The sequence below is a fragment of the Pristis pectinata genome, chromosome 4 (genome assembly GCF_009764475.1).
Source record: "Pristis pectinata isolate sPriPec2 chromosome 4, sPriPec2.1.pri, whole genome shotgun sequence".
Lineage (NCBI taxonomy): Eukaryota > Metazoa > Chordata > Chondrichthyes > Rhinopristiformes > Pristidae > Pristis > Pristis pectinata.
In genome coordinates this window covers 38,618,147-38,740,042 of record NC_067408.1, presented here as the reverse complement: position 1 = coordinate 38,740,042, position 121,896 = coordinate 38,618,147, and the positions used below count along the sequence as shown (strand labels likewise).

Sequence of the window (121,896 nt, the reverse complement as noted above, 5' to 3'; positions counted from 1 at the left end):
TGAACTTAGCCAGGTAAGTCACCATCCCTAAGAAGCGTCTCACCTCCTCTGTTTTGGGGCTTCTCCATGTTTTCAATGGCTGATGTCTTTCTTGGGTCAGGCTTCACTCCCTCTTCAGATACGACATCTCCTATGAGGGTCAGTGTCTTAACATCAAACTCACATTTCTCTTTATTTAATTTCAAATTGACATTCCTTGTCACATCAAGCACTTGTCTCAGTCGAGTATCGTGTTCCTCCTTGGTGGACCCCCAGACGATGATGTCATCCATCATGGTCTCTACACCAGGTATGCCCTCAAAAATGGTTTTATGGTAGACTTCTGGTGCGGACAGGATCCCATATGGCAGTTGAAGATAGCGATATCTTCCCTGTGGTGTGTTAAAAGTACACAGTCTCGAACTTGCCTCATCAAGCTTCATCTGCCAAAACCCAGACAATGCATCGAGCTTGCTAAACCATTTGGCACCTGAAAACCGGGACATGATCTCCTCCTGTGTTGGCAATTTAAAATGCTCTCTCTTGATGGCTTTATTGAGATCTCTTGGGTCTAGACATATCCGCAATGCTCCATTTTTCTTTTGCACAATGACCAGTGAACTCACCCAATCTGTTGGTTCTTCAATTTTCTGTACGACATTCATCCATTCCACGTGTGCTAGTTCTTGTTTAAGTTTAGCTCTAAGTTGAAATGGAACTTACCTGCATGCATGGACAACAGGAGCCACTGCCTCATCTATGTGAATTTTGTGTACACCAGGTAAGCATCCGAGCCCCTCAAAGACATCTGCATACTCTTCCATGAATATTGTGTGGACATCTTTGGTATGTGAAACTGCTCTGAAAACTCTTTTCACTAGGTTGAGCTTTTCACATGCACTCAGACCTAATATTGGCTGTACTCTCTCTTCTACAATCAGTAGCTGTGATTTTAAGTGCTGCCCCTTGTGCTTAAAGGTCACCATACAGCCCCCTTTTACTGGACCTTTCTCTCCAGTGTAGCCTGTCACTTTTAACTTCACAGGGTATATCTTACTCTACTGTGAGAGTCTTATAATCATCCATGGATAACAGATTCACCTGAGCTCTGGTGTCAAGCTTGAATGGAATTACTGTCTCATTCACAGTTACTGGAACAATCCATTCTGTTTTACCAGCAGCCACAGTCTGTACAGAATCCACAAAGAATTCCTCCATTTTCTCATCAACTGTGTGCACCTTTCTCTTGTTAGCCCCAGCTGTACAGCACCTTGCAAAGTGATTCTTCTTCCCACAGCTATTGCAGGACTTCCCATAAGCAGGACTCATCTTTGGAATGTGTCTACCTCCACATCTGCTGCATATGCTGTTTGAGCCTTCCTCTTTGCTTTGCTGTTGTTTTTGGAAATGCCTTGGGAGCTGCTTCTCTGTTTTCACAGCATGTACTGTTGTGTCTGCTCTGTACAGCTCCCTAGCTTGTGCTCGTGTGGTTTCTGCTGACCTACACATATTCACCGCCTTTTCCAGGGTCAAATCTTTTTCATGCAACAGTCTTTCTCTGAGTCCCTTATCTGGAATTCCACAAACAATTCTGTCTTTAACTAGTGAGTTTCTCAAATCTCCAAATTCACAAGACTTACTCAGTGGGTGAAGCTCAGCTAAGTATTGGTCGAAGCTAATTTTCCTATTGGTCACAGGAAAAAAATTTATATCTCTCAAATGTGATGTTTTTACTTGGGATAAAATACTCCTCAAATTTTTCCAACAAAGTGCCCAACTCAAAAGCTGTCTCATCAATTTGAAAGCTGTTATAGATGTCCAAAGCATCTTCGCCAATCACGTGCAGAAAAATAGACACTTTCAATTTTTCATTGTTCCTTCCCGCTCCACTAGCATCTAAATATATGTTGAATCGCTGTTTGAAGTGTTTCCAATTATCAGTTAGATTGCCAGTAAACTGCATAGGCTTGGGAGGACTTAGCTTATCCATAACAGGAACTCTCGGCCTCTCATCTGAATCTCTCTTGGCAAATCCAGTGACTGCTGAACTTCAGGAACAATGTGCTCCCTCCCACACTGGCCAGCTTTTTCTCCGTCTTTTTACAGCTTTTCTTTCATACCCACTGAGTCTATTTCTCAAATGCACACAGTATTCATCTACTCTCTTGTTCATACCCCACACCAACTTCTGACACCATGTTATGTTTGTTCTTCATCAAGAGACAAACCTGGCGTGGGTTTTACATCTGAACATTTATTAAAACAACAACAGACTGGCTGCAACAGACAGGCTGGCTTGCTTTCCTGCTCTTCTACAGCCACTTCCTGTTCCCCCATGTGACCCCTTGCATAGTTCTTTATTATAACTACATCATAACACATAATAACACAGAGCTGGGGTCCAGTGTGCTTGTAAACTTCCTGCTCCCTTTAAACTCAGTGGGATCATTGAAAGTGTATTATGCTACTGAGTAACATGTTAAAAAAAAGTGAAATACGATTGTGTTTGGGTATTAATTTCAATAGTCCAGGAAATTTGCAAGTTTGGCACCATCAAAGTATCAAGGGTGCTGGATTATTGACGTTTTATTGTAAGCCGCATACTCTTTGGACACTTCATTTGAGATAAATTGGCATGCACAGTGAATATGATCTAGTGACAAATTTTGCCATCAGCAATCGTTAATATTTTAAAGAGTGATTAATAAAGGGTGGGGACTGGATGGGAAAACACTTTTCACATGCAGATAACATTCAATGAGGAGACATTATTTTATGCACATGATAACAGAGGAGACAAATTGAGTGAAAAGTGAACTTATACGGAAAGCAATATTTCATGTCCAACAACCACAATTTGTATTTGCTAATTTGAGGGTTAGTCCTTGCCTGAGGGACTGTGAAACCTAGAGAATCTAGAGTAGGTGAAAGAGCAATAATTTGTTATGAGTTGGTTAAGATATAACAAACAAACTAAATGCCACAGAATAGGTCTCAAAAAGACTTTATATGCCTGATCATGTGAGCAACATGGGAAGCATTTGGTCACAGAACAAAGGAATGTCACAATTATGCAACTGTTTACAACAGCAACAAAACTGCATTATTTTTCTGAAAAAAACCAGTATACATAGTGAAGCAGTCTACTGTGAAACTGTACAATATGTATTTATTAAGAACCAGAATCAACAAAGTGATTTGCTTTACAAAAAGTATCAGGAACATAATTTCTGATTTTTTAAAAATTAACTCACAACAAAAAGGGATGAGAGAAAGAACTCTTATCTGATACTCCCTTTGAGACATTGCCATTTCATTTTCATTTACTTGTTTTCATATTTAAAGCCCAGATAGGAATCAATTTTTAATCTATCAAAATATTTTGAGCGATTTTCATCCTGACATTAGTTTGGTTAATTTTAATCACTGCTCTGTATAAAAATAACACAACTCATGTATTGTCAGGTTTAGCTCGGCAATAAATATCTGAAATATTGGTATATTATGCTCTTAGTAAAGGGAATATCCATATAATTTGCTCTTTCCTAATTAACAAATACAAAAACACAAGTTAATTGAAACAAAGCATCTTTCCCAGCTCCTACAAAAAAAGCAATATGCTCAGATAATGGGCAGCATTTTAACCTTGATTTGTGGCAATGACAGGCAAAGTTGTGGGTATGTGTTGGTCAACTGAGATATTAAGGTTCTAAAAAGCTGCATGTAAATTATTGCTCTACATAATCAAATCAAGGGATGGTAAATAACTATGACCATACAAACTTGCATCAAAGTTTTTTTTCAAACAGCCACATAATTTTTTTTGCAGAATTTTCTCTGTAAATACAAAAAAAATTATGAAGTCTGATCAGTAATGCTAATACACTTCAGGAATAAAATCAAACTTTTCCACAGATAACAATGTCATATGTTGACATCCAATCATTACACCATCAGGAGGTTAAAATTGGGACCATTATCTTTCGAGCCTAAGTAAGATAGATGCCAAAACTGCTTACAAATCAACTAATGCTGGTGCCTCAATTTTTCTTTACTAAGTTACAATGTTTCTGAAACAAGACAGAAACCAAGAAAGCGATGCAGATACTGTAGTGGAAATCCAGATAGATAACAATTTGAAACCTTGAGGACTGAGAACAGAAACGTAGTTTAAAAAACTCTAAGAATTGTTCAATCAACCCGACACCCAATTCCTTTAGACCTTATCGAAGCTTACAACGTTACACACACTGTGAAGCGCATCTTGAAAAAAGATGACAGCAGTATTACAAAGTTAAAAACTGTCATCTTTATTACATGGAACACTGGCCCTATTCATGTGGTAACACATTAAACAGAGAAAAAATGAACAAGTATGAAGTGTGCAGTTGTGTTAAAGCAAAACTAATCATGTAAATCAGTGGTGCACAGCCTTTTATTTAGGAGGGAGCCAGATTTACAATCTAAGCCACTTCCAAGGACCCTCACAAAAAACCTGTTTTATTTTACCATACATAACCAGATTCTGATAACTTTAGTCATGTTTAAAGACACAAATGCCACAGTTCTCACTGTTCCTCTTACCAACCCCTTGCTGTTCTACTTGTCACATTCCAGAGTTCCTTTCCACCTTACCAGTGACATCAACATTACTGAAGTTCACTTTAAAAGTACTTGAGTCTTCCTCTGATTTGTGAGGAATAAAGATTACTTAAATTGTCCAATCAAAAATCAGACTCCAGGGAGACCCTGAGGCAGGTATTATGTTGTGTATTGTAGTTTCACAGTAACGTAACCTACTTCTTATTAAGCCTCATATAAAACCCATTTTTCAATCAGTTGTGATTAGAAAGTTAACACCATGAGCATTAGGACCTACTGGACAGCAGCAAATCTCACAGGGCAGAAGAAAATCTTATGGCTCAGGTCTCATAATGTGGCTGGGGCAGCTGGCATATTGGGCATATGAGTTGCCTAATGAGACTAAAGCTGACCTCATGGGATTGTGAGGCAGCTAGTGTGCAGAAAGGCCAGATGGATGTGTCCTGTAAGCTGGATATGACCCATAGGCCACATGTGGTACACTGCGGATGCAAGTCTTGACATAAAACAATCAGTAATTTGTAAAATGTTACCATTGTGCTGCAATGTTAATAGGTTCTGAAATGATCATTCCTCAAAAGGCTTGCATTGTATTGACATAACACTGACAGCAGAAGTGGGGACTAATGGTGGGTGTTAGAATTAATCCATATGTGCTAAATGGGGAGCTGAAAACTAGACGAGGTACCCACTCATAAAACAAAATCAGTGCAGATTTGGGGAGGAGGCAGAATAATGAAGCAGAAAATGCTGGAAATAGAAACCTGTTTCTATTTCTAAACATCAACCTGTTGCATCAACTGCTTCTCTGTTCACAGAGGCTGTCTGAATATTTCCAGCATTTTCTGCTCCATTTCAGATTTTCAATCGGCAGAATTTTGCTCTTTGCTCAACTCTAATGCTTTTATTACCATATAATCTGGCACTTACTCTCTTTTAGCTCTTGCATGTGAAAGATGATCACAGATAGCATCTGTAATAGAACTAAACCAGCTTGAGCCAATGTTTTCAGGAGAAGTGAGAGGAAGGAAGAAAAGAAAAAGTTAGATCCAGGCAAAATCTGCTGGAAAACTGATGATCAACATGGGAGATTTGAAGACGTAATCTAGAACAACACTTTGATGCAGAAAGCTTTTGAGGTGTTAAACCAAGGCCCAATCTTCCCCCTCAGACATAAAATATCCCATGGCATTATATGAAGAAGAGTAGGAGATTTCTTTTATGTTACGGCCGATATTTATACTTCAACAAACAGCAACAAAAACAGAATATCTAGTTACAGTATTTATCTCAAAGAAATTTGTTGAAGCTTGCTCTGTTTAATTTAACAGGTTTCTCCACATTATTAAAAAGTCTTTATTTCAAACTATTGCACATAGTGAAACACTTCGGTATAACCTGAGGTCATGAAAGATTTTTAAAATTCATATTCTACCTTTATTTCTTTAAATCAAGCAAATAAAAATAATACCTGCATGCTCTTTCTGGTGCTGGCAGCACTGCCACCCTCTTCATTTCTCGGCTTTCTGACAATGTTCATTATTTACACTAAACCTACATTTCTAGGGCAGAATATTAGTGCATTTCCCAAAGCTTTCTAACCCTTCATTGAGAAATGTCTCTTAATCCAATTCTCTGATGCATACTTTCAGGCAGATGCAAAGAACACAAATGGCTCACGACTCCTTTGTTTATTGATAATAGTGACACATTAAAATCATGAATAGTGGGAATCATAGCTTTACAACTGAATAGCACTTGCAAAGAAACAAACAAGCTCTATAGTGAAAGTAAATATTGAACTGAATTGACCAGTCATGTCAGGTAGTTGTGCCATAAGAGTTAGAAGTAACAATGTGCATGTAAATGATGCCGGGATAGAATTGAGGAATATAAAGTGAGAAGAAAGCAAAACCACATACCCTTATTTACAGATATAAATCCTAATTTTAATTTGAAAAATTATTCAAAGATTTATTGTTTACCTGTTCATATTTTCCTAAAAGAATGTGTTACCATATGTTGTAACCACTATTCAGTTCTCAATGGCAATCTGGTCAGGCCTAGGTAAATGAGATACTCACATTTTTCATTCTGTCCTTTATAACTGATCTATTAATCTTACCATTCACAGTGCTAGCACACACAAACACACAAGTAATCTATGTTTCTTCACTTTCTATCAGTGTCACACACAGAAACACAACCTTGGACAACAAAACCATTTAAATTAAGTGCAAAAAAACCCCAAATTAAAATGCTTTATGCTATATATTGCAGGCAAAATTTTTACAAAGTTTTTGTTGAAGTTTAGGATATATGCCATCATCTTCAATACTGAAACAATAAGCTAATGAAACTAGATACTTTTTTTTGTACAAAGTCAGTAAATTAGGCAAGATATTAAATATATTTGTGTTACATACCATTTTCATTCCATTATCAAAAGGAAAATATTTTTGTGGTTGTCACGTGAGTTCTATAAAACTACTTTGCCTTTAATCAGTGAGTCTATAATAGTGGCAGTCAGAGTTCATGGGGAAATTGGAAAAAAAGTGCATCACCTTCCTATGTAAGGCACCTGTAGCTTTGAATCATCACAGAAAAAAATCCAGCATAAAACTTCATACCTGTTAAAGTCATGCTAAAGTTGCAATATCCCTTCACTGGCCTGTTAGCCTGAACTCTGCAATATACAAATCAATTTAAACTTCACATAATTGAACCAAGCTCCTCTAGAATGGCTTCCCATTTTAATTTTCTTCCATTTTCATGGAATTAATTCTTCCTTGCACCGACCCATGGATCGTGGGGAGACAGATCTCCATAAGGTAAAAGAAGCTGCAAGTCTCAACTCCTTCTGACAGGGACGCACAACTTTCGGACCAGCTGACGTAGAACCAAAACACATGAACTGTCTCTATCAGCAGTTCCAATAAAAAGGCCAATTTCTAAAAAAAATATTAAAATGATACTTATTATAAAATCAAGGGGCAAGTTATGGTAATTGTCATTAGTTTTGACAGTATTATTGAATTTGCATTTATGCCAAAAAGAGGTATTGCAGTTTTAGTCATTATACTGAACGAATCAAACACCTCAATCCTTGATTAGTCACTGCCTGTTGTTTAGAACACTTAAACAAAATAAATTTGAGCCCCATCACCACTGGCGAGCTTTAAATTTTGGCATGCATGTAACATAAACAACAGAATTGCAATTTTATTTGAATTAATCTGTTAGAGCGTGTCTCTTCTTCAGATTAATTTCAAAATGTACACTGAAGACACAGTTGAGTGTGACAATTGAGCTTTCTTTAAAAACAAATTGCAGGCTGTTGTCTATGAATCAAACATGACAAATATTAGTCTTTGCAAGGAAAGACCCATCTCTAACCTCTGCAAACCAACAGGTAACTGCTTGTGGAAAATATCCTGCTTATGATTAGTCGTTTGGGGATATTGTGTTTGGTGTGATCAAAACACAGGGTGATAAATATGGCAAAATACATTTCTTTCTCAAATTTATTGGTCTATGTCGATGATTGATATTTTTCTTGTTGTAATCATAGACAAGAAAGCAAATTAAAAGGAAGTTGCTCTTCATCTGATTTGCTGCATTTTAGTTAAGTCAGTTTAAGCTGTGCTCAGTTGAAGTGCTATATAATGTCCAAATTTCTCCATTTAAATTGCAGAACATGTTGGTTAAACATAGAGTGGTGTCGCTGCCACTGCTGGAGATGTGTGGAGCCAGCTTGGTTTTCTATATGCAGGTGACTGGCAACAGGAATAGACAGAGTATAGAGGAAGAAGAGTAAGAGAGAGAGAGTGTGAGAAAATTAGTCAAATAAACTTACAGCCAGACTTTGTGAATGCATATAGATGAAATAAGAGTGAGCAATAGAAGCTTTCCTTATCTATAAAAACTCTATGTTTAAAAAAAATTATAGTGTGGACTATGAAACAGTCCTTGTAGGAGCCAGGTTTCTCATGGACGGTATATCTTAATGACATCCTTTATAACTCTCCTGCAGATGGGGCAGCAGGCATTGATCTGCTTCTTCAGCTTAAGACCACAGTCATAGCAGAGACACATATGTCCACAGGTGTAAATAACCGTATCAACCTCACTGTCGAAGCAAACGGCACACTCGCCATTTTTGCTATCAGGTGGATCAGGCGGGGAGAAAGATGGTGACAACTGAGGGCTCAGTGGAGAGCTGGGTGCAGTCACTGTGGAAAACAGAAAAAAACATCATCAATCCATACCCCAAGCTACGATACAGCAAAAGAGCAGAAATATTCAAACTGAATAAAAAATGTATGAAGCAAAACAAAAAGAGCATTCACAAAGTAATAAAATTCTCATGTGCTTTTTGGTGTTATAAATAGGTGACAAGATTAAAGTGGAAAGTCTTAAGCCAAAGTAACACACAGCCCTACATTTCTAAAACTGTCAAGGAACTACCCTTTCAAAAATGCAAAACGTTACTATGTTTTTACATCTATGTTATTTCAATATTTTATAATCTGTTAACATAAACATTCCTTTACATAGGACCATTAGTAAAGCAGCCTTCCTCTGCCTAGTAAATATTTTAAATGTCTGGAATGTGCAGTTGGCTTAAGATACCTGGTTACTCTCACCATGCCCACTGAATAAAGTAACTTTCTCAACTACCTATAACTCTTATACCTGAGAGTGCTGAATCTCTGACTATTTTACTTTTATTTATAATCCATCAGTGGCTTAATGAACCAGGCCGGCCAGACAAGATTAAATGTCATGAAATATTTTTTAAGTAATTTACTTTTCTATTACCCAAAAATAACTTTAAAAAGTTGAAGGAATTGGGAGGAAAACCCCATCAGTTCTTCCACTTTATTGAATAACAGACAAGTTTTGAAAGACAACAATTATATTGTCCACTGTGGTGCTTCAGTAGAGATAGAAAGAACCAATTGTATTTGATTATACATTGGGATAGCATTTTATCCTTGGCTGAGTGCATCGTATCTGCCTACAGTATGGTAGTAAATTTTGGTCGCTGAATGTAACATGCATACACAATTATATTGTGCACTTAATGGATGAAAGAGTGGATGAATTTCTACCCTACTCTCCTATCACATAAACAGAGTACTTCTGCATAATGCAAAACAGGGAAGAGATGGAGGCAGCAAAGGCAGTGTAAGTGGTTAGGGGCTGTAGATAGTGGGAATGGACAGGAGATTGTAGTCAAGGGCAGAGGTGGTGGATGGGGGAAAGGGGGCAGAGTCAGTGGCCGTGGATGAGGCAGGGGACAGGGGGCAGGAGGATAGAGAAAGTGGACAGGGAAAATGGAGAGGGCAGTTTACACCGGGAATGGACAGGATGGGCAGAGGGTGCATTGGAGCAGGAAAGGGGCAGTAGGCAGAAGCAATGGGTAGTGAACAGGGTAGTGAACAATGAACAGTGTGAATGGCTATGGGGCAGTGAGAGTGAACAGGGTCAGAGAGTGTGTGTGGGGTGAGGAGAATTGGGGTAGGGACAATGGGCAGTAGGAATTTGTAAGGGGCAGTGATATGTAGGGCCTTCATCTGGAAATCATAGGGAAATAATTTCTATGGGGAAGGAAAACTGGCCTATCAAGCCCATGCTGGCTCTTTGTGGAGTGATCTAGTTAATCCAATCCCACATTCTCTCCCATAGAAATTATTTCCCTATGGGTTATTTGGTAACCCAAGTAAACTGCCTTGGGATGCATTATTATTTAAAAGGTACCAAATAAATGCAAATTATGGTCACTCAGCAGACTAATCTGGGTCCTGAATTTAAATATATTTAGTAAAAAATGAGCTACATGTATTTTCCAGGCACTGCAGGGAACTCTGCTATGCAGGCAATTGTGCTGTTCCATTTGTTCATGAATTGACACATTACATTTCTGCTTTTGATAGTATTTTGTTTCTTTAGATAATGTCATGCAGAAAGTGGAATACGATGAAAAATGGACAGGTCATTCAGGTCAGAAAAATCGCTTCTGTATCTTATATTAAAAATTATATGGATGTATAAATTTTAAATCAATAAAACTGAGTATTCCAAAAATCATCATGTGTTACGGATGACAGGACAACACAGAATCAGTACGATGTAACCACTTTGCAGGCAGTCCTTTAGATGGCAGTCATGGTTTTCCTATCCATTCAGTGAACTCCTCTTAACCTGATCTCATCCAGGAAATTCACTCTGGCATTATCATAATCTGTTGTAAAATTCCCATGACATTGAATAAGTCCTTTGGCCCCTGTGTCTATTTCTGTTTAAATGAAGAATAATCTATGAACTTTATTCCTGACACAGTAACATATAGCAGGACACTCCAGTTGTACAAATATATGCTTTCTTTCTTTGTTGAATGGTCTACAGAAGAACTAAACGTGCACGCAATGTGAAATTTTTGCTAATGATGTCAGTTGCCAGTGATAAAATTTGTGAAACTGAACAGTTGTTTCTTAAGTGCTTTTCATTTACAAATGTCAGATTCTCCACCCAACTCCGATTTTCACCTAACAGTCTGTGGCTCCTTGATTATTCAAATGATGCTCAATGTAAGCAGGAGGAACAGCACCTCATCTTCCATTGTGGCACCTTATAGATTCCGAAATTTCAACAATTTCAGGTAACCACTTTCTCTGTATCAGAATTGCAGTAGGTTATCCATCTATAACTTGCGTAGTTTCTATTTCATAGTTTTTACATGTTCCTTTGTTTTTTTTTCTCTCTGTAACTGCCTTCATTAATCTATCAACCAGGTGGCTTCATCCGCAGCTTATCACAATAGTAACCCTGGCCTCACCCTATCAGAGGTCCCTCCCTCCCTTCCTCCCTCACCCTTGCTGCAACTTAAAACTAACTTGTTTTCTCTCTTTCCTGCTCTCTCCTTGGCAGCTGGTGAGGTTCTGCGACCAGCATGCCTTTGGGATGTGGTTGACACAGAGGTGTTGCAAGTAGAGCCACTGCCTCACAGCTCCAGCTGCCTGGGTTCAATCCTGATACCAGGTGCTGGTTGTCTGGAGTTTGCACTTTGTCCCTGTGATTGTGTGGGTTTCCTCTGGGTGCTGGGGCTTTCTCCCATATCCCAAGGATAAGATATTTATTTATTAGTCACATGTACATTGAAACACACAGTGAAATGCATCTTTTTGCGTTATTGAGAATGTGCTGCTGTCGCCACTCTTCCAGCGCCAGCATAACATGCCCACAACTTCCTAACCTGTACATCTTTGGAATATGAGAGGAAACTGGAGCATCCGGAGGAAACCCATGCAGACACAAGAAGAACGCACAAACTCTTTACAGACAGCGGTGGAATTGAACCCAGGTTGCTGGCGCTGTAATAGCGTTACACTAACTGCTAAACTAGGTGTGGGTTGGTAAGTTAATTGGCCATAGTAAATTGGCCCTGGGATATAGGTGAGTGGTAGAATTCAGGAGTAGTTGATGAGAATGTGGGGAGAAGGAAATTGACTAATGTAGGATTATCATTAAAGGGTGGTTGATGATCAGCATGGGCTCAGTGGGCTGAAGGGCCTGTTTCTGTGCTGTATCTCTCTATGACTCTATGGCCCCATGATTGTGTCGATAAACTACCACTGTCGTTTTGAGATAGATAGTATGCTCCCAGTTGCTCTTAGTCACTCCCAGTGCAAACAGCCTAAGGCCAATTGACTTAGTTGACAGAGGAAGTCACTCGGCAGTAGCTGAAATACATTGGTTAAAATTGGAGATTTGCTTGAAATTGTGGGAAAACAGTTGCCCACCCCTCTATGACATTGTGGCTCACAACGTAGCCAAACCACAAATTAACTTTTAAAATAATTTTGGCAGGTCCTTTAAACTGACTGAGTTCAGTGATGGGCCATGGAGAATGTATTCACTCTGACATCCTCAGTCCAATTCTTTCAACGACTCAGTTCCACCATTTACCATAAAAGAGCTTTTTTTAATTAATCCGTCTTATCATTCCTTACACCAGTCAATGTTGTGGCAAAGCAATGCAAGAAAACATACAGTGTTGTGGAACTATGTTCACAGAAAACTGAGTTGAGAGCATACAAAAGAATTCTGTGCAGGACCCCTATAAGTTGAGTAAGGGAGTTTTATCTGTTGAGATTAAAGTTGAATTCAGTCCAAGTGTTAAATAACACACATGCTCTCTCAGTTACAAATATTACATAATTAATTCAGACACTACATTGGAAGCACAAGTTTTCAATCACACAGAAAATATAGTCTATTTTTTATTATCCAAACAAGTAGAGATATTTTCTTACCCAGAGATGATTCAGATGCAGATGAAGATCGATTAACGCTAAATGCCATGTCAGAATCACTGTCATAGTGGGAACCTCCTGGAGAACCTGAAGGAGATACATCTGCAGGGGTTGATTGGGATGTACCTGTAGAGGGACATTAAAGTACATTAGTTTTAGTGAGTATAGTTCCATTTCATACACATTTTTGTTACTATGCTCAACATGAGCCAGGACATTTTCATGATAAAAATTTTGTTGCAAGTGCACATTATGCATTTCTGTTTTTATACTGTGATGTATTTTTGGGTTAAAAAAGGAGAAATCTATGTTGAACCTCGACCAATTCAAACTGTATTTAGTGCTCATTACTGACACTGGGCTGGGGCTGCACCAAAAAGAAAGATATATTGTTTGCATCTTACTTAAGTGGTCTATATTGGCAATAAGTATAATGCCTGATAGTGTCACTAAAACCCATTTTTGTTTTGTGAGTATATCAAGATAATAGTGCTCATTTCTGGGAATACATTTTAGTTGGACAATCAAGGGCCATTTTGGCACCAATCCACAGCCAAATGCAGAATGTCCAGATGGAAAGTAAAACCCTTTCTACTCTGCTCTAACAATATGCCTTTGCATTAGCCTCATGGGAGTACCCCCAATGCATCAGTTAACATCATTCTGTATCAGTTCAGTATGTATTTTACATTTGTTGTTAAATGGAATTGAAGTTCGTGGCAGCACCAAAGAATAAAATGTATGTTATTGTATTCATCATGTTTGCACCAAATGTATTGGCACCAAGCCTTTATCAACAATTCTGGGCACTTCAGTTATACAAACCACTTTACACTTCTTTTTCCATCTGAACAATTTTTCAGTCACTGCAGCAGAGTACACCCGACCAGAGGACCCTGCTGTAGAAGCAGGTCAGGCATTTACTTCTGGTCAGGCCATACCATGCTGGTCCAGGTCAGCATTTTACCAGGTTTGCCTGATTTGCTAAGTATTAGCCTATGTGTCCTGTTCTTGATCAGTACTTCGTGTCTCTTCATAAAAGGGATCAACAGCACGTTTGAGATTGTTATACAGTCTCAACGTTCACAAGGGATAGGGAAACAGAATTCCCATGGATAACAAAAAATGCAGATATCCCTTAAGCCCCTGGTAATGAATCTTCATAGATATAACAACTTGTATGTAAGCACGTTTCAGCTTGTATGTTTCAGATTTTCAAATACTCCGGACCCTGCCTCTGGCCACACATCTGGTCACACTCTGGACCAACCTCATGAGTACAGAAACACATTCCTACCCTTTGCACTTCTGGAGCAAATTTGAAGTGGAACCTTAAGTGGACTTCAGGAGTATGCAGATCTACAGATAGTAAGTCAGCAGATAATGAGGACATTGTGCATTTACATTGATGACTGGGTCAGTTGGATTCAGGTCATGTATGTGAAACACTAAAAATGCTCAGGCCTAGACTGGGTTTGGATTGGCTTGGGCCAGGTTTTAATTTTATACATAGGCATACTTTTACTACAATGCCCAGCGATATTTGACAAACCACCATCAAATTTAGATTGCATTGGAGATACTGTTTCTGTGTTTGCCCAAGTGAGGATATAGAGCATGGTTATAAAGATAATTTACATCAAACTCCTATGCCCTGGCAAAAATGAAATGTGGAATCTTATCAGCCTACCATTAATGTCAGTCATGCTTAGTGGGTCAGTAGGCTATCAGTTTAACTGACTTGAGTCCAAAAGGTTGTCACTCAAGTACAGTATAGCATTGGAAAGAGATCTACTGAATGAGACTGTCTTCCCAGTCAGATGGGTGCAAAAGGTTTGGTAGTTCTATTTTCAAGAAAGTACATGCCCAGTACACAAATACTTGTCCAGTACTCAGGCAAGTATTCATCCCTCAGCTAACAGCTAATGATATGTATAGAAAAGCACAATGTCGATCTTGAACTGAGTTTGAATTAAAATAGTTAAGTGCTCAGTAAAGTGCATTTCAAGGCCAAGATTTAAATTCCAGACACTAATCTTTTATGTCATGTGGAAATGAGACTCATATTTTAAATGCTACTAAATATTATTAAAGTGGCATGCATGGTCATGTAACAGATTGGGCATTCAGTACCAAAGTGTCTTGAGTGATTTGCAATGGCAAATGATTTGCAATGGCAAATGAAAAAATCAACTTTGTTCAGAATCAACCTAATGATAACGAACTCAAACAGGTTGCATTGGTTTTCTCTAATGGATATAATTTACAGTTCTGGTTGCGTTATTTCAGACGACCTGTTTCAAGCTATTTAATGTCTAAAAAAATATATATGTAGAAGTTAACTTTTTTTCATGGAATTGTTTAAAATCCTAACTATCTTTTGTCTCAAAACCACACTTATTATTTGGAAAGGCAGGTAAATAGAACTGTCGATGAAAAACCCATTGAGGGCTAGAAAAGAGAAGGCTTCAAGGTAAACTAACTAGTGCTTTCAAGAGTATGAAGGGTACTCTTAAAGTTCATATAGTTCAACTGTTCACCATGGCCAATGTTACATCAAAAATATACAACCAAAATAAGGAACTTCTATATAAAACATTCTTGTTAAGTAAGTTATTAAGGATGGCCACTGAAGAAAAAATGCTTAAATGACTTCAAGAGGCAACTGAGTACTTTTCAGTTAGATAGAAAACAAAACTGGGGAATTCAATGGTTTTGAGACTACCTGTGATCTTTTTGGATTTAATGGCTTTTTCTTGTTCTTAGATTTTTTGGGGTGAAATTGAAAAGTTAAATAGGAAAGTGAAAGAATGAATGTAAAGCAAACACAGCAATGATCATAAAGTATAATAAAATATGAATATTAGCACTGAGGGAATGATCAAGGTAAGAGTATACTCTTATGGAGCAGCACACTGGCCAGCTAGTACAGCTGCTGCCTCTCAGCTCCAGTGCCTGGGTTCAATCCTGACCTCCAGTACCATCTCTGTGGAGTTTGTTCTCACTATGACTGTATGAGTTTCCTTTGGGTGCTGTGGTTTGGGTGCTCCCACATGGCAAATACATGCAAGCTGATAGGTTAATTGGCCAGCCCCCACAGCTCAAACATGGTAGAAACTAAAAAGTGCTTAGAGGAGCCATGCAACTTTTCTGTGGATCCACGAGGGTCAGAGGTGGTCCTGAAGACCTACTGGCCAGCTTAGACTACAGATGACCTTCCCCTTGCAGCATCAGTATAATCCAGCAACCTCCTCCCTAGCACTAACTGCATTCTATGGCTCATTCCCTAGACTCAAGTTTCTTTGGGCTGCTAATACAATTGCTGGTCATGTCCACTGGACCTGACATCTCTTCCCAAGCTTTGGGTGCAAAAGGCTTTTGCCTCATTCAGCTGAAGCCCAGGTGTTACAATGGGCTGGTCCTGTGCTGAGGTCTCCACAGAGATTTCTTTTCTTCCTGGCATCCTAGTCTACCTTGAGCAGCTATCTCTAAAATCAATCCCACAGAGTTGAGAAGATAATGGTGTGACAATTAATTTTTAATTATGAGAGTTTATTAGGAGAAATAGCAATAGGTGGCTTCCACTGATTAGCAACATTGGACACAAATCTAAAATAATTACAAAAGGAACCAAATGGAAAGTTTGTCCAAAAAAACTTGGTACAAAGCACCATTAAAATACTTATCATAACCTGTGTTGAAGCCAAGTCCTTCCATACTTTTAAAACAGAATCAAGTCATTGCCTTAAAAGCAAGCCTACTAAAGATGATTGGAAATGGGATCAATCTTGGTGACGCATGGCAGAAACGAACTAGTACTTGCTTAATCCAATGAATAGCCTGTCATAATAGTCAATGATTAAACCTTCATGATTCAGAGATCATAGCATTTCAATAGTATGTTGAGTCCATGGCCTCAGGGCTAGTGAATTCGGCTGTTGAATTTCCCCAAAGATACGATGGTGAAAGTCACAGCCAATACAACAAAAGCACAAATTTAAATATGCAAATAATATACAAAAATATTTAAATATCTTTGATGTACAGTTTATATGTTCCCAGATAAAAATGCTTTGTCTGTACAAAAGAACAAGGTGTCAGGCCCCAATGGTGTACCTGGCAGGGTACTGAAAATCTGTGCCAACCAACTGGCTGGAGCGTTCAAAGACATCTTCAACCTCTCACTGCTAAAGTTGGAGGTTCCCACCTGCTTCAAATGGGCATCAATCATACCGGTGCCCAAGAAGAGCAGGGTGAGCTGCCTCAAAGACAGTAGCTCTCACATCTACTGCGATGAAGTGTTTTGAGATATTGGTCATAGCTGGAATTAACTCCTGCCTGAGCAAGGACCTAGACCCACTGCAATTTGCCTATCGCCACAACAGATCTACAGTGGACACAATCTCACCGGCTCTCTACTCAACTTTGGAGCACCTAGCCAATAGCAAAACATACGTCAGGCTGCTGTTTATCGATTACAGCTCAGCTTTCAACACCACCATTCCCTCAGTACTAATCAACAAGCTTCAAAGCTTGGGCCTCTGTCCCTTTCTCTGCAACTCGATCCTTGACTTCCTTATCGGGAGACCACAGTCAGTGCGGATCAGTAGTAACATCTCCTCCTTGCTGACAATCAACACAGGCACACCTCAAGGATGCGTGCTTACCCCACTGGTCTACTCTCTCTACACTCAAGACTGTGTGACTAGGCACAGCTCAAACGCCATCTATAAATTCACCGATGACACCACTGTTGTTGGCAGAATCTCAGATGGCGACGAGGAGGTGTATAAGAGTGAGATAGATCAGCCGGTTGAGTGGTGTTGCAACAACAACCTTGCACTCAGCATCAGCAAGACCAAGGAATTGACTGTGGACTTCAGGAAGGGTAAGTTGGGAGAACACACACCAGTTTTCATTGAGAGGTCAGTGGTGGAAAGGGTGAGCAGCTTCAAGTTCCTGGGTGTCAACATCTCTGAGGATCTATCTTGGGCCCAACACATTGATACAATCACAAAGAAGGCACGCCAGCAGCTCTACTTCATTAGGAGTTTGAGGAGATTTGGTATGTCACAAAAACTCTTGCAAATTTCTACAGATGTACGGTGGAGAGCATTCTGACTGGTTGCATCACTGCCTGGTATAGAGGCTCCAATGTGCAGGATCGCAAAAGACTGCAGAGGGTTGTAGACTCAGTCAGCTCCATCATGGGCACGACCCTCCCCGCTATTGAGGACATCTTCAAGAGATCGTGCCTTAAGGAGGCGGCATCCATCATTAAGCACCCTCACCACGTGGGACATACCGTCTTCACGTTACTACCATCGGGGAAGAGGTACAGGAGCCTGAAGACCCACACTCAATGTTTCAAGAACAGCCTCTTCACTTCCACCATCAGATCTCTGAGCAGTCCATGAACCCATGAACAGTACCTCATTATTCCTCTTTTGCACTATTTAATTATTTTTGTAACTTATCATGATTTTTATGTCTTATGCCTGGCACTATACTGCTTCTGTAAGACAACAAACTTCACAGCATATGTCAGTGATAACAAACCTGATTCTGATTCTGAAATGCCTGTACTGAATCTAATAAGAAATCATGAAAATCATTTAATGATTTTAGTTCTTGATGTGGATTAACATTTTACACTATTTGCTCTAATACCTCTTGGAGAGAAAATTTCCAATACACTGTACACGTTTTCTTGGTCAGGAGCCACAGAAGTGAACTACCATAATGGATAATTTAACAGCTATCAGCGAACAGCAGGAATCCTGGCCAGGTTTCCTCTAGTATCCCTGATGTTCTTCTAGTCTACATAGTTCAGAATAACATGCAGCAAATTTTACCGATGAGCCATACACAAAGGAACCGATTTTTAAAAAAACATTTTAATAAAGAAAATACTTAAATATATTTTTTGCTATCTTCTAACCATATTAGCATAAATCAGCAAGTATGTGTGCACTTACCCAATATCCTCAGCTGGTTGACGACTCCATGTAAGCTGAAGAACACCCACAGTGACTGTGTGGTGTCGACATAGACCAGCATCCCTATGTTTATTCCATTAACACGATGATGCAGCTCTCCATTTGGCAGAATGGTGAAACTGAAAACATCGCCACTGTTGGGCACTGAGAAACCTCTGCACACGACCCAGTATTCCTTACGATCAAGCAGGAAGTCTGGATCCGCTGGGAGCTCATTTGTTCGCAGGGTGCTGGGGTCACACGATGTCACGCCAAAGAGAAGAGCGCCATAATATGGTAACCCTAACTGCCCCACCTCCACATACAGGGTTTCCCCAGTATGCAAAGGGCGATCAGAGAACACCAGGGTCCTAGTGCTCTCCTTCCAGTTTGTGCACACTCCCATCCTATCCTGAGAAAGGGTGACATCAGGCCCTCGTATGTAGTGAAAGTGAAGGTCGGTGTCGAGTAAAGATGGCAGGCCTCGTGAACGAAGCCGTCTGTTGGTACAACATGGTAAATTGTGATTGTCTGGCGCAAGGCTGGGAACTTCACTTAGATTTAGGTTTGTTATTTTTGCCACCACAACACTGTTCTCTAGTTCATTATTATTGAAGTTAGCGTTGTCATGACTAGACTGAGGAAGGCAACTGTTTAGCCGTGCTGTGTTGAGTCGTGCTGAAGTGATGGTTTCTGCAAACATACTCTCTGCAACAGAAACAAAGAAATCATTACTGGTATTACATCTTTAAGCAGAAAAGCAGTATATCATGACTCCATGGACAAGTGAACTACTCAGCAATATTCACAAGGTGAATTTGCCCAAACTCCATTTGCTGTAATCAAAACATCTATACGTCTTAACTCTGACAATCTGTTCTAATATATTTTGTCCTGATTAGTTTCTGTCTGATTAGTTTCTTACTTCCCTTTTCCTCAGAACTAATTGTTTATCAATAATTAATACAATAGTATTTTCAGCTCAGACTCACAACATGTATTAGGCTGTAAATGGTATTACTTTCCTGTTTCGATCATTCATTCCCAAATTAAGACTTGCGTTTGATTTTAAACCAGTGAATTCGACAAGAAACATATGGGGTTTCAACAAATCAGCAGAACTATTGAGCACTAATAATTGCACCTGATGGCACCTGGGTAGCTTATATTGTTGAAAAAAGAGTGTTGGAAAAACAAGCACATTATTCTATGCAAACAGAAAAATTATCTAGTGCTCTCTTGTTCAGGAAGCCAAATATTATATCGAACATCCTTAAGCCACTTTGACAACATATCAAGTTCTCAAAATTGAAAAACACGTTCCTGCCCTGCACCAAATGCCATTTCCATATCCCCCATATTACTGCAGGATGGCCACTGATATTAATGGTTAGTGTAGAAGTTGCAGTTATATATTGTGCATATTTGCCTTGACCCTTGAGATTTGGATTCTCAACAGAGAAGACCATTCATTACAAGATCCTTAATGACTTAGACGGGAGGGTCAAATCAGCTGAGCAGGTAGCGGAGAACTAAAGGATAAAAATGGGTGTTCCATGCACTAAGCCAGAATTGGACTTTCGAAACTGAAAAGAGAAGGACACAACAGCTGGCTGAATACAGATTGGGCTGCAATGAGTCATAATGCTTAGATGATCTTTTGTCTTGTGTGGATTGGGGAAGGATGAGGGAAATTGCTTGATTTCTGCCTCATGGGTCTTTTTAGAGTGTGCATAAGTCCTTGGATAAATCACTGAAAATCAGCCAGCAAAATAGATCTGCAAGTTAGTGAAAATCCAAAAAACTTCAGATGTTGGAAATGTAAAATAAAAACAGAAAAAGCTGGAATGCTCAGCAGGTCAGGCAAATCCATGGGAAAACAAACAGAGCTAACATGTTTGAAGCAGCCTGCTGAGCAATTCCAGCATTTTCTGTTTTTATTTTAAAATAGATCTGCAGCTTTTACATGGGGTGGTTTACCAAGAAGTGACACTTAAACAGTTGACATTAACAGAGATTCCATTTGAAAATTATCCAGCAGTCTATATACACCCATAAACTAAACTTTACTGCTACAATATCAATTATTAATACATTTTTGTTTTGATTGGTGCGACACCCTTTATTAATGAGTTACTTTGAAAGGCCATCACTAATAGTCAGTTATCAAAAAGACAGTAAGAACAAATAATGAATCACAAGCACTCCTGAGGAAATAGTTATTAGCTTAATTTGAATGCTTGTGTGCCATAAAATCATGATTTTTTTAGGGCTCCTTTCACAGTTGTATATGGTATAAACAGCAAGCTTAGTAACAGCAAACATACAGAATATATTATGTCTTGCTCATGGATGAAATTGAAATTTGTGGTGTCATTTGACCTCCTTTCATTAACTCAAAGCATCTGCCAAATTAAGCTGAACAGATGAAGCTGTCTAAGGAGTACATCAACAACTTATGCCATAGGCAAGCTCATAATCATTTAGAATACAAGGCCCTCACTTGTTCATCCACTGAATAACTTGGAATGAAACATTATATATGATTAACCCTCTTTTTGCAGGGACTAAATCCATGGGCATCAAACACAATCCCTCATCTATTGTTAACAAGAAATATCACACTTTATGGTTTCTGGATGTTACCACTGGTCTTCTGGAATTGATTTGTTTTCACTGTTAAATATAACACCTGGTTAGCTTTCAATTGCTGTTGGTTGTTGTTTTTCAGAAACGAAGGATAGTCATCCAACATGTATCCAGTTACTGATGTAAAGTCCCTTCCTTTAAAACAACAGTCACAAAAGATACAGCTAATTATCATTTTAATTTGTCCCCAAGGAGACTTCATGCTGATGTCCGGGCATGGTAATGTATTGGGAATGATGTGCTGTTTTGGTTCCAGATGTTTCCTCTGCATCATGATGTTGGAAAAGGGAGGATTTTTCCTGCAACTGCAAATCAGTTCTTTCCCTTGTTTTCAACAGTCCAAGATATTCACCAGCCATCTGGATTTGAAAAGGTTTTTTGCATTAAATAAACAATCCATTCTCACCTCCATCATGGCTGGTGACATTTAAGGATCAAAGAACAGTAAGTTAAAGGCACAAATCTGTTGCCCATGTATCGCCATGATGACCTTAATTACCGGCCAGAGTACTTAAAACAAACACTACCAAACTGCAATCGACCTGCTCTTTTACTTTTGGAATGATCTGGAAAGATTAATTAGGTCTTTCAAACCATACATCTCCTGTGTCGGTACTTGCTTATTTCATCTTAAGGTCTGCTTTCTCACATGACAATGGATAGGGAATGGAATGTAATACAAAATGCACCAAGTGGTTCTAGTGGAATACAAGATCCAGACTGGAGCTTCTGAATCTTACACATCGAATCCAAGGCTGGGGCCATTTCTCACGTTAAGAATACTATGACTAAAGCAAAAAGATTACAGAATACAGAAGTCAATTGCTTATATATTTATCCTCGTGTTTTTCACTATTTCTTCTCCATTTAGTTTTCTAAAAATAACCACCTACTCAGTTACATCCTCCAATCAAGTGAGGAACCCCATACATAAAATATGAATCTACATATATTTTAATTGATTTGTTCATGCACAGATGCATTATCTGCACTTATTATGTTGGAACATGGTGAGCTCAGATGCACTTTGAACTGCCACCTAATTTATGTAGCAGGATTTAACAGCCATGCTTAGTATCCCTGTGGCAAATAATGTTGATTAACACTTGAATTTTAATTCTGTGGATACTGTACCTAATTGGCACTTTCAAAAATAGTAAGTTTTTTAAAGGAATATTCTTCATGAAATATTAGGACCCCAGCTTTTTTTAGATTTGGAGGATTTTCGAAGATAACCTCTAGTTTCTTGTCACATTTCTCAATTAGTTGCCAAACCAATAAACTGATTAAACACCAAAATCATATCATACATAGCATGCAACATGTACAAAAGTCAAAGAGGCATAATGCACTGAGCCAGGAAGCTCAGGGAAGAAGGTGCAATGTACACTTATAGGCATATGCCCCTTCAATATCTAACTAAAAATGGGAAGGCAAAATTAAGGAGGGTTTCTGGATGAAGTTCCCCCAGCCACAGCGATCAAACTGCTCTGGTGCATTATCTTTTATGTCTTTCATAAATGTTACAAAATAATTATTTAATTTGAAGTAATGGTTTGCAAGCTAATGAAGAATATTCTCTGACAATTATAAAACTGTTTTCATTTGTTATGATCAATTGACTTAAATTTGATTTATTAAAAATCTTCATACTCTACGACTAAATGTGAAATAAATGATTTGTGAAATACTTGGATCATTTGGAAGTATCCTTTCAATATAAATTGATTTCAAATGCTACATTGTACTAAGAGTGGCTTTATTGATGAGTCAGCTGCTGCTTTCTGCTTTACTATTTTGAAGTGTCCACCTCTTCCACACTGTACATTACACACTATCCATTTTGTTTCTAGGCAATTATAAATGGATGTTGATGATAAGAAGGAGCAAGGTTTCTGGAAAAAAAATGCAGATTGAGAAAAAGGCATTGTGCCATAGTAGAACATAGTTACATTTGAATGTTCTAGTGTGATAACAGAATTCTTGGAATGACAACTTTTCCCATATTGCCGAGTAACATTCATGTACATTTTTTGCTGCCAAATGGCTTTCAATCATCAACCAAAACTTGGTCATTTATTTATAAAGGACAGGGTGATTTGGTAGCAATATTGGTCGGCAGTCTTCCCTTTAGCATCCAGTCCATCTCAACTGCATAAGTTAATGTGTGAAATATATGGAGTAGCTGGAAGAAAAATCACGAACCATGAAGCTTCTAGCATATCCCCATGTATTATACACTTAAATGGTCTCCATGTATACAATCCAGGCCAGATGAAGGGTTTTGACCTGAAATGTTGTCTGTCCAGTTCCCTCAGCAGATGCTGCTTGACCCACTGGGTTCCTCCAACAGTTTGTTTTTTGCTCCATGTTCAAGCATCTGCAGTCTCTTGTGTCTCCATGTATACGATTCCTAGTCCACGTTTTTATTCAAACTTTCACATTAATCTAATAAGAAATTACCCACAGGGTGGAGGACGATAAGCTGCTCACACAGCCACAAGGAAAATGCTGAAGGTGGTAGTCTGAAACCTTTATGTTTAATTGGTGGAGTGCTAATAGCAAAGTTAGAAATTTGCAAATCTAATGTATGAAGGCTAAAGTAAAATGGTTCAGGAGTCAAATTCTGCAAGAGGCCCTCAACTGCTTTTAACTGAATGATTAAGTCCCAAATTGTTTAGATGTTATATAGCCTAATCAAAATTTACACAGGACCTCTTGAGAGAAGCTCAATTAAAAATTGTGAATTTTGTGCAGTTGATGACAACATTCCTTCCCTGAAATATTTTTAATGGCAGGGTCACTTAACATTGCACCATCACTAACACATGATTCTTTGACACTGTAACCTTTTAACTGTTTTCTTCATGAAAGTACATTTTCACAGGGTGGTGATGGAGATTGTAGGCTATTTGTTAATTCTACTCCGGGATGCTGGTGATACATTCACTACCAAATTGCATCACGATTTGTTTCTCCACTTTCCAGATCATGGGTCCTACTCAATAAATCACAAACTTCACTCAGTAGTTACAGTGCAGAAGGGCTTAAGTAATCGGCATCTCTCAGTGGTTACAGTGCCAAAGGACTTAAATAATCTAAACTTGTTAGAGAACAGGTACTTTACAATTTTGTGTTCTACCAGGTATCTGCTCCTGACTCTTTATTGGTGTTATTTTTACTGTTGGAATACTCACCAAGCATTTGAACTTCTTGTGTAATTCCATAAATGTCAATCAGCGCCCAGAGCGGTCCTGAAACATTAATGCCACACTGGAAAAGAACAGGGTCTTCATCATTCACAGTATAAAATACTCGTCCATGTCTGTCCACCCAGAAGGCAAGGACGTTGTCTTTCAGAGCAAATCTTTCGGGTAATGCTTTGGCCCAATAACCAGGTCTGGTTACCAAGTCAGGACATGCATACTTTGGGATGTCTGCAGAGCTCATCAGAGAGGGATCATGACTTGTAAAACCAAACCGTAAAGCACCACTCCATCCATGAAGGACCACTGATAATCGTAATCTCACTTTCTCGTAAAGGTGAACTGGACGGTGGCTGAAGGTTACACCATTGCAGAAGCTGTTCTTACGGGATGCTTTTTTGAAGTGTGAGTCCAGACGAACATTTTTGCCTTTGGCCTGCGAGTGAAACCTTGGAGGCTCAGTAATGTTTGGATGTGCTCTCCGTTCATGGCTGCTAGGTGGAAGTGTGTAATACTGCCGAGCAGATCCAGAGCGGGCATGGTGTGTTGCATCTATGAGACAAAAAAAAAGGCATTATAAAAAACAGCAGCCCTTACATCAATATAATTAAATACATTACTTCAAGCAGCACTACTCATATTCAATAATAATTTCTACTGAACATTATAACTGGTTTAACCTGAGCAAAGATATTTGATACTAGTGTTTGGTTATTGCCAAAGGAAATAGGGTTGGTTTGTAGAGTTGTTTCCTTATTCTTAGTTGGGTGCATCTTGTTCCCTTTTCCTGTGCAAGTTCAGCCTTGTAACATTTGCACAGATTTTCCTCTAGCAATGGTGTAGAATGATCCATTTCACTGTGCTCTCAACACTGTGTCATGCTGTGCAAGAAATATGATCAAGCTTGAAGAACATGGACTCTTTGCTGATAACACTGCTTGATCTGGTGGTAAGGCTGCAACAGATGAATTTGGCCAATAGAGACAGTGAGCTCCCAGGAAAGCTGCTAACTTTGGCACTCACACTCACCAGCTTTTATGTAACAATCAAAGTCAATGGATGGCACTGCTCAGGAAGAACTATTTCTTCAACCAAATGACTTATAAAGATTGCATTTGGTTCAGCTGGAACAGACTTCTCTGCTGTGGACAGGTTAACAAGATAAACAAGTCAAGCTTGCACTTGGAATTACCAAAGCATGTCAGCTGCTTGAACAATAAACTGAACAGTCATTGGATGTGCCTGAGCTTGACCTGGCCCATACCACACATTCACTCCCTGCATGAACTTCACAGCAGCAGCAACCTTTTGTGACCCCATGGGATCTGTTGTGCTGGAGGCCTCCATCCCATGGCCTCCCATGAGGCAGAACAGGCCGTGTGTGTGACCGAGCCTCAGGCAATAGAAGCTGAGGCCCATGATAGCTTGTTGCTGTGAAAAGCAATTTCACTGCTTTTAAAACTGGCTTTGATACTCAGAGACCTTTAAAATCAGCTGAAATGGATTTAAGTAATACAAAAACTAAAAAAACTAAAAATAAAAAATACATTTTGTTATGATTTATTAAAACTGCTGTAGATTAATTAAAAACATAAAGTGTAGTTATGAAAAATAAATAAAAAATAAGCTGAACTTTTTTAAATGGGGCGATCATTTTCATGGAAAGCTGAGGGTTTCTAATGGGATCATCAGCTTAGTGCAATTGATGGCAAACCCAGGCCCACCAAGGAGAGGGCAGATGCACCAGTATCTAACCCCCAATTGTGTTGCACATTTCTATGTTCCAGTACATGGACTCAGAAGACAAAAACATGCTGCACGCTGAAGGGCAGACCAACTGTAGTTCCAAACGCAGTCACATGAGCCGCTGCTGCCCACCTCGTAGCTCAACTGTCTCATCACAAAAATTCAGGTACCACATCTCTTTATATATTATAGTTAGTGACATATTTAATATTCAGTTAAGCGTTGTAATTACCATCAAAACTATTGTTTAATATTTATGCAATTTTATTCCTATACATCATGCCTGCTTTTGAAAACTGTATAGCAGATAGATTTGAAAGCATTAGATATTTAAGAGTTCGATGATGAGATTGGGAATGCTCCTGAGGCACATTGCTCAATCCTGGTGCAATCTATAAAACCAGACTGAAAAACAAACACCATTTTGTTAATATATTCACATAGTTTTCTGACTTGTTATGCACTTAGCAAGGCTGTATGCTGGTTTTCTGGAGTAGTTCCTTAGTGGTTAAAACACAGGATATAAGAATCTTTCCAAAATAGGTACTATCAGTGCTCTCTCATTGCTGACTAGCCATTATGCTTTGGTATCCTTATATTTAGCCCTTTTATTAGCTATTATTGACAACAGGAGCAACATACAAAGTGCTGGAAGGATTCAGGCAGCAACTATGGAGGGAAATGAACAGTCGTCGTTTTGAGCCAAAACCCTTCATCAAGACTGGAAAGAAAGAGGGAAGAAACCAAAGTTGAAGGGAGAGGGGAACGAGAGGAGCACAAGCTGGCAAGTGATAGGTGTCCAGGCGAGAGGAAGAAGATAGGTAGGTGGGGAAGGGGGGTAGATGGGAATGATGTGAGAAGCTGGGAGGTGACAGGTGGTAGAGGCAAAGGGCTGAGGAAGATGGAATTTGATAGGACAAGACAGTGGACCATGGAATAAAGGGAAGGAGGTGGGGAAGCAAAGGGAGTGCAGGTCGTGAGGGTGGGGGTGTGGAAAGAGAAAGGGTAATGGGGCCAGAGGGATAAGGGAAATCAAAGTGGGGGTGGGGGAAAACAGAGGGGAGTGATTAAGGAAGTTAGAGAAACAGAGGCCATGCAATACAATTTCTGAGCAATAATCTTCATTTACTTTTCAAGTTATAATGTTGACAAAAGTCAAAATACTAGGGGTGTGGTAGGTAAAATAGTAACAAGAAACACAAGAAATATTCAACAAGCCGGTAGCTGAATGGGGAAAAAGAAGTCACTCACTTGATATTTCAGGTCTAAGTTGCTAAATCAAAATTAGTCAGAAACATAGAACACAGAACAATACAGCACAGGAATAGGCCCTTCGGCCCATGATGTTGTGCCAAACTAATTACACTAGTAACTAAACTAGTCCCTTCTACCAACACAATGTTCATATCCCTCCATTCTCTACACATTCATGTGCCCGTTTAAGAGCCTTTTAAACACCTCTATCTTATTTGTCTCCACCACCACCCCTGGCAGCGCATTCCAGGCACCCACCACTCTCTGTGTAAAAAACTTGCCCCCCACATCTCCTTTGAACTTTCCCCATCTCACCTTAAATGCATGCCGTCTAGCCTTAGTCATTTTGGCCTGGGAAAAAGATATCGGTTGTCTATCTATGCCTCTCATAATCTTATAAACTTCTATCAGGTCTCCCCTTACCCTCCACCGCTTCAGAGAAAACAACCCAGGTCTGTCCAACCTCTCCTTATAGTACATGCCCTCTAATCCAAGCAGCATCCTGGTTAACTTCTTCTGCATCCTTTCCAAAGCCTTCATATCCTTCCTATAATGGGGTGACCAGAATTGAATGCACTAGTCCAGATGCAGCCTAACCAGAATTTTATAAAGCTGCAACAAAACTTCCCAACTCTTGAACTCAATGCCTCAACTAATAAAGGCAAGCATGCCATATGCCTTCTTTACCTCCCTATCAACCTGTGCAGCCACTTTCAGGGAACTATGGACTTGGACCCCAAGATACATCTGTACATCAACACAGTTAAGGATCTTGCCATTAACAGTGTACTGTCCCTTTACATTTAATCTCCCAAAGTGCAACACCTCATTTTTGGCCTGATTAAACTCCATCTGCCATTTCTCTGTCCATATCTGCAACTGATCTAAATTCCACTGTATCCTTTGGCAATCTTCTACACTATCCACAACAGCACCAATCGTTGTACTGTCTGCAAATTTACTAATCCACCCACTTACGTTTTCATCCAGATCATTAATATACGTATATCACAAACATCAGAGGTCCTAGTACAGATCCCTGTACAACACCACTAGTTATGGACCTCTAGCCAGAATAAGCCCCATCGACCACTACCCTCTGTCTTCTATGGGCAAGCCAATTCTGAATCCAAACAGCCGAGTCACCATGGATCCCATGCAAACTTTGCCAAGTTGCCAATCTGGTTAAAGGCTTTAAGGTCTTGACTTCAGGTACTGACAAATACAAGAGTTGCAACTGTTCAGACCAGAGGAATGTCTACTTGACATGAGTTTGCACATGGAAAGTAGATCAGCAAAAAGGAAGTCCTCAGCGTAATTATGCATTAACATACTGGCAATGTTGAGGACATTCATTCAATATGATCATGGCTGATCTATGCTGGCCTCCACTCCACTATAAATTGACAAGCACCAACTATGCATTAATATACTGCAAACAGTAGTGATGTTCATCTTTTCTATATTCATTTCTACATGATGTTATTTTACAACTAAACTTCAGGTGGCATTGTAATACTAATTATGTAAAGAAAAAATACTTATTTTATAGAATTGGCTGCAGTACATTACTGAAGAAGCTTTGTGTTCTCAAGAAGTTAGCATTTTACACTTTTACCACAGGAAACAACTTCATAAAAGCCACTGAGTTAAGTTTATAGATCATTGAATTGCTATTAATGTATATAGAGGAAAATAGCAATAATACTGAACAAGAAACAGCAACATTGGCAGTACAGAACTTACCTGAAGAGGAATTTAAAATAATACCAGGAGCTCCCACCCGTATAATGTACTTAAACCTGTGATAGTAAGAACAAGTATTCTATCACTTATACCAGAAGACACAATAACTTACTTCCACCTGCAACATTTATAGAGAATGCATCTGTTACTTTGCCGACAAAAGTAATTAATCGTAAACCCTTGAAAGAGTCTTGAGACTCAATTGCTTGTTTATTATATGCAGGACACTAGTTTTTTGTAGCTGACCGCTGGAAAATCTCATCTGTTTGGAATGGGCAGATGCCTGTAACAGTGCTCCTTTGACAATTAGTGAAGACCATGACTTGACTTTTTTCTGAAACTCTACATCAAAGAAGCTTAAGCCAGAACATAATCTTTTTCATAAATCTGCTTTCTGAAAATCATGAACTTGTTTGCCATTATCTCTTTTGCTAGTTACAACTTCAAGAAACTCTTAATACATTTGACAAAGTAATTTACTTTTCATAAATTCATGTTAACTCTGCCCCATCCCATTACTTTTGAACTGTCCTGCCACCACTTCCATAATATAAATTCTCTCAGTTTTCCCATTGCTGATGTCAGGCTAACTGGTGCGTTGTTCCCCCTTCTCTGTCTCCTTACTTTCTTAAATAGTGAGATTACATTTGCTGCCTCCTAACCTGTGGGGACTATTCAAGAATCTATAATTTTGGAAGATGACAATCAGTGCATTGAATATTATCATAGCCACCTCTTTCAAAACTTTGTGATGCAGGTCATCAGGTCCTGGAGAATTATTGATTTTCAATCCCATTAGTTTTTCCAATTCTGTTTTTGCAGTGATATTAATTTCTTTCAGGTCCTCGTTAACTCTAGACTAGTTGTTTTCTACTCTTTCTGGGAGATTTTCTATGTATTTGTCTGCAACAACATCTTGGCACGTTTCAGCAGAATAATAAAGCAGTTACTTTCATGACATGTTGAAAGAAAATCTCTCTAAACTAATTCAGTTTTAAGCATTCATAATAAGAAAGTAACCTGCACTTTTCAGGCATGTTAATGGTAGCCATGACCACAAGAACCTGTTTTTAGCCAATGCAATATTAAAAGTTATTGAAAAAGATAGACAGACTGAACTGATTCCTAAATTTTTATTAGAACCTGACCTGCAGTAAACCAGTTGATCTCTCTGAGTTTGGAATAAGAATGCTTAATATTAATATCTGGATTATTAATGGCTGTGATGTTTTTGATCTAGATATATGCAGGAAATGGAAATCAAAACAGAACTAAACCTGTCACATGTATGTCTATCAAGTATGTTACATGAGAATTTATACATCTATTCATACATAATTAGTCCTTGATGAAAATGAACACTTGAGTATTATTTGCTACTAACTGCACAATTACTTTAATTTACTAGTCTTTCAATGGGAATAATGAGATTTAAAAAAAACACAGGAAAGCTAAATAGTAATTAAATGGCATCTACTGAGCTTGCGCAATTACTGCAAGTGCCATTGATAACTTATTTAGTATTAAAGATGCTGGTGGTCTGTTACTGTGTATGTGTTAACATCTGTTGGTAACCTCTCTAAATATGCATCCTGCCACACGAGTGGGTTTTCTTTCCCCAAAATAGTTCAACATGCACTTTCTTTCATTTGCAAATTACAAATATGATGTCCATCCACTTCAATGCAAACAAACCATCCAGTTTAGTTTTCTATTTCCTGCACGTTCAGAGGTCTCTTTGGATTGGATGCTTCTGAGAATCAGTACATCAGCAAGACTGTAGTGGCCCAAACAATAAAACATATTGTTGTCAACAGAGCTACCAGAATGCACACAAACAATGCTTTGCCCTCACAAGGGTCCAGCTGAGAATGGACAACATTTGAGCAGTATTATCTCAGACTGATTGAAAGAACTGACCCCCATACAAGTGGCAAGTCAGGATACAGAATATATGCTTTGTAATTGAGTTGGGAAGTTAACAGTATCATTGTCTGACAGCATTTTTATAATTGCTTTGACTCTATTGAAAATTCCACCCAGGGAAAATAGATGGTGACCTATGTGCATTTCATAAGAAGGTTCTATGTAAGGAATGTTCTATATAACCTTATTGTTAGTTTTCACCCTTCCACGTTTCACTGTACACTTAAAACAAACTATTGTTATAGGATGGATTGGGTGGGGAGATAATTGCTATTTACAATCATGTATTCACAATGCAAGGAGATTACAGGAGCTCTCAAGAGTTTGTAGATCCTAACGATAATATTTAGCCATGAATTTTATGAAGCAGAAGCTACTTTGTAAAACAAATTTTAAATAGTTGGCAGTTTTTGTCTAATTACAAAAATGATTCAGGCCTACAGGAAAAGTTTTCCAAAAATGAATGCTTTTGCTCATGCATCCATCTGTGGATCATTTATTACGTTGAAGGAAAAACATACTTATTTTCATAAATTGTTCTGTAAAATTGCTTTAAAAGTAGGCAACTTTTCACTAATGATAAAGAAAGCTCAACCACAACAATAAAAGGGAAAATTTCTTCTACAGCACTGCTCTGGTCAGATTTTATTTGTGTCCGACTAATTTTTAATGATAAATTATAAAACAACAATAAAGTTTGCCTGGAAAAATACAATGCAATACTGCAAAGTAATGTTTCAGTTCTGAGGCCAAGCTCAGCTATGAAGAATATCACAGCTGTACCTTCCCATTAACAGGTTCACTCAGTCTTCTTACTAACACATGGTACAATGACAAAAGTGCTAAATTACAGCTGTTATTACATCAGATGAAGAGCATTCTCTTCATTAAACTGATCTAAGTTTAAAAATAGTGGTAAAAGAACTATTGGGTTCCAAACGATAAAGACATTTAACTAATTAATAGAAAGAACTTATGCACAAAGCTCCTAGCATATTCTGGCAGAATAATGGAAAATTCTACATCCCTGGCTCATGGTTTATTCAATGTTAAACAGCTGATTAAATAGCATGAGTTGTGTCTGCACATTTACTGATATGTGGCGTCTCAGGTAGGAATGCGGAGGCAGAAAATCCAAGTCACCAATATCTAATGTGGGAGCACTGCTACACAAGAATAAACAAGAACATCACTGATCCTGCCTTGGGCCTACCATCCGAGTACTGTTTCGGAACTAATTTGCAGATCATATAAAATGCCAATGACTTTGGCTTGATCTTAAGAAAAATTGATGTTAATTCATATTGTTTTGTTGGAAATCTGACAGAACCAGAGAATGCTCTTTTGTTTACCACAGAAGCATGCAAAAGGAAACATCTGGGTTCTAAACAGTGCACATATTGTACAAAACATTTTTGGAGCAAAGTTCTTTTGCATCTCAAATGTTGTAATAAATTAGTAAAATGCAAAATGGCAAAAATGAACACTATCAACTAAACCGTGACCCATGTACAAACTACATGGATGAAAATCTATTAATATCTGCAGGAGATTACGCTGTGATATCTCACATGTCTTTTATTTAATGAAGGCTTCCCTATTCTTACTAAGTTTCAAAATGAGAGTCAGGAGACAGCTGGTCTGCTCATAATAAGGATGTTTCTAGAATTCATTTAAACAATTACTTTGACAGTTGGAATAGCTTGATAAAAATATTAATACATGTTGCTTAACATCCAGGGTTGTAAAGCTTAGCTTACTAAAAATAAATATAGCATTACTGCTTTGTCTCATAACATTATAAATAATGTTTATTAAATTCTAAAATACAGGAAGTCCCCGGATTACAAACGAGTTCTGTTTTTGAGTCTGTTTGTAAGTTGAATTTGTATGTAAATTGGAACAGTTACGTACAGTTCACATCTAGCATCAATTAGTCCTAAATCACTACAAGCTTCAGTTATTTATTGCTATATATTAAGATTCAAATGGAATTTTGATTCCAGTTTCATTATAATTCCACACATAATGTGAAGCAATCTAAAATACAGCATAACTTGTCATTGCCGGGACATGTGAAGACTGTCATCAGTCTTATGTGCGTTTGGTGTCATTCATTACAGTACAGTACTGTGGAGGTACAGTTACCATATCGAGTGAATTTTGTGTATTTTCCGACTGACGGATAAAATCAACTTAAGGATGTTTGTAGAAACGGACCTCGGTCATTACCCGGGGACGACCTGTCGGGGGAGAGCGAGTGCTGGATAGATAGATAGATAGAGAGGGAGATAGAGACAGAGATAGACAGAGAGAGAGATATAGATAGAGAGATAGATATGGTGGGTGGGGGCAGCGGGAGAGGGGGCTGGTGACCATTCATGGCGTCCCTCATCATTCAGAACTCCTCGAACATCCCTGCCCCAAAATAGCGGTATAGACTGTAACACATGAAATCCACGATCCAGCCGTTCGCCACCTCCATCACCTGGAAAAAGTCAACACTGACAGGCAAACCGTTCTGTGCCCAATTCTGCGCCTTCTTCCCGCCATTCATAAGTACGGGTGTTCGTAAGTCGGGCGTTCGTAACCCAGGGACTTCCTGTACTGGATATACAGCAGATCTGATAGCATTTATAGGAACCAAGACACTTCTGATCAATGGCTTTTCATTAGATGAACATAATAATATTTTTCTGGAAGTGGACATCACTGCCATGGCCAGTATTTTTTATCCATCCTAACTGGCCCTAAACAGAGGCCATTTTAGAGGACACAAGAGTCAACCACATTGCTGTGGGTTTGAGTCTATAGAGACCAAAAAGGGTAGGAATGGTAGATATCCTCTCCTGAAGTACTGTCGTGAACCAGATGAGTTTTTCTGACAATCCGTTAGCTTTGTGGTCAACATTACCATGACCAGTTGTTTCTTTTAAAATTCCAGATTAGTAACTGAATTAAATCCCTTGCTGTATGTGGACTTGGGTCTCAGGATTGGTAGGTTAGGACCTCTGGACTACATGTCCAGTAATTTAACCACAGCACCACCATTGTACCCAACCGAACTAACTTCATAGATGACAAGGGGGATGTAAAGTCATTGATGTGTACTTTCAATTGTTTTTCTCTCCACAGATAGTACTAGATCTGCTAAGTGTTTCTGGCCTTTTCTGTTTTCATTTCGGATTCCCAGACTCCTCAGTGGTTTATTGTTTGTCTACTTCATATAATAATGTCATGAAACCATCCATAAAAGTGTAATTCTATCTGCTTTTGCCTTGACTGAGTAAAATGCATTAATCAGAGCAAATAGGCAACATCTTACCATAAAAGATCATAAGAAAGAAATGCCTTTATTTATTCAAAAACATTAGTGTTTTCACTGTTCCACCCTCAAAACTGTAAGAAATATATATACTGAAAAAGGGTTTGTTAATCTCTTGTAAATTTGATTAATTCTGTTCAAGTATTGTCATAAATGTTATCTTGTGGATTTTTTTATATTAAGCTAAGGTGAAGATATCTTTGTTAGTCACTTGTACATCGAAACACAAAGTGAAATACATCTTTGCACAGAGTGTTCTGGGGGCAGCCCGCAAGTATCATCATGCTTCCGGTGCCAACATAGCATGCCCACAACTTCCTAACCCGTACGTCTTTGGAATGTGGGAGGAAACCGGAGCACCCGGAGGAAATCCATGCAGACATGGGGAGAACATACAAACTCCTTACAGACAGCGGCCGGAATTGAACCCAGGTCACTGGCGCTATAAAGCATTACGCTAACTGCTACTCTACCATGCCTATCATGATCATTATCTAATCTGTAAATTAATCTGAAAATCCTACAGTGAAACAAGATATTGGTTAGAGATCAGACTAGTCTCTTCTTACTACTACTTAAGACACAAGTTAGCTTTTGTGTCATATTAAAACCCCAAGCTCTTTACATGCTTAATCTGTTTTTAAGTTTCCCTTTAGAAGATGAAGACAATGGCAAATTATCATTTCCAAGATGTAGGCAAACATTCATTGTTTTCTTATTTTTAGAAAGTTCATGTGACTGGTTCAGGTTAGCTTTCCTCTCCTTGGTTAAGCATCTCAATCTCCATTAACTAACCAACTTTAGTCACACCATTGAAATGAAAAAAACTAACCTATAAATCCCCTATTCTACTTCACAATATGGTTTACTAAACGGACATCCTCTGCCTTTATCATAAACTTTTGAATTGCCGTAAAGCTTACCTAAAAGTTCAGCATGTCAAGCTTAGCAAGACTATCCAACAATCCCCCACTTGCACCACCAGTGCTCCCCAAGCTTCAGCCCTTAGTCCAGCAAGCAGAGTATTAGTGGAGTTTAAATTGGTGTTATGGTGACAAGCACACAATACTACTTGCCACATTACCATTCAGCTTCAGCAATTCTCCTGAGAGTTAAAAAGAATTCTGAACAGTTTGCATGGCAGCAAAAATAAAAACAAGGAGGGAAAGAAAAAACTGGGAGGAATAGGAGTAGATCAAACAGAACAAAACAAAAGCCCTCCAGGGCAGAAAGTAGTTACATTGGAAGTTTAGCTCTGAAGGGCTCAGCACATGTTCACAAATAGATGTTTCTATAGTCAAGGATATCAAATGTCACAGGAATTTTAATTCTCACATGAAGTTTCAGGAACTATAGACTCTTCCCACTAATTTTTTATAGGCATTAGAAATACACATGTTTCTTTGGATTTTGTATTTGGGGCACTCAAAAGGTCACTATTACTGAACTTTATCTAACAACATCCTATTTTTGTTCCCCTTTTGTTTTAATTAGTTGGTCCCATTTCTTTCCCAACCAATTACCTAATTATCAATTCTCTAAAGCAAACAAACAAGTTTTCTTAAAATAAAACCAAAAATGGAAATATGCCAGGAAGATATTTAAGCTCTGCAACATTTTAAAAGTCTTAACCATCATGGGGAGAAGTTAAACTTACACGAAAGTTGAAAAATAAACAGCTTGTTCGATACCATTTATTTATGTTAACAATTTTACTTAATTGTTGTGAAAAGTAACTGTAATGTATACTTACAACAGTTTGACTATACTGGATCTTGCTTATTGGTTGGAATTACTCTCTGTGGACATTTAAATACTCAGCATTTTTATTTGAAGAAAATCACAGAGCACACAAATTAAGCAAGTCTTTCAGGAAACTGTCAGCTCTAACAGTGGGGACTTTCAGCTAAAAGCATGCCAAGGAGAGATTTCATATTCCAAGGAAAACAAAACTTCCTTAAACCTATGATCCACAATGATAAAAAACAGATTTCTATTTAAAAACACCATTGTTTTCTTTTGAGTAGGGTCCCAATGATAAAGCATATTATCATTGGATTACCGATCTGTTAAAAATGGCAATGTAATAAATCTTGATACACCTCAATGTTTGTTAACAATAGAACAATTTTTCCAAATTGTTCCAACTGTTTACTCCAAATTATTATATAATTACTAATAAGTTGTGAAATTCATCCTACTGTGGTTTTATTGGTACTACCTGATCAACCCACAGTGGCTCCTCACATGTTTTGATGGGATAAATCTTCAGGGAGAAAAAGCAAACAATTTCTGAAAACAGCTATCTTTGTATTGTCCAGTATTTTACACATCAAACAAAGGTGTTATGACAAACAGAAAACATTAAGATTCACCACTGCGTTAGGTTGTGAAATTCTGTCACTGAATACAATTGGTAAAAGCAGCTTCACATGCAGAAATTCTAACCTAGAAATTTGTTTAAATCAATTTTCAAGTTCTAATTTATCACAAACATCACAAACCATCTATTAGTTTCTACAACAAAAGCTAAATGCTGGAAATATGTTTACAGTATGGGTTATTGCTGCTTTCACTTTAAGAATAAAGTTAACTTGCAGATTAAGCATAAGCCTACAAAAAATCTGCAAAATTTGCAGGTTTTTCTTCCGCATTCTGAATTAAACAGGTTTAATTAGTGATACAAGAATATAACAATGTTTAAAAAGGCCATTTAAAAAAAAATCAATTGATTGATTGAATTGCAAGTTGCTAACATTTTCAAAGCAAAGAAAGAATATGTGCAACTGTGAACTTAAAAGATCCATAACATCATAGAATCTTGAATTCACTAGTATGGCTTAAGTAAAAATCAGTGTTGTATCAATTATTCTGGCCTTTCTTCACAATCTCATGAAGGATTACTTTGACGAATTTATGCTGACTATGAACAACCAAAGTATTGTCAATATAGGTAATTGCATCACGTTGAGTCTACCACTGGAAAAAGATACTGCCTTAATTACACACTAAATTTCACCTCTACTGCCCAATATCTATACAGCATGTGAAAAAAGTTCTACCTGTTATCTGAACTGACACTATGTCACCACCAACATATGGATTTCTCCAATCTCAATGCAAGGGAATAAAGTACAGAATTTGAAAAAAAAATGCTGTAACTTTACAAGATTATGTTGAGCTCACACCTGGTGCACTGGGTACAGTTTTGGTCTCAGGCAGTGCTGAGAAAGGTTACTGGATTGATTTTTGGTATGAAGCATTTATCTTCCATGAAAAGATAAAATAGATTGGGCCTACACTTCCTGTAGGTCAAAAAAAAAGAAGGTGGTCTTGGCAGAATAGATACTGAGAGAATGCTTCCTCTTGTGGGGCAATCAGAAATGAGGGTGCTGAATAAGGAGTTATCCTTTTAAGACAGAAGTGAGGAAGAATTTCTTCTCCCTTTGGTATTTTCTGCCCCAGAAAACTATTGTGGTTGCCTTATTGAATGTGTTCAAGGCTGTGTCAGGTGGGTACTCAGACTTTAGAGAAATATAGGAATATACAGGAAGACGGAAAATGAGATGCTGTTCCTCCAGTTTGAGCTTGGAATTCTCCTGGAGGAGGCCGAGGACTGACATATCAGTGATAGTGTTGGATTTTCTGTCTTGGAAACTTGCAGCCTACTGGCATGAACATTGAATTCTCCCACTTTAAGTAATCCCCACCCCACTTCCCCACAATGCCCCCCCCCAACCATGCTTCTTCTCTTCTTCCTTCTCCTAGCCTATCTCTTTTTTTCCTACTTTGTTTTCCTTTCTCTCCTTACCTTTGAGCCATCCCCCAGTGGATCTGCTCTCCCCTCCTCTCCTACACCTGCCTATCACCATCTCTTACTTGCATCTACCTATCACCACCTTGTGCCCACCCCGCCTCCCCTCTTTTGTCCACCTATCACTGCTTTGCTTTTCCCTCCTTTATATTGGGCTTCCCTTTTCCTAACTTCAGTCCTGAAGAAGAGTCCTGACCCAAAATGTTGACCGCCTACTGTTTTCCACAGATGCTGCCTGGCCTGCTGAGTTCCTCCAGTATCATTGTGTTTTTCATCTATATTCCAGCATCTACAGTCCTTTGTTTCTCTAATACTGGATAGTATTTGTTCTTTTATTCCTTGTGTTTATAGGAATTTGGTGTAGTGCACCCAATTAAGTGTTGGGGATGGGGCTGGTGCTGGGCTGTGAGGAAAACAGTGGTGTCCAGTGACAGCAGGTGGAGCACCCAAAATTGACTGGTAGAGTGCCAACTTAACTAGCCACAAGCTTCCCAAAAAGCAAATTCTTACCAGTTCTATGTTATGAGCACAAGAATAGAACCATATCCCCCAGTGAATGGTCAATGGAAAGACTGAAGCAAGATAAGAAATTTCACATTGTCCCAGATTGTTATGGATATTACTTTCAATGGCTATCCCATTAACATTCCAATCTTTCCTTGTCTCAGCAGCTCCAGCATTGCTCTTGTTAAAACAACAAAGAGGCGGCTGTATTCTAAACTCCAGAGCATGATTTCATTTCATAAACATTTTATAGCTTTGTAAAATAAAATCCCCTCTAAATGAAATAGTTTATGATGTCTAATTCAGATAGGCTATTTAGAACATTGCACTTCTTTAATTTAACAAATATGAAGCTAAAACCGCATGGTAAGTTTCAAATGCTCTGCTGAAACCCAATCAAAGCTCTATATTTTGAACTTCATATTGTTCAACATATTCAAATTCTGCTGCCAAGTCATATTGTGTCTTTAAAGTAATTTTCACTTTGATGCATGTAAAGGCATGACCATAACGTTCAGATTATGAACACAAGGCATTGTTGGACTGTCCGCACAGTAACAATAAGTGAAGGGTCTCAGCAAGGAGTTACTAAGTGACTTGTGGTCAAGAGATTTAATGTTAGGGCAGCAGGTCAAATGTAAAAGGTACACTGCATGTCACTAGCATCAAGTTATACATTTCAATTTTAATTCGCCATGAAAAAAGTGTCAATAAATCAAAGGTTACTGATATAGTCATCCATCAGAATATGCAGTAGATGCTTCAACTACACACCTCTGTGTTATAATTCCTTAATTTAGATCAAATATTTGACAACAGCAGCTGTTGTTTTACATTTTGCCATTTTCCTATATAATATCTGTAAACACTCCAGCTTTATTCTCACACAGAGTATTGGAAGAAACTATTTGGAGACTCTTACGATCTAAAACGTCTTTTACATTTAACTTCAAATAGCCATAGTGATCTGGAAACAAAGCTGTCAATGTTTATGCTGTTATTGCATTATTAACTCTTACGTTTTCAGATAATAGTTATCTGTTCTCAACAGACTACATTTTTATTATGCACGTTTGAGGCTTTTTAAAATTTCAACAGACTGCATAGCAACATTTTGACCATTTATTATGCTAAAAATGCATAAATACGTTTCTTCATTCCAGTCTTAAAGCTTGGATAAATAATATTGTTCCTTTCATTTATTGTTGCTTTCATCGGTTCAGTTTATTTGCAAATCTATAAAAAAAAATGTCTGCCTATTCAGTTAGGAGTTGAAGCATTATGATGCCTGTGTTTCCTCTGTTCAGTAGCCTTTGTTGAACTAGCTGAACTTTTTTGGAGTGCCTACAAGAGAGCTTCAGATTGTCTCATTACCTTGTTGTCACTTTGATCAAGGGATGAGCTGTCAACTATGCATTCATATGCCTATTTTAAATCTCTGCTGTCAGCCAGATGGTAGACTTCTGACCTCTTCAGTCAGAAGGTTGTGATATAGTCCCACTCCAGAGTCCTGAGCACAAAAACCTAAATTGATGTTCCAGTGCAGTACTGAGGGAGACCAATGAAGTTATTTGTGTCATTGTTTGAACAAGACATTAAAACTGAGACCCTATTTGTCCTCCCAGATGACATAAAAGATGGCTATTTTGAAGGTGACCTGAGGAATTAGCCCTGGTGTCGATCCAATATATATCTTTCAATCATCATTACAAAAACAAATTATCCGGCCATTATTATATTTCTGTGAGCTTGCTATCTGGCATTGTGTGCTACATTTCGTACAGCACAAAATGATGAAATTTCAAAAGGTAGTTCATTGGCTCTGAAGCACTTTGGAATGACCTGAGGCCATGAAAAGTGCTACATAGATCTCACACCAGTTTTTATAACATCATAATGTCCAACACCATATGCCTTAGTTCACTTGCTGCCTAAACCAACACCCATGCCATTGTAGAGACACAAGAGATTCTGCAGTTGCCCATTCCAACAAAAACTTAATTCTATCCAAAACACCTGGTACACACTGACTATTGGTGCTTGCTTGAATGATACCTTGATAGACAAGTGTCCTCTTCCAGGCTAATGTCCCCAGGATTGAGGCCGCAGTTACAGTCAGGCCAGGTCATTCTCAACCCCTACAAAACGGTCCATTCCGAGCTCTGTCATACAAGGAGATTACCAAGTGGGCAGATGAAAAGATTCAAGCTTAGATCAAAGAACTAATTAAACTAGAAATTAAACACCTAACTAAACTAATATCTTCTGCCTACACAATGTCCATAATCCCTCCATTTTCTGCACATTCATGTGTCCATCCAAGAGCCTTTTAAATGCCTCTATCATATTTGCCTCCACCACCACCCCTGGCAATGCATTCCAGGCACCCACCACTCTGTGTAAAAAACTTGCCCCTTACATCTCCTTTGAACTTACCCCCTCTCACCTTAAATGCATGCCCTCTAGTATTAGACATTTCCACCCTGGGAGAAAGATACTGGCTGTCTACTCTATCTGTGCCTCTCATAATCTTATGAGCTTCTATCAGGTCTTCCCTCAGCTTCTGCCACTCCAGAGAAAACCACCCTAGTTTGTCCAACCTCTCCTTATAGCACATGGCCTCTAATCCAGGCAGAATCCTGGTAAACCTCTTCTGCACCCTGTCCATAGCCTCCACATCCTTCCTATAATGGGGTGACCAGAACTGAATGCAATAGTCCAGATGCCGCCAAACCAGAGTTTTCTAAAGCTGCCACATAACTTCCTGACTCTTGAACTCAGTCCCTTGACTGATAGAGGCAACCATGCTATACGCCACAAATCCCTTTCTCCGCCTTACTCCTGTAACCTTGCCTTACCTCTCTCTGATTTATCTCATCTTCCTCCAATTCTGGCATCATGCACATTCCAGATTTTGACATCCCAACAACTGGCAGTCATATTTTCTGGTGGCAAGGGCCCAATTTCTGGAATTCTCTCAGAAATCCTCTTGCCTTCATTACCTCTTTTGATCAAAGAAGTTATCTGTCCCAATATTTTCTTCGGTGGCTCCATGTCATTCTATGCTATATTAAACAACCCATTTTGTAGTCATTGGTTAAGGAGGTTGTGTAAGGATTACAGTGGGAGCAAGCTCAACTGGAAAGTTGTACGGAGGGGTGGAGATGGGAATTTAATCCAGACAAATTTCAGGTAATGCACTTTAGGAAGTCAAATTTTGGTAGGACATGTAGAGTAAATGGCAGAGACCTTAAGAGCTTTGATATACAGAGAAATCTTGGGATACAAGTCCATAGCTCCCTGAAAGTGGCGATGTAGGTGGATAAGGTAGTGAAAAGGTATTTGGTATGCTTGCCTTCACAGGCTGAGGCATTCAGAATAAGAGTTGGAACATCATGATGCAAATGTATAAAACATTAGTTAGACTGCATTTAGAGTATTGCGTACAGTTCTGGTCATCACACTGTAGAGACGAAATGGTAGCAATAGAAAGAGTGCAGCAAAGATTCACCAGGATGTTGCTGGAATGGAAGAATGTAATTAATAGGACAGATTGGATAGGTTGGGTTTATTCTCAATGGAAACATAGGAGGCAGAGGGATGACCTTATGAAGGTTTATAAAATTATGAGGGGCATAATCTTTTTCCCAGGGCAAGGGAGTTTCAACTAGAAGGCACAGTTTTTAAGGTATGAGGAGAGAAATTTGAAGGGGATCTGAGGGGTAGGTTTTTCAGATAGATGGTAGTGAATTACAGGTCCTCCTCATTTTATGAACGGCCGACTATGTGCAGCCCATACATACTGTAAGAATGAGTGTTTAGGAGAACCAGTGGAATGGAATTTGCTGGCTGCTGTAGGCATCTTCTGTTATGTGGAACTTGGTTTGCGGCCACATTTCTGACTTGCAAGCTGTTCGGGTTATGAGCAGTTCGCAGGAACGGAAACCCTGCTGTAACTTGGGGAGGACCTACATTTGGAACAAGCTGCCAGAGAAGAGTGTGGAGGCAGATACAATTACAGCACTTAAATGGCATTTGGATTGCTACTTGGAGAGGAAAGGTGCAGAGGGATACTGGCCTAATGCAGGCAAATGAGATTACCATAGATAAGCATTATGGTCAGCATTGAGAAGGTGGTCTGAAAGGGCTAATTTCTGTTCTGTATGTCTCTATGATTCTATGAAATGAACCTAGGTTTCTGGTGGAAATGCACACTGCTGCATGATAACAGGATTGTGATGACTCCTGCGCTCAAGCAGGTATAGATAGTTGTCATCAATGCTCATCCATGAACTTCAGTGACTTTGTTGGTATGCTACAGGAAGGCTGTGGATTCTAAGAGGATTCAACACCTACAGAAGAGAGAGGGTCCGGGCCAGAGCAAAGTAAGATCAAAAAACTGAAAGAAAACAATTGTCCCACAAGCAGCACTAGTAACAATAACTAGCTTTAGAGGATTTTTATCTCCTAAATTATTCTCTTGTTGCTACCATTCTATTTCACTTCAAAACAGGGATTGTGTTCATTCAAAGCAAATACTGAAAGATTTCTGGACCTTAATGACATCAATGGATATGGGGATAGTGTGGGAAAATAACACAGAGGTGGAAGATTAGCTATGATCTTGATGAATGGCAGAGAATACTCAAAGGGCTGTTAGGCCTACTCTTGCTCCTAGTTCTTAAGTCCTTATATTTGTTACTTGTTAGTCCTCCGATGACATTGAATTTATAGCACAGTGACAAGTCATTCACCCCAACTGGTCTAAGCCAGTAAACATGTGGCTTTTGAGCTACCTCACATCCAACTTTATATAACCAAAACAACATATCCACTTTTTCCTTTCTCCCTTATAAACTCATCTTGACTAATCTTGATTTTCTCTTAATCCATCTATAGGCACCAATCTTTCTAGGGCACATCAACGGAGTGATGTTATTGATACACCAGCAGCAGACTTCTGCTGACTTCTTTCACTGAGCTGCATTGTGACTATCTTAGAATTATAACCCTTAGCTTGAGACTTCCTCACAAGTGGAAACTTCAGGAGGAAATTTGTCTTCTTTACCCAGCACTAAACAATTCATGGAAGCCTATATCAGAGATGGGTGGGGTGATGATGAAGGTTACAAGGGGTTAGCATTAGTAGCCAAAGGAAAATTTCTATGCCATCTTCTTATTATCCCTACTTATTAAAGGGCTTCATAATTTTACAGACACTATTACGCAACCCCTATGATAAATGTAAGTGTTATATCATTTGGACAGTTAATTTTTTTGTGGGCGTTCTGGTATTAGTGCTATTCCTAAAGATTTAGGCTTGTTTTTCTGTTGAGTTTTCAGTGCTGCAACTAAATTTTTGAACAAATTTTTTAAGGCAGCGTATTTACTTTTATTCTCTTGAAATTAAATGTATCCAAGGATTTAATCCAATGAAGGGTGGCTGAGAATCTGTTGCCAGACATTATAAAACCTGAACAAAAGATGAGGAAAAATATAAAAATTCTTCAAAAATATATTTTTAATAATAAACATTAATTTTTATTTTATATATTATGCACATTTTATAAACTTCATGGCTATTTTCACCATTTAGAAAGGGTGTCGAAGCTATGGAAAGTATGCAGATGAGATTTACTAATATGAGCTAAGAGGTTCTTGGTATAAGTGACCAGAAAAACTGTGGCACTTTCCATTAGAACAAAGAAGTTGCCAAGGTTCTTCTAGAAATGTTCAAAACAATAAAAGGTTCAGTTAAGGCAAACCGCATCAGAATTTCCACAGGTCATTGGGTAGATAAGTAACAGGAGGGTAGTAACCAACTATTGAAGGTAAGATGTGGGTGCTTTTGGTTTCTCCACCAGCCATCTTTAGATAGGGAATAAGGCAGCACCACTAAAATCGTAACAAAATACTGTCTTTTTGTTGCAGGAGTTACTTCCATTGTTATTTTCTTATTGAAATAGGCAGCTGGCATTCTAAATAAATAAAACCAGAGGCCTCATGAGAAGCCCTACAAGATAGATTGGGCACAAATGTTATTTCAACACTGTAGCCCAGAGTTTTAAAGTCTTCTTACTGCCCTGCTGCTGATTGGAAAGCAGCCATATAAATGTCCTCTTAATTGATCAGCTGGGGCCACAGTGAAATCTTTAAAGTAATGGTTTGGAGAGGATCTTTTCTTGGCAACATGATTTCTCTGACTAGCCTGGCAATCTACTTTTGTCATTCAGTTCCACTCTGCAAATGGACCACTGCATTGTTCATTACTCTCATCATTTCCATCCTATTGAGGCCAACCATGAAACAGGTTCCAATTGTACTGAGCTCTGCTCACAACCTGTCAAATGTAGTGCAGGTTAATAGTGCATGTCCATTGTGTCTACCGTCCCCAATTACCAGCTCCATGGAAGAGCTATTTAAATTACTCAATAATGGACTGTTGATTATTAGTATCTGAAATAGTGTAGGAAGTGTTGGAAAATGTAAATGAGTAGTGGGTATGTGGGGGATCGACCTTTCTAAGAGCTGGTGTAACCATGTCAAAATAATCTGTATCTCTGTGTCAAAATATTCCATGAAATGTTTGGACTATATGGATTTCCACTTTTTAAATGAAAAATTAAAATATAACCAACATGTGGAAGACTAGAAAATAAAGGTGATCACTTCCTAAAAAGAGTTAAATTCAAAATTTAAGCCGCCCTCACACGCATTGTGGTACATTCAGTTAAACCATTTGCTTTATGATTCAAAACATATTTAGAGGTACACAAAAAAAAACTGGGTCAATGCAACAGGAAGACAACCGTCCTGAACCCCCTGCTGCTCCTCCAAGTGTACCAGAAGCTCCTATCGAGCACATGTCGACTGTATCATCCCCTTAAATAGAAACAACATTAGACATCCTCCAGGGCTCGCCCTCCCTCGCCATACCACTGTTTGTTTAACTCCAAGGAACAGCCTTAATGACAGAATATACAGTTTGACCATAAGACATAGGAGCAGAATTAGGCCATTTGGCCCATCGAGTCTGCCCTGCCATTCGATCATGGCTGATTTATTTTTTCCTCTCGACCCCATTCTCCTGCTTTCCTTTGACGCCCTTACTAATCAAGAACCTATCAACCGCTGCTTTAAATATACCCAATGACTTGGCCTCCACAGCCAGTTGTGGCAATGAATTCCACAGATTCACCACCCTCTGGCTAAAGAAATTTCTCCTCATCTCTGTTCTAAAGGGACGTCCTTCTATTCCGAGGCTGTGCCCTCTGGTCCCAGACTCTCCCCCTACTGGAAACATCCTGATGCTTTGTTTGATGCCCTAAGAAACTGTAATTCTTAAATTAAAAGGCATGCCATGCTAATTTTTCCAAACACTGGGAACAAAAACTCTTATGGAATGGTTGACATACCACGGCTCACACAATACTGGATGCAATATGAACGTGATAGTTTCTAATAACACTGTTTCCTACAAATGAGCGGCAGTGGTTTTCTCCATTGATATTCTGCCAAACACGTTTAGGTTGCGAAAAGAAACCTCATGCCATTCTTGCGCGGGGAACATTGCTAATGGAAGTGTTGGTCGTCAGGAGCAACTGTCATATTGTCCCTTCACCTGTTGGGAACGTTAACGCTCAAGGCAATGAAACGCCCTCTAACTGAAATCCACACTCCCCTTCGACAGCTGAAGAGCGGAAACCCCCATGCAGCAGTTGGTTGTAACTAAAGATAGTAGACCTTTAACGGTCACACGGAGCTTAGTCCACAGGCAACGCTAGATCTATTTTTTCTTGAAGGCATTTGACAGCTCTGGGAACTGGTTTCTCGCATCCTATTTCTTCCTCCGGTCACCGCTTTTTATATAAAAACCGCCCTAGTAAACCCACATACCTTTATATTTATAACTGGTTCAGTCAGGAAAAGTCTTCTGGATCTATTTATAATTGCTTGCAGTGACATAAGATCAGAGGTGACTGTCCGAAAAAGATGTGAGTATCTAGTCTGCACTCAGTTGATGTATTAAGTTCACTGTTTATAAATGTATGCATTACCACATTCAGGACTTAAATTGTGGACTTAAAACTACAAAGGCACATTTGACAGCCCCGGGTTATTATACCCATTAATCGCCATTCTTTTTGTTATAATCGACCATTCGACCGAACGCAATTGAATTTCGCACCCAGCACCCAAAAGAGAGCAACTGGTTCGCAGATCGGAGCTGAACTGCCCCGTGGAGACTGCAGTAAGAACCCGTGTAAACCGGTTCAGGACCCCAAGGGGTTGGGTGGTGGGGGGGGGGGGGGGCGGGAGGAGGGTTGGGGTTTGGAGTAAGACCCCAGGCAGCGGAGTTTCAACCAACACTGGGAGCTAACGCAGCCCAGAGAGCGCATCGAAATCAGGACTCGCTTTTGAAAATCATCTCCCCTACCCATCCGCTCCAAGCCTCGTCAGTGAAAAACCCTGTCCGCCAGCCTCGGCTCTGTAAACTGTGACCCACTCACAGTTAGGCGAAACCTGCACAACCCGCTGAAATAACAAGGCTGAATCCGGGGCAAAACAAAAATCCAAATGCACTTTATTGACTAGGGAGACCTAATTTAGATCGGAAGCCATGTAGCCGTTCGCAGTTTGCTTTCGGGAGACTGTTAAAAATCCGTAGTGCATAGGAGAGAGCGGAGAAGAAGGCGGAAGAGAGAGGCGGAGAGGGAGAGAGAGAGAGAGAGAGAGAGAGAAGGAGCTTCCTACCTGCATGTGTTTTCTGAGCACTGTTTCCCATCACTTCCTTTCATTTAAAGCAAAGCAGAGCGGAGGGCTTTCTGTCTGAATGTGACCGGGCTTGTGATCTCTGCTCTTGCTTCAGAAGGTCCATCCACTCGTGAAAGCGAGTTGGTTTTGGTTTTAGAGGAACAAGACGAGCGGGGAGGTTTGAGACCCAGATGGGAACCTCCAAAGCACCGCCTGCCGTGCACACAAAGGAAATCTGGGCAACTGGAGGCTGGTCGTGTGCGCTGCTCCCCATCTGGGAGCTCCAACCCCGGCTGATCGCTGGAAGCGCGCACAGTGGAAATGGCCACGCTATGAGACACACACAGGCGACGCCTCGCCAACCCACTGCTCCCCGACTTATCAAAAGTCAACTACTTCCGACTGCAATCTATAATGTTCCTGGCAACGGCGCTGCCCATCTCCCGTCACCGGTTCCCACCGCACTGAAACGATCAAACCCGTGCGGTCAATTCCGCAATAACTCCCAATCCTACAAGCGCATCGCTTCGAGAGTACAACCACCGTGCAAACCCGCTGATCATCTCCAGCCGCAGAACCAACATCGTGATTGTTTTCTACCAAAGGGACTCCCTGCCCTACAAACACACACATGCAATCGCTCGGTAATCAGAGAGCTGATTCTTAATTTGTGGCCGGTTTAGTGTAAAGACCACATTATTCCTTAGGAATGATTCATACAACCTATTCTACCGAGTAAGCCTCTGGGATACATTCAGCAAGGGTTAGAGAACCTGTAATGAAAACAAAAGACGCTGGAAAAGCTTAGCAGGTCAAGCAGCATCTGTGGAAAGAGATCAATGTCAACCTTTCAGGTCAGAGACCCTTCATCGGAACGGGGAGAGTGAGAAAACAAGTTAGTTTTAAGTTGCGTGTGTTGGGGGTGGGAGTGGTGAGGTGGGCGGTGGAGATGGATAGGACAAGGGAATATCTCTGGTAGAGCGAGGCCATGGTTTCCCCTGGTCAGCAATTTGTGGGAGACATGATGGGAAACAGAAACCACTCAGTGTGAACATGGCAAAAGATACAGATGGAAATCCTGACCTAGCAAGGAGCAGAGTTTTTTTTTAAATTTGGCATTTCTGTGGCAGTGAGCCCAGCAATATGTTTCTATACATACATCTGGCCACAGCACCGATGCTGTGGAACAGAATTGCAAATTAAACCTACTTGAAATATATTAATAAAGTGAACTGAATTCCTACAGTTTTAATGAAATCTTAACACCATTTCTCCACAGATGCTGCCTGACTTGATGCATATTTCCAGCACTTTGTGTTTTTAAAAGATTTATGTGCAGCAAAATGGCCTAGGCTACTTCACAAGACCATGAATAAAGGAATTTGACATTCAGCCACATAAGAATATAAAGCAGTTGACCAAAAGCTTGGTAAAAATGGTAGATTTTGGAGAAGGAAAGATGGAGAAGTTGTTGGGAGTGGGAGAAATTCTAGAATTTAGGATTTTGGCAGCTAAAGGCCCTGTTACAAAAGGTAATTCAAATCAGAAACAAGCTAATGCCCAGAATTAGAGAAGGATGGATCTTGACTGAAAGTCAATAAAATTAAGGTTGACAATTTAAAATTCTAGTTTTGCATAAAACACATCATACTAGATATAAAGGGAATAAATTCTATCATATTGGAATAAAGTCATCCTTAAGCACAGCAACTTAGTCAAGCAGTTTACAAATATTAGAACTTCAAGAAGTCACCATAGCCTCAATGAGAGTAATTCATTAAATGTTTTCTGTTAAGTGGTTTATTCACATCTTGTAATTGTGTAGCTGACCCTGAGCACAGTATACAAATATTTTCATCAAGTAAAACTGACTTGATTAATATATTGTGTGGAAACAGATTCTTTGAATATTTTTAAGGCAGAGTCAAACAGATTCTTGATAAGCAAGTGGTGAAAGGTTACCACTTTATTGTAGAGTTGGGGTAACAATCAAAGTAGTCATGCTATTAATGGCAGGGCGGGCTTCAGGAGCCAAGTGGCTTATTCCTGCTTTAATTCATTTGTAGAAAATGAACCTGTGTGTTGTGTAAAACCTACCACGTTCCACTTAGTGAACAAATTAAACCATGTTATCAATTAAATATCCCCACTGAATAGCAGTGACATTCCAGTTCTCCACACAATATCAAAATTGGTGAAGGGAAAAGGAATAAGGTAACTGTTGACCTAGCAAAATGTACTACGAGTATAAACTTTATCAGGATTATTTGTCACCATGAATTGATATTGGCTAAGAACAAAAATACAAATAAGTTACAATTTCTTAATTAGACAGAAAGAATATTTAAAACAATTTAATTAGCACAGCTATCTCATTTTTTCTTTGGGCTCTTTGTGATACCATGATTACTCTAAAGCTGGAAAGTAAGATTTCATAAGCTTCATTTCAGGGAACTGCTCTTGATTTTGAGTAATGGGCAGTAGTGAGGATTTACTGAGTTGGCAACCTGAGTAATAATGGAATTAAAAACTTGGGGAAATATAAAATGGACAGCTAATGCACTCTTTCCACTTTGACAGTGTAGCAAAATCAAAATATTCCCCCAGCACTTTAAAATTTAATCAAAACCAACATCTTAGCCAGTACTGAAGGATCTTTAACTTTTCGGAGATTGTTCCCTTTGGATGAAGTGTTAAACCCATATCTCCCTTTCTGTATTTCAATGGATGATACTATTTGAATAACAGGGCAGTGTCTGATGAATATGGTTTCTTGAATCAATGTCATGGGAAGCCAATTTCATTGGTTATCACACCATGGCTCTTAATGTGATTGTGCTGTCTACAAAATGACTGCCATAAAATCACAGAGTTGTATAGCATATAAATAGGCCCTTCAGCCCATTGCATCTATGCCAAACATCATGCCTATCTATATTAATCCCAATTGCCTGCATTAATTCAATTTCTGCTCATTTAACTACATGTCCAGATAACTCCTAAATGTTGTTATTGTTCCTGCCTCCACCACCTCCTTTGGCAACTCATTCCAGATACCAACTACTCTTTGTGTGAAAAAAATATCCCTCAGATCCCCTTTAAACCTCCTCCCTCTTACCTTAAACCTTCGCCCTGTAGTTTTAGACGCCCCTATCATGGGAAACAGACACTGGCTCTCTACCCTATCTATGTCTCTCATAATTTTATATACCTCTATCGTGTCACCCCTCAGCTTCCATGTCTGGTTGCACTTGGTGTCATGACAACAACCTTACCCTCAATTTCAGAAAAACAAAAGACCTAGTCAATGACTTCAGGAAGGGGGGGCAGTGCACAAGCTCCTGTTTACATCAATGGTGCTGAGGTCGAGAGGGTTGAGAGCCTCAATTTCCTAGAAGTGAATATCACCAATAGCCTGTCCTGATCCAACCACGTAGACACCACAGCCAAGAAAGCTCACCAGTGCCTCTACTTCCTCAGGAGGCTAAAGAAATTTGGTATGTCCCCTTTGACCCTCACCAATTTTTATCGATGCACCACAGAAAGCATCCAATGCAGATGCCTCATGACTTGTATGGCAACTGTTCTGCCCGTGACCGCAAGAAACTGCAGAGTTGTGGACACAGCACAGCACATCACGGAAACCAGCCTCCCCTCCATGGACTTTGTCTACACATCTCACTGCCTCGGTAAAGCGGCCAACATAATCAAACACCCTCTGACCTTGGATATTGTCTCTTCTCCCCCCCTTCCCATCAGGCAGAAGATACAAAAGCCTGAAAGCATGTTCCACCAGGGTCAAGGACAGCTTCTATCCCGCTTATATAAGACGGTGCCCTAGTACGATAAAATGGACTCTTGACCTCACAATCTACCTTGTTATGACCTTGCACCTTATTGTCTACCTGCACTGCACTTTCTCTGTAACAGTAACACTTTATTCTGAATTCTGTTATTGTTTTCCCTTGTACAACCTCAATGCACTGTTGTAATGAAATGATCTGTATGGACATGATGCAGGACAAGTTTTTCACTGTACCTTGGTACATGTGGCAATAATAAACTAATTTACCAATTTGCCAAATTTACTGTAGTTCATTGTATATGAAGCACTCTGATATATACAAAGAACTATTTGTTTGATGTTCTTTCCAACTGAGTAATTATAAAAAAAAACCTCTATATTTATTGAATTAAATTTTCTGATATAACTAGGTCAACCTACTTTATGCGTTCAGCTTCTGGAACAAACCGTAACAGTACAGTAAGGGAGTTACTTTCATGTAAGAAATCACTTGATCATTATTATATTAATCTAAGATGACTTATGTAATGTCTGAAAATGAATGGCATTTATAAAGATCAAATCCACATTCTTTACTCTTTCTATTCTAGCACCCTCTCCTTTTCCTTTCTCAAGAAATTTACTCCATTTTCCTTACTATTTTTTTCTTTCTAGCCTTTCTATCTTTTCTTTTTCATCTAGTTGGCATATTTGCCATCTTTTAAAATTCCCTCAAAAAACATATTTTGGAAGCAATCTTCAAGAAAGTCCTTGGTATTCATAATCTGAAAGCCAGTTTCAGTGATCAATCTCCTAGCAAATCAAAAAATTAAAATAATCACAAGAGAGGTAGCAGTAGGTCATTGTACCATGGAACTTTAATGGCAGAGAAATATGTGGAGTCTGTCATTCATGTGAAAATGCAGTCATGATAGGGAATTATCTTTCACGTCATTCCTTAATGACAGGGCAGGCATAACCCGGGTTCAAATCCGGCTGCTGTCTGTAAGGAGTTTGTACATTCTCCCTGTGTTTGCGTGGGTTTCCTCCGGGTGCTCCGGTTTCCTCCCACATTCCAAAGATGTACAGGTTAGGAAGTTGTGGGCAATGCTATGTTGGCGCTGGAAGCATGGTGACACTTGCGGGCTACCCCCAGAACACTCTACGCAAAAAGATGTATTTCACTGTGTATTTCGATGTATATGTGACTAATAAAGATATTTTAAATCTAAATCTTAAATCTTAATGGCTGTCCCTATATTCCTCAGGTTCCAGAGCTGAGTGACTTCTGCCTGAGTGAGGTGGTTCAAATGAAGGGGAGCCCAGCAGCTCAAGTTTTAATTTATTATGTGGACCCAGGAGGAGCAGGGGTTTTCCTCCCATCACCACACACAAATACTCGTGTGGTAGCTCCCCCTGACAAGCTGTCAATAACAAATTTCTTCCCTGGATTTTCTCAAGTATTTTGTTTACCCTGAAACATCTGAATTTCACAATCATTCTGAATGAAGTGGAATTTTTTGCTCTGGAGGATTATAAGGAAAATTATTGTTATGGATTCATCAAATGTCATCACTAGGTTGAAAAACATTCCAAGTTGGATTTCCCTCGTATCTCCAGGAGCAGGTTAGGATGGAACATCTATTTGCCCTTCCCACTCCGAATTACCCTGACCAAGTTTCTGTGAATAGGCCTCTTTATTTGGGCATGGCACTCCTCCTTGTGAGATTCTGTATTGAAAGCAAACTGACAGTGCCAAACATGAAAATGAAGATGGGCTGCTAGAGGACATTTACTGGAACAGCAGAGTGGTGAAGGCCCTGAAGATCAGCACATTGTTGAGCCAATGGCTAAAAATCAGTGGAGCTGGAGGGACATCAGTGAACTTCTGTCTGCTACCTCACAGATACATCCTGGCATCACTAAGACCTCCTCTCCACTGTCACTTATGTGGAACAGAGCAATGAATGACTGGCAAGAAAGTCTAGATTGGAGCAAAGGTTCAACAACAGTTCAGCCTGGCTATTTTTTTTCTCTTTTACTGTCTTGTGCCATTTATATGAAAAAGTTTTCAAAATGAGAACTTAGCGGTATGACTAAAAGTAGTCCTGTGAGCTGTAATATCATTCACTCACTCCACCATTGACGCACAGGGGCAGCAGTTTGCAGCAACTCACCAAAACTCCTTACACAGCACCTTCCAAATTCACATCCTCTGTGAGCTAGAAGGACAAGGCCAGCAAAAGCACAGGAACACCACCACCAGGAAGTTGCCCTCCAAGCCACACATCATCCTGACTTGGAAATATATCACCGTTCCTTGACTGTCGCTGGTTCAAGATCCTGGAACTCTCTCCCTAACAACATTTTGGGTAAACCTACACTTCAAGGACTGCAGCAGTTCAAGAAGGTAGCTCACCACCACCTTCTCAAGGACAACCAGCGATGGGCAATTAAATGCTGGCTCAGCCTTTGAAGCCCTCATCCCTTGAATAAATGTAAAACAAATTCTCACTTCCTTGTTTGAAGTTTCATTCTCAAAAGATTTCTGAGGTTGTTGCTAATTTTATAATAATCTTGTGATCTCCTCAGTTCCGCACCATCACAATCCCCCAAATATTGTAAGATTGCCCAGGTTTGAATCATTGCAGGGTTTATGAAAGTTATGAGACAAAGTTTGTGCAAATTTGAAATCCTCTATATTGCTATTCTGAATAAAGGCATTTCTGCTATTGAATAAATAATCAAGTTACAAACTGGTTTGATTTCCTGTTTTTGTACTGAAAAGCTAAAGGTCACAAATAGTTAACATTTGGACTTGCACCAGCAGAATAAAGATGAGTTTCATATATAAAAACAAATTACATAAAATCTTTCTTAGTATTTATTATGGAATCAACAGAACAAACGATCCTGTTAAAAAAACCTGTGATAATATATAACCTGAAGCTTTCATCAGCACATTCAGTCTGTTAATTAAAAACATTTTTGTGTGTGCTTTAATGAAAACTTTTGCAGGAAATCAAGTTGATGTTTTTACAATGGAAAAATTGATGAAACACTTGATTCAAGAGGCTGAATACTACACAATATTTTACATTCAATTATCACAAGAAATGAATTATTCTTGTTGGCAGGAGGAGATGTGCAATTAACCATCTGTTGTACAATACTTTAGTCAGAGGCAGGTGTGGCCTATAATAGTATATGATAAAATATAATAAAAACATTGAGGGAGTCACACTACATGTAACTTTAAATACTAGTTTTTCAAATTACTGTGAATTCTGCAGTGTGGAATTAGGATAGTGCTGTTCAGATATTTTAAACCTTTCGTTTGCTAAAGGATTCATTAGAATTAGTATATTACTGGAAAACATAAAATTTACTTCTTTCAATTTATGCATTAAGTATCTGAGTTTCACATTTTGCAAAATGATATATTTGCTGTTGACCACTGCAATAACCATAGTTCAAAATCTTCACAAGAAGGAAAATCCAGAGGCACAATTGCATTTAAAAAGCAAAAATTATGTTGATGTCATTATCAATGATGAAAATTGGACCCATAATCTATTAAGTAAGGCTCAGGTTGTATGACTGTGGTTGTTTATGCCATTCTATATTAATCATGGGAGCTGACCTACATCTTCTTTACTGGGCTGTATCTGATCTCAGTGTACAGGACAGTGACAGCTAATCTATCATCCAGCTTTGCCACCTCCTCCAATGCATATCAACATATTTTTATCTGTGTTGCTTCATTGTACATGTACCATTCTAAGTTGCTTATTCTTGCAATGGTGTATTCAACATAAAATCCTAACAGTTTTAAAGCAGTGTTAAAAGTAAACTGTTAGTATTGTCAAAACTAATTTAAAAATAAAACTCTAAAGGAAAAGACAAGAGCATTTTTAACTCAGTTAGTGAATATAAATGAAATATAAATGAAATAAACTGCAGATGCTAGAAATCTGAAACAAAAACAGAAAGTGCTAGAAACACTGAGCAGGTCAGGCAGCATCTGTGGAAAGAGTTAATACTTCAGATTGAAGATCCCTTAGCAGAAATGGGAAAGTCTGGAAGGGCCTTTGACCTTAAATGTTAACTTTGTTCTTACTTCCCCCCACAGATGTTGCCTGACAAGCTGCGTGTTTCCAGCATTTTCTGTTGTTGTTATCTATAAATATTAGGATAGTGCTGTTCAGATATTTTAAACCTTTCGTTTGCTAAAGGATTCATTAGAATTAGTATGTTACTGGAAAACATAAAATTTACTGAGCTGAGGGATTGGTGAATTTAATATCAGAAATTGTGGAGTTAAGTTTTTAAAAATGGGCAAGTATATCAACATAGTTACAATTCAAATTGAATGATGGGGAGGAAGGTACAATGAGAGTGTCAGTCCTATGTAGTATATTTGAACGTCTTCAATAGCATGGTAGTTGCAACACATTATCAGGCATGTTCAGTTGGAATGAAGTCGCCACAATATCAAATAAAGAAAGGTGCAGCTTTAAATATTGCAATGTTATGAGAAAGTTATCAGAAATGACAGAGGTTAATGGCAAATACATTTATTAATACTGCTATATCTAGAACTACCATTGATGTAATGAGGATATTAGTATCAGTGAGTAATAAATTTAAGCTAAATTACCTTGTTACTTTTTTATCTATTTTCCAAAAGATGTTAATTATTCATGAATTAGACATTAATTATTAAAAATTATTAATGAAAAGTGCCATCGCAATCAGTCATAAAGGGCAGGCAGTAATTAAAAGACTTATGCTCTGCAAAGACAAAGAAATGTCCACAATTTAGTCAAAAATTCTGAATAAATGCTGATTAGCCATGTTTAAAATGAGTCTAGTAGAGGTCTAAATTATTTTAATACTCATTTATTAACCCAAATTATAGAAAAAACAAAATCTTAAAAGATTTTTCAATCCCATAGATAACACTGGATCAAGTGAAAGGGAGCAATTGCACATAAGAAAAAACTGACACAATGAACTGATTCTGCAACAGAAGCATGCCTTGTCCATTGAGTATTGGGTGTGCTATGCTAATGATAAAGTCATTCAGAAGATGAGACTTTTGGCTTCTTGTTCTGAATTTTCACATGGAGGCTTCAAGTTTACCTGCCAGCTTCAACTGATATTCAGAATTTCCCTCATGTGCCAGTTTTAACAGTTCTTAAGTCAGCCACAAGATGGAGTGCTTAGCAGAGCAGCTGACATCATTGGATCCACTGTGGAATCACACCCTTGGTCAGCAATTCCTAAGCCACTTAAGATACCAAGACATTAGAAAGAAAGCAAAATCTATCACTGCACAAAGAAGACATTTATAATCTATTCTTAGTTTATTTACTCACATTATTTATTATAAGCAAATTACACTTCCTCTTGACCCACTTCCAAAAAATATAACGAATCATAATAAGCAACTATCAAAGAAGAAAAAATGAAGAATATGAAAGGAAAATTTGGAAACCATGTCCAAGACAGTGATAGAATGGCAGGGGACTCATGATTGGTTCCTTTTCCTCCTTGAGCCTTCTTTTCTTCCTCAACCATATCCAGGAATTTCTTTCATTCACCTTCAGGTTTCAGCCAGCAAATCAGTGAGGTTCATAATTCAACTACATATAGCAGCATTTCTTCACATCTACCTTGGTGTTCTTCATGATAAGTTAGGTAAAGCTCAAGTGTAACCCTTACTGTTGGCTGAACTCTGCCACTAGTTGAAGAGAGCAAGTGCTGCACCAATTAGGGGCAAGATTTTACACTTGCTAATAAATAGGATTGGTGTCACTGATAGTAAACAATTTGTTTTTCATATGGTTGAAGAATATGTTTTCATGGTTTTATGATTTTGCATCTCTTACTAAACAGCAGTGCTTCGAGCCTATTACTAGTCCTCAGGAAGCATGTCTGGTTGGTTGGTATTTAGACTGCAGAGTTCTCCCCTCTTTATATCAATTCTATTGTCAACAGGTTAAGGCTACTTATAATTTCTTCCTCCCTGAGGTTTACTCCCATCAGAATATGCCATGCTTTTTTAGAGATAGTTTTCCTTAGTTTATAATTTACTGGTGATAGTAATGGGATTTACAGCAATACAGGAAAATATTTAATAAATTATTAAGCATAAGGTAACTATTATTCACAAGAACTAAACATTAAATATTATGTTTCATCATTATCTAAACCTCCTTTCTTGTCTCTTTTTCAATAACATCCTGACTGATCTGCCAATCAAATACTAAGACTGGTGATATCACAACGAATTTCACTTAATTCACTAACAATGGATAAGAATAATTGAAAAGACTTTGTCCTTAATTGCAATTAACTGCAATTCCTTAGCCCAGGAATTGGAAAAGGGGTAATTGGTAATTGGTTTATTATTGTCACATGTACCGAGATACAGTGAAAAACCTTGTTTTGCATGCCATCCATACAGATCATTTCAAAACATCATCAAAGTTACTGCAAAGGGAAGAGCAATAACAAATGCAGAATATAGTGTTACAGTTAAAGATACAGAGAAAGTGCAGTGCGGATAGAAAATAATGTGCAAGGGCCATGATGAGGTAGATTGTGAGGTCAAGGGTTCACCTTTATCACACAAGAGGTCCATTTAAGAGTCTTATAACATCGGGATAGAAACAGTCCTTGAGACTGGTGGTTTGTGTTTTCAAGCTTTTGCCCAATGGAAGGGGGGGGGGGGGGGGGAAGAGAGAATGACGGGGTGGAGGGGTCTTTGATTATGCTGGCTGCTTTCCCAAGTCAGCGAGAAGTGTAGACAGAGTCCATGGAGAGGAGGCTAGTTTTCATGATGGACTGAGCTATGTCCACAACTCTCTGTAATTTCTTGCGGTCTTTTGCAGAGCAGTTGCCATACCAAGCTGTACCAAGGGTAGTGGCAGGAGATGGGAATAATAGTTTGGTGATTAAATCACTGCACTGGAAGCCTGGATTGTTGATATAGAGACAATAGTTCAAATCCTACCATGAGAGATGGGTGATTTAAAAGCAGTTAATTAAATAGTTCATGGGAATGTCTGATCTGCCATCTGCCAACGTTTTAACTTCCTTTTATCTTGGTAGTGATTGGATTATGAAAGTGAGACTGGCAGAGTCACTAATCCAGTTGCCCTTCAGTTCCGTGGCAGGAATGAAATGTCCCCTGATTACGTCTTAGCAGCCGACCTCTGCTATCTGTGTTCTAGCCATCGCCAAGACCTTACGGTTCACCTGGATTACAGAGCGACAGGAGGAATCTCTGAGTGAGACCCTCAGGAAAGAATAAGATCTTTGGCTCAGTAAGGGATGGGAGAATGACACCACAAGGCTTGGTATATTATATCATATGACTGAAGACCTAACAATCAATACCTTGAAAAATATAGGTTAAAAAGGAAATGAAACTGCTGCTTTTCTGACATTCAAAACTAATCATTTTCCAAGGCAAAGAGAGGATTACTTTCATGCTAGCTCTGAAATGGAGATTAAATTTCCCTTAATAAAAGCTATCAGTCTCCAAAGGACCTCAATATATATCCAAATATAGCTCTCCTCCATAGGGAGAAGGTGGGCAGGCAGAAATCAGATTTCAGCTCTGGTCCACTTAAAGCAGCTTCACAAACAGAGGAAAATCAAAGAGGGAATTTCCTGTATTATTTAGATAGTTTCCATAAATTTCTGTCTGTTTCAATGGAGATACAATTGGATGAGATGATTAAATACGTGTACTCAAGAGATCTAATATTACAATTTCAGGAATAATGAAATGCAGTGTAGGGGCTCCACATAACATGAACATTATCATTGAGCTGCATACTTTATGAGGGGAGATATGGAGCATAGAAAACTGTGGAACTGTGGAGAGGATTGTCAGGGTGGGAGACCATAGAGGATTGTAGAGGGGCAGGGTTTTAGAGACAGCATCAGGAGAGTTGGCTGGGCAGAGAAGGGTATGAGGCAGCTGGATCATTAGGCAGATGATAGGAATAAGGTTCAACAGGAAGAGGCTAATAAAAAAATATTATCGATATGAATACGATCGGACATATAAAGTTGACAAGCCAATGACACTGAGTGAAATAATAATAGGGTGGGTGTCAGGCCTCCTCATCCTCAATTGCAACACACGCTTTAGCAACACCCAAGCAGAGACATAGTGCCACAAAGTCTGCCTCACTGAGTTGTTCTTTTTTGTTTGTAGGATTAATAGTGCAGTAATACCCTCAGAGAATCCTTGGGTTATAGACTTGTACAGCACAGAAACGGGCCCTTTGGTCCACCATGTCCATGCCAATATTTTTACCCATCTACACTAACCCTATTTGCTCACATTGTGTCTGTATCCTTCGTTGCATTTCCCCTATTTATGTGCCTGTCTAAATATCTTTTCAACATAGTGATTGTACCTGACTCCACCACCTCCCCTTGTAACACGTTCTGGATATCAACCAATCTCTGTACAAAATAAACCTTTCTTCTCAATTCCCCTTTAAAACACTTTCCTCTCACCTAAGCCTATATCTTCTTATTTTTGATACCCCTACCACGGGAAAAAAGAGTCTGAGTATCTACCCTACCTATGCCTCTTATAATTTTATACATCTCTATCAGATCATCCCTCAGCCTCCTTCACTCCAGGGAACACAAACGCAGCCTATCCAATCTTTCCCCATAATTAAAGTCCTCCAATCCTGGTGAATCCCCTCTGCACTCTCCAGTGCAAACACATCCTTCCAATAGCGTGGCGACCATAACTACATATAATACTACAAGTGCGGTCCAACAAGTGTTTTGTAAAGATGCAATATAACATCCCAACTTTTATATTCTATGAAGGCAAGAATGCTATTTGCCTTCTTCGCCACCCTAGCTACCTGTGTTGGCATGCTCAGGGAACTATGCACTTGAACCCAATGTCCCTCTGTTCATCAACTTTCCTGGCATCCTGCCATTTACTGTATATGTCCTACCCCTTTTTGACTTCCCAAAATCCATCAACTTTCATTTGTTGGGATTAAATTCCATCTGCCAATGCTCTGCCAACTTTCCACCTCAGCTATATCCTTCGGCAGTCTTAGAAAATCCTCCTTGCTATCCACAATGCCAACAACTTTGTGCCATCCACAAATTCACTTATTATTCTGCCTACATACCCTCTGTTGGGATATTAATTTGCATTTCCAAAGAGTTACAGCACATGGGAATATATATTTGACACATTCTATAATTTGAGTGAGGCAATGGGATGGAACACTTCAGTTAGGAGGGGAGACTGGAGAGGCCAGGTCTGTTTTTCCTGGAGCAGAGGAGGTTAAGAGGGGACATGATTGAGATGTATACAATTATGACAGGTATAGATACAGTAGCCTGCAGGGAAACTTTACTCTTTGTCAGAGATGAATAAAACCAGAGGATATAGATTTAGAGTAAGGAGTAAGAGATTTAGAAGGGATTTGTGCAGGAGCTTTGTCACCCACAGAGTGGTGAGTATCTGGAATGCACTGCCAGAGAGAGTGGTGGAAACAGAGTCGTTGACAGTGTTTAAGAAATGTCTAGACAAGCACTCAAATCGCATAGGCATAGAAGGCTATGGGCCAAGTGCTGAAAGATGGGATTGATACAGATGGGTGCCCACTGGTGGGCCGAATGGCCTGTTTCCATGCTGTATGACTCAGTGACTCTATGTGTTACTAGCTTTCAATGACAGGGCTATTGCTTAATTCCTGAATATATTTTGCATGTGAAACTCCAGGAATTAAAAGAAACCCTTGTCCTCCTTACTCTCATATATTTTTATTCCACATTTATTAATAATAAGGGAATTCAGGTGTAAGGCTTTGCCTGTCAAGTTTTTGGGAGGTGTGGTGTCATCGCTGCATGTGAGCTCTGGTCATACAATCTCCTGTGTGCACAACGAGGCCAGTGCAGTGCAAGGGTCACCGGAAGGAGAGACTGCCACACTCTGTCAGGAGTTTGGCAGGGATGCCAAACAGCAGGCCAGATGTTCTGGCCAAATGTGTAATTCACAAAAAGCTAGTCACTGTAATAGTGACGATGAAAATACCAGAATGTCACAAAAGAGCATCTAGTTCTCTGTTACCTTTCAGGATCCCTATCCAGTCTGGGATACATATTACTCCAAATTTATAGCATTGTGGTTGATTTTTAATTGCTGCCCTAATGACCAAGCAGGCCTATCAGCTGTTTCAAAATTGCTATGTCCAAGTACGATAAGAAGAAAGATGCTTGGACTACCAGCATTGACCAAAGTATCAAGTTCAGACACAGCAAAGTCACTCCCAGCCCTGCAGACCTTGCAATTTCTCTTGATAAACATCTGCTGACAGCTGTTCCACACAGTAATCAAGCAAAAGGCTGATGTAGCCAAATTATAACTTTTCAGCAAGATTCCAGGCTGTGATCATTATCCCAACTGAGGGTAGTGAAGTGATATACAATTAGAAAAGTGTAATCCTAGGAGTCTGCAACATTGACTGCAGACCCCATGGGTCAGACACAAGTAATGAAACCTCCTGCTGATTATCAACTCCTGCTCTCCTCCCTCTGAATGAATCAGTACTTCTCCACGTTGAACAACACTTGGAAGAAGTACAAAATGTGCACAGAATACAGCCTGGGTAAAGAACTTCAAAATACATTACCTTGAGCAGCTGGTTGACAATATTAATGTCCAAGTAATAAATGATTTAGCTGGCAGATTGAGTCTGCAATAGGTGGTGAATGAATGTATATATAGGGATAGATCTACTTAATGTCATCCTCATAGTTTTCTTATCTTAGTTTTACTTGTCTATAATGGTATTGGTAAGAGTGACCTCCACATAGTCCTGATAGAGAAAATGTCAATCTTCATTCTACGCACTACACTTGACAGAGGACATTGGATGCAATGAAGTCTGTGGGATCAGATAACCTCCCAACTGTAGTAATGAAGACATACATTATAGAACTGGCCATGCCTCTAGTCAAGTGTTCCAGTGGATTTACAATCATTGGTATGACCTGTCCATTAATGACGGACAAATCTAGACTAGTTAACCACAGTGTTCTCAGTCCTTCCTCCGAATTTCACACCATCCTGATTAGGAAATGTATTGATGCTCTTTCATCATCACTGGATTGAAATTCTGTAACACCCAATCCAAAATGACTTAGGAAAACCTACACAAGAAGGAAAACTGTAGATCAAGAAGGTGGTTTACCACTACCTTCTCAAGGGTAAGAATGGATGTGCCATAACTGCTGGCCTTGCCAATGCTGCCCACATCTTGCACACAAAAATAAAGTATTGAGGGCTGTTAAATCACTCTTCATCACCACAGGTAAACTCAGCTAACTTGATTTTTTAAAAATTATGATATTAACCAAAGAAAAAATAGTCTTAGAAAGATTAAAGATGACTTTAAAAACAAAATAGTTACTTGCATAAGCCATAATTTCTACTAACTATTGATTAGGATTATTGAAATCAGCTTTAAAAGGATGCAAGATAATGAATGAACCAACTCTAGCTGTAACCAGTTGTATAGCTTGTTTCGTCATCACTGCTGAAGACTGTAATGTACAATGTTCAGCTGGGGAATTCATTTTCAAATATAGACATCCTCTAGCTGCACTTGATAAACGACATAGTGCTTAGAACAAGGGGTCTCTTTAAAAATATATCATGTATATAAATCAGTGTGCCTAATTATGAATAAAAAATCACCTTTGATTTTGATGCAAAAATATGAATGTAATGAGCAGATATTAAGTGATATCTAGAACTGAAAGTTATAAATTGCATTTTGGAAACCAGTTCATTAGCAAAGCTACTGTTATCAAACACTATAGTATAATCTGTCATTATCTCCAGTGGAACCAGATCATTAGTGTTGACTTGCACTCTGAATGATGCGGGTGGTTGTGATATATTGCTATCAATATACAAACAATTGCTTGGAAAGCTGAAGTAGGAAATGCCCTTTGGCTGAATCTTGTTCAATTGCTCCTACTCTTGAATTATTCCAGTTCTCCAAGACAATTGCATTTGAAGTAAAGCTAATGTCTATTCAGGAAATTCACACTAACTGTAGTTTGAGAGTACTTTTAAATACAATTATTATCAGATTAAGTATATTGTTTTATTTTCCACAGAAACTATTGGGTAATCATAATCAGAAGGCTGAATAAAATAACTGGGGTGGCAAAGTGGAGCAGGGGCAGCTTAACAGAGCTGCTGCCTCACAGCTTCAGTGACTTGAGTTTGATCCTGACTTGAATGCTGTCGGTGTGGAGTTTGCACGTTCTCTCTGTAAATGCAGGAGTGTCCTCTGGGTGCTCCTGTTTCCTCCAACACCCCTATACTGTGCAGGTTGATAGGTTAACTAGCTACTGTAGATTGCCAAAATGTGTAAATGAGTGGTATAGAAGAAGGGATGGGTGAGGGAAATTGATGGGAATGTGGGGAGAATAAAATGAGATTAATGTAAGATTAGTGTATGTAAGTGCTTGATGGTTGGCTGAAGGCCCTATTTCCATCCTCTATGACTCTACGTCTCTAACCCAAAACAGCCTTGGGAGATATTTCATAATAGCAAGATGACTAGCTTATGTTTAGAGCAAGAAACCATTTGTCATTAGCCAACCAAATGTTTCAATGAATAAAGCCTTTCACAAAACATGATTTGAAAGGGGTAACTTTGCCCCCAAATTATGATTTTAAACAGGTTGCTTTTTTCAAAAACCACGAACATCACATTATGGGTACTTTGTGCAGTTATACAGAAGATAGTCACTGGAAACAGAAAACTGAAATAAAAACTGTACATTCTGGTAATACTCACAAGGTCTGGGAGCAACCACATCAAAGAAATAGAGTTAACTTTTAGTTCAAAGAACTTCCACTTTGATGAAAGATCATTGGTCTGAAACCTTAACTCTCTCTATCTCTCTGCCTCTCTGTGAAGCTGGTGCCTACCCCATAATTTCAGATTATTAGCATCTACAGTTTTACTGTTGCAGAAAGAACAAGCAACTGACAGCGCAAAACAAGAACATTTGAAATAGTCCACCGAAGTTTAGAATTGTATTCCTCACACAGTGTGGCAGACCACAAGAATTGAGAGGGCATGTAGCACGGTGAACAGTTCCCTTATACAGTATGATGAGATGGACTCTTGACCTCACAGTCTACCTTGTTTGACCGTGCACCTTATTGTCAACCTGCACCGCACTTCCCTGTAGCTGTGACACTTTACTCTGTATTCTGTTATTGTTTTTACTCTGTACTACCTCAATGCATTGTGTAATGAATTGATCTGTACGAATGGCATACAAGACAAGTTTTCCACTGTACCCCGGTACAAGTGACAATAATAAACCAATACCAATACCAATACCAATGATTGACTCTGGTGCCATTTTTGTCTGTGGGAGGTAATATTCCTCCTCACTGCAATCATTGAGGGTTAATTACAGAAACTTAAATGAAATTAAAGTTGAATTCCGTTCTGACACAATGTTAAGGAAACCACTGAACCAATTTGTATGATGTCTAAAGAAGTCCTGAATATGTCATATTAGAAGTAGAGGAGACAGTATGGGTTTGGAGCGGGTGCGGGGGAGGGGGTTAACCCAAGATTAACCTCTAGAAGCAATTTTTCAGTGAGCTCATGCTAACCTTGGAGATGGAGGAGTGGAAGCTGTTAGTTAATTAAAGTATAACATGATTTGTCAACAATTTGGGATACATTAGTAACCTGAGATATGACATGTGGTGTGGATCATGTGCTTAAAAGGGAAAGGGTAGCTTTGGATGTATGGTTCCCCTGGCTCTCTATGATTCCACTACCTGGAGTTTTCTCAGCATATTATGGTAGACTGAAAGCTGATCGTTAGAGACTGCTAAAATTAGTGGACAACTCTATTAAACACTGAAGCATTGAATCATCAGAATAGTGAAAGATGAATTAAATAGAAATTGGCTCCTTCTTTTATTCAGGAACTCCCGCATTTAATCTCTGAATACAAGTAAAACATTATTAAGAAAACAAAACAAAGATTTACAACTCTTTCTGAAATGTGGCTAATTCAGAAGAATATAGTGCTATTCTTTTATTCCAAATGGAACTCTTCTGCTGACATGAATATCAAAAATAAATTGTAATTTCAATAATTCTAATTGCATTTAAAATGATCTAATAAAATCATTTCCATATTTCACAGATATTGACAGAAAACTGAAATGTTTTAAAATAAATAAAGAATTAGAAATCTATTAAAAATAAACAGACAGATTTGACTGCCCACTTACAATGCAAATGATTTGGAGTAAATAAACAACAATCCTTCGATTTTTAAACATTCCAGTTTAATTTGTAATTATTCCTGTCAACACCATAGAAACTTCCTCTTTGTTGCACTCAATTAGAATCTGAACAGGTTGCAATACTTTCCAGTAACAGATATGTTTAATGATAATGCATTCGAAGAACAGTTCAATGCAAATTAATTGATTTCACAGTCAAACCTAAATGAATGGAGGAGCTATGAAAAGTAAGAAAGGAGCTAGAAAATAGTGGAACAGCGACCAATGAACTTGGACCAATATAAATTATTGCATGTTGTAAAAAAGTTGGTGCAAAATGTATTTAAAACACTGCATTGTGTATTGAAAGGCAAGAATATAAGAGTGAATACAAATTCCCTTTCCTCCTCCCATCTACACCAGAATATATTGAATTGAGTGTTGAAAGAGATCTGTTGATAAACCAAGTGGAGATCAAATCCAATTCCTTGATGAACAGTCTACAAAGCAATTACAATGCCAGTCCATGCTTGCGAAGGACAAGTTGGAGGATGTCATGCTAAACTTGTAATTTGAATACTATTTCCAGTTTCGGTCACTGCTGCACATGGTCAATTTATAAATTAATATAAATGTTGAAAAGAGGCGTGAATTAACACCACTGAGGTAGATTTGCTCAGGGCTCTAATATTTTTCTGCTATAATGTGAATGTAAGTTGTACAGAATTCTTGGAAAAATCATGTAAAATTGCTTATGCTGTTTTTGTAGGGACCTTGTTGGATAAATGGGAGAACTGTGCGGAAACTAACAATCCAACTCCTTCCAGTGCCGGAGGATTGGACCAGAAGAAAGAACAGAGAAACATTGGCTCTTCAATCTTACTGCAAATCATTTAGCGATATATCAGATAATAATCTAAAACAGTCTTTCAATTCAACTTGTGACAGGAGAACATAAAATCATTTCAGCAGTGGTGGTGGGGAATGTATTGATTTTTCTACATGGATAGGCTGGCTGTTATTCTTAAAAACTTAGCTTTTGAATTAGCAAATTAACATTCACTAAAACCATATATTTTTTACGTAACCAAGATATATGAAAGTCCAGTACGGGCCATCATAAGTGTAATTTGTTCAGTCAGCAATTACTCAATGGAATAATTGAATTGCTTTTCATCTCATGAGTTGCAGCAGGGTGTTACTCAATATGGCCCTCATTGAGAATGGTGATTAGCTTTATTATGCACTCCATACTGGGCCCCAAATAACTAAAAACTAAGTCAAAACAAGGTATAAATCAAAGTCAGTGCGCACACCCACACACACACCCACACACACACACCCACACACACACACCCACACACACACCCACCACACACACACACACACACACACACACACACACACACACACACACACACACACGCATATTCAAAAAAGTTACAAACAGCCAGACACTGCACCATGTACATTAACTTTTATACATTGCAAGGATACTTCACTCCTATTTCAACTTAGTATTATCTCACCATTTACTTTACGACAACGTCCAGCATGTCAGTTGATCCAAGCAGAGTAATAATTCTAAATGTCACAGTAGTTTGCTGCCACTTTAACTACATCCTCTTGGTTGACTTGGTTTCAATATAAGTTACTGACAATCTATATTTGGACACAGAAGTCACTGAAGACTGCACTAATGAGTTTGAGATTATTATTGATACATGAATAACCAGCAAGCCCACCTGAAGTAGCTTCCACAGGAGCTCTCTCTTGCTATACCTGAGTTATGTGTACCAGCAGGTTATAACAAAACCAAAAAAGGCTTCTGCTTTGTTATCCTTTTAGGACACACTGCTCTGCTTTCTTGTTGCTTATCAGAATGTATTGTCAGACATACTTCAACTACTTCAGGACAGTATTATAATGTGCTACCCTATCCTCTATCCTTGCAGAATGGAAATACACCATGTTAAATTGCAAATAAGTCTCTTTGTTCATTTTGTTTAGGGCACAAGGGTGTTTCTTACTTCACACTCCACTTTGCATTTCCTTTGTATGTATCCCAACCGTGGCCTCCTGTGATATTTTAAGAAATGCCAATTGAACATTCCGAAGTCAGGAATTGAGATACAAGAATGTGGTGGAGTGAGCTAGTCAGGCCCAGAATACATCACGCCTATGGCCATGTTTTACACCGCTCCTTACTTAGCAAGCAGTGAATTACATTTTATAGCTTTGTCCAAGATCTTCAGTTTGGTAATGTAGCTAAGATCAGGAACTCAGCTGGGAAGGGTGAGGTGAAGTGGACACTGGAGGGGATGGATATGGGGATGGGTAAAATGAAAATGAATATTCAGTTATTCATTTAGTAGTGTCTCCATATGCCACAGCACAGTAAATTCCTCAAACTATATTCTATGCTTGGCGTAGCTTTAGAAATAATGACTAAGTTCCAGAAATATTAACTCATTTATTTATGATAAAGAGACCGTGCTAAGTTACAACTGGATAAACAAAATAATGACTTTGTTTTGAAAGCATTGTGCTATAAATGGAAATTTCTATTAGAAGGTCATGAAGAATTCTGGTGAACTTTAGAGCAGTGGATGAGGAGAGAAACTAAACACAAGTTTGCCATAAACCATATTTTCTTATTCTTTGCCTACTGAAGTTGTTTTTACTCTCTTACTGGAAGACTATTAATCATTAATTTCATTTGAAAAGACAGAGCTTAACTGAGCTTAACAGTTCCCTTCAGTTATGTAAAAAATCATTGGCAGTAATGCAGAAATGAAAACATGTGCTAAATTGTTGCCTAAATTAGAGGAGAATTAAATGGTCAGACATTTAATAATTATAGAGATTGAGGATTGCAAAAGGAGGTTTTTTTAAAGAACTCAAAAGGCTGTAATTTTTTTTCACTCTCTTAAATCATTCAAATGTTTCTGTGTAATCACAGTAGCGTAGCAGTTAGCGCAATGCTATAACAGTGCCAGCGATCGGGTTCAATTCCCGTCGCTGTCTGTAAGGAGTTTGTGTGTTCTCCCGTGTCTGCGTGGGTTTCCTCCAGGTGCTCCGGTTTCCTCCCACATTCTAAAGACGTAGCGGGTAGGTTAATTTGGGTTTAAAATTGACGGCGCGGACTCATTGGGCCAGAAGGGCCTGTTACCACGCTGTAAATAAAATTTTAATTTTTTAAAAACATAGCATAAGTAGATCTTAATGGTGACATAAAGAAATACTATGTCAGATCTTTGAACAGCAAATTCAATAGAAAATAGCATGTCAGCAACCAATCCAATAATGTCAGGCCCATATTTGTTATCATTGAAAGTATCAGAATGAAATTCATCAAACAAATAAACAACTGTTACTTTAATGTAGCAATATGAAAAACAAACGAGGCATTTTCTTTTGCCAGGGAATCAACGGAAAGGAAAATCCAGCAGAACGTAAAACTTGCAATTCACTGTCTGCTGTTATCACCCAAAATTATTTTACTTTGGTACTACAGTGCTTTTTAAATATTGTAATATCAATATCAGAGAGTACTAAAATAGTTAAGGAGATTTATTGGGTCTCTAGGATAAAAGCACACAATTAAACAGATGCATTGTAGGAAGATATATAATTACTATTTGTGCAGATTTGTCAAAACCAATGAAAATGTCAAATGCAACTGTTTTTTTAAATACATTACTTTGATAATCTTTAATTTAACTGTTATCAAAGTGAGAGAAAGGCAGCAACTCCTGGTGGTTTTCCACAACTTAATTTAGTTCAATTTGAAAGATGCATATTTGACCATAGGCAATTTACTAAAATACTTAAGACCTATTGTATTTATATAAACTACTTCCTCACAGGGAACAAATAAGCAGTAGAGGGAGATGCAAGGGCTAAATACAATCCCACTTTAGCAATTAAGCAAAATCCTGCTTCAAATCTGAGACTGTGAATGAGGAATGGAACAGAAATTAAGATAAGATCTTAAAACATGCTAACCTCTAGGGAACATTGAGATTCTCTCACTATACATATTTCTATCATTAATAACAGAATAAGAATGTTGAGTTTAGGTTTTTAAAAATATTTATATGTTGATTTTTTTGTGGTTTCAGGTAAGTTCTGAGGTTTCACCAATGAACTACACTCAAGGGTAATTATCCCTTTTAGATATTAAAAAATTACAGCCTTTCAAGTGGGCATTCCAGGTATGAAGATATTGCTTAGTCTATATGTCTGACATAACTGGCACTCTTTAACTACCTGGAATAATTCCATGTGACCATGAAATTTGAAATATATTCCAAAAAGAGGCAATTGGTTAAAGGATGTTGCCTGGTAAAAGGTCAAGTTTGGCTATGTTATGTTGTCAGTTGATATAATCGTGATGTCCAGAAATTCCTATTCATGCAGTAATATTTTTCTATGGCTTGCCTGTTGCTGTGAAACCCAGGCCCATTTGTTGCATCGGTTAATGGATGACAAATGTTTCAGTAAATCAGAAAATGAATACCAACATCTCACATCCTCATAAAGAAAAATTACAAAGTGAAAGCCTTCACTAACAACCTTTTGATTTATTTCTGTCATTCTGTTGAGTTTATTTATCTAGCAATTGCTGGGGGGGATATCATTTTCAGGTACATTACAGTGTAATCCATAGTTGAGTTGCTAAACTGCCATGGCAGTACATAGAACGATATGGATCAAATTCCTACTCCAAAGGAGAAAACATCTAGGCTGAAGGTTCCCCTTAAATTCCCCTTCCCCTTCCCACATCGACATGTCTGTCCTCAGCCTCCTCCACTGCCAGGGTGAGGACAAATGCAAAGTAGAAGAACAGCACCCTATATTCTGCCTTGATAGTCTACAGCCTGGTGGCATGAGCATTGAATTCTCCAATTTCAGGTAACCTTCTCCCACTCTGCATCCCTTTCTCTCTCCTTCTGATCTACTATCACGCAGTTTCTTTTGCCTCCCCCACCTACTCCATCTGCCCGTCACCCACACATTCCTCCCAAGGGTGCTCTCTCCCCTCCCCTCATTTGATTACACTCTTCACCTTCCTTTTTATCAGATTCCATAATATGTAGCCCTTTGTTGTCTCCACTTATCACCACTCTGTCACTATCCTCATCTGAATCCATCTGCCAATCAACTCCTCCTCACCCAGAACTGCCTAACGTTTACCAGCTCCGGCCCCACCCCTCCCTCTCCCCCTCCCCTCTTTATACTGGCAATTTCCCCTCTATACTTTCAGTCCAGATAAAGGGTCTCAGCCCAAAACCTCGACTCTCCATTTCCCTCCAGCAGCCCATTTTCAGCCTGAAAGTTCAGTGCAGTATTGAGAGGATGCTGCATGTTTGGAGATGAAGCCTTTAAATGAGATGTTAAATCAGTGAGATGTCTGTTTTCAGAGGTGGACATGAAAAACTTCAATGATACTATGTCAAAGAAGAGCAGGATCTGAACAATATTATCCTCCAATCCATATCTCAAAAAAAAGAATGATCATTATCACATTGCTGTTTGTGGGAACTTGCTGTGCACAAATTGACTGCCATCTTTTCTACTCCACTACATCTATTTCATCAGCTGTAACATAAAGTTCTTTGGACATTCTGAAAGTTGCTGTATAGTGGAAGTCTGTCTTTATTTCATTATGGAGCTTATAGTTGGAGAGCCAGCTGGCACAACTTTAGGGCTGCTTGTTGGATAGAAGCAATATGAGCACTTTATTTTTGGTTAGTGACCTTACTATTGATTAATAACTTGAGTGGAGAAGATATCATGGCTTCCTCTCTGGTGAAGATAGTGGAAAGTAGAGCTAGGGTCACAAAGAGCTCAAAAATCCTCAACTTTTTTTTGATAAGACTTTCTCTGTGGGGCCAGGAGATGAGGGTGTGTTCATGCAGCTCAAACATGGAAAGTTAAGGCCTCCAACTTCAGAATCAGAATCAGGATCAGGCTTATTATCACTGCCTTACTTGTCGTGAAGTTTGTTGTTTTGCAGCAGCAGTACAGTGCAAAGACATGAAATTACTATAAATTACAAAATAAATAAACAGTGGAAAAAGATTTCTTCAAATCCTCTCCTTTGACATATATACTTGTCCTTTATTCTTTGTGAATCCTTCATTTCTGATGCTATCATTCATTCTTGACAAACAAGGCAACAAGGCACAAATTATGCTTGTACATTTTCTGAATGCAGCTCCTATTTATGCTTATTGAAATTTATACCAATATTTGGAGAATTATAGACAGCTTCTTGTGATATTAATTCGAAATGCACATTTAAATTAAAAGCAGCTTTCAACATAGATGTCTTTAAACTCTGCTATAATCATTCATGCAGTACAACTCTGTTTGCCTTTAATGTTATAATGGATTTAACTTGGGAATCTGGAGTTTCCATTCATGGTAGATTTCATTTCATGCTAGGCTTGTGCATCAACTCAACCCAATACCATTCTCATTGTCATTTCTAAATTCCATGCATGAAATGAGTAAGATTTTAATGTATTTATAGCTGGTTGGAAATATCAAGTTACATTGCAAAGGATTACTGTACATTTGGTGATGGTTAAATTTAATCCAAGTATGGTTGTACTATAGATTTATCATTTTACCATTATTGTATTCATGTTTTCATGAAAATATATCCAGGAATATGATACCCATTTAATTTCACTAGGCAAGTTCACTCAACAATGAGACCAATAAGAAAACCTGGAGCTTAGTCAAGATCTAATGTTATTTCAATGCACCTGTTGATAAACTGCTTTTATGTATTTAGCACTTAATATGTAATGCCATACACACCTCAAGGAAAGCTGAAAATCACAGTTTCTAGCAAATTTATATCTAAACCTAATCAGATCAAAGGAATAAGTGAAAGGTGTAGCAGAAGGCTTAATTTTAGATTTCAATGGCACTCAGTTAATACAGAAACAGGAATAATCTTTCTATTGCAGGTGGAGAATACTCACTGAATAATCAATGCCATTCAGCATGCTGTTTCAGAACTCCTACCTACTGTGTTGTCATGCCAACACACATTGCAGCTCCCAAAACTCCACTTCCCATTCATTTCAAAGATAATCAACGTGCAATTTTTATGAAATGCTATGATTAATGCTGCTCATCTTCTTTGCTCTGAAAATTGTAAACAAGCATTGGTTCTCCTTTTAATCCACTTCTTGCTGAAATAAAAGTCAAGTGATTCCTTCTTAAGCCCAAATTGAATTTGAGGCCATAATAACCACGTACAGTTTGGGTCAGCATGACCTAAATTGAACGCCATCCATATTGAATGGTTGTCTTCAGTCAGTTATAGAGTCATTGTGTCATACAGCACAGGAAAATGCTCTATGACCCACGTACATGCCAAACATCAAGTACCTATCTATGCTAATCCCATTTATCAGCTCTTGGGCCATAGCCCACAATGCCTTGGCAATTCAAGAGCTTGTCCAGAATACTTAATGCACTGCTCCTTGAAGCTATCTCAAAGCTTTGATTATTAATGATAATTTACAGGTTATTTACATCTGCGCTCTGCACAGACTAATATATGCCTGCATTACTTTCCAACAACTGTTTCTTCACCAAGCTTTTCTCCAAATCTCCTGAAGGAAATGATTCACCCTGGGGTATGCCTATTATCCTGCACATTGTCTAATTGTCCTTTCAGAATATACGAGTTTACATTTTCCATTACAATAATGGGAGTCAGATTAAGGCAGGTAAAGCCACTACATGCTAATATGGGGACTAAGTACTTGGATTACACCACTCCTAACTAAAAGCACAAAAAATAGAAAACATTAAAATGCAGGGATGACGAGGGTGATTTGCTCAATCAATTCATAAATTGCAGACAATCAAAATCTTGCTTCTACAAGTGTGAGATGTTTCTGGATAGACAGAGTTCTCAATGGAAGCCTGCGGTGGATTACGCACCAGGTTTCTGCTGAGTGGACATATCCTTTAAGCCCCAGCTGCAGCACATGATCACAGAGATCTTCAGCAATGGCAGAATCAGAATCAGGTTTATTATCACTGACATTATGTTGCGAAATTTGTTGTTTTGTGGCAGCAGTACAGTGCAAGACATAAAGACATAAAAATTACTAATAAGTTACAAAAATAAATAAATAGTGCAAAAGAGGTAGTGTTCATGGGTTCATGGACCGTTCAGAAATCTGATGGTGGAGGGTAAGAAGCTGTTCCTGAAATGTTGAGTGTGGGTCTTCAGGCTTCTATACCTCCTCTTCGATGGTAGTAATGAGAAGAGGGTATGTCCCGGGTGGTGAGAGTCCTTACTGAGTAGATCACGATACCACACAATATGACAGCAATGTGGCACAGTAGTTGGTGCTGCTACCTAACAGCTCCAAGGTCAATCCTGACCTTGGATGCTATCTATTTGGAGTTTGCACATTTTCCCTGTGAGTGTGTGGGTTTCATCCGGGTGCTCTGTTTTCCTCCCACTGAATCCGAGATGTCCTGGTGGGTTAATTAGTTGCTGTAAATTTCCACTTAGTGTAAATAAATGGCAAAAAGTAGGTTCATGGTGGGCTACAGAGGAATAAGACAAGGGAGAACTGAATTGATAGAAATGCCCTAAGGAGAAGGACACTGTAGTTGGAAAATTTGGGGAGGAGGGTGGTGAAATTCTATAATTCATCACAAAAATAGAGATTTCTTAGCAGGTTTACAGGTGGATAAATTCCAGGCTGCTAATGGAGGCAAGGGAGGAAATTGCTGGGGCCTCGACAGAGATTTTTAAATCTTTGCTGGCAATAGGTGAGATGCCAAATGATTGGAGGACAGCAAATGTGGCACATTTTTCAAGAAGTGCAAAAGTGATAAGCCAGGTAATTACAGGCCTGTGAGTCTAACACTAGTGGTAGGGAAGTCATTGGGAAGCAAAAATCTGAGGGGCAGGATTAACCTACACCTGGAAAGGCAGGGATTAATCAAAGATAGTCGGCATGTCTTTGTTGAAGGAATCCTGTTTAACTAATCTGATTAAATTTTTTGGCAAGGTAATAAAATGCACTGACAAGGGGACACAAGAGCAGAGAAGAACACGAGCAGGAGTAGGCCACTGATTCGTCAAGCCTGCTCCACCATTTAATAATTTGATGGCTGATCAACACTGGCCTCAACTTCTCTTCAATGACAGTTCCTCATAATCCTCAATTTCTCAATCTGTCAAATACTTATCTGCATCCACTTTAAATGTATCTAATTATCTGGACTCCACCATCCTTGGGGGAAGAGAATTCCAGAGATTCACTACCCTCCGACAGAAGAAACTTAAGTGTAGTTGATGTAATCTACAAGGACTTCAGTAAGGCCAATAGAAAGATCCCCATGGGAAACTGGTCTGAAAGGTTAGAACCCATGAGATCTAAGGCAAGTTGGCAAACTGGATCCTAAATTAGAGGCAGAGATTGATAGTGGAGGATTATTTTTGTAAGTGGAAGCCTGTGACAAGTGCTGTACCACAGTGTTTGTAGCTGGGACCCTTGCTGATTGTTATACACGTTAATGATCTGGATATGAATGTAGAGGTATGATTAGTAAGTTTGCAGATGGCTCAAAAATTGATGGTGTTTTTGACAGTGAGGAGGATTGTCGTGGGCTACAGAATGATATTGACCAGTTGGTGAAGTGGTACAGCGATGTCAGAATATCCTGATAAGTGTGAGGTGATACACTCTGGGAGGACTAATGAGAGTAGGAAATATACAATGAATGGTAGGGCCACAGGGAATATTGGGGAACAGATGGACCTTGAAGTACAAGTCCAAAGAACCCTGAAGGTAGTAGGACAGATAGATAAGAGAGTAAAGGCAGCATATGGGATACCTGCCTTCATTAACCATAGCACAGAATATAAAAGTAGAGATGTTTTGGTACAACTTTATAAAATATTGGTTAGGCCACAGCTGGAGTGCTGTGTGCAGTTCTAGTTACCACACTATGGGAAGAACTTGATTGCACTGGAGTGGGTGTAGAGGAGGTTGAGCAGGACGTTGCCTGGGATGGAGTGTTTCAGTTATAAGAAGAGATTGGATAGACTGGGTTTGTTTCCCTTGAAGTGGAGAAGGCTGAGTGGGAAATGTAGGGAGAAAGTCAATGGGCAAGGAAATGGCAGATGAGATTCAATGTTGAGAAATGTGCAGTTGTACACTTTGGAAGTAGAAATAAGCAGATAGATTATTATCTAGAAGGAGAGAAGATTGATAGTGCGGTAGTACAAAGGGACTTGGGGGTACTCATACAAGATACCTTAAAAGTTAACCACCAGGTTGGATCGGTGGTTAAGAAAGCGAATGCTATGTTGGCATTCATCTCGAGAGGTATAGTGTATAAAAGTAAGGAAGTGTTGATGAGGCTCTACGGGGCGCTAGTGAGGCCTCATTTGGAATACTGTGCGCAGTTTTGGGCCCCACATCTTAGGAAGGATGTGCTGACGTTGGAGAGGGTTCAGAGGAGATTTACGAGAATGATTCCAGGAATGAAAGGGCTTAAGTATGATGAGCGTTTGTCGGCTCTTGGACTGTACTCGCTGGAGTACAGAAGGATGAGAGGGGACCTCGTAGCGACATTTAAAATGTTGACAGGTAAGGATAGAGTAGATGTGGCTAGGCTGTTTCCCTTGGTGGGCGTGTCCAGGACCAGAGGGCACAATCTTAGAATTAGAGGGTACAGTTTCAAGACAGAGATGAGGAGAAGTTTCTTTTCCCAGAGGGTGGTGAAATTGTGGAACTCTTTGCCACGCACAGCAGTGGAGGCCAGATCAGTGGGGGTATTCAAGGAGGAGATAGACAGATATCTAAATAGTCAGGGTATCAAGGGATATGGGGATAAGGCTGGCAAATGGGATTAGAATAGTTTTTTTTCCCACCCCATTTCTTTTTCCCTTTTCCTTGGAGCAGACTCGATGGGCCGAATGGCCTGCTTCTGCTCCCTTATCTTGTGATCTTGTGATCTTGTGACATCTGTCTAAATAGCCCATAATGGGAAATCAAGTTAAGGGTTTAATCTTTTACTTCTCCCAATCTATTTAAGTGATTAAAGACAACTGCAGCTCTTCAGTTGAGTGTGCAGATTTTTACCAGTGAATTTGAGATTGTGGTCTCTAAATCTCCATTCAGCAATTTCTATTTGCTACCAGTAATACAGTCAACAATCCAGTTCATATGCAAAGTCACAAAACCTTCAAAGAAATGATCAAAAGTGGGAGCAAACTTGTTTTTCTCTCTTTGGTTTTCCTGGACATGTATGTTAATCAGTAACCAAGATTATGGATTCAGTTAGTTGACAAGCCAAGTGTTCTCAGCAGATAAAAACACTTCTTACAGGCCTCTAGTCTGCAAAGGGTGGGCTTGCTTTCCTAAACAAAAGCATTCCCTGAGAATGGTTGACCTTTTAGGTACAAGATCATTAGTTTAGTTAATTTTAGAAGCTGTCAAGATGAAAAACATTATTTCTATCACCATCACTTCAGAAATACCACACAGCCAAGTATTAAAACAATGCATTCTCAAAATGGCATGAAAACAAGACTGTTCTTTAGTCACCACAAGTCACACAAGCCTATTCTTAGTATGGGCGTGTTTCAGACTGTGTGATTTGGTAAACGAGCTGCTAACATTACCAATCCATTTCTGGTCACCAGCTATGACAATTTCTTTGACAAAAGAACAGATTCCTGAAAAATACAAAATTATTCAACTCATATTGGTGAAATTAAAATCTACTTACATCATTTATTTTTTAAACTGGTCTCATTTTATAATCTAACCAAGAGGATCATTTTACACAACATTTAACAACGTAGGTTGTTAACTAAAAGCATCATTGAAAATGGAAAATACCGTACCCATGTTACCACCGACGTTGGTGTTAGGTGATTTCATAAATTAGAGCATTGTCTGATTTGTTTAAATAGAGTAATGGTCATGGGGCAACCCCTGAATCTGTGCTGGAAAACATTTCCAATAGTAAGCAAGAATGGAATTAGATAAGGCACTAAACAGCTTTACTGTTCTAATAATTCTGGAAAGAAACTGACTATTCATTATTTGATTATGTTTCCAAATATACCACATGGCGTTGGCAAAAGATAAGACAGAGGGAGAGACTCTGTGAGGGTTCTCTACTAAAACCTTATCAGAAGAGTAGCACAAATATGGAAAATCATCAGTTTTCCTGAGGTTGCAGCAGAGAAACAGGAGAACACCCATGGGGAGATAATGGATTTGGCTCTTTCCATAGTTTGGGACAGGAAGTTATGAAGAGGACTGGAGGAGCACAAACACCAACACAGGCCTGCTGGGCCAAACGGGCTATTTCTGTGCTGTGCATTTTATGTGGTGGGGAAGATAAGTCAGTGCCAGCATCAAGCAGTGACAAAAAGCAAGGATCAGATGCGGCAGAAGCTGAAAATCTGAAATGAAATGCAAATGATGAAAACAAGATTAGGCGACAAAGCATCTGTGGAGAGGAAAGCAGTGTGAATTACCATTAAGTTTACTTGGGATCTTGAAGAATGCCAGTTGGGTATCGGAAGGGGAGGATGGGCAGATAATTCCCAGGCAGGAAACCCTGAGGTTCGCAGTCTGATAACCCTGAGGTTCCCAGTCCTCCTGCAGAATTTAACTCAGAATTATTACAAATGTCTTCAGCAGGTTTCTCATCCGACAGCCAGATTGATGGGCTGTCTGTCAGTCAGATAAGGAGGTATTTCCAGAGCAGATGCTATGTAAGAAGGAGACTGTGGTAGAAGTGTGGGGAATTGTAGATTATGAGAATGAGTTGAAGAGTGGTGTAGTATTTGGAAATGGCATTGGGAGAATGGGGTTCATAAGCCCAGGGATTGCCAAAAATAATGTGAGGCATCTGGATTCAGTGATCAGGCAGATGTGGAAGTCAGAGATCCCTAGGTATGGGAGAACCTGGAGATCCTGGGAAACATGGGATATTGGAGATGGCAAACATGATTTTGGGTTGGAAACTGTGGAGAATGGGGGCTTTGAAGATTAATGTGATCATACTGAAATTACAGGTCATGTGAACAGAGATAATGGCAGATTGAAGAGTCAGGGATATTGAGATGGATTGAGTTGGAGATTGGGGAAAATTATGGTTGCATTGAAGGAAAACCTCCTGTTTCTTGTGGCCCACAAACAACAATATAAACACACTTTCCTCATATTCCCTGACCTTTTGCCTCCTTTTACCTGTTGGGATTCCTGACCCTTGGGAAAGCATGGGTTAAACATAAATATCTGTTAATATGGATGACGTCAACCTCCTTAAAAGATTTTACTAATCGACTCACATCCTAAGGGCAGGTTGCTTGGCAACCATCATTCCCATCTCCAATAAGCGGAAATGGAAATTTGGAGGTCTGTTGGGTTTGGAACTGGGATTGAAATTCATTACTTTTTTGGCTTACACCTGCCTGCATAGCTTTCCTGTTCCTTGGGGATAAAATTTCCCCAACATTTAAGGTTGGGGAGATTTTATTAGAAGCAGAATATGTTCAAGAAGAACATCTTTTAAGCAAATGTTAAGCCAGATGGGAAAGAACAGAAGGGAGAAGTATGTGACAGGATGATTGTGGAGTGTGGCACAATGAAATGACGATAAGGCAAAGACAAAAACAAGGGATAAGTCCAGAGGATATGAAAATTGTTGCAATAGTTCAGTGCAGAAAGGAACAACAGGGAAAAGTCATGGAAAAACTTAATTTATCTCTCCATACCAGGTGTCCATTCATACAAAGAATTCTCCATATTAGTAGATTCACAGGATTCCAGATTGAACAACACAGTTTGTATCCCATGGACAAACCCAGCTCACTTCAGCTGTTGTTCATAGCACAAATGTTCAGGTCAGGAGAACTCCCAAATATCGAGTTTCCTACAGAAAGCTGGGTGGATTACAATCACCACTGATGTGTGATATTTTTCTTTTTCACATTCATTCTTCTTCTCCTCATTTACAATGATCCAGATAGTGGAAAACAAGCTTTTCTATGGAAAGCAACCTTTTATGTTTGGATCTCAAACCTCCAAATGCTTTAAATTAGTCATGGGATTTGATTTTTTTTCAGAATCCTGTTTTCCTCAAATTTACATATGCTGGTGCACGCATACCAAAAGAAGACAAGTGTGTTAAGATTGCCAGTTGCATATGTGTAGATATAGAAACTGCCACCGTGCATGGCAAATAGTCATGCCATTATGAATTAATGAATATTTTCATTCTGCTCAAGCTAAACAAGAAAATAACAGGATATGGCCATTAAATCCATTGCTCATATTCTGTTCCAAAGCCTGACCATTTGTTGATTTTTTAGTTAAAGAATATAATGCATCACATTTTGTGCTAATAGGCTGGGGTTGTGGAAGCATTATGTATCATTTAAAGCATTTCCTCATGTTACAGACAAGTGAATGCATGTTAATTTATTGTGAAATCTACCTGTCACATGCTGCAAAATAGCCATGGAAACCAAAGAAAAATGTAATTTTTTTCAGGTTTTGTGCAGCTGTAAATTATCAGATGAGCAGGAGACTTCATACAAACATTTTCTTCACTTGCTTCAAGGACTCCCATCCAAATGTTTTCTGGGTAGTGTGGGCAAAAACAAGTTCTCTCATTTTTTTTAATGTCTTGTACAGAACCAATCAGGAAAAACATTTAATGGTAAACAGAGTGTGACACTCCAGGTTGGTGTTGCACATGTAAAAGAAGGGTTACACTTGGGCAGATCTCAAACCATGAACAACTCTGGTGATTAGAGTGCAACAGAGAATCACCAGAGTCAACAATTATTTTTACTTATGACTGAATTGAATACCAGTACCTCTCATGTGGCTGTGTTATTGAGGTCATCACTGCAGATTCTACTCATGTTGGCTCATGTTAACAGAAAGACTGCACATTGTTGATCATCTATCTCATAAACCTTTAGGTCAGTTCTTGGGTTGGTTGTTTGATCAGACTGAAAAGCTCAAATTTCTCCAGACTTACCACATAATTTGTGCTCTGAGATGAGGGTTGAGTCTTGTGACTTTGTTCTGCATTGAATTCAATGCTTAACTGTGTACCTAAACTGGTAGCATTTCTGTGTATCAGAAGTGGACATGGTGCTCAAAGTTTGGTCTGACCCTGTGTACTATTCAGATTAATCACGAGTTCCTTTGACTTTATTCCATAGTGTTAGTAATATATTATAACATTCAAATGACTATTGTTTGCTGTGTTTCAAATGTACTTTAATCTTGATTAGATATCACCTCTGCTCTGTCAGCATTTTGCATCTGCAACTGTATTTTTCTTGGCTTCCCTGTGTGAATTTTTCACCCTTGCAACATGTTTATGAACATTCTAACATTCATTACAGCATTACAACCAGTTCTTTTCCTGCAAAATTCGTCAATTTTCACTTTTATTTCCAGTTTGATTTGATTTTTAAAAATTCTATTTGTGGTAAGTCTTAGTTGGATCATATGTTGACTAAAGCCACAATATTAAGGCATCATGTCCAAAATTTGAAGCAAGGTTATAAGTTTAGGAGTTGACCGTTGAATGTTTAGAAACCTGCCAGCAATGGTTACAATGTAGTCCATTGTCTGGCTTTTATGTCTGTAATTGCAGGTGGATTTGATTTTCCAGTGATTGCGGAGGTGGCTGGAACTCCCATGGGAAGTCTGGCAGCAGAAGATCATGGAGTCATATAGCATGGAAACAGGTCTTTAGCCCACAGAGTCATCACGGACCACCAAACATGAATTTACACTTTTCCTACACTAATCCCATTTTGATCTCTCCACATTCCTCTTAAACTCCTCCTAGATCCTGTCACTCACCGACAAACTATGGGCAATTTACAGCAGCCAATTAACTTACTGACCCCCACATCTTTGGGATATGGGAAGAAATCAGAGCACTTGGAGGAAATCATGTGGTCACAAGGAGAATGTGCAAACTCCAGCACTTGTGATTAATCTGAATAGAACACAGGGTCAGACCAAACTTTGAGAACCATGTCCATTTCTGGTTCTGTAGCCCTAGGTTATTGAATTCAATGCAGAACAAAGTCACAAGACTGATCCTTCATCTCAGAGAATGAATTATGAGGGAAATCTGGAGAAATTTGAGCTTTTCAGTCTTTTGAGTTCTACCAGTTGCATCAATGTGCCACGCAGTAGAGGGTTGCCCATGATCTCTGTGGAATGGAGACACAAGAGACTGCAGATGCTGGAATATGGAGCAAATAACAAACTGCTGGAAGAACTCAGTGGGTCGAGCAACAACCGTGGAGGCAAAGGGATGGTTGATGTAATCCTGAGACATGGTCACAACCCGAAATGTCAATCAGCCCTTTGCCTCCAAGGATGCTGCTCGACATGCCGAGTTCCCCCAGCAGTTTGGTTTTGATCTCTGTGGAATGTTTGAGTATGGTTTAGATTTTATGGATCAGCGATGAGCTTTTTTATTAGGGATGCTGTTCCTGTCCCAGTACCTCTTCTATCTGGCTTTACTGTCAAATGTGGGTGAGTCCAGGGAGCTGTAGTGGAATTACTAGGGTTCCCTGGACTTATGTCAAAGTCCTTGTTGTTTGTTGAGGGTTGGTTCATGCAAATGGCTTCCATTATTTGAACTGTTTTCAGGTCCTACAGACATGAATAGACCAAATGTTACAGAGATTGGTGGCCACTCATTAGGGTTTATTTAAGTGTCAGCGGTCCAATTTGCATGTTAAGCTGGAGGTCAACCATCTCCACATGGGCTCTTCCTAATCATACCAGGGAACACTGGGAATCTGACACCAACTTGCTCACAGTGCTCCTGTTAAGTTACTTCTCCCTTGTCACAAAATAGAGAGCTCACAACCAGCACTGTCAACTGGCCATGAGGGTTCATGGTGATGGTGCCCAGATCCACAATAGGCATTTAATCTCACCTTTCAGAACAAAATCACTTCATTCAAACATCTTCATGATCATTGCCACCAGCATGGACATATCTCAGCACCCACTGAAGGTCTCAGAAATTGCAGCATTAATGACAGTAGGAAGACTGTGGGGTGCACAGGGAATGTCACTGGCAGGCCTTCCCTCAATAGGTGCAGACCTGCTTGGGAGGCTTTTCTATTGCTTTGAGGACAGCGTTAAGTTGACTAGGTCAGATCTTGTTTGATGCGACCCACTGCTTGCACTCAGCCCCTTTGAGCAGCACATACTTGCTGTGGTGGTTGCAGTGGGGGCTGTTTTGAAGGCCTCCACTCCAGGGCCCTTCTGTGAGGCAGAGCAGGCTGTGTGTGGCATATAAACTATTGAAAAAGGTATATAAACTATTGAAAAAAAATCTATAAATTATTTAATAAATGAAAAATAAGTGAAAGAAAACATAAAAAAGTCAGTTAAAGATGGAGACACAAGAGACTGCAGTTGCTGTAATCTGGAGCAACATACAAAATTACCTAGTTAAAGACACCATTTTAATGTTAGTTATCCCATTTGTTTGTAAAACTCTGGAACTGCCACAGGACCATACTGTTGTGCCTCTGTACGAAGATGCAGAAGTTTGCAACACAGTGAACAGTGGATGGCAGATGACAGTGATTCCCTATGGAGTTGCTCGCCACAACAAGGTATGAGCACCCATTCAGAAGAGATTACCAGCTGGACAGAGGAAAAGAGTCAAGGATGTGGTGCAAAACCTCTTTGAAGAAATGCGATAATCCCACTGACTCCTGGGAATCTCTGGACCATGAACTGCTCAAAGTGGAGAAGGAGAAATCAGGATGGTATTGAGAACCTTGAGCCCATGTCTTGGGAGGCCCTGTGTAGAGGGCAGAGGAGCAGACCACTTCCCAAACCACCCATTCATGCCACCATCTGCCCCATCTGTAGAAGAATCTGCAGATTCCACAAAGGTCTCAATAGCTGCCACAAACCAGAGTGGAAGTAAGTCCTCTTCAATCTCACAGGACTGCCTGAGAAAGGATGGTCTGGCCCAGAGGCATCAGGAACTTTAGCCTGGATTTCAGAAGGGAAAGGGGCAAAGCCAAGTGAGTTTGTAAGGTAGACCAGCAAGAGGTACAACTAGCAGAGCGCTGTCTCACAGCTCCAGGGACCTGGGTTCAATCCTGACCTCTGGTGCTATCTGTTTGGAGTTTTCATGTCCTCCCTTTGACCACACGGGCTTCTTCTGGTCCTCTGGTTTCTTCCCACATCCCAAAGATGTGCAGGTTGCTGGGATAGAGATTTTAGGTGGAGAAATATTGAATGGGAAAAAGATAGTGAGAGAGGAAATATTAGGGAACTCAGTAGATAGCAGTTTGAATGAAATACTTCCCTGGGAAGGAAATTCCAGTATCATCACATTCCATTGCTTTTTGGCTATAGGTACAGCTCTGAAGGATTGCTGGCATTAGACCTTGTTTTACAAATTGGAAAGGCAATGGATCAAATTATTGCAGGCTGGGACATTCTGGGCCATTAACTGTCATTAAGGAAGACACAACTTAATCTAAGACTGTTAGCATGGATTGGATAAGGGAAGATCATCCCTGCCCAACATGAGTGCTTTTTTTCTGTGGCAGCTATAAGGAGGGTTGATGAGGGTGGCACATTTAATTTGGCCTACAAGGATTTTAACAAGGCTTTTGACAAGATCTCATTAGATGACGTAGTTAGTAATGGAAAAGCCAAATGGTATCTAAGAGAAAGTGTGTCCATAAGTCTTTCAGCAATAAGCAAAGAAAGGTAAACAAGACTTGGGAATTCACAATGTTATTATATTGAAAAGTTAATATCGAGGATCTTGCAGTGTATGCTCACAGATCTCTGAGGCAGCAGGAGAGGTGGGTTAGGTATTTAAGGAGGCATGGATGATGCTTTCTTTATTAGCTGAAGGGAATAAAGCTGATTTATTGAATATATAAAAGTAAATATATTAATTTGTGTGAAACATTACCCCAGACACAATTACACAATAATGTGATTCTACTGGTAAGGGTACAGAGGAGATTCATGAGAATGATGGGAGACTGGATAATTTAGCTAGGAGGATAGGAAAGATAGGTTGTGGCTGTTTCCTTTGGAACAGAGGAGGCTGAGGATAGATTTAATTGTATAATATTGTGAAGGGTCTGGATAAAGTGTACAGAAAGGCTCTATTTCTCTTTGTTAAGGGGTCAACTTCCACAGTGCAAATGATATCTGGGCAGATTAAGAAGAAGATTAAGGGATGGGAATATTTGCAAATATGTGGCAATTGCAATGGTTGAAAACTTTCCTATGACTTCTTCTCCCAGAGGGTTGTGAATTTGTGGAATGCACTGCCTCAGAGGGCAGCGGAGGCCAATTCTCTGGGCACTTTCAAGAAGGAGCTAGATAGGTTTCTTATAGATAGGGGAATCAAGGGATATGGGGACAAGGCAGGAACAGGATATTGATTGTTGAGGATCAGCCATGATCTCAAAATGGCGGTACAGACTCGAAGGGCCGAATGGTCTACTTCTGCTCCTATTGTCTATTGTCTATTGACTTCCTCTTGTAGCTTGCTTTGGTTTCTTTGTGTTTCCAGATCCTGCTCAATTTTCCCTTTCTTTTGCTGAAATCTAACGAAAGTTGGGTGGGTTCAACAAAATGTGGGTAATCCATTCTGTCAGGCAGTGACATCGAAAATAATCTTCCATGTATTGATTGCTACCAAAGGAGACAGTTCATCACCAAGAAATAAGGGAGGCATTTGTGAATTATCATCTTGAATTGTGATGTTCTGACTGTGGTTTTAATTGCCAAAATTACTATATATAAACATAGTAATTCAGTTTGGAGCCTGCAATTAACTCAGTTGTGCAACATTCATATTTTCCTCTTCTAGAACAGCTGAGTGAGAGGCAAGAGAGCCAGTTACACTGTCAAAGTGGCCTATGAGAGCCCTTAAGGTGTTCTTTTCTCTATAGAGGTAGAGTGTCAAGACACTGATGTTTCAAGATCATAGGGGAAGTGCTCACAGAATGTGCAGAAAAATGGCAGAAATTAACTCAAAGGTACTGTAAGTACTGTATTACTGCTTGAAAAGTGTTAAGAGTCACATTTGTTTTATATGTTGTTCATCAAAACTTATGAAACCATTTTAGCTGATATACCAACAAACAGTACACATATTCATGATTTTATTTCAAAGTTACAAAAATTTCCAATAGAAAGGAGGTCTGTAGCACTTGTTTCCAAAAAAATAATGTATACTTACAACTATTCTTCATAAGAAAGTAGGCTTTGAAAACTCACAAAATGCAGTGTTTAAATTTTAGTTAAGGAGGAGAAGTATGAGGTATTGAATGGGATAAACATAGTGAAAAAGGAAATCTCTATCGTGGAATCTGTGAATGGTAGAAAATATCCCACCCAATGTATTATTTGAGATTTCCATGGTTATTGGTGACAACAGTGAAGTTAACACATAAACATAACAGAAGATAATTATTTTTAACAACCCTCACCCAGTGTCATCCCATGTATATCTACTTATATAACAAATTCATTACTTCTCCTACTCATGCAAACAAAATCTTACATCTTGAACATTCAGTTTATTACTTCTTCTATACCTGATGAGAGTGAATTGCCTAAGTGTTTAATTGCAACTGGACCAGTACAGAGTTAAAATGCAAAGTTGGATTCTGCACCCTGAAACCTGAACCATTTACCATAACTGTACTTATTATGAGTACAGACCTGAAAACCTCATGGGAGGTTTACATTCCAATGAACACTGTGATTTTAGTTTAATTTATGACCCACAGTTAACAGGAGCTTTAACCAAGAAAAGCTTTTGTTTAAACAACAATTTACACATCAGTCTCTAAGAGGAATGATTAAATACAAAGCAATATAAGGCCTGATGATTTCTTCAAGGAATGTTTTGAGAAACCCTGTAAATAAAATACAAGAGCCATCTTTTCTAGTAGCTAATTCAGACATTTTGAAAGACATAAGGGAGCCTCTCGTTCTAAGAGAATGTTTATATTCTTTGGCATGTAATCAGTAGAAACTTAACTCCCTTCCTTCTCTTTACATACAAACTAGTAGTATTACTAAAGTTAGGATTACTATTTACATATAAACACCAGGCAGTTGGTAGAAGATTTGTGTGTCACAAACAACAGAAATAAAGGATGACATTGCAACAGATTTATGAGTATATTGGTCAATTATCCTTTTATTTTTGAAAATTGTCAAAAAGTTTTGCGCTCCAAGTTCTTTTTAAATATAGTTCATATTACTGATGATGTTGGGTGACCCTTGGGGACTACTGGGAGGGTGTGGCTGCATATAATCAGTTTTGATAGTTACCCAAGTCTATCAGAGTGCAGCAGCAGAAAAAGAGTCATGCTGGGAAGCTGCATGCCATTAGGCATGCAAGAAAATAGAAGCTGTCTGCCAGGCTTTGGCCATAGGAGAAGCTGTTGCTGTAGGCCAGCTGGCTGTGCAAGGAATTGGACAATAGAGGAAATAAACCATAGAAAGAGCTGGAAAAATTTCTAGGGAGTTTTTATGGAGAATCAATTCTTTCTGTATGCGTTGTTTGAAATGGCAATAACATGTCAATCAGTAACGGAAACCCTTAGATTTGCCTCATTTTAAAGACTGTCAGGGGTGTTTTCGGAGCAGGGACTGAGTCAGGTCGTTGTTTAGACCTTGTGGCCCAACTCCATGGTGAGAAGGACTAGCGTGATTTTTGTTCCTCATCTGGCCCAGATAACTGAGAATGTGCCGGCACTGTAGAAGTGATCCTGTTCCAGAAAGATCAGGCCCTGTATATTTCACATTATTATATCCAATAAAATGGATACAAAATAGTTGTTAAAAGAAGAGGGTCCTTGGAGAATTGTACTGCACATCAAAACATGTGTTTTAGGTGGTGAGGGGCTAAATTAAATGCACATTCTGTTACTTTCCAATCCAGATGTTTGAACAGAGTTTTAAATTTGGAAACATTTAAGGAACCTCCAAGTAATCAGAGGAATTTTTTGCCTTGCATGCAGGAGAGATAGCAATCAGATTCCACATAGTTAAGACTCATTGCCTGCCCTGTTCAGGTTCCAACAAGAATCAATAGCCTGCAAGAAGCATTGGTAACATAGCAACTGAACACACTAACAAAAGCAAACCAAAATATAATCAAAATGCTAATAAATTAAATTCACATATTGAGTGCAAAATATTTAAGATATCTTTATTAGTCACATGTACATCGAAACACAGTGAAATGCATCTTTTGCGTTGAGTGTTCTGGGGGCAGCCAGCAAGTGTTGCCACACTTCCGGCGCCAACATAGCATGCCCACAACTTCCTAACTCATACGTCTTTGGAATGTAGAAGGGACCTAGAACACCTGGAGGAAACCCACGCAGACATGGGGAGAACGTACAAACTCCTTGCAGACAGCATCTGGAATTGAACCTGGGTCTCTGGCACTGTAGTGGCATTACGCTAACCGCTACACTACCGTGCCTGACCCACTACCATGATAAGCAAAAATACACTCATATGAAGCAGAGATACAAAATGCGTGTAAATGATGGATCCTACACATCTAAGGTGTAATTTTGAAGCTTTCTAGCCAGGAAGAGTGTATAATAAAATAGATGGTTAAAAGCAAAGGATGTGCTCTCTTTTATCATATTAAATAGGACCTTATTCCTTAGAGCAGAGGAGACTGAAGTGATCTTATAGAGGTGTATAAAATCATGACAGGCATAGATAGAGTGCCAGGACTGGGGAATCAAGAACTAGAGGCCATAGGTTTAAGGTGAGAGCGGAAAGATTTAATAGGAACTTGAGGGGCAACTTTTTTATACAAAGGGTGGTATCTATATGGAATGAGCTGCCAGAGGAAGTGGTTGAGGCAGGTACAATAACAACTTTTAAAAGACAGTTGGACAGGTACATGGATTGGAAAGGTTTAGAAGGTTAAGGGCCAAATGCTGGCAAGTGGGACTAGTTAGGATGGGACATCTTGGACGGCACAGATTAGTAGGGCCGAAGGGCCTGTTTCCGTGCTGTATAACTCTATGACTCAATGAATGCTACAGGTATTAGCTTATCACTGCTCATAAATCCAACAATTGCCTCTCACTCCAATCTGCATTACACTGGTCGATACCATCAACAACTTTAAATACAAGGAAGTGTTAGGATAGATGAGAGGTAGGTTTTGAGCACATTGAGAAGAAGAGGAAAGAGAGAAATAAAAGTTTAGGAAGAAAATTCCACAATCTTGAGTTTAAATCAATGGTGAAATGATGTAAACGTGGCATTGTGTGGAGCTCAGAAATTTTGGATCATTGTAGAGACAAAGGAGATTACAGAAACACAGAGGTAATGCACCTCAGAGAGAATGGTAGAGCTCATGGATAGGGGCTTTAAAGGAGCCACTTGTCTATGACATCTATTTTTCTGCAGAATAGATTATGTGATTTGTTGCAGCCCTTTCTCCAAGAGTGGCAGTGGCACTATTTAAGCAACATTATTATGTTGCTTTCTCTCAACATAAAAGCTACACTCTCTCTACACTCATGACTGTGTGGCTAAGCACAACTCAAACACCATCTATAAATTTGCAGATGACACCACTGTTGTTGGTAAAATCTCAGATGGCGACAAGGAGGCGTACAGGAGTGAGATAGGTCAGCTGGTTGACCAGTGTCGCAAGAACAATCTCAACATCAGCAAGACTAAGGAATTGACTGTGGACTTCAGGAAGGGGAAGTCGGGAGAACACACACTAGTCCTCATTGAGGGATTAGTGATGGAAAGGGTGAGCAGTCTTAAGTTCACAGGCATCAACATCTCGGGAGATCTATCCTAGGCCCAACACATTGATGCAATCATAAAGAAGGCACGCCAGCAGTTCAATTTTATTAGGAGTTTGAGGAGATTTGGTATGTCACCAAAGATTCTTGCAAATTTCTATAGATGTATGGTGGAGAGCATTCTGACTGGTTATCATCGCTTGGTATGGAGGCTCCAATGCACAGGATTGCAAGAGGCTGCAGAAAGTTGTAGACTCAGCCCGCTCCATCACGGGCACAACTCACCACACCACTGAGAACATCTTCAAGAGGCGGTGCCTCAAGAAGGAGGCATCCATCACTAAGGACCCTCACCATTCGGGACATGCCCAGGTACGGGAGCCTGAAGACCCACACTCAACGATTTAGGAATAGCTTCTTCCCCTCCGCCATCAGATTTATGAATGGTCCATGAACCCATGAACAATACCTCGTTATTCATATTTTATGCACTATTCATTTGTTTAGTAATTTATGGTAATTTTATGTCTTGCACTGTACTGCTGCCACAAAACAACAAATTTCGTGTCATATAAGACAGTGATAATAAACCTGATTCTAATTCTGATTCTTATTCTCCTTCACTATCTGTTCAATTGTATTGCCTGGATATTGGCTGGTCCGGATTTATCTAGATTGGGCATGCATTTAAGGTGAGAGGGGGTAGGTTCAGAACAGACATGAGGGGTAAGTTTTTTACTGAGAGAGTGGTGGATGCCTGGAATGCATTGCCTGACAGGGTGGTGGAGGCAAATTCATTGGGAGCTTTTAAGAGGGGCTTGGATGGGCACATGAATGAGAGGAAAATAGAGGGATATGGGCATTCTGTAGGTAAGAGGGAATACTGTAGCTATGTCAGCACAACATTGTGGTCTGAAGGGCCTGTTCTGCGCTGTACTGTTCTATGTTCTATGACTCACCAGAAACCGAGGTGCAGCAACATGCAGCCAGGCTCTTGCCCCTTTGAGCACCTAAGACTGTTGGCTACAAGATTTTCATGGGTCTGCTTTGAAGAAAATGCTCATGAAATATGAGTGAAAACTGAACCTAAGGCAATTTATTGGATTCAGCATTAGTCACTTATCTGTGATTGTGGTCTGCAGTGTTGTATTATACCAGCTCCTAGTTTACAGGTTTACTGTGGGTGGTTGACACAGTACATTAGCTGGATTGATGTGGCCCATTTTGGCAGGGCAGTAATGAAATCAGCACTACATGAGGAATCCATCATCTTTGAATCTGGTCAACTACTTTGCATGCTTACTGTCCACATACAAGATACCTGCTATTGTACTTTTCCATCTGCTAGTAAGCACAAATCATACTAAAATGTGTACCAGCAAAGTAATTCTAACAAAAAATTAGCAGCCATTGTGCAAAAATAAATGAAGCTATACACACAAATTTCGTGGCCAATGGTTATTGTTCTAATTTCTTTCCTGTCCTAAAGTGTTGACTTGTGCCTGAGCACAGTTCAACTGGAGTTAACCTGCCATCTGGCATCTCTTACAAAAAGCTCATTGTGAATCTTGGCATTCCCTTTCAGCAATTTATGGAACAAATGCATACTACAATTGAATCCAATCCTGCTATCACCTGATATCCACAGTGGTGTCCAATCTTTAAGTACTTCAGGATAACAACCAGTAAAGGAAACCTGTCTTATATTTCTCATCTCTTGATTGGAGCCCAGTCAAATGGGCCTGCCCTGACATCAGTTAATTCATATATACCTACAGTTGTTCTGGGTAGTTGTATTTGACAACTTAGAGTCATAGAGACATACAGCATGGAAACAGGCCCTTTAGCCCAACTCGTCCATGCCGACTGTATTGCCTAGTGAGCTAGTTCCATTTGCTTGTGTTTGGCCCATAGACCCCTAAACCCATCCTGTCCATGTACTTAACTAAATGGCTTTTAAATGCTGGTAATGTGCCCGCCTCAACCACTATTTCTGGTAGCTCATTCCAAATACACATCACCCTTTGTGTGAAGAAGCTGCCCTGGTGTCCCTTTTAAATCTCTCGCCTCTGATCTTAAACCTATGCCCTCTTGTTTTTCGCACCCCCTCCCTGGAAAAAGACTATGTACTTTCACCCAGTCTATATCCCTCTATCAGACCACCCCTGAATCTCCTACGTTCCAGGGAATAAAGTCCTAGTTTACTCAACCTCTCCTTCTAACTCAGGCCCCCCAAGTCCAGGCAATGTCCTGGTAAATCTTTTCTGCACTTTTTCTAGGTTAATAACATCTTTCCTATAATAGGGTGACCAAAACTGTACACAATACTCCAAGTGCGGCCTCACCAACTTCTTATATAACTGCATCATAACTTCTATACTCAGTGCCCTGACTGATGAAGGCCAGCATGCCAAACCCCTTCTTCATCACCCTATCTACCTGTGATGCCGCTTGTTGTAAACTATGCACTTGCAATCCGAGGTCCCTCTGTTCCATAACACTCCCCAGGGCCCTTCCATTTACTGTATAAATCCTATGCTGATTTGATGTCCCAAAATGCAATATCTCACATTTATCTGGATTGAAAGCCATTTGCCAGTCCTCAGTCCACATACCTAGCTGATCAAGATCACCTTGTAATTTTTTATAACCTTCTACACTATCTACAACACCACCTATTTTAGTATCATCTGCAAACTTACTAACCATGCCTTGTACATTCACAACCAAATCGCTAATATAAATTACAAACTAAAAGGTCCCAGCACCGACCCCTGTGGCACACTACTAGACACAGGCCTCCAATCTAAGAAATAATCCTTGACCATCACCCTTTGCTTCCTACCACTGAGCCAATTATGAATCCAATCTGCTATCTCCCCCTGGAGCTCCCATGCAATCTAATCTTCCAGACTAGCCTGCCATGTTAAAGGCCTTATTAAAGTCCTTAATATCCACTGCCCTATCCTCATCTACCCTTTTGGTTATCTCCTCGAAGAACTCTAAAAGATTTGTCAGACACAACTTCCCATGCACAAAGCCGAGCTGACTGTCCTGAATCAGACACTGCCTCTCCAAATGTTGATCCTGTCCCTCCGCATCTCCTCCAGCAATTTACCCACAACCTGTGTCAGGCTCACTGGTCTGTAGTTTCCTAGCTTGTTTCTGCTACCCTTTTAAACAATGGTACAACATTAGCCACTCTCCAGTCCTCCAGAACCTCACCTGTGGCCAGAGATGAAGCAAAAATCTCTGCAAGGGCCTCTGCAATTTCTTCTCCAGCTTCCCACAAGGTCTGAGAATGCACCAGGTCAGGCCCTGGGGTTTTCTCCACCTTAATGTACTTTAAAACCTCCAATACCTCCTCCCTGCTAATTTGTATGTGGTCCAAGACAACACCACTCATTTCACCCACTTCCTTAACCTCTATCATTTTCTCCACAGTAAAAACTGAGGAGAAATATTCATTAAAAATCTCACCATTTCCTTTGGTTCCACACACAGACAGCCATGTTGATCTTTAAGAGGACCCATTCTCTCCCTAGCAGCCTTTTTACTCTTAATATACCTATAGAATCTCTTGGAATTTTGCTTCACCTTGCCTGCCAGATCCTCCTCATATCCTCTTTTTGTCCTCCTTCTTGTACTTGCACTTCTTGTAGTCATCATCAGATTCACTAGTTCCCAATTGTTTATGTGCAGTGTATGCCTCCCTCTTTTTCTTAACCAGAACCTCAATATCTTTCATCAGCCAGGGCCAGCCTTGCCCTTCACCCAAACAGGAACATTGCAGAGTGTTAAGTTAGAATTTTGACTGAATTGCAGCGATTACAAAGGAGATTACAAATATCTTTCAGTCATTTTTGGATATTTCAGTCAAAATCAGAATGAAAGGTTTTTTTAAACACTACAGACATGTTTGAACAAAATACACCCATGTCTATAAGCAGTTTAATCAACATCCATGCATTGTATATTTTCAAACTTTAGGGAGTTACTGTCAAAAATTCAGAAAATTAAAAACAAATCTATACTTAGCAATGAACAGAAATTCTGTGCAAAATTAGTTTATTTTTCTGGTGACATTTGTTTAAGTAGGCATTATGGTTTCCTGTATATGTGCTTGCTTTGGCCCTGTATCTACTAAAGCATGCCAACAATATTTCAATGAGCTCTGCTTCTAGGCTTCAAGGAAATGAAGTCCAAATAGTGAACCGTTCCTACCAATCTTGTAAAATGCTTCTCATTTTCAACTTCCTCTTTCTTACCTCTCCAACTGGCTTATCTTTCAGATTATCTGAGAGATTCAGATAGTCAGGATACTGTATATGATTTTTGTAGAACATAAAACATGGAACAGTACAGTACAGGAACAGGCCCTTCAGCCCATGATGTCTGTGCTGACCATAGCAATCTAACTAATCCCATTTGCCTGCACAAGTTCCGTATCCCTCTATTCCCTACATATTCATGTGCCTCTCCAAGAGCATCTTAAATGTTACCATTGTATCTGCTTCTACCACTTCCCCTGCCCTACCATTCTCTGTGTAAAATCTTGCTTTATAAACTTTCCCCCTCTCACCATAAAGCTATGCTCTCTATTAATTGACACTTCCACCCTGGGAAAAGGACTCTGACTACCTACCCTGTCTATGTCTCTCATAATTTTATATACTTCTATCAAGTCATCCCACAGACTCCAATTCTCCAGAGAAATCAACCTCTCCTTACAGCTAATACTCTTTAATCCAGGCAATATCCTGGTGAACCACTTCAGCACTGTCTCCAAAGCCTCCACATCCTTCCTCTAATGCACCAACCAGAGCTGTGTGCAATATTCCAAATGTGGCCTAACCAAATTTTTATGCAGCTGCAGCATTATCTCCCTACTTTTATACTCGACACCCCAACTGCTGAAGGCAAGTATGCCATTCAGCTTCTTTACCATCTTATCTACTTGTGTTGCCACTTTCAGGGAGCTATGGTCTTGCACCCTGAGATCCCTCTGTACATCAATGTTTTTTAGGGTCCTGCCATTTACTGTGTACTGTTGGATTCGACTGTTTTAAGTAGTTTCTTTTAACATGTATAGTGTCTAATACACCTCAAGTGGCTGTACAAGGAATGCCTGCTTCCTAGCTTATTGATTTTGCCCATCAGGTGAATACATGTTTTCTCATTGGTTGGTTTTGCCACAGGCATCTAATAGGTTTCCTGATTGAACTATTGTTAGCTAAGGAGTACCTCTTATCTCAGGTATAAAGGGTGTAGTTTTTTTGTTAATCACTCTCTTGCTTATCTCTCTCTCTCTTGCCTCTACCTCTCTCTTGCTCTCTTCACCCACTCCCACATCCACCCCCTGCACCACCCCCCCCTCCCCCCCCAGCCCTAGCTCATTTTTAGTTCCCTTTATCTCGGCTCATCTCCTAGTAGTAAAGCTAGTGCCATGTGCTCTGTGACTATTTCTTTGTTTTAAATTTTCCCAATGAAACTTTGTGAAGCACCAAGTTGTTTTCAACTCATTCTTGGACTCCTGAAAGAACCCGCGGATTCAAAAATAACTGGATCCGACAATACTTTCCTCTTACATTTGATTTCCTAAAGTGCAACACCTCACACTTGTCTGTATTAAACTCCATCTGCCATTTCTCTGCCCACATTTCCAATTGGTCTACATCCTGCTGAATCCTTTGACAACCTGTAAGATTTCAAAACCCGTCTAAATTCAATCTGTCTCAGTTATTGGGAGCTCAACAGATCTAAAGACTTACAGATCTCATCAACTTTAAAATCACATTGGTAAGGGAGTTTACAGTATTGCCTCTGCTAATAACAATATTTTCTCACTAAAATATATGGATCAGGGTCAACTGGCAACATCCTTGCCTCCAAGTCAGAAGATTCTGAGTTCAAGTCCCTCTCCAGAGACTTGAGCACAAAAAAACAAGCCTGAGTTTCCAGTGCAGAGTTAAATGAATGCAACACTGATGATGTCTTAAACTGAAGCCTCATGTTTTGTCTCAGATGGGTGTAACAGATCTCTTGGCACTATTTCAAAGAAGACCAGTAAGGTCATCCCCTATTCCCCAATTAACATTAATAAAAAGATTATCTGGTCATGATGTCCTTGTGGGAGCTCACCGTGTGCAACTTAGCTGTTGTGTTTCCAATTTCACCAAAAGGGACTACAAAATACTTCACTGTTGGTAACGTGCTCAGATATTCTGAAAATGCCTCAAATTTGCTTTGTATATACAAGCCTTTTAAAACACATAGGGTAGAAATTTGAACATATGGGCACTGGGGGAGTTTGGGTGCAAGGTACACACAGGTGCACAGAGAGTGTGCATGATGTTTGGCGTTGAGACATGTCAATGAAGCCAATCCATCAAGAACAGGCAACCAGTGAAGAGGAACACAAAATTAGGCCAAAGACAGGTAAATTACGTTCGGAATTAGAGACCAGGATTGGGAGTTAGGACAGGGGGCTGAATTGTTTCAAAGGATGAACAGAGCCATGAGTCAAGCGTTAGATGACTGAGATAGTGAGAGAGAAATTCAGACGCCAGGGAGCATAGCTGGAGACCAGGAGAGGGGAAGTGTGGGACTAATATGGAGAGGATGGAAGCAAAGAGAAGTGCTGAAAACTTGGGCGCGTGATAGGGAGGGGTGAAGAAGTGAAAAACTGGGAAGGGACAATAACAGCAACAATTATTGGGGGCTGGATTGGGGGTTTGTGGCAGACAGCATTTTACAAATGTGGCTTCCAGGTTGAACAAGCAAATATCAAAACTCTTGTTATCAGATAGCCCAGAGGGCTGCATCTTGTTGAGAGTCCGGTTGGTGCTCACGTAACTTGCTGTGGAGCTCCATTGGTTATTTAGGCCCCTTTTTGCTTCTGCTGAGTGCATTATGTATGTTTCTAGTATAGGCTTGAAAACCTATTTTTTTCCTTTGGCCACAAATGATGTTAGCATACCTGAAAAATATGCAGATTATTAACATTTATGAAAATCATCAGGGCTCTAAGAACGCGGACCCCTAATAGGATATGTACGCTCCCATACCTTGGGGGTTTCATGTGCCAAGCGGCATTCAGGTCAGGGAAAAGTTGATGAAAATAAGTGAAATGAATGCTGGAAAGCAAAAATAAAAAACAGAAAACACTGGAAAGACTTAGCAAGAGTTAATATTTTCAGGTTGTAGACACTTTGTCAAGAAGTCAATGTAGATGGGAACGTTACACCATTTCAAGGAGACTTTGAAAACATCCTTGAGCTTTTCCTCCGTCTGCGTGCTAACCTCTTGTCCTGACAAGCGCAGAATAAGGTGTCTATTTCAGGGTCTGGTGTTGGGCATTTGATTGACGTGGCAAACCCAAACTGAACCACTGAGTGTAACAAGTTGCCTCAATGCTGAGGTTGTTATACTTGGGAGAGAACACTGATGCTGGTTCACTTAACCTTTCAGTTGATCTGGAAGATTTTGCGGAGACAGCAATTGGTGGTCTATCTTCAAGTGCTCTGAGGCACCTGCTCTAAGTAGTGCAAGTCTCGAGCAAAGAGCGGTGGAGAGGGGAGGGAGAGAGTTCCCTCCCTAGTGCTCCAAGGCCTTGAGAAACATTTTAGGCATCCCATAAGCATACCTGAACTTATTGCTTGGAAACATTTTTAGAGATTACAAGAATAGCAGTCTAACTGAAGGGTCTTAACCCAAGCATTGACTATCCATTTGCGTTTCACATGATGTTGCCTGACCGGCTGAGTTCCTCCAGCACCTGTTTTTTAGCTACAGATTCCAGCACTTTCAGACTCTCGTGTCTTCCATAAACTTCAATTTATGTTGGTTAGAAGTAAAAAATTTTGTAAATAAATCAAATCTGAGTGTTTTGCAATATAAGTTTGCAAAATGGGGACCTGGACCAAAAATCGATTCCGGAACCCAATTGGTATGCACTGCATCAATGTGATTGCTGAGTGATGGCCACACACAAAAGGAGGGTTGGAATGGAAAAGTTCTACTCATACTACCGTTAAAGGAGTATTCACTCAGAGTGCACAGTACACTCACCTACAGTTTGCTCTGTGTCACACCACCTCCAGTGGTCCATATTCAGTCCTGCACTCTGGTGCTGCCCGTGCAGAGTTTGTATATTCTTGTGGATTTCCACCATGTGCTCCAGTTTCTTTTCCACACCCCCTAAGACATGCTGGTAGGATTATTGGCCCTAGTTTAGGTAGGTGTCAAAAGAATAGAGAAAGTGATGGATATGTGAGAGAGAATAGGCTGCAGGGAAACTAGTAGAGGAGTAAGACTGACGGGAATGCGTGAGAGTTGGCATATACTGGATGGGCTGAATGGCCTCCTTCCCTGTCATGGAAATATAAAAATAAGAGATCATTGGATACAACTGGAAGGATAGGAGACCTTTTCCGAGATTTTTTATTGACTGATATTGTGGTTTTGCATTTGCTTTTCTTTGGTACTTCAGCCACATTCTTCTCAATTTAAGTGGCTTTCTCCTACTGACTTCAGAAGAGCTGAATAGAAGTAGCAGCAGCAACACAAGCCACAGATGTAAGTTTCGGGGAACACCAGAAGGTAGGAAAGGATAAAGGGCTGCCTGAAAGCAATACAATCCTGTCCACAGCATCAATGGATCCTCAACAAGTAACAGCGCAGGAATAAAATGCCAGCCATTAAAGGCCATATCAGGAATCTGGGCAATGCCCACTACTACAGTTTGATAACAGCTTCTGGTAGTTAAAGTGGCCATAACTTCAAATGCAAACCTTAATGAAGAGAATTGCTTTCAAGGTGAAGGGTACCTCCCTTTAGAAGGTGCAAGCTTGCTTTGACCAGGCATTGTACCTGCCTTCCCAGAGTAGTAGGCTGCCAAGCAATGTAGGCAGCTCACTTTGAAACCTAACATGAAGCCTAACCGTCCAAAAGGAACATGTCCTCTTTCTGCTGACACTGCCCCAGTTTCTCAACTGTCCACATGGACATCACCCGTAAAAATCTATGCTTTATTTTGAAAGCAGAGATGTTTATCTGTTTTTCAATCATCAATGGTAATTAGTCTGAAACAACTTATGCAATTTAATCAAATTCGAAGCTGCACTTTTCATAAATATTAAAAGTGTGAATAAAAACACACCTCTCCAATCATTCATGAAACACAGAAAACTGCACAGAACAGCAAACCTTAATGGAGGGAATGTGTACATAATAAAATTGTTAAGCCAAAAAGTTTATTTTAAAGGCATCTGTAAAGATTCATTAGGGACATATGGTCAGGAAATCCAATATGCAGCAAAGTACGCATTCTGCTTAAATTATAGACTGAGCCAGCAGTAGAGCTAGTAAAATCTCAGCCAATACCACATTAACCATATCAGGAAGTTGGCAAGTATTCTGGAAAGAGGTATGGCTAATTTATGATCATTGATTACTGTTCAATTTACCCAGAGTTATGCACAGAAGGTAATGTAACTAGCAATATGATGATAAACTGTAAGAAAGCAATTTTGTTCAGATACAAACGACCTAATGAAGTCGTTTAGTAACAGTTGGCAACTTTTTCTTGAGCTGATTCAGGCAATTTGACAAGGATCACAATTTCATTCACATAGTTTAAGCCTGAATTACTCACAATCAAATAGGGTCCTGGGGAGATCAGTTCAGGTTGTAGAGAATGTGATGAAGTCAATGGGATATCAGGGAATGTATCTGACCTACTGGTTCATTATGATGCAGAGAGACAAAAATGATACCTCATACAAGATAAATATTATGCCTACACTTTTTGAAAACAATCGTAAAATGTTGCTTGGTTATTGGTTGTTTTTCAATATACCTTCAAATAGCTTTGATGAAAAACTATTTAAATTGTTTACTTGTTGAAGGGAAAAGGGTACTTTGAAATCAGTAATTTTAATAGTCAACATTCCATTTAGATTCAATGGATCCAGAGTAGTGCGCAAATAATGCCACAACTTTATAAAAGTTGTATTATACATATTATATTGACAAAGTGAATGCAGTAAGAAATTTCCATGGGCCTAATTAAAGCAATATTTGCAGTTACTATCTGATTCTTAAATACAAAAGCAACTTTTCTTTTCCTTTCTAATACCAGTGGTTGTAAGTGCAGGGCCAGGGAATCAAAGCTAGGCAACAAACTGATGTGGAGGCAGTGATGAGGTCCAGCATTTTACTTAAGAGAGTCAGAACCACAAAGTGAAGGTGTATTTTGCTTCAGATCAAGTTGCTGAGAAATAATTGAGGGCGGGAGTGTGCAGGTTACCAAGGTTTGATGTGCTGCACATCAGATGTAGGTGCAGACAGAACTGCCATACAGAGCACATGGGTTGCTTAGCTTGAATAGAGAAGGAATAAAACTGGATTTAGAAATGAATATGGACCCTGACATAGTTGCTCCCCAACCTGACAAAGTCCTCATGTTTTAAATTGGGAGAGCTGTCACACACGTTAGTCAGACAACAGCCTGACACCAATCACACTCACAGAGTCATATCTTATGGGCAATGTATCAGATTCCTCTCACATTATCCTGGAAAAATCTTGTCCCACTGGCAGGGCAGACCACCAGAGGTGGGTGCACAATGGCACATAAGTCACAGTCAAAGTCAAAAGTTGAGTTTATTGTCATATGCACAAGTACATGTATGCACAGGTGCAATGAAAAACTTACTTGTAGCAGCATCACAGGCACATAGCATCACAAGCAGCATTCACAAGAAAAACATAAATTGAACACAATGTCTACGAGAAAGAACACAATTAGAACAAAAAAAAGAAAGTCCATTTTAGTGCAAAGTCATCAAAGTGGTCATATTGTTGTTAAACTATAGTGATTAAGGTTGTGCCGATTGGTTCAAGAACCGAATGGTTGAAGGGAAGTACCTGTTCTTGAATGTGCTGGTGTGGGATTCCAAGTGTCAGCCAGATGGTAGCTGCGAGAAGATGGCATGGCCCAGTTGGTGGGGATCTTAGATAATGGATGTTGCCTTCTTGAGGCAGTGCCTCCTGTGGATACTACCAATGGTGGGGAAGGACGTGCCAGTGGTGGTATTGGGCAGAGTCCACTACTCTCTGCAGCTTCTTATGTTCCTGCACATTTGAATTGCCATGATGCAACCAGTCAGGACACTTTCAGTAGTACATCTGTAGAAGTTTGTTAGCGTGTTCGGTTACAAGCCAAACCTCCTTAATCTCCAAAGAAAGTAAAGACGCTGAAGTACCCGCAGAGTCCTCAATAATGACTCCAAACTATGAAGTCTCAAGACATCAAGTTAAATATGGGCAAGGAAATCTCCTGTCCTCCCTCAGCTGAGCAATGCTTCTCCATGGTGAACAACACTTGGAAGAGAGCAATGAAAGTAACAAGGGCACAGAATGTACTCTGGCTGGGAAACTTTAATGTGGTAGATCTACCACAGACTAAGCTGGGCAAGCCTTGAAGATTATAGCTGACAAATTGAGTCTGCAGCAGGCCGTGGATGAAGCAACATAAGGGAAAAATCTACTTGATCTTGTCCTCACCAATGTACCCGAGGCAGATACACCTGTCCATGTTAGAATTGGTAGAACTAACCATGACACAGTCCTTGTGGAGACAAAGTCCTGTCCTCACATCAAGGTTATCCACCATCATGCTGTGCTGCATTGCAATTGGGCTAAATGGGATTGTCTTAGAACAGGTCTGGCAGCTCAAAGCTGGGCATCTGTGAGGCACTGTGGACCATCAGCAGCAGCAGAAATGTACACTATTGCAACCTGTAAACCTCATTGCTCAGCATATCTCTATCTCTGCCATTACTATAAAACCAGGGGATCGACCATAATTTAACTAGGAATGCAGAAGGACTTGCCAGGACCAAACATCAGCCATACCTAAAATGGATGCGGTGCCACCCCAGTGAAGCTGCAATACAGGACAATTTGCATACTAAACAACAAAACCAGCATGCAATACACACAACTAAATGACTTCAAAACCAATGGATCAGATCAAAGTTCTGCAGTTCTACCACATCCAGATGTTAATGGTGGTGGACAATAACACGGCTAATGGGAGGAGGACACCCAAGTACAGCACATTCTCAATGATGGCTGTGCAGAGTGTGTGTGTACTGAAGACTGAAGCATTTGCAACCTGTTCAGCTGGAAGTGCCAAGTGGATGTTTCATCTTGTCTACCCCCTTGAGATCCCACCATCACAGAAACTCTTCTCTAGCCAGTTTGATTTGCTCCATGTGATATCAAAAAGGTACTGCATATAGCAAAAAAACTATGGGATCAGACAATATCTATGTGGTAGTACTAAAGATCAGTGCTCCAGAACCAGCTGCACCTTAGCTGAGCTGTTGTAGAAGAGTTACAGCAGCGGCATCTACCCAACAATGTGGAAAATTGGTCAGTTTTATCCCCTTGATAAAAAAGTAGGATAAATACAATCCAGCTAATTACAGCCCAATCAGTTAGCAAAGTGATGGAAGCCATCATCAACAGCGATATCTCATGGCACATGCCACCAGTAACCTGCTCAACAATGTCCAGATTGAGTTTCACCAGGATTACTTGACTCTAGATCTCATCATAGCCTTAGTCCAAACATGAACCAAAGAGCTGAATTCCAGAGGTGAGTGACAGTAACTGCTCTTGACAGCAAGGCAACATTTGACCATGTTTGACATCAAGATGCCCCGGTAAAACTTGAGTTCAATTGGCATCAAAAGAAAACCATTCCAATGGTTTGAGTCACACCTTGCATAAAGGAAGGTGGTTGTGGTTGTTGGAAGTCAATCATGTCAGCCCCAAGGTATCCCTGCAGGAATTCTATATGGTGGTGTCCTTTTCTCAGCAATCCTCAGCTGTTTCATCATTGACCATCCATCCATCATGAGGTCTGAAGTGTGGATGTTCATCAATGATTGCACAATGCTCAATTCCATTTGCAACTCCTCAGCAAATGAACCAGTCCACACCTGCATGCAGCATGACCTGGACAACATTTGGGTATGGGCTGAAAAGTGACAAGTAACATTCACACCACAAAATTGCCAGTCAATGACCATTTCCAACAAGACAGAAAATAATCATCTACCCTTGGCATTCACTAGCATTACTATCACTTGAGTCCCCATGAGTAACAAACTGGGAGTAACTAGTGACAGAAACCGAACTGGGCCATCCTCATGAATACCATACCTACAAGAACACGTCAGAGGCTGGGTATACTAACTCATCTCCTGATACCCCAAGGCCTTTCCAAATTTACAAGGCTCAAATCAGAAGAATGATGGAATACTCTTCAGTTTTTGCCTGGAGCAGTGCATTGTAAACAACTCTCAAGTAGCTTGATATCCAGGACAAAGCAGTTGCTTGATTTGTACCCTATCCACCACCCTAAATGTTTATTCCTTCCTACACCTGTATACATGGCTGCAGTGTGCACCATCTGCAAAATGCACCACAGTTACTCACCCAGGCTAGTTTGATGGCACCTCTCAAACCCACAATCACTACCACCAAGATGGATAAAGTCAGTCGGCGCATGGGAACACCACTACCTGCAGGTTCCCCTCCAAGTTGTATCTCTGGTCCTTCATCATTACTGGGTCTAAATCCTCAAACTCACAACCCAACAGCACTATGGGAGTACCTTCACCAGGATGGATGAAGTGATTGAAGAAGGTGGCTCAGCACCACTTTTTCAAGGGTAGTTAGAGAAGGACAATAAATGCTGGTCTTGCCAGTGATGCCCATATCCTGAAAATAGATATATAAAAACGGGATCTACAACATATGCCCTGTGCTGTCAAACAGGTTGCTCATTTATTGGACAAAGAATATAAATGTTCCCACGGAATGCCTGGCTTCCTCACGTATTTCAAAATGGAAGGATAGCTATGAGAAAAGATGACTTTCTCAAAATGTTCCTTGAAGAAAGCAGCAAACTACAAATTGGTCACATTCATTGCTTCCTTTTGAACTATACAAAAACATATTAAACAGGAATATCCTGTTAGGTGAATTAAATCCAAAATCAGTTCTTTTTTTCACTGTAAGGCAAACCACTATAAATGTGTCAAGTACTCAAAATTAACAGGCTCAGACTTCAGGATACAGAGCCTCTTAATTCTCTACTTACCTGGAATTTAAAAAAAAATCTGAATTAGAGAATAACTGGTGTTGATTGTGCATAAAAATGTATAATTTGAAACAGGAAAGCAAATTTACTATGTGTACAGGTAAAGGCACCTTGCAAGTATATCAGCAGTAAGTAAGTAAAATAGAGAATGCAGGAAATATTCAGTGGGTCAGATAGTGTCTATGAAGACAAACAGAGAGATAGAGAGAGAGAGAGAGAGAGAGAGAGAGAGAGAGAGAGAGAGAGACCGAGGGGGAACCGAGAGAGAGAGAGAGAATTTTTCAAATCAATGCCCTTTCATCCAAGTTGAGAGAAGTTAGAAATAAACGTGTTTTAAGACGCAGAGCAATGAGAAGGGTTGCATGAGAAATTATCTGACACTCAGGATGACAGTGCACGATAATAGAGGGCAAGTAAAGAAACAAAATGTTGGACATTTATTTTAGATTTCTGGCCTTTGCAGTAATTTGCTTTTGTGCTTTGGCAGGAAAGATCTGTTCAGTATGTTATAAACACAAAGGTATCAAAATATAGTCTAGAATCTGCTATTCTTGACTAAGCTTAATGTGATTTTCTTCACAGTCACAAGTTATTATATTGTTATTCTGTGAAACTATCATTATCCACATATTACTCAAAACCTTATAACTGGTTTGAACAAACAAAATATCATAAATTACATTTCTGAGCAAAAGGAATCATTGGAATCAGATTTCATATCGGCAACATTTTATAACAAAGACATAGTAGATTTTTTTGGTCTTATAATAAGCTCATACTGATAACTGAGCCACACATCCCATACTTCGATGACATCCATGAGTTTTGATTTGTAGATCCAGGTAAAAATCTCGGACCAAAACTTAACAGACTAACTATTGTGTTAATTATTTCTTCATTGCCTTGAGATATTAATTAATTATAGTGGGTTCTTTTATGTATACAACATTAATTTTCTTCTCATTACTTTGCAGGAATTACAGGAAGTTTGAAACCAAATTAAACTGTTACAATCTGCATTCAAAAGGTCAGTTAATTTGAAGAAATGTCTCAAGGTATTTCAAAAGAAAGAAAAGTACTTTCAATTTAATGATAACTTTCAAAAATCCAGGACGCACCAAAAACTTTACAGCTAATGACATACTTTAAGGCTTAGTTATTGTTGTAATAGAGGAAATATAACAGCTAATCTGCATTTAGCAAGTTCCAAACACAAAACAGTAATGTGAAATTGATCAGTCTGATTTAGTCATTAATTAAGTGAAAATATCTTTAGGATATCAAAGAGATTTGCACAGATCTTCTTTACAATGGTGTTATAGAATCTTTCATGTTAAATTGAGCAGGTGAAAAAGGCCTTGTTTTAATATCTTATTCAAAAGATAAAGTCCTTAGTTTTCCATCACTTGATAAATATTGCACTGAAGGATTATCCAAGCTTTTTGTGCCAAGTCTCTGGAACCTGAACCCACAATCCTCTAATTCAGAAACAAAAGTGCAACAGGCTGAGGCACAGCTGATGCTGACAAAGGTACATATTAAAATGTATTGTCCCAATGCAAAAGTGGTGGAGGAGTGCTAACAACTTGTTCAAAGAGTCCAGTGTAAAAGGTAAGTATAATAGATGAGGGACAGAAGGCTTCAGGGACTGAGTTCCATGAAGTAGGACTGAGGCAGCTGGTTGCTTAGTCCATAGTAGTCGGGAGGAGGGACTGGAGGATATAGAAACACTCAGCTCAAAGGCACGGAGAGCTCAGTGCAAAATGTAAAACTGATGGAATTTTCACAAATAAGTTAAGAACTAGTTACAGAAGTTTGGATAGCAGTAGTTAATTAAGGTTAAAGGATGGTGGTAGGAAAACTTTGAAATAGTCAAGCTCTAAACACAGGTGTACAGATTTCATTGATGGAAGAAGTGCATTACAAGTGAAGATGGGAAATACTGCTGAGGCGGCAGTTAGCAATCTTGTTGAAGGAAAGCATGTGGGGGGTTAAAGCTCAGATCAATTTCCAAGAGCATGCCCAACATAGTGAATAATGTCACTTATGCTGAGAATGGCACTACAAGAGAAAGGGATGAAGTCAGTGGCAATGAAGCAGCATCTGTAGCTGGTGCAGGTGGTAGTAACTTTGATTTCGCCAACACTAAAAGTATGACACATTCAGAATGTGATATCTGTCAAGCATTCTCGCAGCAGGCACACAGTCAGGGCGCCAGGAAAAATGGTGAATGAATGAAGGTGTACATGTGGAAGTTGATTCCTGTGTTGACGACATTCACCCAGAAAATATCATAATTCTCATCTGTGGATGCTGTTGCTAAGTCACAGTTAATGATAGAACCTATAACATGGTTTCTGTTAGGAGCAATTAAAGATTTGAATGACTACAGTTCCTGTAGTTTTCCCATGGACAATTACCGGGATTTCCTGAATAACTGTGAGTCACATTCAAAAGAAACAGGCGTACAAATTGTATGGTTTGTCCAAAAGTAATTTGGCACCTTCCTCAAGATCTGCAGACAGCTGGTAAATTTATAATATTTATACTGAGTTAAGTCTGGGACATGATTTTGTCTTTCAGTAGTTTATTTTAAAACTACTGAAAGATGTGAGTGATTTAAAAGAATCTCTACAGTTAAGATAGGGTAAAACTAATTAATTTTGAACAGAACATTTAGTGTTAAGTTGTTCTTACAATAACATGTCTCAAAAGAACCAACATTTTCAAATAACATTGAAATAATATGCCCGAACTGATGACATCTTTCTCTTTTCTTCAAGCTCCCAACCATTATTTATCAGTCGTTTGTGAAATGAATGCAGCCAATGGTTCTGATCTTTACCAGGCTTCATTACCAAGCTAGACACGTGCAAGGAGGTGTTCTGGTCAGGAAATGCCATGCTGTATCCGGTTATTTTCCCATGAGGATCCCATTCTGGAAGCCAGCCTCATTATTAGGCTTCATTCTCTGTTGGACGGGCATTCCTCCAGAAGAACCTGTGGGACCCAGCGGGAAGGTTTCCTGTTGCTGCAGTTCACATGCCAGGGTGGGAGGAGGTGAGGGTGGGAGGAAAATGGTGATGGTGTGAGCAACAGTGCAGCTTGGAGACTTAGGGGAGTGACAGTGGGGGAGTGGCCGGGGATAACAGATGTCAGGTAGCATTAATGCCTGAGACACAGACAGAGTCCCACTTAAATATTTCAAATCAGAAGTCCACAACCTACGAATGTGGCCTTCTGATTTAAAGTACTTAAATCAGAAGGTCGGATAGTCCAGCCACATTCCATTTGTTAAAGGCACAAGCGGACTTATGGTGAATTAGGCTTCAGCTTTTTAAATTTTCAATCTCAAACGCATTCATACTGGTGAGTTGAAGTTTCCTCTGGTGTTTCAAATATTTTCTTCAATGTCCAAAGATTGTAAAGTCTTGTATTCCACTTTTATTTTGATTGGTTGTATACATAAAAAAATACACACACTGAAGAAGAACATTTCAATTCTCCAAACTCTTGAAATTACTTTATCCAGATTAGTCTTTTGCAAGAAGAATTTGAGGTTTATTTCATCAATGCACTTGCTTTCATTACATTAAAGGATCTTCATTCAAGGGAGGTAATTTTATAAGCATTCCGTTTCATTCAGCTCACTCTATCCTCCATCCATACATGGGTGATGCATTGATTATTGATTGGCTATTGAAATAAATATGTCACAGTAGTGCTTATACGATTTTTGGTGGTGCTGCTTGGTAAGGTTAATAACAGAGGTAGAAGTATCAATTAAACATCCTTTATTGAAGGTAGTCAACTCTCAACTATCATCACATGGTTTACTCAGTTCTTAAAGGTACACAAACCCTCAAACATACACTGTTTCCCTTTAAAAGGATTAAACCTGTAGAAACTTTTATCTATTCAGTTAACTATTTACAGATATGAAAATTTGCAATAAACTAATTAGTTACAGAGACATTCATACACAGTTATATGCACAACAAAAGCCTTGTAGACACTGAGCTCTTCCAAAACTTGCACAGCCTTATCTTCTGCAGCAATATTGTCCATGCTGGACCCAATAGAAATTATTTTGTTGGCAGCACCCACTGCTGAGCCTTTTGCCTTCATCCTTGTGTAATGACACAGTCATTGTCTTTAAATTCTGGTCAATTGCCTCTCACCAAATTGATTCTATTCTCTTCCTCTGAACCACTTGTTATGGAGAAATGTGAATATTCCTTTTGCTTCAAAAATACTAAATCACTGTAATATAATATTCCAAACTCAGACTGCTCATAATGGACTGTCTTTCACTCTAAGACATCTCACCCTTGTCTAATTATCTGGCCTGCTTGTTATCTTTCTTTGCAGGCTTGTTTTGCCATCACATCATGTCCTCCATTGATACTTAAGTCATGAACCCTCTCTGCCCTGTGATCATGCAACCATAATAACATAATATTTGTTTTATTTACTGACAAACAGTGAAATAGACTTGTGCCCAACTCTTGCTGGCAGGCACCCAAACTATCAGCATTGAAAATTTCTTGCTTTCAAAGAAGGCTCTCAATTTCTCTTTATGTCAACAGTTCTTTGTCAATATTGCCAACTCACATTACGAATCCATTTCTGCGTATATCATATTCCCATTCTCCATCATGTGGTCTGACCACAGCCCTTGGCTCTATAATCACTTGATCTTTTGTTGGATCTCTTTAGCACATAACGTTTGCGTGCATGGACCCATCTTCTGGCTTACTTCCTTCTAGGAAGGTCCTGTGGTTAGATGCTCAGTTCACCTTTTTGCTCAGGTTTCACTTTCCTCTTTGGATAGCCTATCATAACATTTTATCTGCATACTCCTTCGAAGTGTATCAAATAATCTCACCCAAATTATTTCATCTGTCAGTCTGTGCACTGAACAATCCCATGTTCAGCTTGTACCTCATTGCCAGTGTCTTTAGGCTGACTGTCATAGTCATAGAGTGAGAGAGTCATACAGTACAGAAACAGGCTCCATGACATTCTCATCTGAGTCATTAATATATACAACAAACAACAAAGGTCCCGGCACCGAACCCTACTGATTATAGACTTCCAGTCAGAGAAACAACCTTCTGCCACTACTCTCTGCTTCCTATCACTAAGACAATTTTGGATCCAGTTTGCCAATACACCTTGGATCACACGTATCCTAACTTTCTGGATCAGCCTAATGTGTGGGACCTTGTCCAAACCCTTGCTAAAGTCCACAAATACCACATTCACTGCCTTGCCTTCATCAATTTTCTTAGTAACCTCCTCAAAAAACTCAATCAGATTTGTAGGGCAGGATTTCCCATGTGCAAAACCATGCTCACCACCCCCACCTCCCCTCATCCGTCCCTGCCTTTCCAAGTGATCATAAATCCTATCCCTGAGAATACACTGCCCTATGGTTTCTGGGCTTACCTGACCAACCTTCTTGAACATCAGGACAACATTACCTACCCTGCAGTCATCTGGTATCTAACCCATGGCTAAAGATGATGCAAAAATCTCATCCAGGGCCTAACCAATCTCCTCCCTTGCTTCCCATAACACTGTGGGACTGATACACACATGTTCCAGACTATCAGCGTATACCTCTCCTAATTCTCCATCCTCGCAAACCTGCTCCCTGGTGAATACTGACATAAAGTATCCATTCAGGATACCACACATATCCTCTGGCTCCACACAAAGATTTCCTTTTAGGTCCCTGAAGGGGCCTACTCTTTTCGTAGCTACCTCTTGCTTATATTTCTAAAACATTTTGGAATTCTCTCTAATTCTGTTAGCCAGGGCCATGACATGTCCCCTCTTTGCCCTCCTAACTGCTTTCTTAAGATCTCTTCCATATAAATCTCAAAGGACTCATTTGATAATGGTTTCCTATACTGCATCTGTCACATGCTTCCTTCTTTTTCCTGTTCAAATCTTCAATTTCCTTTGGTAACTAACATTCCCTTACATTACCGTCCTTGCTTCTTACCCTTGCTGGGACTTGACTCTGATCTTTTACTATTTCACTTTTCCATCTAGAGCAGCTGCTCCCAATCTACTTTCACCAGGTTCTCTCTAATACTATAGAAGTCAGCCCTTCCAAAATATAAGACCTTAACTCTTGGTTCAACATTATCCTTTTCCTTAAAGATTAGCAAATTGTCATCACTGTTTGCAGAGGGCTCCACCATGGACACTTCTACCACTTGCTCATCCTTATTCCCTAAAATAAGGTCAAATAAAGCTCCCTCCTTAGTAGACTCTTTACATAATATTTTAAAAACCCTTCGGGTGCACTTGACAAATTCCACCCAATCGAGGACCCTTACACTAAGGCAATCCCAGTCAATACTGGGAAATATTGGCACTGTACATTCGCCAACTGGTCTTTGGTTGGATATGTCAAAAATCTCTGAAGGCACGAGGTTTAAAATGTTCCTTTTAGGTCTTTACACTGTCCTAGTAAGAGACCTTGTCCTTGGATTTGTCGCACCAATGGGATCACCACTGTTTTGTATGTGTCCAGTCTTCCCACCATCAATCATGACACCTTCTTTTATTGGCCACATTGCTGTGTTCTGTCTTGGCTCACCTTGAAAACATTGTTCACCCTCAGGAACATTTCTACTTAATCCATATGCAGACAAATGCTGTGATTCCTTGTATTTATCAAACTATTCAATGTTTTCCATCTTTAATGCTCTATCAGGATAATCTCCTTTATGAACCTCGCCTGATTGCTTCCAGATACTCCCTTAAACAGCAACATCCCAAATCTTTGTTATTATACTGTTGATAGACTTATTAATGCTGGTGCTTAATAAGGAATATCAACAGAAGTACAGCTACCGATAAAACATTATCTATTGATGTCAATTAATTCCCAAATGTTTAACTGGTACTATAATATATAAAGTCAGGTCACTTGGTACACTCAATTCCTAATGGTACACTAGCCCTCATCTATACAACAGTTACCATTTTCAAAAGCAAAGTAAAACCCTTACAAAAATCCAGATTTTCCACCAATGTCACTTTCTCACACTCTTTTATCTTCAGGTCCATTCCGGTAATCATTAAAACAGCTTTAAGCGGATATAATAATCTCTCTTGGAAAATGTCAATTCATGGATGATAACACAGTGATGTACGAATTTGTGCAAAGTCCAAAGCTAAATTAGGCGAGCTTGTCATGAGATATAAGCACAAAACTATAAAGAGCAATGTAAATACCATTTTAATTTATGCTTGATCAGCATATATTTTACATAAAATTCATAAGCTAAGATGACTGACGTGGCAAGAAGGACACTAACAAATGGGACAGCAGGCAGAAGTTGATAATGAGTAATGAATAGAGATGTAAACTACGAAAGCATTTAGATGTTCTGCTATTCTGGTGTACAGAGGTGTACTTGTTTATAAAAACTGCACAGGAAAATGAATAGCTGCTTACATACGAGGCAGAATGGTTCTGAGCACAAACAACCAATCTATATGTTTTAAACTTATTTGCTAAACAACAAAAGTAACCAATGTTTTAACAAAATTATTTTCATTCATATTTTGAATCAAACATATGTATTTTGCCTTTGAAAGCAGTTACACAGAATCTTATTACGTGACTATGTTTAATATCATCAGTTCTTATCTTTAAGAAATGACCATGTTATGAGACAGGATCTTAATGAACTCTATTCTTAAGATGTGATCTTGCAGCATTATTTAAATATTTCTGACAATTAATTTATTATATTATATAAAATATTAAAGCACAGAAACAAGCACTACAGCCCAATTAGTGTTTATGTTTTCCCACCTTACTTCACATCACTCTGACAACATTTCTACCGATCTATACTCACACACACATCTGTCTATATACCCCTTAAATTCCTGTTTGGTAAATGCCATAATAATTTGATGCAGTAGCAAATTCCACATTCTTCTACTTTATGTAAACAAATTTTCCCTCAATATCTCTATATTAATGTGACTTAGATTTATGACTCCTAATTTTGTATTCCCTCACATGTGGAAACACATTCTCCACTTCTAGCCAAATGATTCCTTTAATCTTCATAAAATTCTTCATTGGGACTTCTCTTTGTATTCCTTTAGACTCTCCAGATACTTGTACCCTCTTGAAATCTGGGATCACTCTTGTAAAACTTCTTAATACTTTTTTCAATGCCTCCATGTATTTTGTTTTTGTAATATGGAGTCAGAATTGCCTCAGTGCTTTTAAGCCTGGCCTAATGAAAATTTTATATAAGTTTAACCTGAATGCCCTGCTTTTGAAATGCATTCCTTATTGTTCACCCATTTATTACTGATTGTTTCTTAATGACCATTAAGTGGGAACAAGAAATTAACTGGATATTTTACAACTACTTTTTTTAAATCAAATGTTATAATTTTGTAGTCTGGATATCACAATCCATAAAGGTTTTAGCTTCTAATGTAAAAACACAAGATGATACGATGCAAGATCCTTTATATTTATGTTTTTTTTACTTCTCTTTTCCTGCTACTAATTGTTGAAGCACAATTCCGCAGGCAACTGTAACATTCTGGTACTTGGCCCCAGTGGGAAATCATCATGTTTAAGCTCAGCTAATGAGAGTCTAGGCTATTCAAAGCATTGATTCTGTTTTCCTTCAACAAACTCATATAAATACTTATCAGCAAGACTTGCTGCATTACAACTTTAATGACTGAATAAGGATAATGGATGGCAGCCTTGGCTGCACTTCCCTTCTCTCAAATTCAGGGATATCACCAACTACAACACATCCATTGTTGGCTGAAATGACCTAATTCAGCCCTTGTAGTCATGCTTAGAATCTCCTGATCCTAATGACATTATCGTACTCTGGGCAGAATCTTTAACAAAAATAATTATTGTTGGATATTGAGAGCAATATTTGTTATCCTTTTATGCTATCTTTTCCAAACTTCCCAATGATAATGTCAAAGAGTCATACAGCATGGAAACCTGCCATTCTGATCACCATATCCATGCCAGCCATCAAGTACATATCTATACCAAACCCATTTTCCAGCACTTGGCCTGTAGTCTTCGGTGCCTTGACATTTCTAGTGCTCGGCTAAATACTTCTTGAATGTCATTGGAGTAAATTGGCAAATTGGTTTATTATTGTCACATGTACCAAGGTACAGTGAAAAACTTGTCTTGAATATTGTTCATACAGATCAATACATTACATTGTGCATTGAGGTAGTACATGGTAAAACATAACAGAATGCAGAATAAAATGTAACAGCTTCAGAGAAAGTGCAATGCATAAGGTGCGAGGTCATAACGAGGTAGATTGTGAGGTCAAGAGTCCATCTTATCGTACTAGGGATATGTTCAATAGTCTTATAACAGTGGGATACCTCCATCACCCCTTCAGGCAGTGCATTCCAGATATTAACAAACCTCTGTATGAAAAATTCTTCTTCAAATCCCTTATAAATCTCCTGTTCCTTACCTTAAACCCATGCCTTCTGGTCATAGATACTTCTGCTATAGTGAAAAGTTTCTCATTATCTACTCTATCTATGTCCACCCTTATTTTGTACATCTGAATCAGGTCACCCCTCAGCTTTCTCTGTTCCAAAGACAAACCCAGCGTAACCAGTCTCTCCTCTTAGCTGAAACACTCCATCCTAGGAAACATCTTGGTGAACCTCATCTGCACTTTCTCCAGTGCAATCATATCCTGCAAATTAAACACCAAAAATATATTTATTTCACTTAGGCATTGCATTTTACCCATAATGTTAAAATACATCCACTGGGATCCTTCTTCTCTGACCCTAATAAACTAGGGTACTTGCAGTAGGAATGCAGGCATCCAGCAGCAGCAAGGACACATACTGACAGAGGATCCTGGTGTAGTCATCCAACTTTACTCCCCAGGGCAGGGAAAATATTTTCATATAATGGCTTCCTTAAAGAATACTGCTTAAAAATAATTTACTTGAAAATGCATCCCTTCAAAGTCTAGGGTGAAGTCTCAAATTGAACTGGATACATTATGATCTCATTGACATGGTTCTCTGAAAGTCAGAACAGCTGGAATCCAATATATAAGGTTTCACATTTCCCTTGTCCCCTTTTATTCCACTACATGGGAAATCCTGGGCATACCCAAATCCTTGATGAAATGCTGAGCCCATCAGAGGACTCTTACCAAAATTACCATGATTGAAGAGCCAACAAATTTTGGGGCCTGTTGGGGCCTGTATCTGACAGGTTAAGCATTAGTTGGTCCAATCACATTGATAACACGGAGCCACAAATACTTTGCCCTATATTGCCTAAGAGAGCACAGGCTATCATTCTGATACACGGACCTGGTGCACTTTTGAAACATGCCGATGCCATTGCCATGAAGTAATTCCCACGACACATGTCAATGAGGAATGCTGTTTCCTCAGAGGTAGGAGATAAACTTAAAAGTCTTTCACTATTGCCATATCCTGTTGATGGCTTAATCTGACGTGCATTGCTAGAATAGGACATGACGAAAACTGGGCTCTCCACTTCTTTGCTCTCAAGTCAATATTTTCTCCTTCATGGTGGATTCTTTAGCACAGCTTTATCAAATTTAAGCCAAACATAACACAAAAGACAATATTACATTTTGTGCTGTACAGATATTTCCGCCTCTTGATCTTTAAACTTTTTATTTGCTAACGGCCATAAATCTAGCTTGAATGAAAGCATCTGGTGATGTCTCATTTTATCTCTTGCTGTAATAAGCAAACAGTAGAATTCATGATCTGTTTATCACTAGAACAGCACATAATTCTTAAAGGAAACAGACTGCTCTTCCTGTCTATTGTAAGATTTTGTAGTTGAGACATATTTACATCCTAAATCTCACATATTTCATACTGCTCCTCTCTCCTCCTCAACCACCCTAATATACCAAACAACCAAGTTTCAGTATTCTTTTGAATTAAACAAACACTGCAGATCTAAAGCTCTTGGAGACTCCCTCTGCATATAGTTTAAGCATATCTAACAAAATATCACAGGATGTCGCGAAACCTATATAGAAATTAAAGGTCAGTGCAGAGCATGGATTATCCTTAGCATTGCTAAATTAGTAATTGTTGAATACCGAAAAGTCACATTGATCCTATGTTCTAATCTTGAGGTACCTATCTTTCAGCTGGGGCACACCTGTAATTTGGAGAATATGTTCATAGAGTATGTACCATGGGAACAAAATCTGCAATAAATACACGAGAAATAATTGAAAAGCAAGAAACTGCAGATGCTGGAAATCTGAATTAAAATAAGAGGTACTGAAAATCTGCAAGCATTTGTGTCAGCTGGACACATTAGTTTCTATGGAATATAGAACAGTAAAGCACAAGAACAGGCCTTACGGCCCACCATGTCTCTGCTGACAATGATGGCAATCTAACTAATCCCATCTGCCAGTACATGGTCTATATCCCTCTATTCCCTGAATGTTTATGTGTCTGTCAAACTGTCTCTTAAATGTTACTATTGTATCACTACCACCAACTTCCCTGCCAGTGTCTTCCAGGCACCTACCACTCTCTGCGTAAAAAAACTTGCCTCATAAATCTCCTTTCAACTTCTCCCCCCTTATCTATGCCCTCTAATATTTGACTTTTCTACCCTAGCAAAAGACTCTGACTATCTACCCTATCTATGCCTCTCGTAACTTTATATACTTCTATTAGGTCACGTCTCAGCCTCTGACGCTCCAAAGGAAACAATCCAAGTTTCTTCAACCTCTCCTTATAGTTAATACACTCTAATCCAGGCAACATCCTGATGAACCTCTTCTGCATCCTCTCCAAAGCCTCCACATTGCTTCATATAGTGTGGCAGTCAGAAATGCACATAATACTCCAAGTGTGGCCTCACCAAAGTTTTATACAGCTGCAACATGACTTGCCAAGTTTTATAGTCAATACCCTGTTCGATGAAGGCTTCTTTACCACCCTATCCACCTGCTGCCATTTTCAGGGAGCTATTGATCCGCATCCCAAGATTCCTCGGTACATCAATGTTCCCGAGGATCCTACCATTTATTTTACGTTTTCCTCTTGCATGTGACCTCCCAAAATGCATCATCTCACAATTATCCAGATTAAGCTTCATCTGCCATTTCCCCACCCAAATCTTCAACTGATCTATATCCTGTTGCATCCTTTGACAACTTTTCTCACTTTTCGCAACTTCACCAATTTCCATGCTGTCTGCAAACTTCCTAAACAGAGCACCTACATTTTAATCCAAATCTTTCATATGTATATCACAAAAACAGAGGTCCTGGCACTGATCCTTGTGGAACACCACTGGTCACAGACCTCCAGTCAGAATCAGACATAAGCTTCTATTCTATCATAGACATTCCCTTTGGTCTCTCCACCCGTGTTCCTTTCTGCTACTACTGAATGTTTCCAACACTTTATTTTTAACTATGTAAGAAATAATTCTCATTTTAATTTCATAAGTAAATTCTCAATGCATAGATATCTTAGGTTCCCACATACGTATACAAACATTTTTAAAACATTTTACAATGGCTTTTGCGAGTTTCAGTTACACAATTATATTTGACACAGATCTTGCTGAATCACAATGAGTTGAAGATAAATATGAAGGAGGCATTTGTGATTAACCCATTTTTTCTGAAAGATGAAATGATTCACCTTTAATTATCCTCCTTTACTCAAAAAACATGATTTAAAATGTCAGAATTGCTATCCAAATAACCATTATATAAATTCATGGTTCACTAAATTCACCTTCTCCAAGCATTTTGGACATTATAGATAATCTCTTACTTTCAATTCAATACCGATAAGAAACAGATAGATATCTTATAATGTAAACAGTTGTATAGGGAAGGAGCCCAAAGAGCATTGGGAAAATTTACAACATACCTTTAGGTGCAATAGCTTTCAGAGATTCCTTAATGTTGCAGCTAATAGTAACTTCAAACTACAACACAAACCAATTTTACAAGCAAACTAATACTGGACAATTTGTAATAAAAGCTTGGCCTGTTGCTTAAAAATACATAAATTGTGGAATAACAGGCTTGATGTTATGATCCTAGTGCCAGATACAGTAAGGAAAGCTTTGAAAGCTGTATGTATCTTTTATAAGACAATGTGTCATTAGAGTCGTATAGTTATCGAGTCATACAGCACAGAAACAGGACTTTTGACCTAACTGGTCCATGCTGACCAAGATTCCCATCTAAGCCAGTCCCATTTGCCCACATTTGGCCCATATCCCTCTAAACCTTTCCTATCCATGTACCTGTCCACGTGCCTTTTAAATGTTGTTAATATACCTGCCTCAACCACTTCTTCTGGCAGCCTATTCCATGTACGGATCGTCTTCTGAGGGAAAATGTTGCTGTTCAGGTTCCCACTAAATCTCTCCCCTCTCACCATAAACCTATGCCCTCTAGTTTCTAGATTCCTTAACCCTGAGAAAAAGACTGTGCACATTCACCCTGTCTATGTCCTTCATGATCTTATATACCTCTATAATATCAGCCTCATCAATGAATAAACTACCAGTCTGCTTAACCTCTCTCCATAACTCTGTCAGTCGATTCCTGTCAACACATTCATAAATCTCCTCTGCACTCTTTCCAGCTTAATGGCATCTTTCCTATAACAGGGTGACCAAAACTGAACACAATATTCCAAATGTGGACTCATCAACATCTTGTACAACTGCAACATTACATCCCAACTTCTACATTCATTTCCCTGACTGATGGAGGCCAGTGTACCAAAAGCCTTCTTCATCACCCTGTCCATCTGTGACACCACTTTCAGGGAACCATGTACTTGTTCTCCTAGGTCCCTCTGTTCTACAACATTCCCCGGGGCCCGACTGTTCACTGTGAAAGTCCTACCCTGATTTGTCTTTCCAAAATGCAACACCTCGCAGTTATCCGAATTAAACGCTATTTGCCATTCCTTGGCCCACTTACCCAGCTAATGAACATCCCTCTGTAATTCCTGATAACCATCTTCACTATCAATGACACCACCTATTTCAGTGTCATTTGCAAACTTATTAACCATGTCTTGTATATTCTCATCCAAATCATTGATATAGATGACAAATAGCAATAGGCCTAGCACTGACACCTGGGGAACACAACTAGTTACGGGCCTCCAGTCCGATAAACAACCTTCCACCATCACCCTCTGCTTTCTACCATCAAGCCAATTGTGTATCCAATTAGCCAGCTCACCCTGGATTCCATGTGGTCTAATTTTCCACTGCAGTCTTCCACGTGGAACCTTATCAAAGGCCTTACTGAAGTCCATATATACTACATCTATCACCTTGCCCTCATTGACCTTCTGGAGACATGATTTCCCAAGTACAAAGCTGTGCTCAAGTCCTGTATTTTCAAATGCATGTGTATCTTATTCCTCAGAATCCCTTCTGATAATTTACCTACCACAGATGTTAGGATTACTGGTCTATAGTTCCCAGGGTTTTCTTTGCAGCCCTTCTTAACTAAAGGCACGACGTTAGCCACCCTCCATTTTTCCAGCACTTCACCTATTGATAACGATGATGCATATATCTCTGCAAAGGCTCCCGTTATTTCTTCTCTAGCTTCCCACTGTGTTCTTGGATATACCTGATCAGATTCTGGAGATTTATCTAACCATACATTTTAAGACCATTCATTCTGACCATTCTTCAGGGTATTTTTTCTCCTGTCAGTTATCAAGTTCATTCTCAGTTTGATAGAATCAGACATAAGTTTCTTTTATTATGTAATGTAAGGTCTCCAAAGCAAGAAACTAATCAAGATTTTATTGCAAAGAAAGCTTTTATTTTCAAACAAAATAAAATGAACTAAGCTCTGCTTGATGTAAAATATGATTAAGAAATTAACAAGGGAGGAATATATAATTAAAGTATCTGAATTATGTGATTTCAATTTTATTATCCAGCCATTCATGAAATTCATCCAAATTGATTACTTATTGTTTTGTTTCATTAAAAAAAATACAATGAGTAGAAGAAGTTACATGACCAAATAACTTCTTGATTTCCAATGTATGCCAAAAAATTAATTTCAGAATGATGATCCTATCAGCTGTAGATTACATTTACAGGCATGCCTTCATTACAGCCCCACCCCTTTGTTATTGTTTTCCTGCTGTTAAAAACACAAGCCTGTTTCATTCCTGCATCTCCTCTATTGAATATGCTGAGGGTATTGGAATGTTGCCAAAGTAACATTTAGGAAGAAAAAACTGAACTTTAAAATCACTCCCTTCTGTTGGATTATTTGTTGTATCACTTACTGGCAGTAAATACACTTACAAATACAAATACACAATAGTTCAAGTCTTGAAAATATTATTCTTCCTGATCTTTATAGGGTAGATTTTGGAACACTCTAACTTTTAAAGGCATTAAAATGATTGCAAATTCCAGCAAAAGAAATTTGTGTTTAGTGTTAAAATAATATCGTTAGTTGCATTTTTAGTGTAATTTGCAAGTATTTAAAGGGTGTGGGGACTTATTGAGTACTTTATGGCCAGATTTAGTTTATGAAGAACAATTGCTTAGAAAAATATTTATGTAGATTCACCACATAATAAAGAGTGAAGGAGGTCAGCAAGAAGTAGAGTCGAGTGGGTGAATTCTGGATTCCTCATGCACAGTGGAAAGAAAAATAGAGCAGACATCCTTTGGCCCAGGTCATTGTTCCTATAGAATGGCTTCAGAATTCCTGGGATTGCACCAATGGATGCCCTTTGATAGGGATCCAGACATACAATGTTCAGGCTGATGCACTTCCTTCATTTTACTCCTCATTAATTTTACTGGAGTGTCCGTGAAGGGGTGACAGAAGAAACCTGACACGAGGGCATGTCCTCCAGCATTTGTGAACTGTGGGAGTCTGGGTACATAAAGAAGACTGCAAATAATATCGTTCGACTCCCAGCCAGAGTGGAGGTGGGAGTCTATAGTGCAGGCTGGAGAGGAAAAAGCGGCTTTACATACATTTTTTTATCCTCCCTCAATCCCTATCACATATACTCTTTGTGAGTTAGAAGTGGGAATTACCTTCCAGTTTTCTCTTCAGTTTCTTCTGCCTGGCCTAACCAAAGAGGATAGCAGGAGTATGCATGGATCATGTGATTTCCTCCTTTAATGGTTGCAGTACCTTAGGTACTGTGGGAAATTATAAAATTTTACAATTCTTATCACCATTATTTTTAAACCACAATATGAATGTTGACTTATTGGATAGCTTGACAACGGACACATTGGTTCACGTACAGTCCAAACAATTATTCACTTGCTTCAACCATACTTGGCATTGATTAACTTTGATTAACTTGTTTATCACATGACAATGATTAACTTTGTGGATATAGAAATCCAAAAGAGAAAACTGGAAGGTAGTTCCAGTTTCGAAGGCACAAAGATTAACTGTGGTAGGAATTGAGGGAGGACAAAAAATTATGTAAAATTAATTCTAGTAGCTGATTCTTCTTCTCCAGTTTACATTAGAGATCCTCATCTCCACTCTAGCTGGGAACAGAATGATACCATTTGCAGTCTTCTTCAAAAACACAGACTCCCACAGTTCGCAAAGGTCAGAGAATGATCAGCTCATGACTACACAATCTGAACACACCATGTAACACAACTTGCTGCAGTAAATAGAATCAATCTTTTTTTTTCTTAATATGATAAAAGCAGACACTGAACTGAAGAGGCAGAGGAACAGAATGAGAAATTGAACCTCTTTGCAAGGATGCCTTAAATCCTAGATATCACAGTCCCAAAACTCTGTGGACCTTAGCAGCACATTTCCATGGCACATGAACCAGATATAGAGTGAAAGGTCTGTACATTAATTTGATACCAAATATACTGGTACTCAGTCACCACTGCAAATGTCCTCCAGAGTCGTTTGAGACAGAACTTCCATCCACCTTAAACATAGCACTTTATGCCAAATGGTATACATTCAGGGGATGCCCTGAGTCTATCAGGTGGCCAAGAAATCAGTAACACTGTTTCCCCAGCCTTGATCAAATAACTTCTGAAAGAGCAAATGCATCACAAGGAAGCTCCATGTAACAGATTGGTCCCTAGCAAAGATCCACATAATTTCGACTGAAATAATGCTGAAGTGTGACTTGCAAATGACTGCCATCTGTGAAAGAGTCTGCCTCATTAGTGACTTAAAAAAACATAAAACCAGAAAGGAAGCAAGTTACCTTTGATCCTGAGAGACAACCTAAGAAGAAGACTTACACCAGATCTGCTCCAGCAGATGTTGTACACCCCCGGACACACAAGTGGTGAATCCTGGAACTTGTTAGGATCGAAGGACTCTAGATTTTATGGGGCTCCATTTAAGATTTTACTGGAAAGATCCTGGTAGATTATCACATTATATCATTAATTGGCCTTCACCATATAAAACATTTAAGTATTTAAAAGCCATTCCCACATTATGTTCTAAAGGTGATATGTTTAAAACAAATTTGATTACAATTTCTTTATAACATGAATGATTGCATGCTTTGCCAGTTCATTCTGCAAGAGGATAGCAAACTATTAGAATGAACTGCAGTATCGTGAAAGGTACGAGCAAAGGAAAAAGGAAAGCTATGAATTATTTAAGAGTGGCTTTGTACTAATAATGTGTCTCAAAGTTTGATGTCTGTTGAAAATTATGCTGGCCTCAATTTGCACAGATTTGTAAAGAGAAAATAGTTTCACAAAATGTGGCACCCCAGTGTTCTAAAGCAAGCTTCCATGGACGAAATAGAATCAACAGTTATCGGTTCCAACATGAATCTACTTTCCTT

The 121,896-nt window shown here is 39.2% G+C and overlaps 2 protein-coding genes and 1 long non-coding RNA gene across 4 annotated transcripts in view; 2 read left to right on the top strand and 1 right to left on the bottom strand.

The window, feature by feature from the left end:
• Positions 1-2,978: 2,978 nt before the first annotated feature.
• Positions 2,979-48,220, bottom strand: neurl1b (neuralized E3 ubiquitin protein ligase 1B). The gene is made up of 5 exons (XM_052014632.1): positions 47,802-48,220; positions 24,724-25,284; positions 18,878-19,585; positions 12,900-13,025; positions 2,979-8,813 (listed from the first exon to the last, which is right to left on the bottom strand). Exons 1-5 carry the CDS (start codon positions 47,830-47,832, stop codon positions 8,569-8,571), a joined length of 1,671 nt encoding a protein of 556 aa, XP_051870592.1. The 5' UTR covers positions 47,833-48,220; the 3' UTR covers positions 2,979-8,568.
• Positions 47,993-66,826, top strand: LOC127569192 (uncharacterized). Its single transcript, XM_052013590.1, has 4 exons — positions 47,993-48,445; positions 52,854-53,045; positions 63,778-63,787; positions 66,699-66,826. Exons 1-4 carry the CDS (start codon positions 47,993-47,995, stop codon positions 66,824-66,826), a joined length of 783 nt encoding a protein of 260 aa, XP_051869550.1.
• Positions 66,827-70,052: 3,226 nt separating this feature from the next.
• Positions 70,053-121,896, top strand: part of LOC127569761 (uncharacterized) — a 135,636-nt gene continuing 83,792 nt past the window's right edge. Inside the window, exons 1-2 of one of the 2 annotated variants that reach the window (XR_007956240.1) lie at positions 70,053-70,091; positions 104,958-105,010. This is a non-coding gene — a long non-coding RNA (uncharacterized LOC127569761). Of the gene's footprint in view, positions 70,092-104,957; positions 105,011-115,280; positions 115,330-121,896 lie in introns of those variants that run through there. The other variant, XR_007956239.1, reaches the window with a different exon arrangement.

Excerpts from the sequence above, each read along its gene's own strand:
- neurl1b (XM_052014632.1), bottom strand. The coding sequence starts at position 47,832 with ATGGGAAACAGTGCTCAGAAAACACATGCAG. Across the intron at positions 19,586-24,723 it reads ACAAGAAGTTCAAATGCTTG|AGAGTATGTTTGCAGAAACC; the intron begins GTGAGTATTCCA and ends TTTCTGTTGCAG. Across the intron at positions 13,026-18,877 it reads CAACCAGCTGAGGATATTGG|GTACATCCCAATCAACCCCT; the intron begins GTAAGTGCACAC and ends GTCCCTCTACAG.
- LOC127569192 (XM_052013590.1), top strand. The coding sequence starts at position 47,993 with ATGGGAACCTCCAAAGCACCGCCTGCCGTGCACACAAAGGAAATCTGG. Across the intron at positions 48,446-52,853 it reads CACACACATGCAATCGCTCG|GTTCCAGAGCTGAGTGACTT; the intron begins GTAATCAGAGAG and ends TATATTCCTCAG.